We start from the raw sequence: 144,179 nt of genomic DNA on the forward strand, positions 1-144,179 counted from the left end.
TACAATTTTTACATGGGAACATTTTAGACTGATTTTTTGTTATTTTCCCACTTACTCTTTGAGAATTGCCCTAAAACGGAACCTGAGTCTGTAGGACACAACAGCATTTACAACACGCACAATTAATGTACAGGTATGTGGGGGCCCAGGCCAGCCTAGCGGTCCAAGCAACTAGGCTGGTAAGCCTGACAGCGTGCCGCGGGTTCGAGTTCGTATGTGTCAAATATTTCTGACATCAACCCTGAAGAAGCCTTTCTGCCAAAACGTTGTTTTGATTTGAAGCTATGAGTGTGTGGTGTGACATCTTTATATTTGTATTGCTTACTTTTGTTGGCCAGCACCTCAACAGGTGTGCATTGCATCTCTTTGGAACGATCACTGGCCTGTGACCTGATCCAGTTTACAGAAAATGTCCAGACATTTAGAAATACTCTCAAAGAAATATTGTGAGGTGCGGTAAAGTGGCATGATGCATGATGGTACTGTAGCAATACCAGCATTATGCCACAGGTAGGCATGGTTGAGCTATGAAATTGTGGATGCCTAGTATGTGGCATTCAAATAATGGAGACATGTAAAGAAGAGATTGAAATCTGTTTAAAGTAAACAATAAAACCTAATAGGTAATACAATCTGAGAATTAAAGCTGCTATAAGCAATAATAAGTCAACATTTTAATGACCTTTTTTTTTCGTTTTGGTATTCAGACAGCCAGCAATGGGTAAAAGGCTGCCAAAATTATTTCTGTCTCTGTGACACATCTAGGGGCCGCAATCTGCATTCAAATATTTTCCTAGAAGCTTTGCCATTGGTCGATTTGCCTGTCTACTTCCCCGTCATTTCGACCGGGTTTCTTTCGACCAATGACAAAGCTTCTATAGGAACATCTTTTTGGGAGCGTCCTACTCATTGCTGACTGTCAGAATACAAAAAAGGTGATTCAAATGTTTACATATTATTGCTTATAGCTACTTTAAGAATAATATTACAACTTACAGACATAGCGTATGATGACGCATTGTTGTAACAGAGTGTACAGGAGAGAGAAGGGGAAAGAGTACACAAAACAAAGTTCCTTTAACTTTCAAAGGGTCTCAGGTGACACCATACCTACTGTAGGTGACAGCAGTCTTTATCTTTTTTTTTTAATCTTTTTTATATTACCAAGACACAGGAAGGTAATGACCTTGGTTTCACACCTAGGTTTCATGGCACCAGAGTTGTTGCAAGGGGATGAATATGACTGGTCTGTGGACTACTTTACACTGGGTGTCACTCTGTATGAGTTCATCGCTGCCAAAGGGCCCTTCAGGGCTCGAGGAGAGAAGGTATGTTAACCTATTTTGGACTGATGTCGATAAAAAAAGGCTTCTAAATCCTAATAGTTTTCTGAAAAACCCATGTTTCTATGTCAGTTGTGCTCAACCTTTTTCATGTCAAGGACCCCCAGAATTATCTCTATTAATAATAATGAATAATTAATTGGGCCACGGACCCCCATCTCAAAATATGTTGTTCCAGGGACCCCCCAGAAGCAAATATTTTAGTTCAAAATGTTCGCTCTGAAATATATATTCAAAGATTTGCACCACATTTTCACAACTTTTCAAAAATAGCAGACCTACAAGCTCTGAGCTATGAGCTTGTAGATCTGCTATTTTTCAATAGCTAAAGTATAATGTAACGCTTAAAACACCAAAAGGGGTTCCCGCCCAAAATGGATTAATATATACTCTAACGGTTAAACAGATTTTTATGCTATATGAACTAATTTAGCTGGGGGTCCCTGGACCCCACTTTGAGTAGTAGCGTCACCAGTCACCCTCTGAGCGGGTGGGTTGTATGTTAGTTTAGTTCATTAGAGCAGTGGTTCCAAAACCTTTTAGCACAAGAGCCAAATAAAGAAATTAGAAGTTTTGCCTGGGACCCAAACTAGAGAAAATAGTAGATCTACAAGCTCACAAAGCATCGCTTTCGTTCCGCGTTGTGAGCTTGTAGATCAGCTAATTTCACTACTTCTTAAACATTTGTTTTCTAATTTATGGAATTATGGAACAAAACAAAATGTGGCCATCAAAAAAATAAAGGGACCCATAAAAATGTGTCTGCGACCCTGGACTGGACCGTACCTGGAGTACCAGCATAGCCCTTGATCTTGTGTTGGTCGTCAGCCAGCTCTACGACCAGACCAACCCTGGACCGTACCTGGAGTACCAGCATAGCCCTTGATCTTGTGTTGGTCGTCAGCCAGCTCTACGGCCAGACCAAGGTCGAAGATACGAACGTGACCGGTGAGAACAAACACAAGCACAATGTCGATTACACGTCACTGACGCACACGTCGGGCTTACGTCTGTGACTCATTAGCTTCCAGTATAGTCCAGTGATAACTCAAAGAATAGATGCCCTTGTCTTTAGAGTGGATAAAGGTGTGAGGGGGAAATGCATTTGGAGTAATAATAATTAATTAATAATAATAATAATGAATTGCATTTTTATAGCGCTTTTCCAAGTGCTCAAAGCGCTTTACAATGGTTCATTCATTCATACATTGGGAGGTGAAGCAGCGAACAGTCGACACCAGCGTCCTCACTTCCCACATTCACACACCAATGGTGACAACCACTGGAGGCAAAGTGGGGTTCAGTGTCTTGCCCAAGGCCACTTCGACATGTGGACAGGAGGAGCTGGGATTCGCACCGCCGACCCAGGGATCATTGGACAACCTGCTCTACCTCCTGAGCCACAGCCGCCCAGTACACTTTTATTATACAATCAATTGCATGTTTATGCAAATGTACTGTATATATGTTTATAATATGTTTGACAGAGTAAGCGTGTGCAAAAAAGAGCGAGAGCGTGAGAGACTGAATGAGTGTGAAATGTGAATGCAGTGCATGTGTACTGCTGACCCTCGTTATCCAGCAGAACATTATCTGGTTTAAGGTCTCTGTAGATGATTCTCTTCTGGTGGAGGTGTTCCATTCCATTCCATTCCATAGATATGATACCTATAGTCAGATTGGAGATTAAATGATGATCATCTTCCAAATACAATTGGATGGATATAGAAACAAATGTCACTGTGTACAGTATACGTGTCGTGAGTGAGGGGACTGTTGTTAATCCCCCGGGAAAATTCAGTTTCAGCTTAACCCAGCTGATGGCTGTACAGATGCAGTTAGCGTTGATTCGAGCGTGAGGCATCACCCTGACCTGGATGTTGATTTACAAGGCACCGTTACCAGTCAGCTAAGAAGCCAGGCTCTCTATAGCAAGCAGCAACCTACACAGATTAATAGTCATCCCAGGTTTGAATCCCGGGCGGGCGTGTGTGCGTGTGTGCATGCGTGCGTGTCATCTGACCTCAGGTCTCCTCCATTCATAATGGTCATGATGAGACAGAGTTCTGTCTTAGTCTGAAACGCTTAAGCCAGTGAGACGATGAATCTGCTATATGGACACGAGCCAGGATCCTTTTGTCCACCATTGCGCCCTAAAACACAGCAAATTAGATTGTTGTCATACACGTCAGTATTTTTTTAAAATGTTGTGTGTGTGTGTCTCTGTCTGTCCTTTTTCAAATATGTAATGTTTTTAATTTTATTAAAATAAATAAACCCTGTACACTCAAGTCACTGCCACCACTGCCACCCATAGATCTCCATATATGGAGCTGACCTGTTCTGACATTCCATATGTTGATCTGACCTCATCAAACCCTGTACACTCCATATATGGCCAGTGCACACGACCTCGCCCTTCGTGCACTGGCCCCCAGGCGTCGTACTGGTTGTGTAATATAACTCTGAATGGTGCTTTTACTGTAGGCCTAATTACAGCATGTGTCTGTGGGGGCCCATGTGTCTGTGGGGGCCTACATTCCAATCACACCTTGTGGTCTGATCATATAGGTATTGCTTTTGTTCAAGACTTTCTGGCTTATAAAGATCAAATTAACCTTATTTTGGGCAAATATTAAAAAACAACAAAAATCACTTTATTTTAAGTGAAAAATGTGTTTTGAGCTTATTTGCCGTACTTGCCGTTATTGTGGGCCATTGCTGGCCCACAATAACCTACCTGACCTGGCAGAGACCTGTGCTCTGGTTTCTACTTTCTGTCATTTTTATTATTATTATTATTATTATTATTATTATTATTATTATTAAGCAACTAAGTATGAATTAGCCCTATAAGTGTGCAGATTGTGGCATAGATACTGACCGTGGTATCTGGCAAGCATTGTCATGAAGCCATAATGAGAGCTCAAGGTGATCCTCTAGTTCGCCCCAAAGGACACCAGTGCTGAAGGATACGCTTTACTTGTTCCTGGGTTGGCCAAACTTTGTTTCCGTACCATGCCATACTAAGACTTATCACCGGCTTATAAAAGCCTGAATCAAAGATAACACATGCACAACAGCCTGAGTGTCAGGGAAGGAGTTTTAGCATCATTTTGTATAAGAGCATTAAGTAGCAATAACAATAACACAGAGGCACAAACACCTCAAAGGGGAGTGGGGAGGGACAGGAGAGGGCAGAAATAACTATATACGGTGAATAAAGAGTGTTAGAAAAGAGAGAAGAGGAGACTTGTGCTGTGGATCCTGCTCAACACAGAACCTCAAGATGGCAACCTTGAAGCAGAAGAGAACTTGTGGGCAACGCTGTGAAGACTTTGGTCACTTTGTCTGGAACTCGGAGGAAGGGAAATTTATGGGGAGAACTCCAGAGAAATGGGGTAGGAAGAAGTATAAAAATAAGTAAAACCTCACATAATACAATATTGTGTTTTAGATATTTTTGCACCATGGGACCAATAGAATATGAATGACTAGCAATTAGTCTAATATTTAATGACAAGACATGCAAACTATTAATTTATTGATTAATTAAAGTGTCTTATTGCCTTCCAGTATATGTCATTAAACATCTGACGCAGTAATATTTAGAATCTTTAATTGTTTAACAATATTACATATTCCTTAACCACATGAACCCTAGTATCCCTATTCTGGGGTGAAATTCGCAGATCTACAAGCTCACGTCTCACGTTGCCAGGTATTGTGAGCTTGTAGATTGTCTATTTTCCAAACTTTGTTTGACCAGCTTTTATAGTATAGTTTGCCTATTACTTTTGATGCAGTAATGGTCTTTCTTCAATTGTACAATACAGTATTGTATATTGTACAATACTGATGGCACACACACACTCTCACACTCTCACACACACACACACACACACACACACACACACACACACACACACACACACACACACACACACACACACACACACACACCTGTCCTTTTAATGCCACTGTATGTCATGAGTGTGTTTTCAGCGTGTGGACACAGAGATAAGCATGCAGTGTAAGATAAGACTTTAGGGGGCTGTGAGACTCCTTCCCGTGTTTGATTTTACAATCAGATTATCCTAGCTCTCTTCTACAGAGGGCACCTTGACTTCTGGCAGTGTGGGCCTTTACTATATACTTACTAAGGGGTGGGGGGGTCCATGCTCTTGCTTTTGATATCCCCCCTCTGATCATTCATTTTTAACCCATTTAGACCTAACGTCGATATTAAAAAAAAAAGTCTTCTGAAAGAATAGATATTCAAAGATTTGTGCCGCATTTTCACGATTTTTCAAAAATAGCAGACCTACAAACTCGGTGGCGCGCTATGAGCTTGTACATCTGCTATTTTTCAACAGCTAAAGTATAACATAACGCTTAGTTAAAACAGGGGTTTCTCCGCCCAGAATGGGTTAATCGCCGGTGGTGGGGATGTGTTTTATTCCCGTCTCCGGCCCACTCAGACTGAATACATCATGCATTTCCTGTTGGGAGGTGTGTAGACTGATGGATTTGATATTAATGTTTGATAACATCACAATGTACAGCATGTTAATTAACCACATTAACCCTGTCCCTATTTTGACTAATTTAAAAAATATTTCCAAAATTGTCATCTTTTGGGGATTAATTGTTTTAGTAGATTGGCAATTTTAGCTATTTGTTGTACATACAGTATTGAATTAAGTGGTTGAAAATCAATTGAACCCTATATATGCACACATTGAAAATCCCAAACTATGAACTATGGGGTATCCCGGGTATGAATAAAACTTTATCACTAGCTCAAAATTGCACAATATAATTTATTGTGGACATTTTGCCAATTATGGGTCATCTCTCTCTCTCTCTCTCTCTCTCTCTCTCATAGTGTACATCAGTCTGTATTATGTGGCGTTCTACGTGGTGATGACGGGACTGTTTTCTCTAGCCATCTGGGTACTCATGTACACATTGTGTCCTTATGCACCGGACTACCAGGACCGACTGTCATCGCCAGGTAACAGTACTCATGTTCACATTGTGTCCTTATGCACCGGACTACCAGGACCGCCTGTCCTCACCAGGTAACAGTATACTCATGTTCACATTGTGTCCTTATGCACCGGACTACCAGGACCGCCTGTCCTCACCAGGTAACAGTATACTCATGTTCACATTGTGTCCTTATGCACCGGACTACCAGGACCGCCTGTCCTCACCAGGTAACAGTATACTCATGTTCACATTGTGTCCTTATGCACCGGACTACCAGGACCGCCTGTCCTCACCAGGTAACAGTATACTCATGTTCACATTGTGTCCTTATGCACCGGACTACCAGGACCGCCTGTCATCGCCAGGTAACAGTACTCATGTTCACATTGTGTCCTTATGCACCGGACTACCAGGACCGCCTGTCCTCACCAGGTAACAGTATACTCATGTTCACATTGTGTCCTTATGCACCGGACTACCAGGACCGCCTGTCATCGCCAGGTCAGGGAATATTATCTAAACAATGTCCAATCTGGGAATAAATTGTTTACCAAAAAATGTCTTCACCCTGGGCCATGGCTCAGCGGTCCAGGCACCTTGGCTGGTAATCCAGTCTGGCAGTGTGCCGCGGGTTCGACTCCCGATCCCGACGGCCTTTACTGCATGTCTTCCCCCCATTTCCTGTCAGCCTACTGTCTGTCCCTCCATAAAAAATATTAAAAAAAAAATGTCTTCACCAATGTAAAAGTAAAAGTGTCTAGTATCTTACAAAAGGTTGAGATTCAGTTTCCCTAGTAGAATCTATCACAGCTGCTGAAAGTTGGGGTACCATAAGTACCTATATGCAGGCAAATATTTCGCTTTAAGTAGCATGTGAGGTGTCAAACTTGGGGGTTTTCATGATTCTGAATCCATTGCAAGCATTTGTTTTGCACACAAAAAACATTCCTTGGGCTAAAACGGCAATAGCCTTCATCACAAATGTGATGAGGTGATCACATTTGGAAAAGTGGCTATGGCCAATTTTGCCTGCATATAGTTGTACCCCAAGTTCCAACGTTCAGCAGCTGTCACAGATTCTCCAAGGAAACTGAATTTCAATCTTTGTGAGATGTGTTACTAGACACGTTTATAAACACATTCGTGAAGAAATGTATTGGTAAGGAATTTATCCCAGATTGTATTAATATCCCCTGACTATACAGTGGGAGAGGCAATTACTGTAAATTAGATATCACAAGATATAGAAGTTACATAACCGTACAACAGAACATTTATTATTTTCGAAGGAAATAACCAAATAAAGTTTAAAATAAAAATGAAGAGTTCTTTTCTGCCTGTCCAGGGGTGATGGTGTGGCCAGACATATGAATAGTTCTTTTCTGCCTGGCCAGGGGTGATGGTGTGAATGAAGAGTTCTTTTCTGCCTGTCCAGGGGTGATGGTGTGGCCAGACATATGAATAGTTATTTTCTGCCTGTCCAGGGGTGATGGTGTGAATGAATAGTTCTTTTCTGCCTGTCCAGGGGTGATGGTGTGGCCAGACATCTATGGGGAGGAGATGGTGGAGATCAACTACAACACATCATGTCAGAAGAGCTGGATGAAGATGAGCAACAATCTTCACGATTTCCTGATCCGTTAGTACAGACTCTTCACAGCCCATTTCGCAGAGCCATTTCCCCCAAAACCTTTCAAAAAAACGATTTTCAAAAGATTTTCAGAACAGCCTGAGGATGCAGGGTCTTTACTCCGAACTTCTTCAGGCTGCAAAAGCCTCTATTCTCACGTGCCTGGTGGTCGGTGTGTGTCCCATTTGAGCTCCTCCCCAAATGCGATACACAGACACACCGTGCACATGAGAAAATAGCAGATCTCCCAGAGACACACCACATTTTTCTTTTGGGTTTTGAGCAGACATCTTTTGGAACCACTGCTTTAACAAATTAGTACATAGCCCTTTTGGGTTTGATTGAATGATTGAAATATTTATTAACAGTTTGCAGAATTACAGTACATTTCAAGCACAAACTCTGCAACAAGCAGAATCTGCAACAAGCACAACAATTGTCTAAATGTTCTTGCTTTTCTCACTCAGCATACAATGAAACCAATCAAGCGCATTGCAACAACCACAACTGCACCAAAGGGAAGTACTTCATCCAGAAGACCTACTCAGCACCTAATAAGACCAAGTGGGTGTGCCCTTTCACCCAAAGCATGCTGGGACCCTGCTCAGGTCTGGAAGACCCCACCTTTGGCTACAACTGCAGCATGCCTTGTATTATCATCAAGATGAACCGGGTATGTACTATACAGTACGAGAGCCTAGTACTGTATAACAGTAGTTCTCAAGGTGGTCCAAGGGCCCCCAGGGTCCCTTGGAAGAGAGTCCAGGGGGTCCCCCATGATTTTCTTTAATTTAGGCCTGAGGTTCGATTCTAAAAACGCCTTCTACATCCTGACCTATACGTTTTCTGAAAAACATCAAATACATATTTATTCAAAAATCACACTTGTGTGAAGTGAGGGGTGCTCCTATCATCATCATACATCAGCCAATCAAATCAGCCAAACACACAAAGCCGTGCATATGGGGCTAGCGCCCCTCAAACATTAGGAAAAATCCTCACAAGTGAGGCGGGCCCAGATTTTATGGAGGCATGTTGATTAAACGATAAAGAGACAATATGACGTAAATGACACATGACGTAAAATTTCCTTTCATTGTCAATGGCGTTTACAAAACAAACATTAAACCTGTATATAGGAGGGGCTAGCGCCCCTCAAAAATGAAATAAATGTATTACAAGATGGATTTATATCAGTGAGATGACGTCTTACGTTGTCATAAACAAACATTAAAGTCGATAGACTTGGCTGCAACGGGAAATTTATAATTATGGTCTAAACAAACATTAAAAGTCCATAGACTTGGCCTATGACGTAATTTCGGAAAGCCATGCATTGGAGTGGCTAGCGCCTCTCAAAACATTATGTTGCTATACTGTACATATAGCAACAACAACCCAAAAATGGGTTCCCGTCTTGAAAGATCTACAAACTTGTTATTTCCCAAAAATCTTGAAATGTGAAATATCTTTGAAACATTTTAACAACACAAATCCCCAAGGGTCCACAGCCAATTCTAACTATAAATTAAATGTCTCTCTGTGTGTGTGTGTGTGTGTGTGTGTGTGTGTGTGTGTGTGTGTGTGTGTGTGTGTGTGTGTGTGTACGTAATGTAATCCACGTAACTCGAGAACCGCTCGCCCCACCTACTTCAAATTCGACACACGCGTTCCACACCCCCACGGGGAGTGAGTGCAGTGCCCTGTGTCGAGTCGGTCGGTCCAGAACCGCCACAAAAGGCCTCTGCTCTGGACAGGGCCCCTGCATGCCCAGTGTCCATATATCGAGCTGGCCTGTTCTGACATCATTCTGACGTCTGCATAGACTCCATATTTGGGCATGCCTGACAAAGAACTCCATATGGGCATAAAAGGGACACAGACAAATATCTGGGTGGGGCATGCATTTCAAACTTGCATCGTTCCAAGTAGGCCAGTGCCCAACGGGCACCGCTCTAGTAATAATATATTAATTAGGGGGTCCTCCACATGAAAAAGTTTGAAAATCACTGCTATATAGCCCTTGGGAATCTGGTCAACTTAAAGGCTATGGGCAGTATTATGCGTGTCTTAAGTACCAGGTCTTATTACTTAACTTAAGACCTGGAGGCGTGATCAATGCCATTTGGCTATTCTGAGTGGCCAAACAGCATTGATCACGCCTCCAGGTTTTAAGTTAAGTAATAAGACCTGGTACTTCAGACACGCATAATACTGCCCTATAAGGTTTAAGTGTTAAGTATTTGCACTACACATATAAATGACAAAGTTGCTAAACTTTATGTTGAATCTCTCCAGATCATTAGTTACTTGCCTACCAACGACACCAAGACCCCTCCTTATGTCAACTGTACTATTACGGTGAGTAATAATAACCACATGAGATCCACACCGTATGACCCCTCCTTATGTCAACTGTACTATTACGGTGAGTAATAATTAATAACCACATGAGATCCACACCGTATGCAAAATGTACTCCTAACATGTTGCGTATGTTTTTGTGCATAGGAGGGACATGAAAACATTGCACATATCGAGTATTTTCCTGAGGGGGGAAAATACGATCTCAGTTACTTCCCTTATTATGGCAGAAAGGCACAGGTAAGCAGTGTGATACAGTAGACCTACTTACACATGCATAATCAATCTGCATAAATGTTAGCTCTACAAATATCTGAAATGATCTCTCTCTCTCTCCACACACACACATGTATGTATGTGTAGGACAATGTGCATAGGAGGGACATACAGACACACATATACTGTATATATATTATGCGCACGCACACACGCACACACACTTTGTGTAACCCGTTGGTTTCTTACCCGTTTAGCCCACATATGTCAACCCACTGGTAGCAGTTCGGTTCCACCTGATAGGGAAGAAGTCTGCAAAGCTCCAATGCAGAGTGGTCTCTGAGAAGATCGAGTATCAAAACATCCATGACCCCTACGAAGGAAAGGTCGACTTCTACCTCAAAGCTATGAAATGAGAAATAACACAGCACCAGGAAGGGGCCAAAGACAAGGGCTGTTTGGATACCCAATCATCATTTAATAACAACCTTCTTGCTAGTGTCAAAGGTATATTATAAAGATTTGTAGTGAAAGGTACCTTAATAGTGTATTATTGCTCTTTGAAAATCTTAAAGGACAACTTTAGTTTTAGGTTGTTATTAGGTTGTTATTAGAGGTGAGTGTAATTTTTTTTTCATTTGCTGCTTTCTTTCGTTTTAGGGATTTTAGCTGTTTTTGACAGGGGGGCGGGGGAATTCGAGCATGGGGCTAAATATGTATTTGTTTACAAAATTTTATAGCGATTTATTTTTTTAGTATTTACTATAGTCCTACTAGACCCCAAGAAATTACATCTGGCCACAGAAGATCACAGGATCTACTGAATGTGTAAAACTGACATATTGAGCCCATGACACACAGTGTGGCTTCCCCCCAGTAGGCTACCTGTGGCCAGATATAAAAGATATAAAATGTTGTAAACAAATACATATTTAGCCCCATGCTCAAATGCCCCCGCCCCCCTGTCAAAAACAGCTAAAATCCCTAAAACGAAAGAAAAAAAATAACACTCATCTTTTACTTTCTCTAATAACAACATAAAACATGAACCTTGGTTGGAAAAAACCTAAAGTTGTCCTTTAAACCATACCATACTGGCAATATATGGAACATTTACTCAAGTACTTTTACTTTTTTATAGTTATTAATTTCCATATACATTATAGCCTACTGCTGCTCCATTACATCTCAGAGGCAAATAATTATAGTGTAGTAAAAAGAAAAGTAGAATATTTGCCTAGTAGGCTATAATGTATGGAATGTACTTTTTTTTTTACTACACTATACTGTAATTATGTGATTTAGTTGGTCCCAACCTCACCAGCTGCAACATTACACAAAACATTAATGCTTTACTAATTACAATACAATAATATATTGTATTTTGTGAATGGCGCCATTCTGTATAGTAATGTTACGTCCTGTATACTTTTGATGCCAATACCTTTGTACTTTTATTGACGTAACATTTTTAATACAGGACTTTTACTTGTAACAGAGTATTTCTACATTGTAGTATTGCTATGTTTATTTAAGGAAAATACCTGAGTGCTTCACTACTAGCAATTACAAAGCTATAACCTTAACAGACTTATCAATTCTGAGATTACGAATCAGTGAAAAAACAATAAGCTTAGTCTCTGTTGAGGCTAACAAAGCTCATGTTCCTGGTGATTCAGCCCACTGATAAATCATTAACATACATATTACATTTACAATATTTACAGTACCTATTGCTGTTGATTGTAATAATGTAAACAAGATTTGCCCAGCATTGCTGAATGATTCATTGTACTATCTGTATTGTTTAACAGACAACTGAATTAAACATTTAAGCCCAATGATATTATTGTTACATGATGGCACAAACACAGAGCAATAGAGTACAGTATACAGTAAAGGTGAGTTTTGATTATTCTTTTGAGATCTATGGAAAACCCTTATCTCAGCCACTCTCCCCATCCCATTAGCTACTGTTAGTGAGTGAAACCATGAAACCTGGCACTAGAAAGTCCCGGGTTCTTTCTTTCTCTCTCACTCACTCACTCACACACACACTTTGTGTGTGAATTGAACATCGCCTTCTGCCTTCCTGTACAGACTATGAGTGTAGAATTGCTAAAGGATTAAACTAAAGAGTCAACACTTCCCTCCAGCTGCCTGTCGCAGAAACAGTAGACAGACTGAGGTCTGAAATGTTCCAAAAATACAACTATATTTTCGTTCTTTTGTAAGATTGTCTACTCTTGGAACCAAGACAAAGACTGTAGTTACACTCACAAAGTAAATACATGACTTTCTTAATAACACAAAATGTAATAAATAAACCAAAATATATGTAGAAAATGAAGCTCTCACTCACTCACTCACATTCACGATAAGCCAAAATATAAAAATGTCACCTCAAAGCTTTTCCCACAATAGAGAAACTTTGTTAACAAACTCCCAGATATACATTCACATTTTATATGAAATAAATATCAAACATTCATATAACATAATAACAGCTATCTTACAGGCAGTTATATGGCACAGGCACATTATGAATGGACTTTAAGACAAATATAAAGCCAGAGGAGAGCAGTCTTAATTGTACTTCCAAATTTGGTTGTGCAAGCCTCTGACAAATATATATCAAAGTTGAGTGAACTACTTTGCCAACATTATATATTTCTATATAAATACTGTAGTATTTCTCTCATTTCTTCCTTTCTGATATGTACAGTATGTAAATAACACTTTCCCCAGATTCTGCAAGGAATCAAGCTCCAAACCCGGACAAAAAAAGATAATGTAAAAGCAAAGCATAATAATGCTTTCAGATCCGTCATCCCTGCGGTATATATTCATAAGAAAATCCTTCACATAACACAACACAGCAGATACACACTGTACTCAAACGTCCAGACTAAGACAGTAGTTATGATTCTGAACAATGTGAAGTTCATAAACACATTTGTCAAGTTGACAAAAAACGACAGACACACACACGCACGCAAATCTCTACCACATCCAATCAACAAGGCCTGCAAAATGCAGTTGGATATGTGCATGACATATTACTAGGTTCCCCAACAACAGTTTAACGATAGTGTATTGTATTCCCATTATTTGTATGTATTGTTGTTAATTACCGTCTGTGTGCTACTTCACGTTAATTAAATATGGAATGAATAGGAGTATTGGGGACTCCCTTATTTGCCGAGCCTGGGAGTCGATGGGCGCTGATGGGACGCTTGTTTTATAGTGCCGGTTACTACTAGTAGCCGGCTTCTTTATATTTAAAGAAGTGCCCATCGACTCCCAGGCTCAGCAAAGACGGGAGTCCCGGGAGTGTTGTCCGAGTCCATGGCGAATGGCAGAGGTTGCTAAGATAGCATTGGACAATCGCTATTGGGGGGCGGAGCTTAGCGAATGATCCATTGGTCAATGTTGATGGTACAAAACATAATGCAGAATAAATGTACGGTAAAAGTGCTGGTGCTGCTACTGGATGACATTAAAAACAATATTAGCCAGATTAACAATTAGAAATTAATTGTATGCACACCAACAGTTCCAGGAAAGGTGCTTCTAACTCAGGCTTGGAGACAAGTCTTGTCAGTGTATATCAGAAGAATGAGAGGAACAACACACAATCATCACACTGAAGCTGTAAAAATGTCAGAGCTATTGAGTTACTGATGTGCTCTAATGCCAACGTCACCTGCAATCTTTTAGACTGCACACCGGCAAGTAAGATCAGCTGTGCAGCATCTACTTAGATGCAATAAGCGTCAGGAAAATGGCTGAGCCGCCATACTGTGTCCCTTTAACGAAGGGATTCCATCCATAAAGTATTAAATATCTGGAGAGGTCCCATATATGCAATCGTAATGGATATATGTAATTGGTCATCCATATATGTTAGCATTCTTCTATTTATCGTCACAGTTTTTGAGCAAGTATAGTAGGATTTTTTTGTAATGCATATTTTAAGACTACTGACGGACAGCCAACCAAGAAGGAGACTACCTATTTACATTTAGTTCACGTGAAACAATTACACATAATAACAGAACAGATCATATTACATTATTTTTGTCAGCACACCAAGTTCAAGTGCAAATTAAGTAAACAATAGCCCTTTGGTTCTACATCTAGTCAGCTAAGTGTTTTGCGTTCAACTCGGGGAACCCATTTGTGTGTGGCAGCTCTCCATAGTACAGGTGCCAACAGCTGACTCAGAGTGGTGACACTGAGAACCAGAAGATACACCTGAGAGAGAGAGAACATAAAGAAACAAAGAGGAAGATAGATAAGATGCTGGAGATTAGGGTTGCACTGATATTGTTGTCTGATATGGATGCTGTGTCCAGTAGAAAGTGAAATGTATTTAACGGCAGAGTACAAGGTTGTCACCGCGCAAAGTTATGACGAGCCCTACATGCAGATAGTGTGTGGCTCACAAACGATACACATGCGTACTTTCAACACTTTGTTGTATTGTCATTATTTTATGTTAGGCTTATTAATTCAGCTTTCACATTTTCCCCTCAACGAGCTGGGCAGTGCATACAGTGCGTATATGTCTGTGAACTGTGATCTGTGTGTGTGTTTGTGTTTTGTGAACGCTCCTGTTCTTTTGTTTTTGTCAGAATTGTTCATAAATAATAGCGTTCTTCTATTGCTATATTCCTAAATACAAATGATAATGATCACAACATGCTTCTGTTTCTGTAGTTTGGCAGTGAAGTAATAGAAATAGGCTAGCCGCTAACCTATTCTGCCAATAGATCGCCTGTATGACCACGTGTCATTTGTTTACATATTTGGTTTGACCCATTTAGGACTGAGGCCAAAGATAGCAACAAGAAATGCAACAATGTAAACATTTGGTCCCTGATCGGGACCTTTTCAAGATTTTTTCCACCCTAAAATATGATCATCAGGTATCATTATTAATTTATTATATATTCTATATAATGTTTTTTCAAAAAAGTGTACAGTATTTGTTAAAATGTTGTTTTTGTGTAGACACGCCCACCAGTTCATTAAGTATGCCTGGTTTGCCTGGTGGGTGGTGATGGGTGGTGATCCACCTGGACAGAAGCTGCACCCACAGCCGTTGTTGTCCCCTCGCACCTCCCTGGTGCAAGCACCAACATTTTACAGCTGAGCTATAAGGCTCAGCTCATTTGAGCAGAGATTCACCTTCTTTATGCAATATGTCTTACAGTCTTGTCAACCAGTAGTGGTCCTACCCGACCACAAGATCTACATTTCTCAATAGGAGCACGGAGCCCAAACACAACGACCGCAATTATGTTATTAACATATTCTACCGTACAGATTGGCCAAAAAACGTTATATATTGCAGTTTGAAATGAACACTGAGGATTTTTACAGTGTAAAAGATTGTGTCCCAGATTCACCCGTCACGGTAGCAGGCCTTTGAGCTCCAGCATACTGACCTCTCTGGAGATGATGCCGGTGCGGCGGGCGCGGCTGCCCAAGACAAAGGAGAACTCGCTGACCTGGGCCAGGCCGGCCGACACGATCCAGCGGATGTGTCGAGAGCCTGTTGGCAAGATGGCCGAAAGCACCAGCACAGCCATGAGGAACTAGGAGCAGATCATAAGATACAATAATAAAGCACCAGCACAGCCATGAGGAACTAGGAGCAGATCATAAGATACAATAATAAAGCACCAGCACAGCCATGAGGAACTAGGAGCAGATCATAAGATACAATAATAAAGCACCAGCACAGCCATGAGGAACTAGGAGCAGATCATAAGATACAATAAGAGAACAGAAGATTTTTGTAGGAGAGGTAAAACAAAAAAAGGAAAACCTGATATATAGTCACAAGTTCAACCCATACTAATGGTTTGGGACACACTGTGCGATTATTGCAATTAGGTGCTCAACTAGTCCAGGATAAAAATAATGAAAAACTGATCTGAGGGAACACTATACTACTTGTGTAATGTTAGTGAAGTGCAGTATGGTGTGGCTGGTAGACAATGTAAACTGTATGTACACGCATGTATGAGTAAATGCAGTGCGTGTGTGTGTGTAAGAGAACATGGAACTCTGCTATACCTTCATGATGACCAAGGTGAATGTCAGTACCAGCAGGATGGTGAGTTCGTACAGAACAAACGTAGGGAACACATGGAGACCTGAATCATTGCACAGAAGAACACATATCAGATCTTAGCGGGGTCTCACTATGAAACAAGGTAATGACTGCACTGCGTGAGAACGGGGAGATGCCTCTGCTAAAAAGCTGAGATCTAACCGATGGAGGCAAAGAAGATAATGGCCAGGAAATCTCTTATGGGTTCGATGCATCCCAGGACCTCCGCTGTGACCATGTGACCCTGGGTGGAGAGCAGCGCTCCGGCCAGGAAGCAGCCCAGCTCCATGGAGATGTCCAGAGACTCTGTCACCTAGGGGGAACACATGTTGTGACATTTGTACAAGAAGAGAAGGAAGAAGGAACGGACCATAACATAGAAGTGTAGTGAATAACAAAAAGACTTGCTTATGAAAGTCTAAAGCCAGGTTAGGCCTGTCAAAATTATTTATTTATATTTGAGATAATCACAATTATTTTGTCTTAATCATTTCCATGTTGAAACATTTTTTTTTACGTATAAAGATAATGAATGTCAGTCATTTCTTTGTAAATTTCAGTTATTTGTCATATCTGCCCTGTGCATCTTTTGATTACCAGCCATTTTTTTTCCTTTATTCCATATGTTCAATGCCACAAACACAATTAAATCATTAATCGCAATTATTTGTGTGACAATTAATTGTCAACTTAAACTTGTAATCTTGTAAAACTTGTAATCGTGACAGCCCTACGCTTTGTTGCACAACACACTGCTTTTTTGTTTCTTGCTTTAAATTCACAGCTTGTGAAGTTGTGAAGGAGGGCCAAAGATTAGAGCATACTGCATACCGTCAGCATGAAGAAGACAAATGCAGTCATCCCCAGCACCAGGATCTCCTTGTTGCCCTTGCTCTCGGCATGCAGTCTCTTGTAGTAGGGGCCGATGAGGACCGACTTGAGAAAGGCACACAACAGCAACACCACAGCCAGAGAAACCAGCACTTGTGCCAGGAGGAAGAGCACCCGCAACCCGCCATACAGAAGACTGGTTCACAAAACGAAAGCACAAGATTTATATTAACGATGGAGTGCCGTGATTTTCTTTTCCAGAAACATGATGATCAGGTATTATTTACTATCAAATCGTACATTTCTGTCCGTCAGTCAGTGTATCACTCAAAATCCCCATACATGGGAAAGCCCCCATATATGGTGCCCACTGCCCATGTCTCGTGACATCACGTGACATCATCAGGGATGGAGATCCTGTGTCATAGTAAATGCGACTTGCTGTCGCAATTAAGCCCATATATGGAGATCCCCGATGTCATCAATAATGGCCAGCAACTCTACATCTGACCTCAAACCTCAAACCCTTAGATCTCCATATATGGATATATGTCAGAACCATGTTGATCCTTCCCCATCCATTATTCCTCTTAAATGTCTCCATTTTGACTGATACCTGTCCATTTAAACTCTAGACGGGCCTGCCCCAAAGTTATTAATGCAGCTCTGCTCCGCTGTGTGTGTGATCTGATATTATAGAATTCTATAATAATTATATGATGCCAAAAGTAGAAATGCCAGGTTGAAAGTGGCTAAAAAGCCACTTGGCTCATAAACCGACCTGTCTACATCTCCACTCTGAGCTTGGGTCAGAGTGGGCATGACAGCAATGAAGAGACCAAGCTGAACGTCCTGCATCACCAGCATCCCCAGGAGAACACTGCTGTAATCCAGCTCACCTGTTGCACGCACGCACACACACACACACACACACACACACACACACACACACACACACACACACACACACACACACACACACACACACACACACACACACACACACACACACACACACACACACACACACACACACACACACACACACACACACACACACACACACACACAGTTGTAAGCAGGACAAAGAGGCCTTCCCCTACATCCACAGCCACAAACCAATTTACAATATAGGCATTTAGCAGACGCTCTTAATCCAGAGCGATTTACATTAAGCATGAACAAAAAACATGCGTAAACTAAGAACGTAACAGTGGAATATCTATATAATGAAACTATACATATATACTATACAATGCTATACATATGTACTATGAAGTGCTATGACTACATACAATGCAATTCTATTGCATTTGCATATAAATTGCATATAAACCCACATTTTCAACCAATTTAATGGTAAATAAGTATATATTATTGTATCATTGACGTTGAATGACTGTAGAGCCTTGGCCTTGCTCTCTAGGGCACTCTCCTTGTATATCTTTAACTGAGGTGATCTGTGAAATTGAAGCCATACGTTTTATGTCTCGTTGTCTCCCCCTCCTGATGGAGAGAGTTAATTGCAACAATGTCCGAACTACAATAAAGATGCCGTGCATCTAGTGTGGTGTCCAATCCTGTGTCAAATAACTTTGACATTATGAACCAGTAGTTGTACTACTCGACGCCAGGGTTGACATTTCTGGAAATGTTGGAAATCACCTGCACCATGAAGATTGGTAAAACATGACATGAAACGGGGCCAACATCATTTCCACTAGCCTAAAGGGAAATTCTCCCTTAGCTGGGGGAGACATTAGGCTTTTGGTCAGACAGAGGCTCTGAGCCACTACTGCTACAATTATTCACTAAAAACAAATCGCGGACTGTATCTTTTAAACCATAAAGCATCTCAACTCTGAGTAAACAAACAAAATGACTCTTACGGTACCTTCCCGCTCCCCTCTGGCTCCTCCGGCTAAGAAGCGTGACACCAGGGGAGTGCTGGACAGTGAGAGACACGTGGAGACGAAGACAGTCTGGGTGGGCCGAATATGCAGGACCTGTCCCCATAACAGGCCAGCCCCCACCATCAGCAGGCTCAGGTAACATGTCCCCTGCACTGATGTCTTCCACACCTGTGTAAATATCAGCAGAAACAGATATTATTATTATTATGTACTAGCGGTACATGTTGAGCATAATTGAGTTGGTGATGAAATGTATGTATATAACTGATGGGTAGGAGTAAATTCAGCTCGGTTTAAATAATACAAGTATAATGCAAAGTAGAATCTCTTCAGCTCCTGTAAATGGTGCCTTTCCATTGCATAGAACTGGCTCAACTCTAAAAAAAAATTGGCATCACCTCTGTCATGGCAAGACTAGGCAAAGGCAACTTAATTTGTGCATGTTTATTTAAACAACAAGGCAATTCAATGTTCTTTACACAAAAGATTAAGCAAAGGAAACGCATTATAAAAGGAGTCAGGACATGGTGATGGTTCCAAGCGAGCTCTGGCAATACATAAAGGTGATGTTAAAACACTGTGTGTGAAATACTGATTTGTCTGAGAGAGAATTGTTACTAGCAGCATAAACTCCTGTAATACGGTATACTGCAAGGATTCTCCCGAATACTGTTAACCCATAAGTTCGATTCTACAAATGTCTTCTAAATCTATGTCAGTGGTGCTCAATATTTCATGTCAAGGACCCCAAAGATGATATGTAATTGGCAGCCGACCCCCATCTGAAAATATGTTGTTCCAGGGACCCCCCCCCCCCCCCCCAGAAGCAAATATTTGAGTTAAAAACATTCGCTCTGAAAGAATATATATTCAAAGATTTGTGCCACATTTTCACGATTTAAAAAAAAATAGCAGACCTACAAGCTCATAGCGCGCCACTCGGAGCTTGTATAACTGCTATTTTTCAATAGCTAACATAATGCTTGAAACACCAAAAGGGGTTCCCGTCCAGAATGGGTTAACACACTTTTAAACTACATGTTGTAAACGTGAAAGGAATCAATGTTTTTTTAATGATTTGTACTTTATTAATTTTCTTTTGTATATGAAACTGACATAGACATATGAAAGGAATCAATGTTGAGCAAATTAATGAATGGTCTGTTGTTCACCTAATATGTTGCAAACCTTTTGTTTGTACAGTACAGGTTAAAAAGAGATTATTTCCAGACAGTAGTAGCGCTAGCATTACCTTTAACTTTAGCACCCTCCTACGCAAAGGGGTGGGCATTGCTATGACAACTAGCTATATTGACAGGGTCTGTCGAATCGAGTTGAGCCAGTTCTATGGAATGAAAAAGTGCTATAAGAGGTCAAAGTGACAAATACCATACATTTTTTTACGTATCCTCCAGGTGACTTTCACTTGGAAAGATAGACATCCATTTCCAGCAGAAAACAAGGGGAGCAAAAATGCAGGGGAATATACATAGGATAACATCAGGTTTGTTAACCTTGGCCAGGCGTTCGGGGGAGAACTCTAATCCGACCATGAAGAGAGTGAAGAATACACCCAACTCCCCTAGAGTCTCCACCTGAACCATAGACTGCAAGGCAAAGAGAAAAGTTAAGTGTTACAATAGTTGCTTATAGACAAGAAGCTCCAGTATATCCTAAAATGCTAAATGCCTAAATTGTATCATTCTTATCGCTTTCTGTGGTTGGCAAACAAATGGAAAAAAAGCATCTCCCAAATGACGGGAGCATTGCAATGCATAGTGCTCAATGATTAAAGTCGAAACTACTTCAACTACTTGACCCCCTCTGCTTGCATAGGGCAGGGTAAGGTCCATGTCAGATGTTACTCCTTGAATATTTAAAAAACCCTCCCATCTAGTCATACAAGCACCCGTGCATGCGAACATACAAATCCCCCCCCCGCCGCACACACACACCTTGATGCTGTTGAGTCCAGAGGGTCCTAATAGGACACCACAGATGATGTATCCAAACATGGGGGGGAGACCCACCAGAGAACAAACCCAGCCACAGGGCAAGGACAGCATCACCACTGACACCAGGTCCTAGACGTCACACACACACACACACACACACACACACACACACACACACACACACACACACACACACACACACACACACACACACACACACACACACACACACACACACACACACACACACACACACACACACACACACACACACACACACACACACACACACACACACGTGTGTATAGATGAGCAGCAAGTGCCAAACGTCAATGTCAATTTACATTATTACTCCCACAAGTCGGAAATGCATGTGCCACATGGTTATGTATTAGCCGTTGTACACGTGTCAGAGTGGGTGGTTTTATAGATGTTAGAAACACCACCAACGCTGCCTATTCGACCGACTCGACGCAACGCTCCCCCGGGTCGCCGACAACAAGCGCCCCGAGTTTGAAGTCGGCCGAATGGCAGAACGGCTCTCGAAATTCATGAACTACGGGACGCACACACACAGTCACGCAGAGACAGAGTTTTCAGAGATGTATAGAAAGTGTAGTATCTAGTAAACCAAGTAAGTATGGCTACGGTGAGTTATTTACTGAAGCCAGAGAGGTAAGACAAACCTACTACACACTACAGAGAGTATTAGACCCTCAGTGCAGGGCTATTTGGTTAAGTTAATATCTGAGGACATCTAGGTAAGGTAGTAGGAACACACAGATGATGCTTCCAACTGTACAGTAAGGTAGGAGGGAAAAACTGACCTTAATGAAGTGGTGATCTGCTCTTGGCATGGTTGAATCTCGTGGTTTGGTCAGCACATACTGGTTGTTCTGGGAGTCAATGAGCATGCTCAGACCCAGGTCATCTTCCACTTCTCTCCTTCTCGAGACATTTTTCCTCTTCCCTCCATCCTCCTCGTAATCCTCCACCCGCAGCACGGCCTCCACATTCACGCCCTTCATCTACACAGCACTGCGGTTATTATAGCCCTTTCTTTCATCATTTGCATCTCACACTACACAGTATCATTAGTCATTTTGTTTCTTACCTTTTCATAGTTTTATTTGTTTTCATCTTTCCAAAATTGTGGTACATCATTTTGTTTGCAAATAAACCAGATTATCAATCAATGAAGTTCATATTGTCCTCTGCTGACCTGTTTGTTATAGTCAAAGGCGTGCTCCTCTATCTCCTCCTCCAGGCGGTCCGCTGCCCTGCGGACGTCCTCCAGGATCTCGTCCAACATAGACAGGGTCTTGTTCTGAGCTTGAGCCATCTTTAAAGCTTCCTGCTGGTGCTTCTCAGCTGCCATTAGTTCCACATACTCCTGCTCCTCCTGAAAGACACAAACGAACACATGGGCAAGATGAGGCCATTGAGGCATACTGAGAGAAACACAAGATAACAACGTTCATGACAACATACATTCAGACAACACGTAAAGCAAGTCACTTTTTAACAGGTTATTATCAAGGATAGAAAATCAGTAAGATAAGATCTTTATTTGTCACTGTATGAGACGAAGGAAGTGTAGTATTATGCTCACAAACCAATTACTATTTTTGGGGAGCAGCACCATCGTAAGATGAAGTATGTATCATTGTTCATGCTGCTCATCCAGTCAGTTGAGGCAATGAATGTAGATCAGCATCCAGGCATGACTGTTGCCCTTGCATATCCAACCTCGGTCACAGGCATTTCAGTCTGGACAAATAATATGTGCAGCTCTTACTGCATAAATAAAGCAACAATAATACAACAAGCATGATTTCTTACTTACTCAAAAGTGTAATTACAATAAAAATAAATTAGTGTGCCTCACTACAAATAAATACTTTCATACGTCTATACTTCCTTGGCTCGTCATTACTGGACCTTGGTTCTGCCGAGTTGGGTTGTTCTGTGACAATCTTCTGTGGCTTAAGAAGAACTTCAACAACATCCAATATTCAACATAATGGCATGGAAAACTGCCCTGGCAAATGAGAAGGTACTACTCCCCCTGGGATTTCCCTGCAGTGTTGGGAGAGAGTTGTGGAACCACTGCATGTGCTGCTGGCTGCCAGCCTTGCCATTGCGTAGGCATTCTGTGAACCATCAAAGGTTGCCGTTTTCTGCAGTGTTTTAGTTCCTTTGTGCCTGGAGACGTCTATATGAAGCAGCCGAGTTTTGCAGCCGAGTTTCAACCATGTTTGACATGGTGAATAATTTAACATAACCGTCTGAGGCTTAAGCTCAGGCAGTTTTTTTATTCAGATAATTTTAATCAGCTTTATTGTCATTATCACAAGTTTACACTGGTGTAAAGAAGATCTATTGTTTGTTATTTTCAGAAAGATCAAAAGAAAACAAGAGGGGGAGCATGGATAGCAAGAAGAAGATATCTACATATTTACACTTAGCAAAAGTGCGAAGTGGTGACAGTGGTAGGTCCACATTAGCAGCAGGTATGAGATTAAGGTGCAAAAGAGTATCAATGCATTGTCACGTTCACATAGAATGGCAGTCAATAAGTAAGGGATAATGCATGGCTAGGTCATTGTTGATATATAAATCACAGACGGGGTGATTAACTACCTTACTAATTAACTACTTATTAATTACCCTGAAGGGTATTAATCTACTTAATACATGAATTAATAAATATACCCAAAACACAACAAAACAAGGTATTTCCTTGCTTACAGTAATGAAAGTATTCCATAAGTGTCGCACTGGCCAACCGCCTGCCCAGCTGCAGTACAGTCGGAAAACAAGGAAGTGAGTTGAGAATACATTTCCGGGTACTGCATAGTCTATTTCTCGCTTCAACATTTTTCACCGCTGAATTAGCCCTTCACTAAGTCCCTCCCCAACCCATCCTTGTCCAATAGGCACATTAGCAGCGAAGAAAGCTTGACCTGCATAGCAACCGTTGCTAAACTATTTGGATTGGCATTGGACAATCGCTTTTTGGGGTGGGATTTAGTGAAGGGCTAATTCAGCGACTGACCAATCAGAATCAAGCATTAAACCAAGACGTGTCAGATGACTTTCACAGGTAAAAATCCACAAGGAAAAGTAAAGTCCATGGCCAGCCTAGTGACAGGCAGTGGCCAGGTCATGTTCAATGGTTTCAATGGTAGCTGGGTGGAAGCTGTTCATAAACCTGGTGGTCTTTCCCTTGATACTACGTATGCCGCCTTGCCAGTCACGGTGGTGGCTGGTGGTGCATGTCCTTGATTATTCGGTGCACTTAGACTCCACACCTCTTCTTGTACAGTTGGTGCTGAATGGCCAGCTGCCATATAGCTTTGATTGGTCTCATATTCACCTATAGTTAAACTGAACAAATCTCCACATATATACACAACTACTTATTATCACCCAACCTGGCACCTGAGCTCACTTTGATGGCTGCCTCCCTGAGGGCCTCCAGTCTCTGTCGGCTGCTCTCCTTAACATTGACCACGTCTCTGTAGTCGCCCTGCAGTGCCCTCTGCAGGCCGTGGACCGCTTGGAAGACTGAGCGCTCGCTCTCATTCAGCTCTTTTTGGAACACCTCCAGAGTGTGCACCTGGACATAGGCAGTGAGAAGCACGATTAGTGTGAAAGAGTAAGAGAAGCATCCGTTACCTCCTCCCACTTGGGTGACATCTTATCTTAACCGTATATAATCTTAACCCATTATTTAAAACCAGGAAAGCATCCGTGTCATTTTAGACAAAACGGATGAGTGGGTCCACGGCCAAATGCATATCAATTTGGTGGTCCTTGGCACGACTACTGGTTTAACCCATTCAGGGCGGGAACCCCTTTTGGTGTTTTAAGCATTGTGTTATACTTTAGCTGTTGAAAAATAGCAGATCTACATGCTTGTAGATATGCTTTTTTTTTTTTTTCGTGAATATATATTATTTCAGAGGAAACGTTTTTAACTCAAATCTTCCGGGGGTCCTTGACATGAAAAAGGTTGAGTACCACTGACATAGAAACAAAATATTCTTCAACTGGCTCAAGGCATTGAACTGATATGATTTAAAATTAAAATGCAGCTGTGGCAAACAAATTTCTGCATATAGTTATTCATAGTCTGGTTCCTACTTGGAAGAGCTTCTCAGGTTCTGAAAGTGACCGATCTCCTCCCACAGCATCTGCTGCTACAGCTAGCTTCCGGACCACCACATTCTTCTGCCGCAGGAGGCCCACCAGCCGCTTGCAGTTGTTGGCCACCCAGCTGCGGCCAAGAGTGGCCCCTCGACCCCGGTGAAGCTTAATGGCATGCTGGGCTACCTGGTCCTTCTGCAGTGTGGCGAGAGCTCCCACCAGCGCCCCCACCAGGCCGAGGCACAGCAGTGCACGCACAACCTGCATCCAATCCTCTACTTCTGTCGCATTAAGAGAGTCAATAGATCAATACAGAAGAAGAGAGAGGATGTGGAGAGAAAGTTAGAGAGCTGACCAGAGATCCTACAGCTCATGTGACGTGTTAGCTCGAAATCTGAGGAGACAGATTCTTCTTTGGGGTGTGGTCCATTACAGCTTACAATACAGCAGCCTACAATACAATCACTGTATAAATACCAGTACAAGCTGAAACAAATATGTATTCTGGGATCTAATGAGTACCTCAAACATAACTATCAACAATTTAAGAACACCTAACTAACTGGTTTGAGTCTATCTATCTCAATGCCTCACGTCATGCAATGCATTGTATTCTACATTACACATTAACTACAGTTGACTAATGATTTAATTCCATTTGGAATTAAACAAGTTAAACCTGTACCTCTGCTCTGTGAGCATGGATCTTATTTTCCGAAACACTCCACTGTCCCTTTTCGAATGACTGGACTGCAGCTACTCAGCAGCCACTCACTGGCACCAAAATCAATGAACTCACTGTTCTGAAACACACACACACAGAGAGAGAGAGAGAGAGAGAGAGAGAGAGAGAGCTGTCATTAGTCCTAAATAAGTTGTTTAAGTACCTCACATTCTCAGTTCAACTTGTTTGTACATGTCTAGGACGACATAGGCAAAGCATTATAGCCTAATTAGTTCTTCAGTAATACTACTTCACACTGGTCAGCAAAAATACTTTGAAGACCCTAACAGGAGCCCTCATACAAGGTTTCTTTGACTATGCATGCACCTCATGGTACAAAAGCACCTAAAATGCCCTTAAAACAAGGCTCCAGACATCCCAAAACAAACTGGTCAGGCTACTACTTGGCCTAACTCCCAGAACCCACCTCATCCCTGCTCATTTTGATAGGTTGGAATGGCTTAGGGTTGATGACAGAGTACAGCAACTTGCAATGGGCCTGGTCTTCATGATTTGCTATACTAAGATACCCATGTACTGTACCTGTCAAAATAATTCCTGAATGTCAAGTAGTCCATGATCACAACACCAGAGGGAGTTTCACAAACCACGTTCAACCTAGCCTGATTATCAGACTGTAGCTTTCTTAAAGCTTTGCAGTCCACTCAGAGAGTGGGCGGGGTCTTTGGGCTGGATCCAGGCTACGTTCAACCCAGATTCGGCTCAAACAAGGGGTTAAACTCATTTAGCTCCCATGGCACTAAAATGTGGAACGACCTACTACGCCCTAAGCTAGTAACAGCCGTAAAGAAATGTGAATCCTTCAACTCCTTCAAAACAGCTCTCAAAGAGCACTTACGGGCGGCTGCAATTTGAAACTGGCCCCTGTAAAAACGTTTTCTGTTTTTATCTTCTTAGTAGATTTTGTATTGACCTGTACTTTCGTTGAACTGTTCCATTCTACAAACTGTTATTTTCAATCAATCAATCACACAACCACTTCTTTGTACATGTCTAGGCCAACGGGCAACACGTACATTGCCTATCCTACTTTGAAGAGAATAAATAAACATTATCACATGAATTAAAGTTGAATTAAAGTTAGGTTCTTAACTGAACAATACAAGTCCCATATGTTTAGAATGCATTTATTCAGCATATATCTTGCCGATAGTAGATTCCACAGCAACTCTCAACCAACAAACATGCAGGCAACAACATCACAATGAGCAGTTTAGGTCGGTGTGAACACAGAATGTAATAACATAGTAGTAAAAACTGTCTATGATCCCAGAAACGAACCACGTATACATGCATTGCAGATGGATAATGTAAACTAAACTGTTAATATAAGACTATATAGCTATAGCTAGTAGCTACCTACCTGTTATGTCTGCAATGCTTGGCTCTGAGCTCCAGTCAGTGCGAATGAGGAAGCAAAACAATCATGCTCTTGTGCCACAGCAGCAGCACCTCCTCCCCCCCTCCCCCCTCCCTGCCACATAGTTGAAGCCAGACGATCACAACTTCATGCAACCAACTTTCATGTTTAGTTCGACCGACGGCCAATGTTCGCTAGCTCCAGGTCTGTACGTGTTGTGTTCGGGTAAACTGGGTATAGCTACTTCTGTATATCAAGTAAGTAAAAACAACATACTAACTGACCAATGATTGACAGTAATATCATGTTCTCACGAATAATACGCTAAATCAGGCGCATTTTAAATTTCAACTTTGCTTGTTGATCTTTAGCTGTGTCTTTCTTTGCTAGTACAAAAAAAAGAAAAACTCGTCACCAGAGAGCTGTCAGACAGCTGAGTTTACACAGACTCCAATATGACAGCCATTCTGTCGAGCCTTTACTATGGACTGAATACGCCTCGGCGTAAAGTCTCTGGACGGGTCGGACTCGAATGGCGTTTATACAAACAATACATTTTAGTCGGAGTTATCACAAAACAATCGTAAACTATGATCAACCAAAACTCCACTTCCGAAACATAGACAACATAGATAGCTGTTTTGATATGGGAGTTGTAGTTTTTTGTGGATTCCCCGCAGCTCTATTTTAAGTGCTGAAAAAAAAACATAATAATGCTGTAATCATTATCGCGAGATGAATGTCTGCGCCACAGGTGTCTTGAATTGTCCATTAGTGTCCATTGCAAAAAACTTCATGCTTCGACCAACAGCAGTTCACCTCCGATTATTATCAGATCAAGCCTTCATGGTGACACTGACAGATTGATATGCTGTGCTACTACAGCTTCCATAATGTAAACTCTGCATTAATTAATGTGAATTAAGTAAGTGTCAGTAGCACTTTGATAACCAATTAAACCAATGTGCTCTGTTCTCTCAACAACACACACTGTACCCAAAGTACAACCAAAACAAATGTGGCCTCCCTGTAGCATCACAGATTCAATGGGACTACAATTCCCGCGATGCAAAGTGTCTTCTAGTAGCGCAGTGTGTCTCGCGCATGCGCACCGACAGTAATTGGATATCAACTTGGCCAAAACAGAGCAGCGGGTGATAAAATGGTAGGTAAAGATAAAGATGACAAAACCCAGACCAAATTTAAGAACCCAGTTAAACCAGTGCAAAATGGCCACATGAATATGTGTGCGTGACGGGGACACCAAATATGAAGGAGAGCCGTGTGTGTCCTCTGTCAAAATGATGTCTGGTTCACTGTGTCGAATATGAGGGGAAATGGAAGGTCAGTTGTTGGTATTTTGAGCCCGTGGGGCACGTACCTTTCCCTTTTTGGTGTCTGTGCCCTGCCCCTGGACTGTCTATGCTGTGCCGTGCCGGGTTAAGACTGCATAACCTGCCAACTCGCCTCGCTCACACACCCCATGCTCTGGTAAACTGGGTCGCGACAGACTAGCTTGTCTCTGTGAATTGTTTGATCCACAATCCACCACCGCGGGTGGGTCTAGGTCTGGACTGCAATCCTCCACATAGACATTATACAGCTTTGAATTTATAGCACCTATAGATCCGTGTATTTCTGCTGGTAAACAAACTGAATCGTATGTATATGCGCGGGTGGCAAATGCTGTCATGGAATTGTTCTTTGACATAGCGAGCTTTTTTACGATTATAGCTTGTGGGCTTGAGTGCAGAAGTTGTAATAGTAGTGATTACACGTTTTGTTGATTGAAGGAATGTAAACAATAATGGCTTTGACTGATCTTACTACACAGAGTGACACATTTATTACACCTTGTGTCTTTGGAAACATTGGATTACGTGTTGTAGACAGACATTTAATACACATAATGTATATTATTGTTTTAACCACTGTGCTATATATTTCTCTATTGTGTATACTTAGTTGTAATATGTTCATGTTGTCTTGTTGATGTGTTTCTGGCTGTAGTGGAGTTTGTCATACACAGTTGAATTGAGCACATTGTATTCAAATCTAGCTAGCTTGCAATTACATAGTAGGCTATACCACACAGATTCAATTACATAGTAGGCTATACCATACAGATTCAGCTGTCCTGAGGTTGATCAATTACATAGTAGTAGGCTATACCATACAGATTATTACAATTACATAGTAGTAGGCTATACCACACAGATTACATAGTAGTAGGCTATACCATACAGATTACATGGTAGTAGGCTATACCACACAGATTCAGCTGTCCTGAGGTTGATCATAGCAACAAGTTTGCTGTGAAGATGTTTGAAAATATAAAATAAATATATAGAAATATTTTGATCAAAACATCTGAAAGTTTAGAGGCATGTATTGCAATGAATTAATGTGTGCACCCATTGGTTTGTTACTTGCAGCATAAACTGAAGTCATCGCAGAAGGACAAGGTTCGGCAATTCATGTCCTTCACGCAGGCAGGGGAGAGGACAGCCGTGTACTGCCTGACACAGAATGACTGGAAACTAGAAGTTGCCACAGACAACTACTTCCAAAACCCAGACCTCTATTATAAAGAATCCATGAAAACCTCTGTGGATCGCAAGAAGCTGGAGCAGCTCTACAACAGATACAAAGGCAAGCTCTGGTGGCAAACGGAAGCTCGCGTTTCAGAGCTGAGCTCACCTAGCCTGGCTCCAGCCCTTGAATCGCTAGAGCTCACCAACTCTGAAAGACAAATGTAGAGATCATGCAACTTTTTTTGCGTGTACATTTCTTGCACTGTCTGCTAAAACCTAATTTATACTCGTCAAAAAGAAAAACATCTACAGTCGGTTTTGTCTTGTATAGTAGATCTGTTCTTGTTGGCAAGCGACACCAATGCAATACAACGACAGGGTGCCCCAGAGCTCTATACTTGGTCTGCTCCTTTTTTTCTTTCGACACCAAACCTTTTTGCCATAAATAGCAGATAAACAAGCTAACAGCAAGTTGCAATGCGAGGTCCCAATGCATTGCGGTGCGACGCGTTTGTCAACTTGTACATCTGCTATTTTCGGAGAATGTTGGCCCCAGAATAGGGACTCTATGGTTAATCTGATTAACTCACCTCTGGTGTCTTTACAGACCCCCAGGATGAGGGCAAGATAGGCATTGATGGGATCCAGCAGTTCTGCGATGACCTCATCTTGGATCCAGCCAGCATGAGCGTTCTGGTGGTGGCATGGAAGTTTCGAGCTGCCACGCAATGCGAGTTCAGCAGGAAAGAGTTCCTGGATGGCATGGCTGAGCTAGGGTGAGCAGCAAGGGATGTGGTAGCCTTGCAACAAACTCAGTGTTGCATTACAATACTTTATTTTATGACGAATAGTGAAAATGGCTCTACATACAAGCTCACAAACATCACCATGACACAACCAAAATAGGGAAGCCAGTTTGAAAGTGGTTAAAGGTGCTGTTCATTTTTCAGATGTAAACAAAAGGGTAGTGATAACTAAAGGATAGAATGACAGCTTATATTGTATCCTTAAATTGACCAGTTCAATGAACATTTTTAATCAGTAATTTAAAGTGGTTTGTATCAGAAAGATAAAGCCGTGAAGGATCCAGAAGTTGTTTTTTTAACATCAATAGTTGTATATATTCAGCACCATAGTCCATTGCAAATACAATGCAGCATTGGAATTTTGGTAAGTTTGATTTTGTGTTCCACGCTTTGGTGATGTTGTCTGTCTGTTCTCCAGCTGTGACAGTCCAGAGAAACTGAAGGCAATCCTCCCCAGACTAGAGCAAGAACTGAAAGACACAGGGAAGTTTAAGGACTTCTATCAATTCACCTTCAATTTTGCTAAGAATCCAGGCCAGAAGGGCTTAGGTAAGCCTACAAGTAGAATGTGCAAGAAATACCACTGTATTTAATGATAAAGAAAAAAGAAAAGAAAAGAAAGATGAGAAACAATGCTGGTGGTTGCTACAAAAACAAAGTGGTCTTCTTTCCCATCACAATAGAGTGCCAAAGTCCTGACGTCACTCGCTCGTCCCCTCGATTCCCCTGGTTCACGGAAGTAATTTCTCTATGGAGAATAACATGGGCTCATCTTAAAATCGTTTCATATACGCGTTGTGGTCCAAAAATAAACAAGCTGTCTCTGCGTTATTGTCAGGGAGGTGTCTCTGTATCGCTTGCGACAGTCAGTCACTCATATATGATACAGTCTGTTTCTAGTGAAAATGTAGCTAATTCAGTAGCAGTAAAGGTCCCCACACACCGATCGCGTTTTTCGGATTTCTAGCTGCGTTTCTCCATCGGTTTTCCGAAAAACGCGCCCAGTGTGCAACCACCTTAACAATAGTGTTTTCTCTCAGTCCGTTGATTCTTTATATCCATATGAGTGAAGCGGCCTGGATGATTTGTTTATTTTTCAAACACAGTTATTATATGAGGCGATCTAAAATACCCCTATGGGGATTACAATGCAAATAAAAAGTACATGAACCTGTGGATTTGCGCCCTCTTATCGATATTGACGTCAGACTTCGATGCTCTATAGAGTGCAAACTATATTGATGTTGATTTTGTGCTGCTAGGGAGAACTTTGATATGGTAACAAGTTTCATCATGTTGTTTTCTTAACCACAGTATGTCATACGACAAATAGCAAAAATAGCCAAATGAACAATTTGTCCCATTTGCACTTATCCAATTTGCCCAAAATAGGGATGCCAGGGTTGATGTGATTATACTTTACTTAATTTACTTAATTATTTTGTGAGTACACGGATTGGTTAGTAGTTTTACTGGCGTGCCCATAGTATCCATTTTCACAAATATATAACAGGGTGTGTTCACCAGTTATTAAAACATCTTAAAAAGTATTAAATATATTTTGCCACCATTAAACCATTCTGTACGGGAACCCCTTTTGGTGTTTGAAGCATTATGTTGTACTTTAGCTATTGAAAAATAGCAAATCTACTAGCTCATAGAGCGGCACTCGGTGCCGCGCTATGAACTTGCAGGTCTGCTATTTTTGAAAAATATTCAAATCTTTGAATCTATATTCTTTCAGAGTTTCAGTTTTTTAACTAAAATCTTTGCTTCTGGGGGGGTCCCTGGAACAACATATTTTCAGATGGGGGGTCGGCGGCATATTACATATAATTTTTGGGGTCCTTGACATGAAATATTGAGAACCACTGAAAAAATGCATTTTAAAAAGATGTTCTTTTAAATTTTGACATCAGGCCTAAATGGGTTAAGGCCGTAAACAGTATTGGGACAAAAAAAATTGCTTTAAAAAAAGAAAATGTAAATAAGTTAGACCATTTACTTTAAATAGCAAATATATTTTACGTGAGATTTAGCTCATTCATCTTTCCACAAGCAAATTAATGTGACTAATTGTGAATATATCGTACTAGAGGGGTCAACCCACATTGACCCTGCCAGGCGATGGTTAAATAGGCAGGGTATAGTGGATTGTAAGCATTGTTCACCTACCTCGTTGCTTCATAAATAACATGCACCCCCGCCAGAGCATTTACACATGGAGTACAATAAATGTTTGCCACATTTCCTCTATCACGGCATCTTTAGGGATCTTTTTGGGAACTCTGACAGATAAATTAAATGACTTACTCACAAATGCTCTTTTGTATAATTATTAATTAGCTCTTGTATCAGTATGAATAGAAATACTGTAGTTTGTGACAGATTGTAACAGGAAGAAATGAGAGCGAAGGATGGAAGGGGACTTGGGATAAACGGACGAAGGAAACATTGCAAAGCTGATTCAATATCTACAGATCAAAATGTGTCATAACTTTCCACTCACAGTGGTAATTAAGAACGTTTTAAAAAGTCTTAAATGTACATTACTGATACCTCGTTGTGGTTTGCTACTCTCCATACTGCATAGACCTGGAGATGGCGGTTGCTTACTGGAATCTGGTTCTTACTGGTCGCTTCAAGTTCTTAGACCTCTGGAATCGCTTTCTACTGGTAAGTGTGGGTCCCAGAACAGTTTTGAGTGTTTAATTGTGTACAGAGATTGAAAACAAATGTTATTGTATGTTATTGTATCTGGATATGAATTTGAATGACAGTTCTTCAGGTTAACTCTGTTGAACTCTGTTAAACTGCTGTGCTGTTACTGTATATTAGGAACATCACAAGCGATCAATTCCTAAGGACACCTGGAACCTGCTTCTGGACTTCGGCAATATGATAGCCGATGACATGTCAAACTACGACGAGGAAGGTGAGCTCATTCAGCTCCCGTGGAAACAGTTTGAGTGTATAATTTATTAATTCCATGATGAATCCTTATCATGATCGCAGGTCCAGATATCTCACATATACTGGTACTTCTGCAATGGTTGTGCTGTTTTCTATTTAGCTGTTTTGTTTCTCTGCTGCATTTACTGCAGTTTAGCCATATAGTATTGTATTATTGCCAATGATAGTGAATATAAGGAGAAAATATTCTAATGTGTTCTGCTACCGTGCCAGCAGAGGGCATCTGCTTCATTCTTAACTACTACATCACAGGGAAGTTTATTTGAATGAACTTGGCTATTGCATTAAAATCACTTGTAACTGAGAACTGACCTTATTTTGTCTCTCCATAGGGGCATGGCCTGTCCTCATAGACGACTTTGTAGAGTTTGCTCGGCCAATTGTGACGGGGACGAAGCGCAAAACCATATAGTGCTGCCCTGGCTCCAAGCAAGGGGTGCAAGTTTTTGTGTTTATCCCATTTTTTTGACTGAGGATTTTTTATACACATGAGCCAAAAAGAGACTACTCGTCAATAAGCCTTTCTGCAGGCTGTCTGTGAGACTGTTCTGCCAGTTGAATGAGAGACCATGTTTGGGGAGTGACCTGGGACGGCCCGCTCAGAAAGACAAACGAGAGAGGGAAAACGACAGCAAGTGTTTGCTTTGGGTTTTTTGTTTGCTACAATTTGACTGCTAGGGCGTCTGCAGGATTCCTCGCCGATGAGAACCGCTTCTCTGGACTTGGCTCACTTAAGTGTCCCCTCTTCCTCCAGGGCCACACCCTGGTCTGGTGGAAAGGGACAACAGCAGAAATGTGTTTTCTGCAGATGCAGATGATGAGGTGTGTGACAGTAGGATGTGGCCTCCTGTTTTGCCAATTATGAATTGAATAAGGTGTTAAATTCTGCATGTTTTTGTTTCCACCTGCATTAAGCTGTGCCATGGAAGATTAGGACGGGGGGGGGGAAACTACATTATTTTCACTGAGATTAAGAGGGGGGTGTAACAGCTAAACACAATCACATTTCAGAGCAGAAAAGAATGCTTGTTTGGTGTGTGTGTGTGTGTATGTGTGTGTGTGTGTGTGTGTGTGTGTGTGCGCGCGGGTGTGTGTGGCCGTGTGTTTGTGCGAAAACTTCTGCCTCTATAATCTAACATTTAAGAAAAGGAAAATAATCTCATTTGGTTTTATTGTAAAGTGAAAAAGGTCAGAATTGAATAATCCACACTGATTAATGGTGTAAAAGTTCAGATCCACTTTTCATATCAGATTGAGAATTGGAAAGAGCAGCATGCTTTTTGAGCTCAACACCAGCAGATACACTATTGTTACAGTTGTACGATACTGTACCCATAGGATTATAGAAATAGAGCTTTAGAAGAATGAATATATGAAAAATTAAGAAAACATTTATATCCACGATGAGAAGTATTTGAGAAGCATTTATAAAATCTCTGCGTTTGTCCATTTTTTCCCCCTTTTTTTTGTTTTTTTGTTTGCAGTGTGTAAACTGTTGTACACACACAAGGAGAAACTGACCGGCACATTGACTGTTTTTCTACTCATATCCAGGTGATGACTTGTCTTGTACTTGCCAACTCTACCAACTGCACTGATTGACACTTTTTACGTTGTATCTTTTACCAGGTAGCACTGCACATATCTACATAGCTCTTCAGTTTACGTGACAGTAGTATCACTTACATTGTACACTTTTGTAAAACGAACGCCTACATCCCAGTTTGCTGTTGTAGGAATTTTAACTTGTTTTTACACTGTTCGATAACTGTTGCTATTAACCTATTAGCAACTAAAATCCACATAGTGTTTTAGATAGTCAGGTGACAGTGGTATGTGATTTGACCATTTCACTACTCCAAACATCGAAAACTTCAATTTAAACACTTGGACACCTCCGTATGCTAAATACATTCACTCTTGGCTAAACGCGTGTTACATAAAATAGAACTCAGGTACCAGTAGTTCTCTCTTCCTCAGCATCAGTGGAAGCCAGAAGTCTAGCTTGTTTACTTTGTCAGTGTTTGCTATGTTCTCTGTGCTGAACACCACCCAGCCACACTGAGGTTTGCCTGCTACTAGTTTAATTGGAGCAACTGTGTTGTGGTTTAGGGCAGGGCCCATTGAAAGTACTGTATACTGTACATGCCTGTCTTTGAGTGACAAGCCTTTCAATAGTTTGGGGTTAGACAGAGAGCATTAGCCTTGATTTTCATCAGGTCAAGATAAGTATGTTAAAGTTCTCAAATTTGATCCTGCCTAAATCTTAATCAGAGTAGTACCATAGATACTAAAGGTTTGGTAAAGGGAGGTGGGATGGTAATTCAAATAATTATGCCTGCTTACACCAGATATGGTGTATTTAGACCAGTTCTATCATGGCTTTTAACCACATTCAACCAGGCTAAAAGTTTCAAAATAAATATTTTTGATTCTACTAATACAATAGGCAACAAGATGCGCTTTGATTCCACTTAGATGTTTTTGGATATGTTGCAACATAACTGTCATATTGGGTACAATTGGATCAGTCTAGATGGCAATATAAAACCTTTTCCCGGCCTATTCACATGTATTTGGCTAATGACTGGAGATCATTGTGGCTTTGAACAATGCAAAAGAGACACCTTCATTGTCCTAAAATGGTACATGTGGTACGTTTTCTTTTAGTTGTCAAATGTGTTGTCAACTGTGTTTGTAGTCATGATCAGCTCATTTTTCTCAAAACAGTATTATTTATGCTGGTAATAAAAAAAATATATATTGACAGCATATTGTCTTTTGTCATACATACAAATTTATATGGGGGCAGAAATAAAGCATGTTTTATGACCATTTACTAAGTATGTCATTTACCCTGACAAGAAATGTATCCTTTGTCAGAAACGTTGGTTTATAGAGAAAAAAATGAAAGTGTTTATTGAGGGGCCAACCCAGTCCAATTTTCGGCTTTCGGAAATTATGTCATATTGCAGCCAAGTCTATGGACATTTGTCTTCCATGTTTGTTTACACACTTTTGTCTTCAATGTTTGTTTACACACTTTTGTCTTCAATGTTTGTTTACACAAACACTAAAAAGAAAACGACACGCTGCACCCCACGTGACGTCAAGTGGCAGCCAAGTCTATGAACTTTAATGTTTGTTTGAAGCACTTTAAACAGACATAAGGACAGAACATATTCACATGGTGTCCATGTTGGCATTTTTGCATTGAAAAAGCACGGTGGCATTCCATTAACTTAATGGCAAGATGGCCACTGCAGTGTGAATATGGTCCCTGTATAAATATAGGAAAAAGAAGAAATGGCAAGGGTGAGGGCGACTGTAGTGAGGGTCATGCAGAGATGATGCTCCATTCTTATCCTCTCCCTGTGGGGTGAGGGGTGTAAACAAGGCCCAGGACCAGCTGACAGACATGAAATCCAGTATAATAGTCCATTACCATCTCTGACCCCCAGACCAATCTATCAAGCCCACCCACTCCCTTACTGCCTACATGATATCACCATGGCTTGTAGGCCATGGAGCCATGGGGATTGCCTTTTAAGGTGCCACCTGATTACAGTTGAGCCCACTGCCGCCCAACACAAAGAAGCTATGGTTGATAAAGGCGTGTGCATGTGTGTGTGTGCACGCGCATGCCTACCCTCGGGACAGATGGTGTGTTTGTCTGTGATAGAGATAGACTGGTGAGAGACATGATAAGGAACTAGAAGAGAGATTTAGTGGCGTGTACAGTTGAAGACAACGCATTCTGCAGAACTCTTTGAGCATGTGTGGTGGCTGGGTGAAATCCTTGGGAATCTGTCGGGTGAGAGAGATTCCTTTGTGGAAATAGGGCCCATCAGAAGCTTAGTTGAACTTGTGGAAGAAAGAATTTGATCCAAGCTGTCCAGTTGGCAGTGGCTGCCAATCTGTAATGGACTTCTAACCAGTGCAGTTTGTGTGTAAGAGGGACCACAGAAGTTTTAAAGGCATCAAGCATCATGGAGAAGTTCCAAGCAGCAATGGTTCTGGGTGCTGTGGGTGATGCCTTGGGGTACAGAAAGGGTCGTTGGGAAAGCTGCACATCAGGGCGTCAAATCCAAGAAGAGCTAGCCACTCTGGGGGGGCTGGAGAAGTTGAGGTTGGACGCAGATAACTGGCCCTTGAGTGATTCAGTGTTGATGCATATGACCACAGCAGCAGCACTTATAACAGGTAGGTGAGCATTGGATGGACAATTGTATGGGTGATTTATTATTTGTTCGTAATTGGAGAATTTGATTCAACTCGGTTTTATGCCACACTGTAGATTGTCAGCTGATATGCCACATCAGAATCTGTTTTGTTTGTTTTATAGATCACACATTGTATAATAAGCTAAAAGACATGTCTTTTATCTTATTTGACTAGTTTCTATTATCTATTCATTCATATCTTCTGGACTAACCCCACCTGTTCAGATCCACCTTTACTCTTTTTGAAATATACAGACCACCTGAAAAACGTTCCATATAGACCATGAATGTTGATAATCACTTCACAATATTCTTTAAGATACATCCTACTGACATGCCTTAATCCAAACATAAATAATCCATCAAATGTGATTGTCATTGCATTGTTTCAGAATTTCATCACAGGTTTGTCACAGACTGGATGGGAGGTGCTGAGAGAATAGTCCAAAATAGAATGTTCTGGGAAAGCCCATGATCCTCATCTCTTCCCCTGCCGAACAATAGCTGGTCAGAGACATCAATGATCCTCCATGATCCTCCTTCCATGACCCTTCCATGATCCATCAGGATCATGTTGCATACAGTTCAAAGCCAGTGACAGCAGTTCAAGTGAAAGGCTGAATGACATCTTTTGAGATTAGGTCACTTGATTAGGCCGCCTTCCAATACACAGTGGAGAAACATGCAACATGCAACATTCCATGCAACAATTGTATTATACACCTGAATACAAAATTCTTGATTGATGTCTCACCCTAAACATAAAAAGGAGAAAAAAAATAACCTGACCAACCTTTTGTACAAAATAAGATGTAATATGTTCCCTCTTTACACATTGATCATGTCTGTCTCTGCTCCCTTTACTAGTCGACGGTACCCTAATCCAGGCCGTGAAAGCCATCTCTTGCTGATTGATTGATTGGTTGGTTGAAGTTTTTATTTCACAGTATGCAGAATGGGTACATTAAAACGAAAGTACAGGTCAATACAAAAACTGCTACTTGAGGATAGAACCATAACGAGCACAAAGACTTGTTTACTACTAAATTAGAAGGAATGCTCTGTGACTGTGTCACCCACACATACAACCAAAGTGCTGTGTCCGCTGGTGGATCCCGGTGGACCCCCCTAATGTGTGGAAACATATACTCACCAATCCTGCAGGCATACTTGGCCTAATCTGCAGCCCAGCAAGCTGAATCTAAATTTAGCTCATCATGCATGCCAAACATGAGTGACTCAGTTACTGTGTGTGTGTGTGTGTGTGTGTGTGTGTGTGTGTGTGTGTGTGTGTGTGTGTGTGTGTGTGTGTGTGTGTGCGCGTGCGTGCGTGCGTGCGTGCGTGCGTGCGTGCGTGCGTGCGTGCACGTGTGTGGGGCCAGACTATTGGAGCTTAGAGGACCTCTATCGGGAGCTTGTGCGTGTCTATGTGGAAGCTATGGTGTCACTTCAGGGGCGCGCTCCTGATCCTGCCACCACTGAGGGCTGCGCCCACCTCAAACCACACAACTTCCTGCTGGCCTGGCACACACCCTTCAATGAAAAAGGTGTGTTTTTATCTGGTTAAATTTTTATGACAATATAACATTTTATGAGCATAAACGTAACATGGATGACTGCATGTGTACACATCTGTGTCTTGGTGTCCAGGCTCTGGCTTTGGTGCAGCTACCAAAGCCATGTGTGTGGGTATGAGGTACTGGCAGCCTGGGAGATTGGAGACTTTGGTGGAGGTCAGCATTGAGGCAGGCAGGATGACCCACAACCACCCCACAGGTTGGCACATATTAACCACTTAATCCCTATTTTATACATGGCAAAAATAGTAAATAGTCGTATCTCACACAGAGGCCAGGGAGGAGTACAGTACAGTACAGTACAGTACAGTACAGTACAGTACAGTACAGTACAGTACAGTACAGTACAGTACAGTACAGTACAGTACAGTACAGTACAGTACAGTACAGTACCACTCACTTCAGAGTCATACAGGTCTGATTCTTCTTTCATTTTCGTTTTGTTTCTTTTCTTTTGTTTTCTTCTTTATTTTTTTTTATTTTTTTTACCTATGACAAGATTTCAAGATTCAAGAGGCTCACTCATCCAGATACAAGCAGCAAAATGTTGGTGTGGCACGCTCCACAAAACCGTGATAACAACAGTACAACAAGATAATACTGTATGTAATGAAGAGAAGAATAAAGATGCAGAAATAAATAGGGATGCTCGGTTGAAAGTTGTTAACAATCACTTCACATGATCCTGATGAAGGCAAAACATATACTGGAGATGAGATGATATCCATTATACTATGTATAACATATATAATATGTTACTTGGCGTTGGAAGTGAGTGGTCTGCATCTTTTTATATTCCTCTGAGCGATGACCTTCACCTTTCCCCCCCTAAGATAAACAAAAGTCTGCATATCGACATACCTTTTTCCACATATTGACCATATTCACCACTGTACCCTTATGACGTAACTCGGGAGGTGGGGACTCCCAGTCCATTAAGCAATAATGGACTGGGTTATGGAGTGCGGTTTCCAGCTCAGGAAAATAAGCTGGAAACCACACCTTGTTGGACATTTGTCTTTACATACATACATTTTGTATGACCATATTCATACAGGAGCCATTTGCTTGTACAATGTCAGAGCACATACATGTAGTTCCTTAACCCAACCCCTGAGCATGACGTTAGAGCAAAATGGCTGTTGTGTGGTAATAATAACCATGTCTTTTCTTGAACCAACATTTCACTGCACATACCTGTATGAGTAAAGGACAAATACAAATAAAATGATTATACTCCAGTAGTGCTATATATATCCGACTCAGTAAATTCAGGCAAACCATGGGTTTAAAGTCTCTCTAGGCAATGTTGTCATAGTGATAAGAGCTGGGTATACCTGTATCTTGGCTTCAGGCTTCCTGGGCTCCATGACCACTGCGCTGTTCGCATCCTATGCTATCCAGGGGAAGCCCCCTGTGACCTGGGGCCGTGACCTTATGAAGGTCATCCCAAAGGCAGAGGAGTACTGCAGGAAGACCATCCGGCACATGGCAGGTCAGAGTGCATACAGTATGTGTATGTACAGTATGTGTGTGGACTGCACATTGGTGTCCAAAATTGACCAATTTGACTGATCAAATCAGTTGTTTGAAACCTTTCAAAATGATTTTCTGAACAGTATAGATGATTTTGGTATCACGGTCCAATAATTTGCAATATGTTCTCATACAGAAGAATATTTAATATTTTTCAAAATAACCACAAAAATATGAAATGTACTATGATTAAAATATATTGGAAATATTATATTTTGAGTGCCCAAATATAATTACAAGCTGAAGAGCTCGGTGCTCAACAGGGAAAACTTGATTTATCTTTGTACAGTATACAAAGATAAATGCCAGTCTCTGCTGGTCAGATAGGAAGACGCAAAAATAATGTCAATATTTCATATACTATGTCATTTATTAGAAAACCAATATTCAAATGTGTAACTGTGTGTTGTTTTGTAGAATATCAGGAAAATTGGTTCTACTTTGAGGCCAAGTGGCAGTTTTACCTGGAAGAGCGAGGGATAGAGGAGGAAGGACAGAACAAAGCCCTGTTCCCTGATCGCTACGATGCTGAGGAGACAGACAAGGTAACGCCTAACCCATTTAGGCCTGACGTCGAAATTAAAAAAATGCCTCATGTTTCTGTATATGTGGTGCTCAATATTTCATGTCAAAGACCCCCAAAATGATATGTATTTGGCCGCCGACCCCCATCTGAAAATATGTTGTTCCAGGAACCCCTCAGAAGCAAAGATTTGAGTTAAAAACGAAAGAATATATATTCAAAGACTTTTTCAAGATTTTTCAAAAATAGCAGACCTACGCTATGAGCTTGTAGATCTGCTATTTTTCAAAAGCTAAATTATAATTATAATGTTTAAAACACCAAATGGGGTTCCCGCCCAAAATGGGTTTTAAACCAGGGTTTCCCAAACCTTTCCATGGCAAGGTCTACCAAATAGGAATAGCCATAGATCTTGCCATGATCTACAAGCCAGGCTGTGATTCATTGTGAGCTTGTAGATCAGACCCCCCCCCCCTTTTTTGTTGAGGGGCGCTATATACAGGTTTGTTTTTAGTTCAATGTTTGTTTTAAAAACACCATTGACAATGAAGGGAAAATGTACGTCATCTTGTCCCCTAACACAAACCAGAATTTAATGTTTGTGTTGGTACCGTTTGGTTTACATCACCATTACATCAGCTTATCAACAGGAGTTAGACTTTAATATATTAGCGCCCCTCACTTCATACGGGTGTGATTTCTTATAGCATAATGGCATGCACATGAACTGAATTTGAAATGATTTTCAAAATAGTAAAAGATGCCAAAAAAGGGTTTTGATTGATTGATTGAAGAATTTATTAACAGTTTGCAGAATTACAGTACATTTCAAGCACAAACTCAATACAAAGGCTGTTAACTGTGAGTGGACGACCCAATTAAGCATTACACTTGTTTCCAATAGGGTCCACCATGTTCAAATCATCAAAACATTTAGAGACGTACAAATAGACACTTCTATAGACAGAACAGGAATTCATCATAAAGGAGGTAAAAAGGGAAAAGAAACATATACAGTGAGGGAAAAAAAAGGTGTGGGCGGTGGGGGGGATTCACGTTCAGCTCCGTTAATTTGTTTGTTTTCCTTGGAGGAGCTGCGTTGGGTCCCCAAGTCGGCTCCGTGGCCGTACCTTGAGTTGGCTGTGTGACCGTGACCGTCTCTTGTGTTGTCCTTGTTGTCCTTGGGTATAAGATAGGGCCCGCACTTAATCTTAAAGGAGCCATTTGATTAAACACTCTCAGAGTTACAAAATTATACATTATCAGGATTGTACTGTGTGCAGGGCAAAATAACATAATAGTAGAGGTCCCATCCGTGCAGTCTGAACTGGGAAAATCAGCTTTTTGCTTCGATGCCCCTACTACATGGAACACTTTACAGCAAACACTGAAAATTGGTACCCCAATATCATATGATCAATTTAATAACCTGCTTCTGAACCTCCCTACCTCAATATGTAACTGTTTTTAACTTATGTTTTGTTTCACTGTCTGTATATTATGTCTCTATGCCTTACGTGAAGATTTGATTTGTGTTTTATACATGTCTTAAATTGTTTTATATGTGATCTCGTCAGCATTGAAAATGAGGGAGAACCTCAATGCTCTTTTCGAGAATAAATAAAGGTTTCAATCAATAATACTAATGTAAAATTAACGCATTCCTGAACATGCAGATGTATAAACGCTGGAGCTCTGAAGGGCGCCCCGGCCGTAGGGGACACGATGCCCCCATGATCGCCTATGATGCCCTTCTGGCAGCGGGAAGCGACTGGACAGAACTCTGCCGGCGGGCCGTGTTTCATGGAGGTAGCAGCATCCAACTACTTCAAAACACATACAATCAGTGGTGGAAAGTAACTAGTACATTTAGTACAAGTACATTTACTCAAGTAAAAAAAAAGGTAAATGGTGCATTTATATAGCGCCTTTATCCAAGGCGCTTTACATAGATCAAGGACACTTCAACACTAACTCTGGGGGAGCCCGGGTTCGAGCTGGCAACCTTGCGGTTACCATCCAGCGGTTACCATCCAGCCACTCTACCCCTGAGCCACCACTGCCCCAAGTACTACTTAAGTAAAATTTTGAGGTACTTCTACTTTACTGAAGTATTTCCAAATTTGTATACTTTTACTAGAGGAAAATATTGTATTTTTTACTCCACTACAATTATTTGAAAACTTTAGTTACTAGTTACTTTGTAGATTTTGATTATTATTACAAAACATACATTAACCTCTGAACATTTGAAAATATTGTCAAAATATTTTTTAGCCACTCCTATACGCAGCAATGTGTGTCCCTCTGTATGTCTGTATCTAAGCACGGAAATACTGTTTTTTTTCACCACCAAGTGTCACTGTTGCGCAGCCCAACACACGTACACGTACAGTACCGCACCACTCAGTTCAGATGGGTCTGATTTTCTAAATACCTTTGTACTTTTACTTGTAACAGTACTTTTCCCCCACCACTGCATAAAAGTCATCACACTCCGAGTCCCTGCTGACTGAGCCCTCCACAACTCATTGTGTTGTTCCAGGTGCGGGTGAGGCCACAGGCCTGATAGCAGGTTGTCTGTACGGCCTCCTATACGGCATTAGCCAGGTTCCCAGCGGCCTGTACCAGGATTTAGACCGACGGCAGCGGCTGGAGGAGCTGGGAGCTGCACTCCACAAGGCATCATCTGCAGAGAAGTGCACAGAGAAGTAACCTGCTCTACACTGGTGTGACACAGAGGACCTATGGCTGCTTACCTCTGTCCCATACTGTCCCCTAGTGCACCGTAGTGGTATCTGAATAGCCTCAAGTGGTTTCTTTCCTCTCTTCTTTTCTCCCCCTGTCCCCCTGCTTACTCCATGCTGTAAAGGTGCTCTATTGAGGTGTGTGTGTGTGTGTGTGTGTGTGTGTGTGTGTGTGTGTGTGTGTGTGTGTGTGTGTGTGTGTGTGTGTGTGTGTGTGTGTGTGTGTGTGTGTGTGTGTGTGTGTGTGTGTGTGTGTGTGTGTGTGTGTGTTTTTATCTATATAATCTATGTAACAGTAATTGTGTTTTTCTGACACCTGCTAATATGACATTTTAGGAGATTAGTGGGTAGAATTGGTGGGAATCCTGGTTGTTTTGAAAGTAGCTACCCCCTAATAACCCCATTCCCTGACCACTCAAAAACTAACCTGTATTAACCTTTACATTCAAACTAGCTACGTATTGTTTGTTTGATGCAATGAAAATCAACATCAAATTTCAATTATCTCTGGGTTTTGCGCAAACTATTGTGCACAACCTAGATTATTTAATCAAACCTTTAATATTTTTCAGATTTGTATAGCAATAGGCCTATACATAATTATTAACTGAACCTCAGGTGATCTATAAAAGCCATACTTTTTACGTGGTTGATTGCTGTGTATTGATAGTATTTTTTTTGATTATTTTAACTTGTATTTTTCAATGTATGCAATAATGAAGTGTGGCATTTCCGTAAATGTGATCAGTTGCCATTATCTGTGTGATTATATCCTTATGTGTGTGGTAAATTCACCATAACGTGGTGGTTATTAAATCTGTTGTGAGATTAAAATGGACTCCATTACACCACTCCTGAATAACTCTTATTTTACTAAATGTCTAGACTATTTCTTGTCTCTTCTTTTACCCAACCCACCCTGCTATTGCCTAATCATATTTAACAGCTACTACACTGCTAAATTAGTTAATTTCAAGTTTAGTTACTTTCTATACTACACCGACTAAAATTCACTTAAAAAATAATAAAATCACACCCGTGTGAAGTGAGGGGCGCTCTAATCAATAATTGACCTCATACCAACCTTGAAACATACCTTGGTTACGTCACCAAGAATGGTGGTGCCAAATTGGCCAAGGGTTTCCACCGACATACCGACAAACATACTGACAGCCGATTTGCTCAGACACATATGACGTAAATTATCCATTCTTTGTCAATGGCAGTTAATGTTTGTGTTAAGACAGAATCTACACTATAGCTGTTTATAGGAGGGGCTAGCGCCCCTCAAAAATAATATAGAAGTTGAGCACAGCTTAACTTTTTCAAAAAGGTACTTGACCCCACACACAATCTGTAAATCCTTCCTATACTTGGTTAGATGCATATGAGGATTTAGTTGTGTGTATCCTTTATTCTCCACAGATTGGGTTCCAAGCAAAATAAAATCAGCCCTGATTCCAGCATGCTGAAGAAGTTGGTCAGAGACCGGAGCTGTCGCCCAGAGCTCCGAGGTATTCTAGAGAGCTTACTACACTACATAACTCCGAACTTTGCCAACCACACTGGCACGAATGGAATCTTGGAAACCCCAGTGGCAGTTTCAACACCCGAGAGGAACATGAGAAACAAGACTGAGGCTCCAACTAAACAAACTCAACTAAAGTCAAATTCCAGGTTCACTGATGCACAAAAAATGACAGAACACAAGAGAGGAGGGAAGTGTTCTAGCAAATTTCAGAAGCATGGAGTAGATAAAATAGTAGATGACAAAGCACCACGACGGCTCACTTCATTCCAACTCCTCCAATCCAAATTCATGAGATCCACACCCAAACCACCAATGACCAACCAACGCGATGTGGGAGCTCTGGCTTCAAGAGGAAGAGGGGGGGGCTGTTGCCTCCAAATTCAAAACAAAGAGACTGCTTTGGACAATAGCATCCATCCAGGAGGTCAAGGGCTGAAGAGAGGAGGCAGTGTGAAAAATATAGTTGCAAAGTTTGCTATGGCTGAGCAGAAAGAAAGGGGAGTGAATGTACTGGGGCAACAGTCCATCAAGCCTAGACAGATTGGAAAAGGGCCTCTGCTATCGTCATTAATGGAGAAGTTTGAAACCATGGCAACCATCTATAAAGGAGGTGACTTGAGATGTTCCAATGAAAGGCCTTTGGGAGGAGTGAAGGTTTCAAGTAATATCAAGAAGATTATTAGTTGTTGTGGAAAAGAGCAACAGCAGGAGAAATGTCAAACCGTCTATTCACCAAGACAACTGAAGCAGGTGAAGATGACATCTGCTGGACTACAGCTCAAAGAAAACGATTCAACCACAGATAGAGATAAACAGAGACCGGAGCAATGTGGCAATGTTACAGTTGCAGATCAAACTGTGCACAGACCAAGGCAACCGAAGCAGGTCAGGATGACATATGCTGGGCTAAAGCTGATAAGAAATGATTCAGCTACAGATGGAGATAAACAAAGTCCAGAGCAAACCAACAATGTTACAGTTTCAGATCAAACTGCCCACGCACGAAGACAATCGAAGCAGGTGAAAATGAGATCTGCTGAACAAACCCTGATAAGAAATGATTCAACGACAGACAGAGAACCACAAAGACCAGAGCAGCAAAATGTCCATGGACAAAAACAGTTGAAGCAGATTAAATTTAGAGCTGGTGGACAACAGTTAAGATATGATTCAAACACAGATGGACAACAAACACCAGAACAGCAAGTTAGAATTTCAGTTTCAGGCCAAATTATTCATGAAAGAAAATCTAAATCTGTTGAACAACAGCTAAAAGGAAATAATTCCACCACAGAAGGGAAAGTACAAAGAGAAGAGCAGCCAATTAGTGTTACATTTTCAGCAGGAGAAAATGTAACACAAAGAGAACCAAATCAATTGCCAGCTAAGCAAGTAATGGACCAGCTGGCTTCAGATCGAATTTTGAAATATGCGAATCTGCAGCAACTTCTCCATTCGATATCTGTTGTAGAGTGGTCACTCCCAGAGCCTCAAAGACTTACACCTCAGGTGGAGACCTCAGTGAAGTGGCATGAGGCCATTTCTCTTCCTTGTCCTTCTGTGTGGAACTTAGAATGTGTTGAATCCTCTCCTGAGCAATATTTAGTGAAACTCAAACCCAGGACCACAGAAAGCCCCCTATCTCTACATCCAGAAAAGATATCCACCCAGTCAAAGGAAGCTCCTGATGTGGTTGCAAGATACTCTAACAATGAGACAAGTACATGTGGACCTTCTAATAGTACTAGTGATGGGAATGGTACTCTCAAACTCCCAAATAAGGGGCTTTGTCTGTACACAGCTCAAACCTCTGTATTAGACAGGGTGGCGAGACAGCTAGATGCATCCCAAGTTCATATCACTGCAACAGGACTGCCTAAGTACCTGATTCCACGTCCTGATCAGGCCAGCTCCTCCCCTCTTACGGAACCACAACCACACCCTGGATATATGACCCTTGCCGTTACCATGTGTCCTTCATCTTCTGATAATGATCTGACTGACCTCAATGCTGGAACAGCGACATTAGAGTATTTTAAAGACCTTCAGTCACGTGTACCTAACATTAAAGTGCACGTGTTCGATATGGCATCACAAGACAATTCAGCAGATGAGAAATTACAGAAGATGGAAGAGGAAGGGGAGGGAAGAGAGGATAGAGAGACACTCGAGCACAAAGACAACATCAATGCTTTGCATAGTTCTACTCTTTCTGAGCTCACCACAAGCAAATCATCACTGGAGGGCAGCAAGATCTCAGTCCCAACACAATCTACTACAGAGATAGACCAGCCTCAAACAGGCGGCCACAACGAGAGACCAAAGTACAGGACTATAAACTACGGCGATCCCTCAGTGAAAGACACTTATAAACCCAAAATCATCCGCTTTACAGACACCTTTACGTTCTAGATTAGTCATCTAATCTCATTTTCCTTGTACTCTACCCTCACACAGTGGAACCATAGCACTGTAATATGTAATAGTATATTCAGTGGAGCTCATTTAACCATATTTCTGTACGTATTACTTATTTTATTACGACGAAACACATTTCATCAATCAAGTATTTTTTATGTAATGTATCTGCATTGGATTTTGTATTGCATTAATGTATTAAATCATATTTCTTTAAAAATATAGTGTTTTATTTGTTTTTTTTAATAAGTTGAATAATAGAATAAGAGAATAAATATTTGATGGTGTATTTAATAACAGTATAGCAATAACCCCCATATAACCTACAGGAGTTAAGCTGGTAGGTGTTGGTTCCTCTGCAAACATAATTATTATGGTACCTTTCAAGGTACCTTTCATGGCAAGCCGTTTTAACATTTAAGAGCTAGACTGGATATGTATTCCAGATATCTGTAATGCAGTTCTTGCTAGTCAAAACTAAAGTTTCAGATATCCACAATGACATTCCTCCTATCCACAACTGTTATTTAAGATATCCACAATGACATTCTTCCTATCCGGGGGGCGGCTGTGGCTCAGGAGGTAGAGCAGGTCGTCCAATGATCCATGGGTCGGTGGTTCGAATCCTCCTGTCTACATGTGTCCTTGGGCAAGACACTGAACCCTACATTGCCTCCAATGAGTTGGTCGGTGTGAGCTTGCCAGCATTGGTGTGTGAAATTGTCAATGTGGGAAGTGAGGACGCTGGTGTTGACTGTTCGCCGCTTCACCTCCCAATGTATGAATGAATGGACCATTGTAAAGCGCTTTGAGTAAGCACGTAGTGCATAGAAAAGCGATATAATAAAATGCAATCCATTATTATCCAAAATTGCCATTTCAGATATCCATAACGTCACTTGTGTCATTCATGTGTATTGGGCTTTTAGTTTCAGATATCCATAACTGCATTCTGGTTATCTAAAATCCACATTCTGGATATCTACAATTTAATTTCTTACTAGGAGAAACTACCATTTCAGATATCTACAATTTAAATTCTTACTAGGAGAAACTTAGCCTGGCTAATAAGCCAGATTAGTCTGGTTTATTAGCCAGGCTAGGAGATTTATTTATTCAGATTTAGTCAGATGGATCCCCATTAGCTGCCACCGAAGTAGCAGCTACTCTTCCTGGGGTCCATGACAAACAATACATATAACACACAAACAATACATATAACACACAAACAATACATATAACACATATAGGAGAAACTATTTAAACTACCATTTCATATATGGTACAAAACTACCATTTCTTGCTGGTACAAAAAAAGTTAAAACGGCTTGCCATCGCAAGGTTAATGTGTTGCATCAGGGTGTGCAAGGGAAACAACAACATTGCATTACTAGCTGTAGTCATCTGAACCAATCTCAATCTGCATATCTCAACATGACATCCGGTATATGCAGCAAGAAGGACCAAGGTTACAAAATGTTCTCTCTGACTGTGTCAATACTGTTAAGACAACAGGTTGGTTAAATGCTGAACAAATAGTGTGAGCACACATTCACACTGCAAGGAAATGCATATAGCTGCAAGCTGCGATATGACGGGGCCAAGCAATAAGAAATATCACACCTGTGTGAGTGAACTGAGCGGTGCAGCTAGGCTGCTCAACAAAACCACTGTCTGGCTGCAGTTATAGTTATAGTGCTCAGTGTGAATGGCCCTTTTAGGCTGCTCTCAAATGCCACTTTAGGTCACCCAGCGGTATTGCAGCTGTTCGTACCCCAAACAGACCCGCTTATTGTGTGTATTGTAGTCTTTTTCTTATTGCTGCATTCATTCATTTCCTTGGCCCCTCTTATCGCTGCTTGCAGCTATATTTTATTATTATATACAGTATATATTCATCCATCCATCTTCAACCGCTTATCCGTAGTCGGGTCACAGGGGCAACAGCTCCACCAGAGAGCTCCAGACTTCCCTCTCGAGAGCAACATTTGTAACTTCCTCCTGAGGGATCCCGAGGCGTTCCAAGGCCAGTGAGTCGATGTAATCTCTCTATGTGCACCTTGGTCTGCCCCGGGGTCTCCTCCCAGTGGGGCGTGCCTCGAGGACCTCCCTAGGGAGACGCTCGAGAAGCATCCTAACCAGATACCTGAACCAGCTAAGTTGGCTCCTTTTAAGGCGAAGAAGCAGCGACTCTATCCGAGTCTCTCTCGTGTGACTGAACTTCTCACCCTATCTCTAAAGGAGATGCCAGCCACCCGTCGGAGAAAACTCATTTCGGCCGCTTGTATTCGCAACCTTATTCTTTCGGTCATGACCCACACACTTCATGGCCATAGGTGAGAGTAGGAAGACAGAGAGCTTTGCCTTCTGAACCATGGCCTCAGATTTGGAGATGTTGATCCTCATCCCAGCCGCCATACACTGTTCTGCGAACTGATCCAGATTTGGAGATGCTGATCCTCATCCCAGCTACCATACACTTGACTGCGAACCGGTCCATATATTATATTATTTTATTATAGTATATTTATTATTATTATGCGTTCTACATTCCACTGTTTTCTTTCTATTTATTATTATTATTATATTCTTTCTTTTCCGAGGGTGAGACGGCTCACAGGCCGGTCGAACTTCTGGTAATAATAATCAGAATCGTTCCCATGTGTGAAAAAAGCAGTTATGGGGAACCTTTATGTAACCTTTATGTGAACCTGCATATCTACATTGAAATACTACTCATAGCCCTGAACTTTGCACAGGACTATTTGTATTTGTCATCATTACATATTGGAGTGAGCATACAGTAGGCCTATATAACAGTGTCTAGTCACATACAGTATCTACCGTTCTTATTGAAGACATCGCAAGGTTATTCTCACCCCCAAGGATCTCCCCAAACTACTGAAGGTGAGCTCAATACTTAACTGTAATAGTAAAGACGTGACTTGCTAGTAGCCTACGATATACAATGAATAGCCTGGAAACCAGACAAATCTGCCACAGGAAAAATAATCCCTGGGGAGATTGGTCTGGCACTCCTCAGTTTGAATTACATTTCGCTCACCCCAGATTTGTGGGTGACCAATCAGAGCCCACTATTCAAAGTGACACTTTTTTGCTGCGACGTTGGAATCTATTTGTAAATAAATCTTCCACACCGAAGTTCGAAGTAACATCTACGCAGCTCTACGAGCTTGTAGAGCTGCTATTTTTCAATAGCTAAAGTATAACATAATGCTTAGTTAAAACACCAAAAGGGGTTCCCGTCCAGAATGGGTTAGTCTGGCCATGCATACAATGAATGCTTAATTATGACAATTACTATTATTGTAATAGCAGTAGTTCTGGGGTAGAGTGGCCGCTTGGGAACCAGACGATTCCCAGTTCGATTCCGGCCTCCCCCAGAGTCAGTGTCCAAGTGTCCTTGAGCAAGACGCTGAACCCCTAATTGCTCCCGTTGTGCAGGTTGGTGCCTTGCATGGTTTCCTCTGCCATCATTGTATGAATGTGCGTGTGAATGGGTGAATGTAATGCACAATTATTGTAAAGCGCTATATAAATGCACCATTTATAACTATTACTATTTTACATTCTTGAAGGAAATGAAGACCCAAATTGCGTTTGTGCTTCTTGCTCTGTTGACTACTATTAATGCCGCTGCAGTGCCAAATGTGAAAGCTGCGGATGAGTCAGGTAACCATTTCATAAGATGTCATCATGATGCCATGTAACTGTCACGTCAAGGCTTGTCACGTGTATTCACACCTTGCACATAAGGAATTCACAAGGACAATAATTTGCACAGAAACATACAAAGGCAAATCGCACTACTTTCTTTTGTGATTCTTTCATTCTGTTTATTTTTTTCCCACAATGTAATGGAATCAAACCAAAGGATATTACTCCTTTGTGTGTACCAGCATAGGAAATGAAACAAATAAATAAAAATACTGAAACTTGAATCTCACATGACAAGCCATGGTGTGTTTGAAAGCTAAACTGTTAGCCAATGTGTTTGACCGAACCTGCCGATCGATGGCTGATATTTCCTATTGATAGTATATCTTTAAGTTTGATTACATGCATAAAAAAAGAATATATAGCATTACTCTGAATTGAGAGCCTCTATAGAGAATCATATTAATCATATCCTGTATTAATCTACACTGTAAACTTACTCTACACAACTCTGTTTCTGCTATGCTGCCGTAGGGGCTGGGAAGCCACTGGATTCTGTACAGTTTAAAAATACACTGCCAGTACAGGGAAATGAGGGAATTCATCCTGTCCTGGCTGGAAAGCCAATGGAATCTGTTCAGGTTGAATCTGTTCAATTTGCAGGATTCATGGATCAGGATTTTATACAGGTACAGGATGAAATGCTAGAGGATAAATATTAGGGGAAGAAATGGTCCCCTGGAGCCAAATGTGAAGCAAAGTTATATTTTTTCATATGATTTGTCTACATTCCACTTCGTTTTTGTTTAAAAAAAAATATGTTTAATCATTGACACAAACTTGTGAGTGAGTAAATGATTTCCCATTTGTTCTGTATTTCGTTGTTTATGTGCTTCTTTCACAGGTCCAATGAGGGGTTAGGGGAACACCCAGTATCATCTACTCGTCAATTGAATTAGTAGTAATTCAAGATCATGTTTCTTCATCAGTGTACTTGAGGCCTATTTGTCACCCTCAAATAAAAGTAACATCATGCAACTCGTAGCTTGCCTTTCTTTTTGTGGTGTATATGCTGGGAGGGAAAAAGTCTAATTTCAAAAGAGCATAAAATGGCACATGCCTTGAGGACCAGTTGAAGAATTTAGTGAATATTCTTTAAATAGTGATGTACAACCCATTGCAAGTAAATTCAACACCAGTGTTTTATATTTGACCTAAACTTCATAAAAACTTTGAGAAACCCCCAGGTCGCCCTATTATATCGGGCATCGACTCAGTAACAGCACCTCTCTCTTCTTTTGTAGACTTTTTTATTAAACCTTTTAATGAGCGCCTCCCTTCTTATGTGAAAGACACAGGTCACATGATATCCATTGTTGAAAACCTTGAACCTTTAAGAGCAGATAAGTCACTCTGACTGAGTTAGTACTTAAACACAATTACTTCATGTTTCAGGACGACTATTTTCTACAAAAGAGGGGTGTAGCGATGGGGTCACCTATGGCCCCTAATTACACAGGACTGTATGTTGGCCTCTGGCTTTTGGCGTGTGCGGCCACCTTCTTGTTTTTTCAAGATTTCCTCTGCGGTACACCCTACTTTAACATGACAAAATCATACTTAAAGATAAGTACTGTGTTATAAGTAATGTGCCTGCTTCATGTGCAGTGTTTGCAGCAGTATACTGTATATAGGCCTACATATTGGTGCTTCTAATTCTGTATGTTGCTTTTTAACATCAACCTGCCCATGGAAAACATACAGTAGCTGTATGGCTCACATCTGGGATATTTAAATAAACTAATAGTGATTATATTAATATTAATGTGTATAGAGGGTATGCGCGTGACATCATCATCAAACCAGGAAGTTATGCAGGAACGCCTACTGAGTGGCAAAAAACTACTTTCTGGCCTTGACAGCCCATACATCCACACAGAAAAGTCATATCTGATTGCTTTAAACAACATTAAACAATGTTAAACTCACTTTGCCTGTTTCTTTGCCACTCAATTTGCCACTCGATGTGCCATTCACTTTAAGCATGCGCATACTCTCTATTGTATAAACTAAAAACACATGACATGTTTTGCCTGTTTTCCATAATTACCCACAACATATTGATGTTATGCTTAAAGGCTTCAAGGCTTGTGGATTACCATTCCTAAGTGACCATATCTGATGACAGACGCATGGTTTCATGCTGCAAAGTCAGGCATGCCAGTGATTGGCAGTGGAAGTAGCCTACATTTACTCAACTACTGTACAACTACACATACATTTATTGTTACTTAGTTCCAGTATTTGATACTTTATACTTCAACTCCACAACATCTCAAAGGCAAATATTATATACTTTTTACTCCAATTAAATTATTTGAAAACATAATTTAAAAGTTTCTTTGTGGATTTAGATGAATATTACAAAACATAACCGATTATGCCTTTTTGAAATTATAGCGGATCTACAAGCTCACAATGCGTCACATCGCAACATGTTGTGAGCTTGTATATCAGCCATTTGAAAAAGTTTGACAAATTGTGGAACGAATTTGTGTCTTCACTTTGATGCTAATACTTTCGTAATTTGAAGTACATTTTTGATGTAGCCCTTAATCATATTCAAGGGCTTTTGGCACTCAGAGAGTGTACAAATGTACTCTCTCAGTTATGTTGACAATGATTTTACGATATATAAATAAAGAAAATAAAGTTATAATAGATTGAGGTCCCAGATATAAATGGAATAAATAAATAATGGTAAGCTATGAATGGAGGTCTGTGGCATAGGCCTATTGCATGGATTATACACTTTTTCATGACATGTCATGGACCCCAAATTGATTTTCATTAGGCCACAGGCTTTTCCTATGCATTCCTTTTCAAATAATTGTGTGCTATATGTGATGTTGAGGATATCATATGCTTGATATACAAATGTTATAAGTGTTCACTTCTGTAACTGTATACTTCAGCAAGGCAGATGGCTTCTTGGTTAGAGTGGGTGACAATATTATCACACGAAGATGAAATTACCGACCTAGGTTCCATCCTGGAGGCAAATCTTTCCGGTGATAAAATAGCCACCAACGTAATAAAAAAAGTCAACTAAAGAACAAGATTCCTATACAGGATCTCCTCACTGGTCGACAAAAAGACCCTAACGGGTTTCTTCAACTATGCATGCAGCAGTTCAACAATAATGCAAAAGACTGTGTAAAGAAATGGGAAACTGTCATCTAACCACATGCTTCAAAGACACGAAAAGAAGAAGAAGAACTATGCATGCACCTTTTGGCACCACAGCACCTCAAAGGCCCTTAAAACAAGGGTCCGACTTCCCAAAACAAACTGGTCAGGCTCACTCCCCGAACCCACCTCACCCCTGCCCACTTTGACAGGCTGGGATGACTTAGGGTTGACGACAGAGTAGGCTACAGCATCTTGCAATGGGTCTGGTCCACAAGATTCGATACATCACCGTCCACCAAGATACCCATGTACCTGTCTAAATACTTCCTTAATGTCAACAAAGTCCACACCCACAACACCAGATGGAGCTCAACAAACCATGTGCAACCCAGATTTGGCACAAACAAGGGACTAAATTAATTTCGCTTCTATGCCACCAAAATGCAGAACGCCCTACCAACGGTCATTAAGACATGCGAATCCCTTGACTCCTTCAAAACTGCTCTCAACGTACGTATGGCCGCAATTCGAAACTGGCCCCCGTAAAATCTGAAACCCCCCACCTACCCCTTTTCCCCCTCACTTTATATGTTTTCTTTTCCCTTTTTTACCTCCTTTATGATGATTTCCTGCCCCTCCTATATACAGGTTTAATGTTTGTTTTTTAGTTCAATGTTTGTTTTCAAATTGCCATTGACAATGAAGGGAAAATGTATGTAATCTGTCCCTAACACAAACATTAAATGCCATTAACAACAAAGAGAATTTAATGTTTGTGTTGGCACCGTTTGTTTTACATCACCATTACATCACCTAATCAACATGAGTTAGACTTTAATATATTAGCGCCCCTCACTTCACACAGGTGTGATTTATTTTTATTTTTTTAATGTACTGTAATTCTGCAAACTGTTAATAAATACTTCAATCAATCATTCAATACATAAGAAATTGATGTTGGTACTACTGAAATAATGATACACTCTTCAATATTTTTGTATTACAATAATTTCAAGCGAATTGAAATATCGTTAAATTAAACTATTACTCGTTTGGCTGAGGACTTCCTGGAAGAGGAAGGAACCCAAGGGACAGGTCTGGAGGAAATGTGCCCTCCCCTAAACAATAATGACATTTACCTGATCAGTAAAACTAAAACCCTGCATTTTGGCACAGTTATTATTATTAATAAGTTTAAACGAGTAGGAGTAATGAACGACCTAACTTCACTGGTGGTGAAGCACTTCAGAAACGGCTGACGTCAGGTGAGAAAGTGAAATCAACCTGAACCGTCGATATGGGAGTGGCTTCACTCGTTTAACCCTTTCACTCTCATTTTCAGGGGTTCTTAAATTGTGACGACTGTGGTGATGATGACTGACACACACACACACACACACACACACACACACACACACACACACACACACACACACACACACACACACACACACGTTACACACACACACACACACACACACACACACACACACACACACACACACACACACACACACACACACACACACACACACACACATATTATACACACACACACACACACACACACACACACACACACACACACACACACACACACACACACACACATATCATATGTGTGTGTGTGTGTGTGTTCTACCCTTAGTATAGGTTCTACCGTGTCGCAGGCTGTGCTCGGAGAGGCGTGTCTACTTCACATTCCAGGCTTGATTGACAGTTGCCCCGAGCACTGTAATTTAGTCCCTGGATTGCCTGGAAGAAGTGGAACAATCCAGACCAGATTCACTGAAAAGAGCCGCAAATGAGTCTATTTTGACACGCTTTCTCTTAGGCTATACTCTATGAAATGAAATTAGTCATAGACTTTCCGTTTGATCCTAAATGACGATAGAAATAGAACGTGCATGTTGTTTGCAGACGGACGGAGTCTCTTCAGGAGTCTGGACCAACAGGACAGGTGCATGTCTGCTGGACTCTGAATCCTTCCCCAAGGACAGATTCGCTGTCGTCCCCCGATTACCATCAGTGGATCGGTAATCGGCATTTATTTACTAACAACACTCCAATAGAACTCTTTGGATTACTTGGCAATCGGGTAGCTTAAAATGAAGTAATCGCAGCTTCGTCTTCCACAACAGAGTCGAGCGCATGCACTCATGGAGAAAGTTACAGCCACTGAAACAGCCTCTTCTACGATTGGGCTAAACGTTTGGACCACTAGATAGTAGTTACTGTGTTCTTGCGGACACAGAGGAGGCTGCATGAGAGCTGAGCACGGATTTCCCACGACACTGGCCGCCTGGATCGGGTTGCAATGGAGAGGAACGGCGGCAGCGCTGGGACCCAAACGCCGCAGAAGCAGCATTCGCTCAGCACCACCGGCGCCAGCGCCAGGGACCGGGTGAACAGGTAGGCCATGAGGAAGGCTAACAGGCTAGCAGTGAGTGGATCAGGATGGACGTCATTTACTATAGTACACACACACACACACACACACACACACACACACACACACACACTGGAGTTTAACCTAATAACACTGGAGTTTAACCTAATAACACTCGAGTTAACAGAGTCACCCGGGTCTGTAACATGACGTATAGTCTATTTGGTTCATAACGATCAGGTTGGGGAGGGAGGGGACCCTCAAGGACCACTGAGGTCCTGGGTCCCCGGACCGGACCTCACGCTAAGAATCTGTGATGAAGTGCACACTGGGATAAATCAGTTTATAATCACTGATGAACTTTCTATACATTATTATTATTATTATTATTATTATTATTATTATTATTATTATTATTATTATGTTTTAAGGTTACTCATCATGTCCCTGTCCCAGATGCAGCATCAGTCGTCCTGTGAACCTGCTATACAGCATCTAATTTGTAGAGAAGTTGGACAGAAAGGCCACATACATGTCCCACACCACAAATGGACAAATCTGATCATGTCAACCAAAGACTGAAATCCACCATGCTCTATATGGACAAATGAGACTTGCTTTGTGTATTGGGACATTTGACAGTAGCCTATAGCCTACTTTAACGCAGTGTTTCCACATCCATGCATTAAGTTAAGTGGTTTAAATTGTCTTATTGTTGTATCTATTACTGTAGACAACTATTGGCTAGTAACCTTTATTTCCTTCTTGAGAGTGTAAGCAGCAGTCAGATTATAGGATTACATAAGCATCATTGAGGCTTTGAGTTGGGCCAGTGTCTCCCATGGCTTTGAGTTGGGCCAGTGTCTCCATGGCTTTGAGTTGGGCCAGTGTCTCCCATGGCTTTGAGTTGGGCCAGTGTCTCCCATGGCTTTGAGTTGGGCCAGTGTCTCCCATGGCTTTGAGTTGGGCCAGTGTCTCCCATGGCTTTGAGTTGGGCCAGTGTCTCCCATGGCTTTGAGTTGGGCCAGTGTCTCCCATGGCTTCCTTTGAGTTGGGCCAGTGTCTCCCATGGCTTTGAGTTGGGCTAGTGTCTCCCATGGCTTTGAGTTGGGCTAGTGTCTCCCATGGCTTTGAGTTGGAGCAGTGTCTCCCCTGGCTTTGAGTTGGGCCAGTGTCTCCCATGGCTTTTCACTGGCTTCTCTGAAATCAGATTGCTGATGACTCAGTTCATTGTCACAACAGATGGGCGATGCACAAAATCACAATAATAATGAAAAAATCTTACCCGTCTGAACTGAGTGGTATAAGGTCTTATATAGACTGATCAGCTGTGGTCTGACGTAATGAAATCACACCTGTGTGAACTGGGTGACCATAGCAACCATGCTCATTGTTTGGTACGAACAGACAGACAGACACGTAAACTAACAAAGCCAGTTGTAGGAGTGGTTTACACCACTCAAAAAGATGGATAGATAGAGATAAAAAAAAAATCCTTCTATGGGTAAACATAGCCGATTAGTAGGGCTCTCACAAATTCTCACAATCATGAAAGTTTACTTTACCATCAATTATCATACAAATAACTATCGTAATATGAGACTGTTGGCATTGAAATTAACTGGAACATGTAATTTCTGTTTGTCTTTTAGCCAGGCTTTGAATGGAAACTATTTTGATGTTTATGCAAAATAATTGCAATAATCTAAAATAAGAGTTAGCTCTACTCTAATGTTACTCTAATGCCATTGCCATCATGGTCATTATGACAAAGACTTGGGGCTTTGGACAGTCTTAAGGAATGATTTTATTCATGCTCTGATGGTGTGTGACTTTACTTCCTCCAGTGTGGATCCGTATGGCTTTGAGCGGTCAGAAGACTTTGATTATGAATCATATGAAGAGCTGATGTCGGAGTACCTGGCTGTGCTCACTAGGCGAGCCATCCAGTGGTCAAAGCTACTCAAGGGCAGTAGCAAAGTGGAGAAGAATGTCAAATGTGAGTGTGTGTGATAACCATTAAAGTACATGCATACATTATAGATCTTGCACAGAATAAAATACTGGGTTCTAAAGTGAGTTGTTGTATCTCTCCTTCAGTAAAGCGTTATGTACGGAAGGGGGTCCCCAATGAACATAGGGCTCTAGTCTGGATGGCTGCCAGTGGAGCTCTCGAACGGCTGGAGAAGAAGACGGGCTACTACCAGTCTCTACTGGTCGCCGAGCATGACCCCAAACTGGTGGAATCCGTCCGCATAGGTCAGTCGATCAGTCAGTCAGTCAGTCAGTCACTCAATCAATTCAAAGGGCTTATTCTTGAGAAAACATACATTTACATTGCTAAAGCAAAAAGTGGAACAATACACACACACACACACACAGTTTCATTGTCACTCTCTCTTAAAAAGTTCATTGGCACTCACACACTTTCCGTCTCTTACTTTTGCTCTCACATGCACAATGCCTTTCTCTACGGTCTCTTTCTCTTAGATCTGAACAGGACATTTCCAGACAACGTCCTGTTCCGCAAGACGTCTAACCCATGTATGCAGAAACCTTTGTATAATGTGCTACTAGCGTACGGACACCACAATCCAGCAGTGGGCTACTGTCAGGTAATGTTGAGCTCTTCAAATAGAAAATCCACCTTAAACCACAATTCATAGAGGCCACATTTTACAAAATTGTCCAGATCTGATACTTGATTATGTTAGTGTTAGTGGGTTATCACATTGATATGGTGATGTAAAGTGCCTGTATGGCCATGTTTCAGAAACGTTCATTTGATTGTGAAAATGCAGTCAACCACGCGCCACAAAATTAATCTGAAAGATTTGCTTTATATCACAGTTCTGGATAAAGGACTATGTTTTTGTTGGGTTTCTAACAACTTAGTCAATTTTTTCCCTTTTTTCTTTCTTTTTCTTTTTTTGTAAATGTTCTGAGTGAAAGACAATGCATGGCTGCATGTAGACAGTGTAAATCAACCCCAAAACAAAAATGTGTGCTCTTGGAGCGCATTTCTTTTCCATGATGGATGAGGGTGAAATGGTGTGAACATTTCTGCATTGTGGTGGAAGAGAACATGTTTTTGAGGTGCACTCTAGTCTAGACGGTCATCAATACGCCAACCCATATGCGGTTGATTGGATGTTGTTGCGTTCAATTATATATGCCGTTGTTTGTACAAAATAGGCACAGTGTCCACACATTTGCAGGCAAACTGAATGGACTATCAGAACCCTAACGGTCATTGTCACATGAATCATGAGATCATTTGTAGCTAATTTGGTGGGGGTGGGAAAAAAAATCATGTTTCTGCAACATGCAGTTAACATTAAAGAAAAAGAAAGAGGTTTGCACTTTGAAAATTATCTGTTTTGAATCAGACATTTTATGCCTATTACAGATCGTAGAACGCATTAGACATCCAACCTTCATCAGTGTGTGTCACACACAAGTAAACGGAACAAACAAGCAAACCAATCTTTTTCTGAGTGCAGTATGTTTGTAGTGCAGTATGTTTTAGAACAGTTTGCTAAGACAACGCACCAGAATCAGATAGTCAGAGCATGGTGGAATACAAACACATTTATTATCTGCAATAAACAATGATATTTGTTGCATTTGTGGAACCCCTATGGGTGGAATTGAAATTGATCTGTGTTGTTTAGAGGCCACTGAATGTGTGATTAAAATATTAAAAGATAGATACGGTAGTAATTTTGGACACACTCTCTGTAGGAGTGTTTTTTTTTTTAAAAGAAAATGCGAAATGGTGGAAAATATATTTGGGCGGAAATGCTACTTCTACTACGTCTCGTTCCTGACCGCATCACTGTCGTGGCAATAATCACGTTAAACCACACCTTCTCGTGTAATATTGCTTAATTGAATCATTTCAACCTGTGTTTGTATCTTCAGGGCATGAACTTCATTGCTGGTTACCTGCTCATGATCACTAAGGATGAGGAGAAATCTTTCTGGCTGATGGAGGCGCTTCTGGAAAGGATATTGCCAGGTATGTATTGTGTTGTCTTGTTGCACCACCAATAACTGTTATCACCGTTCTGGTGTCTATTGTGTTGTCTTGTTGCACCACCAATAACTGTTATCACCGTTCTGGTGTGTATTGTGTTGTCTTGTTGCACCACCAATAACTGTTATCACCGTTCTGGTGTGTATTGTGTTGTCTTGTTGCACCACCAATAACTGTTATCACCGTTCTGGTGTGTATTGTGTTGTCTTGTTGCACCACCAATAACTGTTATCACCGTTCTGGTGTGTATTGTGTTGTCTTGTTGCACCACCAATAACTGTTATCACCGTTCTGGTGTGTATTGTGTTGTCTTGTTGCACCACCAATAACTGTTATCACCGTTCTGGTGTGTATTGTGTTGTCTTGTTGCACCACCAATAACTGTTATCACCGTTCTGGTGTGTATTGTGTTGTCTTGTTGCACCACCAATAACTCTGCACTCTGTGCTATAAATAACCCTTGCCGGAGGTCACATGGTCTTTATCTCGCTGTAGCTTAACCCATTTAGACCTATACAGTACCATAGATTCTACAAATACCTTCTAAATCCTAACAGTTTTCTGAAAACCCTATGTTTCTATGTCGGTTGTGCTCAAACATTTTCATGTCAAGGACCCCCAGAAATATATGTAATTGGCCGCCGACCCCCCCATTTGAAAATATGTTGTTCCAGGGACGCCTGTAGATCTGCTATTTTTCAATAGCTAAATTATAACAAAATGTTTAAAACACCAAAAGGGGTTCCCGCCCATAAATGGGTTAAGACTGATGTGTCTGTATCTCACTCACTAACTCAAACCCACATGCACAGTTTGACAAGGCAGTCACACTGATCTGTGATTCTATGAATTCAATTACCTGGTTTATGATAAGCATATAAAGTATGCATTAGATGTCCAAGGTGTTTAACCAAACTGTTGAAAAATAATGTATAAATAGCTAGAGTCTAGACTCATCAGTGTGAATGTATACTAATTGCATACAGAAATTGTAATTGTTTGTGTGTGTGTGTGTGACTAGACTACTATAGCCCAGCCATGCTGGGGCTGAAGATGGACCAGGAGGTGTTAGGGGAGCTGGTAAAAGTGAAAGCCCCTGGAGCGTGGCAGACCATGGTGGAGCAGAATGTCAGTTGGACCCTGGTCGTGTCCCGATGGTTCATCTGTCTCTACGTAGATGTCCTCCCAGTAGAGGTGAGAGGTGGAGGGGTGCATCAAAGTTGTGGTGCCGTGTCAGAAGTGTTCTTGATTAGTGTCAGAAGTGTTCTTGATTAAGAAACTGAACCCCTTTAGGGCCTAAACCACTGCTCCCGATGAGCAGGTTGGTACTTTGCATGCTTGCCTGGTGTGTGACACCACAGTGGCATGGGGCAACCGTCTATCTACGCTGTTGATGATAGCATGATGTTGATGACTACAAGTATTTGGGTTCATATATATCTTCTTCCCAAAAGGACATTCAAACTAGGAAGGCCTGGTCAGCCTGCAATGACATGCATAAGATCTGGTCATCCCAGCTTAGTAAGAGCTTCAAAGTAAGAATATTTAGGACGACCGTCGAGCCGATTCTACTCTATGGCTCCGAGACATGGACACTTTCAAAGAAATTAGAGAAACGGCTGGATGGCACTTACACCCGCCTTCTAATGAGAGCGCAAAATCTCTCTTGGAAGGTTTGCTGGCCACTGCTACAGAGCTGATAATGAGGTTATATCTTCCCTTCTTCTCTGGAACCCTGCCTCAAAGCAGACCAGAGGTAGAAAACTGTCGTTCCCTGATGTCATCGCTAGGGACACATGCATCAGTAAGCAGGAACTGGGACCAGACCGGGATGGTCTGGCGTGGCATTGTGAGGCATGGTCTCGACTTCGTCTTGCGTGGTGTCCGAAAAGGCTAGCGCCCAAAGGCGACTACGCTTTCATTAACTTATTTTTGTGTTACATATTTTATAGGATTTAAATGGTCTGTAAAGTACAGTTTCCTAGATAAAATGGTACATTCTTTGGTTCCCTCTCTTCCAAAGACAGTTCTGCGGATCTGGGATTGCCTGTTCTATGAGGGTTCTAAGATCCTGTTCCGTGTTGCTCTGACGCTCATCCACCATAACCAGCAAGAGATTCAGCAGGCTGACGGACTGCCGGATATCTGCCAGGTCTTCAAACAGATTGTACGCGGACCATTCGTTGACGAATGCCATACTTTCATGCAGGTAAAAAACCTTTGTAGGTTTTTTGATTAAAAATAAATGTATTTATTAGATCCCCATTAGTTTACGGTGAGTCACAGCAGCTATTCTTGCTGGGGTCTTAAACATATCATCATTAAAACATTTCTAACCATATTATTACATACAACATTCATCCAACACAATAATACAACACAAAACAACTCATGATCCGTCTACTACATTTGATAGCTAGCTCCACAGTACAATCAAATCTTCAACATTGATAAAGTAAATAGTAGGTGAGATATAGTTTAATCTTATTGGAGGAGCACCAGTAGATGTAAATACTAAATAGGTATTGGACCAATTGGTATATCCCATGTTAACCACTTAAATAACCACTTAACCTATTTAAAAATCACAAAAATAGCACATCTACAAGCTCAGAATGAACTGTGATGCGACGCGTTCTGCTATTTCCCCCTCATTTTGAGTAGTTAAATCCTATAACCTGCATTTTGTCTTTCCAGAAAATCTTCAGTGAACCAGGAAGTCTCTCCATGGCAACTATAACCAAACATCGGGACATGTGTCGTGCCCGCATTGTTGCGGAGGGATCCTGAACCCTGACTTGTCAGTCAAACACAATACACATTCCGGGGATGTGTCCCAATACACCATTTTTGTCTCCTTTACACTCCTTTGGCTTTGATGAGTGACCTTGGAGTTTTGAAAGAGAGGATTCTGATTTGGGATAAACTCCCAACACCTCATTTGCACCTTTTTTTTTAGATTATGGTTGTTTATGACCAACTTTACTGTCAGTGATTGCTGCATTTAATTTGTGTCTTAAATACACATTCAACCAATAGCACGGCATAACTGTAAATTCATTAATAGTATACTATACACAAAGCGATGACTATGCATTGTAAAACTTGTAGCATCATTTCTATTTTAGAAGCAAAATGAATGTTGCATAGACTCAATTTGGGTACTTTCTAGATATTTGAAATTGGTATTTTCACTGTGAAGTCTTAAGTGGATTGACTTTATTTTCTATGAATCTGATAACATGCATAAATTTGCACTTTACTCCTGATAGTGAGCTACAGCAGAGATAAAGCTTAGCAGAATGTTGTATGTGCTCTACCTAGTTGATGCCCTTAAGGGAGATTATCATGAATATTACATTGAATCACAGCTTTTCAGATTATCATTGATAATTACATGTCTGAATAATTATTTCATCTAGGTTACAAAAGGTGGGGGTTTAGGCCTGACATCGAAATAAAAAAAAACGCTCTGAAATAATATATATTCAAAGATTTGTGCAACATTTTCACGATTTTTCAAAAATAGCAGACCTACAAGTTCATAGCAGAGCTTGTAGATCTGCTATTTTTCAACAGCTAAAGTACAACATAATACTTAAACCAAAAGGCGTTCCCGCCCAGAATGGGTTAAAGACCTTTCCCTCCACTGAGTTTTTTCCCCTACAGTCAACTCCTCTTGGAGGCATGGCTTTGGCGATAGATTTATGTACAGAACATGCCATCAGTGTCCTTGTCACATTGACAGTGGGGAGCTGCTCTGTATTTCTTTTGCAAATCTGAGCCGGTTATGTGATTCACCATTGCCAATACTGTGAACATGTCATGGTACAATAAATTACTTCCACCTTAAATGACTTTGCTCTGTGCCTGTGGTATTTTTCTCAAATAGGGTGAGTTTTACTTATAGGGCAAAATCATGTTAAACAACATATCAGAGTATTTTAAATACTTTAAAACATGGCTCGAGCGGGGACTTTATGCGTGGCAATGGCGTTTAAACACAAATGTAGTGTCACTAGATTTTTAATTCCTTAGTTATTGACTGTAGGAATTATGAGATTGAAGTTTGCCCTCCAGCCAGCAACATGATAAGCACTCTGGCCTTCTCTGGTTTGTACAAATGGCTATGGTCCCTGAACAAGCTTTGGTACACCGTAGCGAAATGCTGACCTGAATTACATGTTATCTATACACAATTAAAAGTGCTGCCCTCTTTCCACACAATAGTGTCACTGTTCTTTTGTCTGGGTGTTGTTCACAGGAAAGGCCTCGTACGAAGCCATGGTCAAATTAAGCACACATGAGCTAGGACAACATACAGTATTTTAAACTATACAAAAGTTTGTATATTATGGGCACTATCAAAATAAATGATAAAGGAAGTTTCTTTAATTGGCTAGTAAGATGCAAAATAGAAAACAAGATCGAAGCAGTCTCTATAAAAATAAATGATCAAATCACTACAATTGATATGAACAATCATTGGGGGGGGGGGGGGAATCAAAACCAATAATTCACACAACCTCTGCAGAATGGAAAAAACAAAATGGCACAATCCAATTCCATTTAAATAAATGTATAGTCACTCTTATGGCTCCAGCCATTCAACAGAATTTACACATAGCAGCAACAGATATTGTATGGACTTCGCAACTTTTAACCAAAACCAAACAGTGAGAAAAGCCTCTTTGTTTAATACATTTACAGCAGTTATATAGGCTTTTATTCATAGGCTTCCCTTTTCATTGTAGAATATGGGCATTCTATTATTGTGACCAGATTTGACTGAGAGACTGCCATTGCGCAAATTACAGCTTTTCACCAGAGGAGAAAAGCTGTAAAATGAGTGTAATAGCACAGGCAGACTCTTCACATTACTAGAGCATGTCTGAAATAGGTGTCAGAGCTGAAATCGACATGTAAATATGAAAAAAAAGTTTAAACATGTAGCTAGGTAATGTTAGAGACCACAGAAGTGAACCTTTCAAGCCTGTTTTCTCAACTCGCTGTTTCTCTGCAAGACATTACTCTATAAGCCATATCTCCAAAACTTGTGGGCCAAACTGAACAACCAATATGTCAATTTGAAGCCATGATTCCCTGCTTTCATATGACATGAAAAAACGAAAATTAAAAAAAAATCCAATGGCAGTCCCTCAGTCAAATGTAGTCACAAATGTCAATTATGTCATTAAAAGCAAAAAGAAATACCTTTTGTACAGATGGATAGTCATTACAGGTGAGAATCTTTGTTCCAACAACTGAAACTAACAAAAACATTAGCTTCATTCCTGTCTATTTTTATTCCAACCACTGTCGTTGGACCTGCTGGACCGGGCAAAGAATTATGTTTTGTCCCAAAATGGTCAATTTCACCATTCAATTCTGACCTGTTTTGAGTAAGACTCAAAATTATATAATTCGATACAAGATTGGTTACTTATAAGTTATAAGTTAACCCTCTCCATCTTCTCTCCCATTTTATAGACACTTTACAATGTGTCGTGAAAACGTCTATTTACAAAAGAAGTATTATAGAAATATCAAATAGAAATGAAAGAAAATTCAAACAAATTAAATATATAGGCCTATATATAAATTAAAATAGAACAGAGCCGAAGAGACAATTTAGCGGGAACAATTTTGAGAAATAATATATGATTATTAGGGCTCACTTCATCCTGTCCGTGGATAGGAGGTATGGTTACACTTTGTCCTTGCACACTTGAGCCTACTCTAAAACGGGGGCAAATAATATATACCAAACAATGGTTAGTAAAAAGCAAGTATTGGGTTTCTCTTCACCATCCATCTACAGCAAGTAACAGAAAGTCAACACAAATACTCAAAGGTCACATAGGCAGTGCAGACATATACACACATTTGCATACATGTGCATACACACATACACCCCAAAAAACACTGAGCATCAATCGCTTCCACTCACTCATGTACTCACACTAACCCATTCGTACACTCAAGCAAGCATCATGCACCAGATACACACAAGCACGAAGCACGTCCATCTGCACATTTGCACACATGACGGTTCAGCTCTACACCTGAATGGATCAGTCAGTTCAGGTCAGGGATACTTGTTTTTGGCAGCAATAGAGGGTATGCGCGTGACATCATCGTACCTGGAAGTTATGCGGGAACACCCACTGAGTGGCAAAAAACTACTTTCTGGCCTTGACAGCCCATTCATCCAAACAGAAGTCCTGTCTGATTGCATTAAACAATGTTAAACTCACCAACATTGCAGCTGTACGAAAAGCTTGAATTATCCTCTTTCTATGTTTTTGTTTCATAAAAATCCACCATAGAAACATTATGAGCTACTTTCTGTCAAGAAATGCCCTGCATTTGATTATTTTTCTAAGTGTCAGAGTTTGGAAGTGCTTGTTTTCAATAACGCAACATTTTGCTGCCTCCTGTATTATGTGACATTTAGAAACGGGTGGTACGCAGGACGGTTGAGTGATTTCCAACGAGCGCTTCCAAACTCCAACACTCCATGCTGCTCAATGTTTTGCCACTCAGTCTAGATGAGGGGGGCGTGTCCTGATGGGAAAATCATGCATGTGCATACCCTCAATAAAGACAGTGGTCATGTCCATTCAGATGGTCTGGTATCCAGCGTGGCTCCTCTTCCTGCCAATAAGGTAAGCTATGAGGACAATGAGCACCAGGCCGGCCAGAGCTGCTCCCACAATGATGGGGATCAGCATTTGGTCTTGATCCATCTGACACTCCTCCGCTGAAGGAGAGGAGAACAGAAGAAAGCGTATAGAAACATTTATTTTAAGTTGTTCAGAGAAACCTTTTTGCTGAGTACATGTGCTCTTTTTTAACAACACCCTGCTCCACATTCATATTCAATTTAAATATATTCCCACCTGGTAGCATACCACTGAAACGGTACCTCAAAGGTTTTTTTTTTGTTGAGTGCCTTGCTCAAGGGAACATTTGACCAAAGGTGGTGATTGCGAGAAAAGTATTATTAATATACACTTGCCTATAGTCCATTTCTTCCATGTTTTTCAGGTGGACTGAACCTGTGTCTGTCTAATCACAAGCCTGTCACAAGGCGACTCACTGATAACCATAGTAACATTCATTGGCAGCCACTCAAAGTGGAAACAATATATACAGACTAAACTAAAGAGATGCATTAGTCCGGCAGCAGACAGGCTTCTTTTGTTTAAAGTGGAAAAATTTGGTATATAGTCTTTTTTTAATTGGCCTAAAATATTGTCTATATATTCATGAATCCACTTGCTGACCGGCTGTCGGTATTTGGGCAACTTTTTTATAGGGGTTTCTTGTGACCCTACCATTAACATCCTATGGCAGGCAGAAATGTCAAAAATGTCAAACTTCCCTTATGCTTTAAGTAGCATGTGACATGTCAAACTAGGGGTTTTTCATGATTCTGAATCCATTCCAAGCATTAGTTTTGCACAAAATACACTCCTTGGGCTAAAACAGCCATGCCATGTGCTGACCTCATCACATTTTGTGCTGATCATCACATTTGTCATGACTTCTATGGCCGTTTTTAGCCCAAGGAGTGTATTTCGTGCAAAACGTAATGCTTGGAATGGATTCAGAATCATGAAACCCCCCTAGTTTGACATGTCGCATGCTACTTAAAGCATATGGGAAGTTTGAAATTTTTGCCTGCCATAGGATGTTAATGGTAGGGTCACAAGAAACCCTATAAAACCCTATAAAACAAATAGGCTCAATACCGACAGCCGGTCAGCAAGTGGATTCATGAATGTATGTATATAGACAATATTTTAGGCCAATACAAAAGACTATATACCAAATTTCCCACCTGTCCACCTCAGACTATATTAGGATGGAGAGCCAGGAGAGGATGGCTGTCACCAGAGCAAAGCAGATCTACCTGTAGCAAACTGATTTGTAGTGACTCCAAAAGGCTGGACTTGCAGTCGGAAGGTGTTGAGAGAGAATGCAGCGGCCACAGCCAGAGTCTGCTCTGCGCTGCACATGTAGGAACGGCCCAACGTGCTCGTCATGTAGTCAAGACTGTTGTTACTGGCTAAGAGTGGAGCTGGAAAAGGGGAGGGAGAGTGATCAGGGATCAGGACTTGTTATAATGCAGTCCAAGACACCATGTACAGTAGCTCAGGTTTATAGACATATGATAGTAGATTACCAGTCATATCAGGCCAACCAGCAACCAGAGCTATGCCACTCAGGTGGTACCTTTTGGATGTGGTGTTCTGAAGATGAAACACCATGAGGAAGGAAGGGGGAGATCAAAACGGTGATCAACAGAAAAATGTGTATTAATTAGAAGTATGACACACACACACACACACACACACACACACACACACACACACACACACACACACACACACACACACACACACACACACACACACACACACACACACACACACACACACACACACACACACACACACACACACACACACACACACACACACACACACACACACACACACACACACACACACACACACAGAGAGAGAGAGAGGGGGCTAACCTTACCAGACTGAAGGTAAGTGTAAGGTTAGTAGCTGTGTCCTGCATTAGCACTAAGGCTGCACTGCTGGCACCACATGATCCTGTAGTAGTTGTCAGATTAGGCTGCAGGTTCACAATTTCCTGCACAGTCTGGCGATGGAGAGAGAGAGAGAGAACTATTACAATCTGGGAACCCATTGGCAAAACAAAGGAAAAACAGCACCCTCTTTTTCTGTCTTAGAGACAAAGATACAACCAGGTGCTCACTGGAGACGTATTCTACGTATTCGTAGTCAATCATGTTAATAGTAGAAAGGTGCTACTACTAGATTAGTCGGGATAAAACAGATACAAAAATTGAGATCTCCCCTTTTTGAGTGGTGTAAACCACTCCTACAACTGGCTTTGTTAGTTTACGTGTCTGTCTGTCTGTTTGTACCAAAAAATGAGCACGGTTGCTATGGTCACCCAGTTCACACGGGTGTGATTTCGTTACGTCAGACCACAGCTGATCAGTCTATATAAGACCTTACACCACTCAGTTCACACGGGTGTGATTTTTTTATCTGTCACTTGGTATTTACTGATTTGCAAAAAAGAATTGCGTAACTCATGAGCTTGTATATTGTCTATATTTTTCAAATAGTGGTTTTTAATTGTTGATAATAATATAATTATAATACTTTTGGGTATTACCTTATTCTGAGATGTGGAGAAAAAAGACACATTAAGCTGCAGTCCCATTTGGGCCAGGAGACATACTGTGCCATTGCTATTAGTTAATGTATATGTGCCCCGCTCAGGTGGTCCTGGAGGGGTAGGAACTGGGGCTGGCGCCGGGGTGGTCGATGTCACTGGAGGAGGGGGTACAGTTGTACTAGTCTCATCAGCAGTGCAGACACTTTCTGAGGGACACAAAATGCAAATAATTACAAATCAGGCTGACTTACAACTAAAGCACATACCACCAACAGACACACACACTGGGGCTCAGGAGGTAGAGCAGGTTGTCCAATGATCCATGGGTCGGTGGTTCGAATCCCGGCTCCTCCCGTCTACATGTCGAAGTGTCCTTGGGCAAGACACTGAACCCCAAATTGCTCCTGATGTGCTGGTTGGTACCTCGGTGTATGAATGGGTGAATGTAATGCACAATCTCTGTAAAGCGCCTTGGATAAAGGCGCTATATAAATGCACCACACACACACACACACACACACACACACACACACACACACACACACACACACACACACACACACAGTGTCATACCATTAGGACTCAAATCATCCCCGAGCATGTAAGCCTGCATCTTCATATCAGAGAAGGTGACGGTGGTGGCGGTGCCCAGTGGGACACTGGCAGAGCTTAGACAGCGGTAGGTCGTGTTGACCCTCGCCCAAATCCCTACAGGCGTCGTCGACACCACAGTAACCACACCTAGATGGGTCAGAATTATAGCAGCATTGGTTACAAACCCATAATGCGGTGGAGCGGAACATGCAGCTTACAGATATTGGGTTTTATAAAGCCAGCTTAGAGAAGAAGGTGGGTGTCTTTATAACATAATAATAATAATAATTACAGACTTACGGATACAAGTATATGGCACATCCATGTTTCTATTTTATCAATTTCAAAAACCTTGCATTTTTATAACAAGTACAAGAATAAGTAAAACATGTACTTCGTTCATTTAATTGCTTGTGACTTTGATGTCCTCACCAGAGTCGTTGGCCTGAGGGAAGATAGAAGAATCACTGAGGTTGTACTGGACTGTCAGGTTGGCCACAGTGTAGAGGCTCCCATTGGTGGAGAAGCCGAGCCCCAGAGAGTGACCTGCTCCGAACACGCCCACTAGCCATGGCGAACTGCCGTCGCTACCGCATGAGCTGCTCTCCGTGTCCACAGTGGTGGAGTCGGGGAGTGATACCGGTACAGTACTCTGAGAAGAGGTGGGAGAACTTCGTTGGTTCTGAAAGTCGGACATGATAGTGATACACAATATCGCTGTTGATATTGCATTTATTTTCACTTCTAAAAGCAGGCAATAGCACAGTGGTTTTCAAAGTGGGGGCCACCAGGGGGCGCCTCTGGCCACTTTCACAGTTTTACATTTGTAATGGGGAAATCAGAGAATGAGTTGTATGATGGATGATATCATATGAAGTCACTGTTCGAAGGAAAACTGACTTTGTCCATTTCTGACATAAACAAAGGCCTACTTCTTATATAGGCCTACTTTGTCCCCACACGTCTCAGGATTTGCCATCGACAATGAACAGAGAAATTAGGTCAGAATTATGCAAAAAAAAACACCATTGACATGAAAATTTATGTCATATGTAAACGAGCAAATCAGCTAAACCAATCACAGGCAACAGAAATTCTAACCCCAGACAGAGTAGCTGTTGTTATGCATCAGCTAATGGGGATGCTAATAAACTCTGTAAACACACGTCGTGATGCGATGCACTGTGAGCTTATATTGTCTATTTTCTGGCAAAAAAAACACATTTTGCAATATGGGAGCCACAGCCATGAGGCTATGGATATTTGTTGGGGCCTTTGCATGAAATGTTTGGGAACCCCTGCACTAAGACAGGGCACAAGAACTTTCAAAATACCGTGCCACTGGTGGAGTCGTATGTGATGGAGAGGACAGCAGAAAGATCTGCTTTGATGCAGGTGGAGTTTCCATCCCTCACTTCTAGTGTAACAGCCTGGACGCAGCCTGCAGAAACATACAACACATTGTGCACAAAATTACTTAACAGCCTCCATGACTGGATGCCAGGACATTTTGATGTAACAATTTAATATAACACTGGGTAATATTAATATTACTATTATTAACCACACTGTAATTTATACTATTGACCAGCAGAGAGCTGTACAGAGCAACAAATTGAGACCAAAGACAAACAGAAACCCAACTCCTATAGACTCCTACATCCACTTTCAAAATTCTTAGCCTCTATAACCCCAAACTCATGCCTGTGTTTAAAGGTCTTCAAACAAGCAGCACCCTATAGCTTATGAATGGAGGTCCTGCTCTGTAGACAGTAGGCCTAGACTTATGTCAGAGGTTCTAGAACTTTGCCTGAGTGATGAAGAATGAAGAAGAATCATGGTTGTCAAATAAGTCAATAAAATATCTTCCTCCCATCTCACCCCTCCTTTCCAAGCATGGCTCAGACTGACAGAATTACAAAACATTATTTACAACCTCGGATTACTTTCCCTGGCACCACTACACTCATAACAGCTATTAATACACCCCTGGAAGATGCCATGTCACTCCTGTGTTTGTGACTGTGTGTGGGTTAAAGTACTTAGTGGAGAGAAAAACACCTTTACTTCATTACATGTGTACAATGGTCAAGGATGGTAAAGGGATTTATTTCAGCATTATTCTACTTTCCAAAAGATCTACAAAGATGTTCAAGCAACCATTTTTATGCAATATGATTTACTATTTGTTATTAATATTCAGTCCCCTGTTCTGTTGTATCAGATGTTTCAGTAGCCCATAATTTGCCTTTTCTTTTTTTCTCTCATTTTTGGTCTGGTTTACTGTATGAACCAGGCCAATTATACCCAGTGGTTCTCAAATATTTTCATGTGAAGGACCCCCAAATTGATGTGTTTGGTTGCTGACCCCCATCGGACATCCCCCAGGACTCCTGGAAGAACCCAGGTGGTCCATTCTGTGTCTTCATCCCCCCCTCTTTTAACCCATTTTGGGCGGGAACCCCTTTTAGTGTTTTATAGCATTGTGTTATACTTTAGCTATTGAAAAATAGCAGATCTACAAGCTCATAGCGCGGCATGTAGGTCTGCTATTTTTGAAAAATCGTGAAAATGTGCCTGCAATCTTTGAATATATTCTTTCAGAGTACAGTTTTAAACTCAAATCTTTGCTTCTGGGGGTCCCTGGAACATCATATTTTCAGATGGGGGTCGGCGGCATATTACATATAATTTTTGGGGTCCTTGACATGAAATATTGAGAACCAGTGATATAGAAACATGACGTTTAAAAAAGAAAAAAAAGACATTAGGGTTAAGCAGCAGTAGCCTATAGCCCTAAGAAGAAGGCTAGTCATCAGTAGCACCGCCACCTATACAGTAATCTGCACATGACAGCCTGCACAGCATATCAGATGTAGCTTACTGATAACATTCAAATGGGGCAGTGCAGTGTGCATATAGTCAACATGAAGCAAGTTGCAAACCTCACAACATTAGGCTAGTAATTGTAGGCCATTATGTTGTGGCTGATAATTTCCATTAAATTACTCAACCGGCAGGCTAAACATGGGAGCTAAAAACAAACTGTAATGACGCGCGATAAAACAATGATAAAATGATTCATATCCAAACGAGCTCATTAAGTTTAAAATGTTTATATAGTTCAGTGCACCAAATATATATATATATATATATATATATGTGCAAAGAATCTAACAAATAACAATTAAACAGTGAATGAATCAAACTATCAAATAAAGTGCATGTGCGGTCAACAAAATGTATCGCTCCCAGCTCACCCTGCCTCCAAGTTCAAACAGCCTTAGAGTGAGCTGGTACAGATACCTGTATTTGTCAACTACCGGTGGCCACCCACAGAGACGCTCCCGCCAATAATGGAGCGTCAATGCGGTGCCCACACCCATCACCAACCAAGTGAAAATAACTAACCCTTCCTGAAACAACGATGCTGTGGGCGCCGGGGGCGTGTTCCCTCCTCCGCGTCATCAGTGCCCATACCCGAGGTGGGGTTGGCGAAAGGGCCTTTCTGTGTGGAGTTTGCATGTTCTCCCCGTGTCCCCTAGGGTAGGTACCCTCACAAAAACATGCAGTAATCCTGGTCTCTAAAACTACCTCCCCCTGGCCAGCCAGGGCGCCTGATGGAGGGGAAAGGCACTGGTCGGAATAACGTGTTCCTTCCACGCGCTACGTCCGGCCAGGGAAATTCCACCCTGTCAGGTGAAAAGAAGCAGCTTGGACTCCTCATGCATAGGAGGCATGAGGTCAGTCCACTGCCCACCCAGGTTGGCAGAGGAAGTGTAGCGCCCAGGATTACATTAGATAATTGGCACTGGGTGAAAAAAAACTGGGTTGCACAAAAAACAAGATAACATTGCGCGAAGACGAGATGCATAGAACAGCAGACAGCGAGATGGATCCATACATCAATGGCATTTCTACCAAACTGGAGAAGTCATTGACTTTGGACTTCGATGAGAAAATGGAGGCCTATCATCGGCATACTGTATGAAGGACGGGAAAGCCGCTGCCAAAGTGAGAGATGTGTCCCAAATGCCCGGAGGATATCCTGGCAGAACAAGGGGATGATAGTGAAGGGTGGCCACCTGCAAGACCTCAGAAAAGAGGACACTTTTGCGGGGCTCGCTCCCCCCACCCCAACAAAAAACCCAGACAGTGTTAACCCAGACAGTGGTAAATGGTGCATTTATATAGCGCCTTTATCCAAGGCGCTTTACATAGATTGTGCATTACATTCACCCATTCACACACACATTCATACACCGATTGCAGCGGAAGCCATGCAAGGTACCAACCAGCACATCGGGAGCAATTTGGGGTTCAGTGTCTTGCCCAAGGACACTTCGACATGTAGACAGGAGGAGCCGGGATTCGAACCGCCGACCCATGGATCATTGGACGACCTGCTCTACCTCTTGAGTCACAGTCGTTAAAAGCACTATAAAAATCCCAGATATTATTATTATTATTATCATCATTATTACTACTATTTCACCTGATTTCCACCACCATCATCTCCAGCATTATGATGCAGCTCATTGGTTCCACCACCATGCATGCTCATTGCCTCCAAGTTTGAGGAACGCAGCCCGCCCCTGATGGACGACTTTCTCTACATCTGTGACGACGCGTACAGGAGGGAGGAGCTCATCACCATGGAGTGCAGCATCATGCAGACCCTGGGCTTTGACATCAACATCCCGTACCGCTTCCTCAGGCGCTATGCCAAGTGTGTGAGTGCAGACATTGAGACCCTGACCCGCTATGTGTGTGAACTGAGCCTTCAAGAGATGGACCTGGTACCAGAGAGAGGGTCCCGGCTGGCATCAGCCTGTCTGCTGATAGCCCTCGTCACCAAAGACCTTGGAGGATGGTCCCCCATCCTGCAGTTCCACACAGGGTACACAGTGTCAGATTGGGCCCCTGTAGTTGGGAGACTCCACACCATGCTGTGTGCGAGTCCTGACGACAAACTGAAGGCCATCAGGAGTAAATATGCACACAGGTGTTCTTTCAAGTTGCAACTCCTCCGGTATTGCAAAGGTAAGCTAATCTCGGTTACAGTTAAAACACCAAGGGGTTCCTGCCCAGAATGGGTTAAAAAATGTAATATTAAAATTTAAAAAAGAGATGATATCATCTATATCGATGTATAGATGATAAATAAACATTTCACCTTAAATATATTTGCACAGCACTGTTCGAGAAGTATAAAATGTTTCTTTTTTTTTTATGGTTTTAAATGAAAATTGGTCGGATTAACTGTCACCCCTATCACCAGGGTCAGGGAGAAGGATGCAACTCCAGGAGAGAAAGCCCTGGGAGCCAAGATCGGCGAACTTGATGAAGACCATCGGACCGCATTTTCTCAGGAGGACCAAAGCCGAGGTCCAGAAGAAACAGACCTCTAACAACAGACAAGGCGTAGATTCCACTGACGGCCAGGTCGCCAACAATGAAACTGAGTCCGGTGCGGCAGTCATGCCAAAACTGATCGTTTGGACGTTCCTGAGCAAGGCACAGGAGGACATCTACCACCAGTTCTTGTCCCTGGACCACATCAAGGAGCTGCTCACCACCACCACCAGGTAGGTGGATGTCATACTGTGAGACATTGTTGCTATCTGGCAGAAACCTCTTATCTCACGTTTAGTAGACCTGAGGCTGACGAATGCCTTCTAAATCAGTAGTTCTCACACTTCAATATTACAAAAATCACAAATGTCAGATGAACAAGCTCACAGCACGTGGCACACTTTATGCTTGTATATTTCCATACATTATTTGCCAACGCAAAAATCTAAAATGGTAGATTCTTTCCTGTTATAGAGCCCTGAAAAGTAGTTGTCCTAGTGTAGAGCCTTGGGGGACACACAGTTGGTAAACCAGGGTTTACCAAGGCTCTAGAGCCTTGGGGACATTGGTGCCAATAAGAAGATCCACCCCTGAGTCGATTGCAGTGATGTTTATGTGCTCAAGGTGCGGCCAGTTCCGCAGATCTTCCTGCCTAGGGATGTTGCCTTGGTGGACAGGCATGCATTTCTGCGTGAATATTTCAGGTAGCTCACAGAAACAGTCTGTGTCCAGCCCAGCTACCTTCAAGTCCATCACAATGTGACTGCCTACCACCTTCTCCTGAACTGCACGTTCACTCAATGCAGTGCTCAAAGGCTCTCATAAATGTTTGGTATGCCAAAGGATCACCATCAAAGACTTGAATGTCATGACGTGGGAGAAAGAACAAAGACTGCTGTTCAGCCAGAAAAGAGGTTATCTGGTTTTGTTTCTCCAAGACAGATCAGCTGACCGTGATTGGTTCTGCCTTGCGCTAAAGGTGCAGGATGTTGGGCCTGGCATGGCTTGCTCTTCCATAGCCTTTCTGACCTGCGCTTCTTGCTCTTCCAGAGCCTGTTTCTCCTTGAGTATCTTCTGGCGAGCGAGAAGAGCTGCCAAGTCTGATTCTGCTAGTATACGTGCAGTGGACAGAGCTTCCTTTGGTGCGTCAACTGCAACATTAGAGATGCTATAATCTGGGTTAACATCATCGTCAACGACTGAGGTTCCCACCTCATGCCCATAGCCTTCTGAAACACAAGTAACATTTTCATTATTTACTTCATTCAATGTTTCAACATGAGGTGAGGTGTGTGTGACTGAGTTGTAGTACCTTCCTGTAACTGAGCTGCACTTTGAATTGGGTCATTTATGTCTGCAGCCATTTATTTGTATTTTCAATGAAAAACAACTTGACGTTTGCGTATGTTCGAAAACCAAGTATTTTGTCTCTCTTGTTCTTCCAGAGGAAGTAATGGGATGACCGAATCATGCAGATGGCTTGCTTCATCGTACAGTGCAGATACAGTGTGAAGATTAAATTGAACAGTTTTTGCATTGTCAGTGGTTTGCATAAGGTCAGTAATTGCTTTTACAAGACCTTCAATTTTGTTAACTTTAGCTTGTCGTTCCCTTTAAAGTTGTTCCATTTTGTTTGCTAATGCTTTGGCAGTGAACTTTGATTGCCTTTTCGGATAATTTGTACATTAGTCATTAGAACCTGGCCTTGATGTACTTCCATTTTAAATGAATCTAAAAACAAAATAATTCATATCCAAATCAAAAGTCAGCATACACATTGCACAGTGACAGCCCTAAATAGTATGCATGTGTGAAGAATGTAAATGTAGTCGTTAATGAAAGCTATTGTCCCCCTCTAAACTTCCTACTTAATCTAAACTATCAATGCAGACCCTATGTCTTCAGCATGTAACGATAGGTATTTATGTGCCTATATATCTCAGTTAAGAGACGGCACTCCCGGGCCACCCGGTGCACGGGTATTAGAAAGCGGGCCGACCCGTTCATGCACAGGAAAAACAACAAACAATAGCCATAAAGCCGGAGCTACAGGCTATTGCCGCTTCACCTATAGGGGAACAATAGTGTGTGTGTGTGTGTGTGTGTGTGTGTGTGTGTGTGTGTGTGTGTGTGTGTGTGTGTGTGTGTGCAACAGCTGTTTGGGCTATGCGTGCGTGTAACGTGGACCCATACGAATGTATCAAACAAACTTGTGGATGAATGCAACCTTATACTGCCGTGGTGCGCATCCATCCATGCACGTTCCAATGTTTGAGCGCCGCGGGAAGCCAGGTAGGCTAAACGCCAACTTTCCGCCCGACACCAACGCTTCAGAATGATACAAATTTTGTTGACAATGTTGTGGCTGATAATAATTTAATAATAAATGATGTGCAAAGAATCTAACAAATCAAACAGTGAGCAAACAAAACGTGAATTAATCAAACTATCAAATAAAGTGGCATGTGCGGTCAACAAAATGTATTGCAGCTCACCCTGCCTCCAAGTTCAAACTAGAGTGAGCTCAGCTGGTACAGATACCTGTATTTGTCAACTACCGGTGGCCACCCACAGAGACGCTCCCACCAATAATGGAGCGTCAATTGCGGTGCCCACACCCATCACCAATCAAGTGAAAATAACTAACTAAGCACTCTTTGGCTCCTACATATTATAATCATAACAATATGACCTGAATTACTGAATGAGCAAACATTTGAGTTCATCGCAGTCTTATGATGCGAGAGGCACACTGGCACAGCCCAGTAGTCTTTAAACAAAAAAAAATCAAAATGTAGAAATCGAACAAGCTTGGCCTAATCGAACATAAATTCTTGGGTGTTACCATAACAAACTCTGTTGGAAGCCGCACATAGCAAGCATAAAGTAAAAAATATCCAAAACAATTGCAATACTATATAAACTAAAACCCTTTGTCAACAATAACTCACTTGATCTGCTGTAGGCTACTGCTCCCTCATACTCCCACACTTAACATATTGTGTGGAAGTATGGGGGAATGCATATAAAACCAACATCAACCCCATCTTCCTGTTACAAAAGAAAGCCATAAGAATTGCTAATAAATCAGAATACCTACCTAGCACCAACCAATCCAATCTTTATTAATAATAACACCCTACAATTAGAAGATCTAGCTGATATGAACACTGCGGTCATAATGTACAAGGCACACAATCATTTACTTCCACCCTGCATGCAGGAGCTGTTCAAAGCTCGTGAGTCCAGATATGAACTCAGAGGGACAGGTGTGTTATAAGAGCCAACGCAAGGACCAACACAAAGGACAGGTGTTTATCTGTATGGGGTACGTTTATGGAACAGCTTGGACAAAGAACTACAAATATGTACATCAGTCACCAAATTCAAAACAATGTTCAAAACGAAGGTAATCAATACATATAAAACATTGGAATAGAGGATCCCGATTATAAATATAAATTAGTAAAATGCATTTATTATTCAATAAATGTATTAATAGCAAAATAAATATGGTTGGTATGAGTCTCTGTTTTCGGCTATATACATATTTATATACATATATTTATTTTGAGAGTTTATCTAAGTGTTATATGATCTTGCGCAGCCAGGTGGCGTTACTATCATTTTGCTACACTGCGCAGGTCCATACTAACCCTCGAAGGTATGAAACCCTGATTTTCCTTCAGAGGTTTCTGTTTTCCTGTTACTTTTTTCTCTTCTGTCGAATACTGCTGATTGATTTTGTAATCTTTTTCCTGTATACAATCGGGGTAGGCAAAAATAAGCTTCTAGCTTCAGCCTACACCCTTTTGGTCCGTTATTTTCTTCTGCAAATTATTTTGTTACTTATTGTGATGTATTGTGCTGAAAAGGACCAAATAAACTATCATCATCATCGTCAGTCAGCACACGGGTTGTGTATGGATACCCTGGCCCCTCCCATCCCGTCCCATCCCAACATGCTGTGTCAGAGCAGAGGCTCACAGGGCCATAGTGTTGATCTGGGCACAAAGCGACGCTGCGGTCACGTGAAGCGCTCTTTGGGACAACAATGCGCGTCTCTGCCTGTCAGACAGACAGCAGTGGCAGTGCCTCTCTTACAATAACACACAAAACAATTGGCCGACAGTTTTAATCCTTTCACTGTTTACTGTCAAAAAAGAACATTGCCTAAAACTTAAATTGAGGAAGAAGTATATAGAACTCTAGTCTTCCGTCTAGCTCGATCTCACTAGTCACTACCGGTCGAGTATAGGCTATAGACACCTGCAACAAAGCCGCCACATTAGGCTTAATTTTCTGTAACGTAATATAACATCGTGACGTGTAGGCCTCGTCAATAATGGCCACCCTAGAGAATAAGCTACATTGTGACGTCGTTTTGAAACAGTAGCCTACTACAATGACGTAACAAACACACACACACAACACTCACCTAGAATCGGAAACCAGACGATGAGTGCGAACAAAGAAAAGGAGCCCGTCATGTTTCAAATCCTTAATGTATTATTATTAATACAAAAATAAAAGATAGTAACAACGCGGCCCACTTTACAAACGCAGGTAGACCAGCACGTACGAGAGTCAGAGACGCACTTGACGCGTCGTTTCTCCCTGCCTGGGCCGTGAAATCTCAGTCGATATGGACAAAGTATATAACGGTTCTTCTCGCTTTGTTTGTTTTTATTCCGTCCCGGCCGCAGTTGTGGCTTGATTTAATTTAATTCTGGTCGTTTTCGTGGTCTCTGGCTGTGGAACTGCATGCTGTCTGTAGCAGATATGATGGTTCATGTCCCGGATAGAAAGAATGTCCGAAGTCATGTGAACCAGTGGCTTTAGAAACACCCAGCACGGTCACGTGAGGTCTGAACAGTGCTGTACTGTCAAAAAGCACAATGCTTTATACAGACAAGATACCATGAAATGTTTTTATAACTTAACACTCGTCAAACTGGTTAATGTACTGTGTAAACGTCTTTAATCTAATAATATAGCTAGCCAGCCTTCTCTAAATGTATAATAGACTTGTTGTAAGCTTCGAACAGCTTGTACGGGCCCAGGTAAGAGATACCAACATACAACATTATGGGCATCATTGCCAAACAACTACTCTGAGTCAAAAAACACCCGAAATATTAAGATGATTAGTACGTTGAAATCCGAGACGATTTTTGCTTTTTTTCTGCATTGCAGGCCACGGCAGCAGCATGTGAGCCGTCCTATGATGAACAGGTCTGTGCAATGGGGATTGGGGAAGTCAGCTGATGGCTTGCATCAATTCACGAGGGTATGCAGAAACCCCCGAGGGAACGCTGTGAATGTCCAACAACACTTATCGGGACCCTGTCACATTCCGCTTGCATATTTGTTGCGTTTAACAGAGAACATGCCACTTTTATACTGTAAAAAAACATGTATACACTGAGAACACATTACTGCCATAAGCTGTCTTTTCTGAGTCTCTTGTCATTGTTGAGAATTATCGGAGGTTTACCGTTTCATTTAATTTCTATTCATTTTATAAAGCCTCATTGTGATTTATTGTGACGTTTGTAATATAATTTATCCAAGCCAATACTGTAGGCCTACCTACCAGATGTCAACAGGTTCTCACATCTCATTTGAAACATTTAATTCCCAGTTCCCACATGCATTGCCTATCACTTGTCACTTGAGTGACAGTTGCAGGGCCATTGGCTTTAACATGGGAGTGTATGCTTTATTAGTCTTTAGCATTCTTTTTTTTAACTAATCCAAGCATGTAGTCCACATTAAAAAAAGGCAGCTTTGAGACATTCAGCAGTATTTTATGAACCAATGTGTTTTGTAATCTATATTGTGCATTACACTGCAGCTGCTGGAGTCTATATTGTGCATTACACTGCTGCTGCTGGAGTCTATATTGTGCATTACACTGCAGCTGCTGGAGTCTTACTATCAAGCTGTAGAGACAGCAGCACCAACGACACAAGGTCTCCCTTTGTTACATAACGGTTTGAGCTGCTGTCCTAGGAATAATTTGTTGTCCTAAATAATTACTCCCAATTCATGAGACAAAATCCAATTAGGCTGCAAAGGATAGGAGACATTCATTGCACTGTCAGCAAAAGCAATTAAGTCCACAGTGGTGTGATTCTTTATGGTAGGCATACTCGCATAGATATTTGCCTGATGAAGACCTTGTAGGTCGAAACGTTGCAATTTGTTACCTCTAAATAAAGTAAGTCTCAGAGCTCTAGAAACTAGTGTGCGGATGTTCTTGCTCTTCCTTGATGTTTGCTTTGATGCCCGACTTCCAGCACCTGGCCTAAATATAGGCATTGAGATGTGCGCACAATCTTCTGTGTGAACAGGCATACTCGCATAGAAATAAATTCTCACCAATTCATAATTCAAAGCAGTCTGACTCACTGATCTTCACCCATCCATTCATTGATTCATTAAATATCCATTTATTCATGTTCACTTTTCTCACTCTTACAAAGAATACAATCTCATCTACAAAAATTCAGCTCACGACACTGGACATTTTTGGTCAAAATATTAGATCGCTAAAAGGAATACCCAAGTGGCTTGACCTCTTTTTTTAAGCTGTTGCATCCCACCCCCCCCCCCCCCCCCCCCCAACCAAAGAACTCCTCCTCCACCCCCCAACCCTCTGCCAAAGTTCATTACATTGTAGCCACACTCTTGTTTTCCTTGCCTTTGAGTCCTGGTCTCCAAACACTGTTTCTGTCCAAATCAGATTATGATTGCCAGACACAGCTTTAAAAAAAAGAGGGAAGAAAAATAGCAAGTGGCCATAAGAACTACAAATGCTGGCCATAAGAATTACAAATAAAACTGAAGACAAACCAATACAGCAGGAAAATAACTGATTAAACCAAGGTGGATGGAGCTAAAAAAAAAAAAAGTAAAGGAAAAAGAACATAAAATGGGAAAGTGCTAGTTATTTTTTTAGTTGAGTTTAACAATTATTGAACTGTGCAAGTCACATCAACTGACCATCAACCCGGACCATTCCTCCAAACCCATCTCGGACCAGTTCTACTCAGTCAGGGGTGATGCTGGTTGGAAACAGTGCAGCCGAGTCTGGCCTCTCTGAGGCACTCTCTGATCCGGACATTAGGTCCAGGATCCCGGACAGGTGAAAAGATGGGCACCGGAGGAGAGTCGGGTGGCTGAAGGGCTATATGCTGTTTCAGAGGGGCAGCTCAACGCTCGCCATGAGGAAAGCATGACAAGTGGTGCCCCCTCAGGCAACGTAGTGGTATTGGTTAGGAGTCTCCTTATCACGTTCCATGTAGTCTCTGTCTATAAGTGACTCGATCCTCTTCTTTAGATCGCCCGGCTGTGGAGAAAACATGCAAGACATTAATGGACTGCATGCAGGGCTTGCAGGCCCATCTCATGGTATGTCCCCATATTGTGTTTATCTAAACTCTTTGAAAATGTATGCACGTAAAATCAAAGCACATTTGCGATTACTGCCCGGTTAAGAATTTATAATGATCACAATTTCTATTTGGCCAAATGAGGTAAGAACTGTCACATAATGACAGCCACAGTGCATTTTCACCTCTGAACACCACATTGTGATTTGTGTGGCTTCATCCATAAACTCATTCACACAGAGAAACTTACAAATAGCTAAAGATAGGACAGGGGTGCCATGCTCTTACTAGACTTGATGTCTTACTATACAATGAAGGTAACCTTCCATGTGTACGATCACTTTCCATGTGTACAATAGAGTTAACGGTTTCTATTTTACTGAATCTAGTCTGTGAAGAAAGAACAATGCATTATTTAATTCTGCTTTTAAATTCGACAAACAGGTAAAAGCAGTAGTCAAAGCCTTTTTTCTTTTTCATATTCAACAAGATCAAGACGTTTCTCTTCTCTTCTTTTTCTCTTCTCATCCCAACTGGATTTCTGTCAGTCCTCCCTGTCCTATCTACAACTGGTCCTAAATGCCACAGTCAGGCTCTTGACGAGGCTAAAAAAGGGATACATTCCATGGCATGTGCCATAGAGCACTCAGAGGCAAACTGGAGTCGAAAGTTTGATGGAACGCATAAAGTCAAAGAGAGCCAGTAGAACCAGCTTATGAACAAACAATGGCCAGGTTTCCCAAAGCGATTTTAGGTCGTCCGTAAGAAAGCCAGGACCTGGAGCGCCCTTAACACCCTTCGTATCGGAGATAAACCCAGTTATATAGCTAGTAACGTGCCACGCCTCCTCCAAAAAACAGATATACAAGTCATCTACACACTGTCATGGTGTGTAGACAGGTTATAGATCTGTTCTTTTGGGCACATAGATGCACGATGGATAACCCGGCATTTACAAAATATAATCTCAGGGATGATCCGATCAGCAGAGCGAAACATGTATGTTTAATTTTGAAGTTTTTATATTTCAACTATGAAAGTCCCCACACAGTGACAGCAGCTATTGTGCCATGTTTAGCAACCTCTTGGCCTGTACAACGTGTTGGTCAATGCTAGTTTATCGATGTGCTTTATAAATACATTTTTACTTGACTTAAGTGCAATATTAGGAGATGAGGGACAGACGACTCAGAGATGCTTAAAGAGGTCACCTTGACAGGGAACTTCAGCTGGTTGTAGAGCTCTGACACCAGCAAGTTGTGGCTGAGGGTCTTCCTCATCTTCATGATGCGTACCACAGCTGCATCGATTTGATACTGTCTGTCCTGGAAGACACGTTCTGTGGTGCTCACCTGTTCCTCCACCTGGTGGGTGGACCAACACATCACACACAACAGCATGAACAGACATGCATTCAAAGTTTAGAAGGTTCCCTTCAAATACTAAGTACTCTGACACAGATCATGAATTCTAGGGGTGAAACAGTAAATTGAATGAATTTAATTGATTAGAAAAAATAAATCAGTAATTTGAATAGAAATCTATTTTGAAATTCAGCTTTTTTTTAGGGATGCACCGAAAGGGAAATTCTTGGCCGAAACCGAATACAGGAAACAGTTGGCTGAATACCGAATATCCGAATATGATTAATATTATATATCTTTTTTCCTACCATGGCCGTACCTTAAAGCTACCTGATGTATGGCAAAATAAATGGTTATGGCAAAACTTAACATAAATAATAATCACTATTATGGGTCCATAAAACATTTATTCAGCTCTTTTGAATACAATATTCGGTGATATATTTTCTGCCTATTGGGGCCGAAACCGAATAGGCCGAAAATGCATTTTTAGCCATTTTCTGCCGAATATTTTCTGCGGCCGAATATTCGGTGCATTTTTAATATAAAAAATGAGAGAAACATGGTGCAGCAGCTACCGTTTCCTTCATCTGGATCTGGTTGATCTTGATGCGAAACAGTTTGTGTTTGAAGTCGGCGTTGAAAACGAAACGGTCTCCATCCTCCACATCCTTCCCCCGGGGGTTCTTATTGAGGACGCGCGCTTTCCCACAAGCGAGAGACTGCAGGGTACGCTTGAGCTCTCCTTCCTCTGCAGAACACAGGAAATGGCAACATGCAATAGAATCAACTCCCATGCATGCAATAGGTCTATCTCACAGTCATTCCCCACCCCCTTTTTCTGAAGGTAAACTTTATTCCATTTGTTTTAGCTGTCTTACCATCTTGTTTTCTTCATAATAATATTAGTCTTTTACATTTTAACATTTGGAAATGGCCTTAAATGGTGCAGAGAAAGCAGGTAGGGATGTAGCTCTGGTCCATAGCCTAACCCTAACCCTAACCCTGTCATGTCAACACCATTAGCTCAGAAAAGGGGGCGGGGAAGGGCTGTGAGATAGGCCTATTGGCATCAAATGGGAAGTACAAATTTGAATACAGAGTATAAATGGAAAAGCATGGCAACCTATGGCAGTAGCAGATAGGATCTCCTCCACGCTGAATTCCTCTCCCTCGTTGAACAATAGCAGCACAAGCGTCTGGAACAGTGACACCTGCAGCTCCTTCTTGCCCTGGAGAAGAACGGTATGAAACAAAGTGTGATCCAAGTATTCCTAACTGCGTTCAAAATGAACAAGAAACGTATGCATGTTAACCCATTTAGGCCCGACGTCGAAATTTAAAAAAAATGACTTCTAAAGTTTTCTGAATACATCATGTTTCTGTATCAGTGGTGCTCAATATTTCATATCAAGGACCCCAAAAATTGTATTGGCCACCGACCCCCATCTGAAAGTATGTTGTTCCAGGGACCCCCCGTAAGCAAAGATTTGAGTTAAAAACGTTCGCTCTGAAATAATCTATTCAAAGCTTTGCACTCCATTTTCACGATTTTTCAAAAATAGCAAACCTACAAGCTCATAGTGCACCACTCGGTGGCGTGCTATGAGCTTGTAGATCTGCTATTTTTCAATAGCTAAAGTATAACATAATGCTTGGGGGTTCCCGCCCAAAATGGGTTCAATTTCACACCATGCAATTTGATGTGTTATTGACATCACTAGCACCTCTGTTTTGAGTACTGTGTGGCCCAGTGTGGGCTGCCACTGGAGTTTCTCACCTCTTTGAACTCTGTTTTGAGTACTGCGTGGCCCAGTGTGGGCTGCCACTGGAGTTTCCTCCCGCTGTGCTTCCCCAGATAGAACAGCTTAAAAACCTCCTGGAGCTTCACCATCTAAAAACAGAGATGAGGGAGTTTGGGAACAAATTAAAACAATAGTGCTGGTAATGGACAGTTGACGCTAGTTTTGGGACTTAGATGCTTAGATGTACAAACCAACATGTATAGACAAAAGCTTACCTCTGGGGGCAAGTGGACCTCCATGGGCAAGTATGAGGGCCAGTAGCCCATAGTGAGGATGTTGACCGTGAGCTCTATGTTGCTGGGCTCACTCTGGTTCTGAGTATACTGGGAGAGAAAGGAATGCCAGGCTGAGTCTTGGCTACCGAGTCTAGTAAATCAATTATGCACTCTACGATTAATACTATAGTGTTTTAATACATTTTCAATTATAATGAAAATGGAAGGATACCAAAACATCAGATAGAAGTCTGTGTAAATTAAGCCAGGTGTGTATGTGTCCGCACACCTGTACCGATTGTTACCTGCTTGAACTGGATCATTATGTCTTTTGACAGTTCCATGTCTTTAAACATCCCCTCTAGCTTGCTCGTAAATGCTGCTCCACATTCTAGAGAAACACCACATATATCACAGCTCATGTTATCACACACCCCCAGTGTTAATATCTTGCTTTTCAGTTGTTCAATGCTTCATTTAAAGCGTACAAAAATAGGAAAGATCTACAAGCTCATGACTATTTTCAAGTGACACCGTCTTAGGACAAAGTATAATTAGGTCAGGCATAAGCTTTTAACTTACAGCAGAATGTTATGCATATATTTGAGAACAGGAACAAATATCTCTGCCTTGTTTTAAGCAAAATGTATAGGATTTGTATTTTATAGAGGGTATGCGCATGCATAAAGTGAATGGCAAATCGAGTGGCAAAGTGACAGGCAAATTGAGTTTAACATTGTTTAACGTTGTTTAATGCAATTAGATAGGACTTTTCTGTTTAGATGTATGGGTTGTCAAGGACAGAAAGTCATTTTTTGCCACTCAGTAGGCATTCCTGCATAACTTTCGGGTTTGATGATGATGTCACACACATACCCTCTATTCTACTAAGTGTCTTTACGCTGATAAGTAGTAAACATGAATGGGAAGTAGAATAAATGCCTCTTTTTTGCCATGTTTATTCTGAAAAATGTGGAACTGAATATTCACCATGTTTGAGCTTGGAAAGCATCGACTTCTCAGCATCAACTGAGGCACTCTTGCCAACCAGTAGTCGCTTGGCCAAATCCTTCTTGTAAAAAGCCTCAAACACATCCTTTCCTAGATGGATAGAAATAAAGAGAAATCAAAATGTAGCAAAATGCCACATGCATGTTTAGCACTACTGTAACAGGGAAACAAACATCCTCACCTCACACACACACAAGTAGTAGTAAGTAGCCTTGCCGAGCCATGGGCCCATAGGGCAGGAGCCTATCTCCTGTTTCTGTAGCGTGAGGCAGCTTGATGTACAAGTACACCCCCTGGACATGACGCTAGTATGTCGCAGGGACTTACCCCCAATCCAACCCTTGATGCCGTCAAGCAGGGAGGCACTGGGTCCCATTTTTAGTCTTTGGTATGACCCGGCTGGGGATTGAACCCCAACCTCCCAGTCTCAGGGCGGACACGCTAACCACAAGGCCACTGAGCTGGTCGGTCTGCATTTATATAGAACCATTTTTGCTAAATGCTTTAAAATCAAATATTACAATATTTTGGACCAAATACCTCAATACCCATAATGTGACAATATTATGGTGATGACCATTCACAAAATGAAATTACACAATGAGATTTATTCATGAATTATCCTCAGAAATGCCTATAATAACTAAGTGCATAAAGGCAAATAATAGTAGAAGAATAATAGAAGAGCTAAGTAAGTATGCAAGTTCAGAAAAGTAAATTTAACACTATATCACTATTCTTGTATCCAAAATCCCAGAAGAAATCTAGTCTCATATCCCGGATTCCCGGGTTTCAATAATGATATATAAAGCGGCCAAATAGCAGACGCAGCCATGCAAGGCACCATCCTCCTCATCAGGGCAGGGATCAGAAAGTATTAGATGGTGCTCTCCAAAAGTTGAACCTTTTCCAACTCGGGCGCTGGGAAGAGGAGCGCACCAGCACATCTTTACCATAAAAATGACATGCACTGCCAACTCAAAAAAACAATTTCTGTAGACAGGGCGTCTTAAAGTTAATAAATAAAGATTTGTGCCGTATAACCGCTCCACACTGATAGAACTATGAACCAATCAAATGTTACAGCTGTGGATAGAAATGCTTGTGTAATAAAGTTGTGCATTCCGCTTTCTGGAACGTTGCACTTACCGGTAAATAATTGTGTGTACATGCATCATACCAAATTATGACTGACCATGTATGAAGCGGAAAATAATCATGATCTTGTCCAGGATTCTCTCCAGCTCTTCCTCAGTTGCCTCCTTGTTACCTGCACGCAGCTTCGAGTCCACATACTTAGCTGAATACAAAATGAAGGCCAGAGAATGTGTTATCAGATTTGTTTGTTTAGTATGAAAATAAATAAATAAAAAGAAATATAATAAATAATAAACATCATATCATAACCTATTAACCACATGACAAACACCTGTTATATGCTATTGCTAACAAGACACGGAAATCCTATTGAATGTATTCGGATCAATACAAGACCGATAGATTGTAATTAAAAATAGATTATTATCGATAGATTATTTTCAGAATGAGAAACTATCTATTTTGACTAAGTGTCAAATGGGCAGACATGCATTTGCATTTTAAGCTGTGCAAGATTAGGACATTTAAAATCAGGTTAGTCCATCCAGGACTACTGTTGCACAAAAAGTACACTGCTTAGATGTAGCTGGGAAAAAGGAGGGGCAATAGTGTATAATATATCCACGTGAGACTCCGGTACATAAAATAATTATACGGAATACGGAAAATGGGCAGACTTTATTGCAGTGTCTCTCACCTTGCACAGAAATCTGGTTGGGTAACAGTACAATTGAAAACCAATATGACATGTACAGTAAATACAAATAAAATTATAATACCACCTTTCCCATTTCACACTGGGTTTTAGAATAGGATATCTGGTCTAAGCTGGCATCTACTCTCTTTTAACTTTTAATGCCACGTACTACATTGTCCAAGTGCACATTACTTCAATCTACTCCCTCCTTTATCATTTCTCTCTCTTTACCTACCAATGAGTTCTGCAGGTTTGTTGGGCCTCTTGTTGATGAAGGTCTCAAATGCCTCCTTCATGGCATTGATGAAACTCTCATTGCGTGCAAAGCAGCCATGGCAGACATTGTCCATCTTGTCCTTGAAGTCCAGAAGGTCCTGCACCATGTCCTTGTCCTTTTCTGGTGAACTTACGATGTCTCCTCCATAAGCCTGAATGCAGACAAATTATGGGTATTTTGAAGATGATAGATTAGGGAATAGTGGCTTGTGTAGAGTGTGTGTGTGCGGCTGTGTGTGTGTTTGTGTTGAGGTACAGTATGCAATGTACCTTGATGTAGTCCCTGTGTAGAGTGTGTGTGCGGCTGTGTGTGTGTTTGTGTTGAGGTACAGTATGCAATGTACCTTGATGTAGTCCCTCCAGAACTGCAGCAGTGCGTGGAGTCCTCCCTTGACCTTACTGAAGAGCTGATACAGGAGGGCCAACTCAGTCACACGATTCTCGTCCAACAGAATGCCCAGACCTGATGAAAAACAAGCCCAAATTGATTAAATCAATTAATTACCAGCTGCATTATTATCATCTGTGGGTCTGCTGCTGACGTTATGCCACTTTTTAGCTGCGCTCCGCTGTTATGCTCAAATTAGTGACCCTAAAGAATTCTGAGGAAACATGGCTGGAGACGAGGCAGCCAATCAGAACTGCTCGACTAGCCATACCGTGCAGACGATGGGACGTTATGGGTTGTTGCCAGTGGTGGCAACTGTCGTGACAGAAATAAGCTAAGCAGCCTCCAAAAACCAAACCAGGCAAGCAACTGTGAATGAATCCACGTTAGGCTGGAAATATGCAGACTTGGCAACACTCAGCAGAAAGGCACTAGCGGTGTCAGTCTACCAGTGTCGCAAGTTTCCCAGGTAAACACTGATCTACGAAGCAGCTGGTAAAAAACGTAATAAAAGTTACATATTATTTAGCCCCTCCTATATTCAGCTACAGTGTAGATTTTCGTCTTCATCATCATCATTTTTCGACCGCGGTCGAGATCATGGATTTCACAATAACATGCCAGACTTCCCGGTCCCTCATTGCCATCCCCAGTTCCTGCTTACTGATGCCTGTGTCCCTAGCGATGACATCAGGGAACGACAGTTTTCTACCTCTGGTCTGCTTTGAGGCAGGACTCCAGAGAAGAAGGGAAGATATAACCTCATTGTCAGCTCTGTAGCAGTGGCCGGCAAACTATGTTCTTCTGGATCGGACCAGTGAAGAAACACGGGGAAGGTTGCCGTATATTAAACAAACATCAAATTCCCATTGACAATGAATGGAGAATTTACGTCATATGTGGACGCGCAAAACGGCTATTTTTGTCCTACACAAATGATGATGTACGATGATAAGAGCGCCCCCTCACGGGAGCTTTATACAGAGTTTTGTGGGGCTGGCTGTGTCCCTGGCTGTGTCCGAGCACGAAAATTGCGTTTGGTTGGTTTCCATCACCAAGTGTCACTGTTGTATGTAGCCTAATACACACACACACACACACACACACTGTATATATGATGATTTGGGGTTTGACAGTACAGTACAGTACAGTACAGTACAGTACAGTACAGTACAGTACAGTACAGTACAGTACAGTACAGGGACCCCCTGGGGACCCCCACACGGTAACTGTCATTTCTCAACCGTTTCGGACGCGGGGCGGTTCACCGGAACCGGCTCTCCGGAACCGGCCCGACCCCCTGGGTGTGATTTTTTGTATACGCGTGTGTATGTAACTGTGTATGTAGTACATACTACATACAACACACACAGTATATATTGTCAAATAATTAAAAACAAAGGCGAATTCAATTAAATTTAAATTAAATGTTTTGGTCTTGTTACTGGTCTTGTAGACATGCAGCTATGTCTAAAAATTGACAGAAGATCATATTTACCTTTTCTTCTGAAACAGGTGATATACAAGCTCACAGATAGACTGGCTATTTTCAAAGTATAAAAATGGGCTTAAGTATTGGAATTAATATTCAATTAAATGCTTGTTGTGAAATCTACTAAAATTTCATGAAACAGGATTTACTTCTATTTTTGTAAGCTTGCCGTCAACTGTGTGTTCCAAATCACAACCATGTTTGTACAGCCCCTCTTGATGTAGACCACATAGACCAAGTCTTTCTAGCTTAACAACATGTATGCAACCTAAAAAGGAATCATGAAAGTCAAAGTCACTTCAGCATCCTTACCCTTTTGCAGTATCGCCGTCATGTGTTCCCCTAACAACTGTTTCTCAACACAGGATATTAGTGGTTTTCTGTGGAGACAATTAAAACGGTATCAAAACGCAAAGTAATGCAAAGAGAGTATCAAAACAATGCTGTAAAATGTTTCATCTTATATTTATGTACGTTTTTGTATTTTATCTCACTCTCCTTGCTGACGATAGCAGCACCTCCAACAAGTACTGTCGTCAGACATACTTCCCAAACAGATTTGGGAAGTATACTACAATAACCACTTCAACTATAGCTGCCTATTCTGGGGGCAAACATTTGGCCAAAATAAGCTCACAACCTGTCGCAACATGTTCGATCGGCTTATATTCGTTAACTGATATTTGGTGTAGAAGATAATACTTGCAGATCTAGTATAGAGCCTTGGGGGACTCTGGTCAACTAAGTATATAGGGTTTGAGTAAAAGTATTACTCCCAATAAAGATCGCCCAACAGCTTCCTGGAGTCTGTCTTAGTAAACAAGTGCAATGTGCAACTACTGTATGTTAGACACATCACATTTAAAACTAGCAAAGACATATTTAAAATGTAAAAGGTCAGTGTCAGATGACAGAAGGGGTAGAACAAATGCATTAGTTCAAGATCTTACCCTTATTTTAAATTCTGCAAATATTTGTGTTGCATAATATGTATATTATTATGAACATATTTTACTGTTGGGTGTAAATGCAAACAACCTACATTACATTTGGACTAATCTACATGAGAAACATGTTAATGTCAGGTGGAAAGGGCTCTGCCAAGACTTACTGTGTGCTCTGGTCAAGGTAGCTGATGACACGGTCATTCTCCTCTTCTAAACGACGTGACACATGATGCAGATACTCAGGCACCTGAATGCACACGCAGACACATGAATGCACACGCAGACGCATGAATGCACACGCAGACACATGAATGCACACGCAGACACATTAGGGATGCACCGAAAGGGAAATTCTTGGCCGAAACCGAATATAGGAAACAGTTGGCCGAATACCGAATATGATTAATATTATATATTTTTTTCCTACCTTAAAGCTACCTGATTTATGGCAAAAGAAATGGTTATGGCAAAACTTAACTTAAATAATAATCACTATTATGGGTCCATAAAACATTTATTCATCTCTTTTGAATGCATTAATTGGATACACTATTTGGTGATATATTCTGGTGACTATTCGGGCCGAAATAGGCCGAAAATGCATTTTTAGCCATTTTCTGCCGAATATTTTCTGCGGCCGAATATTCGGTGCATCACTAAGACATACAAAGTCTGCATACAAAGTTGAGCAACCGAATCATACAACCAGAAGCTGTACGAACACATTGTAAACAATACACTGTAATACAATACACTGTAAACAATGTGCAACTGAAGAAAACAAATCTAGTGCAGTAAAATTTAAAAATAATATAGGCCTCACATCTCTTTCCTGCATCAACCTCTGTCCCTCTGCTGCATACAGGCGGTTGGTCTCTATCAGAAATCTCTCCTCAAAGGACTCTTTATAAACCTGGATAAGAATGCATTTGCATGTAAAAACATGTAAAAAAAAAACAATGGTAGATTGGATCCTCTAATAAAGTGACATTATATGGTACATATACATGCAGATAATGTTGTTAATACCTGCAGGTCTGACAGCATGCCTAGTAGGCTTCTGACCAGACTGCGGTCCACCGTCTCTCCATTGCGCTCTAGCTCTACCTGCTCCAGAATGCCATCCACTGTGCGCTTCTGAACAGCACTGTCACTTATAATATGGGTACGAAACAGCTCTAAACCAGTGTCCCTGCAAAACACACACACACATTTCGATTTCTTTATTTGAATCCACAAAATACAATTAATTTTACAAGGAGACAAATATAAAGGGGTTGACAGTTCATGTTCACTTAAGGACACACACACACACACACACACACACACACACACACACACACACACACACACACACACACACACACACACACACACACACACACACACACACACACACACACACACACACACACACACACACACACACACACACACACACACACACACACACACACACACACACACACACAATAATTGGACTTGGGGTCTTACCAAATGGATGGGAGTAGAGAATTCTGAAGAACATAGGTACGATCCAAAAAGAGAAAGATGCTTCGGATCATGATCTGATACAGGAGAAAAATAAAACATACATGCTATTTGGTTTTGCAGTTAGCCGTTTTTAAATTAAAGTTTGATTGAAGCAGAGAAAGTATGTAGTTTTAATTTGAACAGTGTTAAGTAGCTGATGAAATAAATATTGGCGACTCAACTGTTTGCCTGCAGTGGTCCTGCCAACAGCGATTCATGCGCTTCAGGAAGGAGAGGCTGTCCAAAGACTCTGTGGGCTCCATGTTAAGGAAAGGCCTTCTAATTAGTCAGTCTGCTCTACATTCTCATGTGGACTGAGCAATTTGAAGCAAGTTCATGTCAATCTATTATGTTAATTTAGTTAAACATTACATAGCCCATTTTGGGCAGGAACCCCTTTTGGTGTTCCAAGCATTATGTTACACTTTAGCTATTGAACAATAGATCTACAAGTTCATAGCGTGGCACCGAGTGCCGCGCTACGAGCTTTTAGATCTGCAAGTTTTTAAAAATCGTGAAAATGTGGCACAAATCTTTGAATATATATACGTTTTTAACTCAAATCTTTGCTTCCAGGGGGGGGGTCCCTGGAACAACATTTTCAAAATATTATTATTACTGGATTAAATTAAATGAAAGAAAGACGAGTTCCCTCGTTTTGGCAGAGGCGGATTGTGGTGTAAGAGAAAACTAGGCAGGCACTTTGATGGTTTACAGTGAGCGAAATATGGTGGTGGTGATAAAAGTCATTTTTTAATACTGTACATACTGTACAGAACCCCAAGAGGGGTTCCCGTTCAGAAGGGTTAGAACACCTAAAGGGGTTCCCGCCCAGAAGAGGATTGGTTGAAAATACATGTGTTATTAGCAAGCATAAGCAATCCATGACAAGACTGCACTGTGATTTTCAATAGCATTCATGTTTTAAAATCTTTGCAAAGCTGGCTTTTATTGGCCTCTTGTGAAAAAGCTACTGACGAACTACTGTAAATTGCAATTAGTGGAAGCTAGTTGCAAATCAGATATACAGTAAATACATTCCACATGTTATGTGACTTGGCAAACAATTACACACACACACACACACACACACACACACACACACACACACACACACACACACACACACACACACACACACACACACACACACACACACACACACACACACACACACACACACACACACACACACACACACACACACACACACACACACACACACACACACACACACACACACACACACACACACACACACACACACACACACAAAAGGATATTCTCTGAACTGGTGGATCTGGGCCTGCACATGGTCTTCACAGACCTGACGTAGCTGTTTGTACAGTGTGGGGGAGACCTTATAGGAACACAGGTTCTCCACCGCCTTGGGAGTGTTTCCAAAGGAGACATGGGGGAAAGACAAAAACATAAAAACATTGAACAAAGACAAGAGTGAGTACTTTAAACTGCCATATACGTTCAGCTAGGGCTGGGCAATTAATCGAAAATAATAATATATTAAAACCGACATTTTGAACCAGTAAATGACTTAATCTTGCTTAGAGAGGTGCTCCGATCAGGTTCTTTGGGACCGATCCCGATCAGATTGTTTTTCTAATGTTTTTTTTTTTCTCGATAATTTTAATATTTCTGAAATTATTATATGTCAAAACTGTTTCCGTTTGTGTGGGGAGGACTTTTTTCCACCCTCATCGGGAGGAAAAAGTGTGTCACCGTGATACTCGGACACCCTCCCCAAACCCTAACCTCACAGGAAGCCACAGTGAATTTTAACCCGCAGCACAGATTAGTTCTAACCCACCACGCCATGTCAGAAGCATGTCATCAACGGCAGTAAATGAGTAAAAGAATATCAAATCATTGTTAATTCAAGGCAAAAGTTTGAAATAATTTTGATATTGATTTGAAGTCCTATCGCCCAGCCCTATGTTCAGCATTTATGGCATACAAAGAGGAAGGGCTGCCACCACATCCAGCCTAAAAATGACATTCACAAAACGAACCTTGAAAAGCGCTATATAAATCGTATATATTATACCGGAAACAGAGGTTTGAGGATGTATTGTGTTAACAATGTTTCATGTCCTTGACCTTGAGGAGAAACAACTGTACCTGGTAGAGCTCCTCCAAGTTGTACTTGATGGAGGTACTGTTCTGAATGGCGCCCACCGCATCTCGCAGCTTCAGCCAAGTGTCCTCAGTGTAGTTTTCAGCTAGTTTTGGCCTGTCTGTTACATGAGACCGACAATGGTTTAACTGTAAGTTATATTTTCTTTGTTAAAAAAAATCTTAAAATGTTAAAGTGCTATATTCCGCTAGTAATCATTACTATATAGCGGGTTTTTTTAATAAACAAAATATAGAACTCAATGCACCTTTAAAGCAAGACCTCACATATAAAGACTGAATGAAGGAGTTTACTTCTTCAGTAGAAAGAAATATTGTCATAAAGTACAATTTGACACTTAAACAGATGTAACTTACAGACACTTCAATGCAAAAAAAGTAAACAGTATAGAATATGATATAGCCTACACTGGCTGGGAATGCTCTTTTATGAACCATGTGTCACTACAATGAACATGGAGATAAAGTTGGTTGGCAAATAAGATTTGCGGGGCAAATCACAGGGAATGGATGTATTCCCAATTGATTCGACTACCCCTGATTAGTCAGATATATTATATACAGTCACAGTATGTACATATAAGATGTGTTTAACCCATTTAGGTCTGACGTCGAAATTTTAAAAATGTCTTGTCTAAATCCTCCAGTTTTCTGAAGTACCCATGTTTCAGTGGTACTCAATATTTCATATCAAGGACCCCAAAATGTCTATCTATTTGGCCTCTGACCCCCATCTCAAAATATGTTGTTCCAGTGACCTCCCAGAAGCAAAGATTTGAGTTAAAAACGTTCGCTCTGAATGAATATATATATATATATATATATTCAAAGATTTGATGCCTCAAATCTTTTCACGATTTTTCAAAAATAGCAGACCTACAAGCTCGTAGCTATGAGCTTGTAGATCTGCTATTTTTCAATAGCTAAATTATAACAATGTTTAAAACACCAAAAGGGTGCAGGCACTGCACCCTTTTGGTGTCACGGTGCCATTATTGCCAGGAACATATGCTAAATTATATAGCTCACATTGGTTGACCAATCTTATTATTGACCTCGGATTACAACATTTAACTAATATTTACTGATATCATTGATAGTTAAGAGTCAACCACATAAAAGTGTCTATACTTCCATAATTATTTGATCTCTTCCAGAACCTACAAATATCTCAAGACTTCTTGTACTGTCTTAACAGAAAAGTTTCACCGTTTTATGGAAAGGAAAACTAATCTAGAATAAAATACCTGAAGTTCCCTCCTGGAATCAATAATCTTATTTTATCCTGGCCATGTTACACAATCTATCCCTAATTAGACATGGCAAGTGAACCCTCCTTCTTAGATTCAGCATTACTGTATAAAAAAACCTGCTTGTTGGATATGGTTCAATATTAGAATCAATAATCTTTTATTTACATTTACTTTGTCCATAGTAATCCTGCATTAGCAGATGCGGCGCAGGATGGAATAAAATTACTCGCATGTTTTATAACAAATGTATAATTTAACATTTGGTAAATTGTATAAAGATGGCATCATTTTGTTTTCAGTTTAAAGTGCAATTCCACACACACCTACCTGTTATCAATTTCAGGAACTATTTCAAGGTATTACCCTTTTTTACCTCCTTTATGATGAATTCCTGTTCTGTTCTTTGACTATATAGAAGTGTCTATTTGTATGTCTCTAAATGTTTTGGTATTACCCTTTTTACCTCCTTTATGATGAATTCCTGTTCTGTTCTTTGACTATATAGAAGTGTCTATTTGTACGTCTCTAAATGTTTTGATGAATTGAACAAGGTGGACCCTCTTGTAAACACGTGTAATGCTTAATTGGATCGTCAAGTTTGTGCTTGAAATGTACTGTAATTCTGCAAACTAATAAATATTTCAATCAATCAATCAATCAATAACACGGTTAATAACACTTGAGCATCATAAATTGGATAGAATTATATTTATAACACAGATATAATTGGCTTTGCGTCCTTTATGTATGGAACAATAATGGAAATCGTCTGTTTAATAACAGAAATAAGCTCACGTTAGCCTTCAAGGTATAGTCAAGGTGAGCAATTCTTTGGCACCAATTTAGAACTTTGGCACATCACTGATATGATCAATACACTGACAGCAAGTTTAGGAGACCAGTCATTCTCTGTAAAAGAGTAATGTAGGCAAAATGTGTCCGCGCAATTAAAATACTAATATTCTGCATGAATTGGCCATATGGGTCCATTTCCGAAACCTATCGAGATACCGCTTTGTTTTGTAGTTAGGTAAGAGTGAAGAATGACATGGCACATAGTAATAGCAGGCTATGTAAGGTGTAGCCTAACATTTAGACTCTCGTAGATGTATTTATCAATTCTGAGGGATGACGTCAGAATCGATAACGAGAGTCTAAATTCTAAGGCTATGTAAAGGTGCATTTAACCACATCAACCATATTTTATAGTTGGGACTATTCGAAAATAGGCGATCTAATAGCTCATGCGACGGGTTCACAACTTGGATATCTGCTATTGCAAATTGTAGGGGGGGAAATTTGTGCAAATGTCTACCCATTATTGACATGCCCTAAATAGGGACGCCAGGGTTAATGTGGCTAAAAGCTGTAAAGGCATCCTGTTGGTTGCAAGCCGTTAGCTCATTAATGTTACTAACATTACCTTTGAAGTTTTTGATCACTAGTTTCTTGGAGGCGCCCGTCTTCCCAGAGGCCACAGCAGACGTCCTGGTCACCCCGTTGCTGTTGTGCTCCGTCAAAGCCTTCTTGTCCTGTCGTGTGTCTGCATCCATCATGTATGTTGGGTTAGCCGGCTCGCAATAAACGCCACTGTTCCAAACGTTCTGCGATAGCTTGTCAATAAGTCGCCTGTCCCTCCTTTGCCAGTTGCCACCAACAGCTTCACCGTACTGTTGAGTGAGCTCTTTGACTGACAGACAGGTACAAATAAGCAAGTCAACTGAACAACAACACAACAAGCAACTGGCTAACAAGCTCGCGCTAACGTTAACGGCAGATTTTTTTTGTGCTAACAAGTTAGCCTAATGAGTTAGCCCGTTCCACTGCGCTTAAAGCGAGGATTTCAGAATTACTTTTCCATCTTATGTTGCTACTAGCTAAACATCAGCTAGTTCAATGTTATTTCTGACAGTAGCAATCCAAAAAAGTAAAATCGACATATTGTTTATTATAACATCATGGCACTCCATCAGAGGCTTTTAGCCATATAGCCAGCTAGCATAACAAAATGGCTTGTCTCGAGACCGTTGAGTTGGTCAAGTGCATGCTGGGGGAATTCGTATTTGAGTTGCGTTCACAACAAACCGTGTCCATTTGTATGAATAAATACTAACTAACGACTTAAATTTCATGTGTCAGTAAGACATTTTTACAATAATATTAATTATCAAATTTGAATAATAACTGTATTTGGACCCTTTTCACCGTAGCCAAAAATCATAAATGTTAGGTGTGTTTCATGTGTATTGTATTGTATCCGTGTGTGTGGCAGCCAGCAGCATGAAGTTAATCAGATAAGATAAGATCTTATCCTCATGATCCTCCACTACTCTATGCATCCTCCCTAGTACCACAACCACCTCCAGCCCAGAGCCAAGTAAGACAGAGTTAGACAACTGTCATTGGAGTTGGACTGGCTCCATAACCTTGCGTCACCAGGATTTCAGTTTCCACAAGCCTGGTCTGTGTTACAAAATTGCCTGTGAACCGGTCTGGAGCGGATGATATCGTTACGTGACGTCATGTTGTAGTCATTGTTTAAATTTGTAGTCATCAGGCAGGAACCATCATCTGGAACTTCCTTTCCCTCAAACCGGAAGAATAACAATAAAAGCTCTCGTAGCCTGCGGTTTTTATTGCGAAAAATCGGTATGAGGGAAAGGAAGTTCCAGATTGATGGTTCCTGCGTGATGACTACAAAACAATGACTACAACATGACATGCTTTTGTTCTTGCTAAATGTAAATCGCTCTGGATTAAGAGCGTCTGCTAAATGCCTAAATTGTAATTGTATAGCGATATCATCCGCATAAACTCGAAAAGGAATGCTGCCCAGGCCATGAAGTGAACAGAATTGTCGTAACTCTGTCTTACTCTATGGCTCTGATAGTGACAAACGAGTTACATGAACCACGTACGTGACCGGGCTGTTTTTCTGCCCCCTCAATGTCGCAACACTTAGGCCTACAATGTCTTACTCTATGGCTCTTCTTAATAAACACTGTAGGTGTACTGTCCACCATCTCGACCTCCTCCCCCAGACAGTGATGAGAGTTGAGGACGGCAGGGCCTCTTCATGCTCAGCTGGTCCACCACCAGCTTTCTGCACCAGGTGTCCACTCCCTAATGCTACTGTAAAGGTCCCCACACACCGAGCGCGTTTTTCGGATTTCTAGCGGCGTTTCTCCATCGGTTTTCCGAAAAACGCGCCCAGTGTGCAACCACCTTAACACTTTTCTTTTTACTTACAGGTGACACCGTGGTACACATTTCCATGCTACGTTTTCATGCCATTTCCTCTGCCTGAACTGTTTAGTAATTTTAGTAGTAGTAGTAGTAGTAGTAGTACTAGTACTGCCATAACTCTAATTATGACTTTTCACACTATCCATTTTGATGATAAACACAGCTGAAGGTAACCAGTAAGACGCCCTGAGGGCACGCATCTGCCTGGGTGACGGCAGACGGCTGGGCGAGCGCTGGCGCTTTGGCATGGGGGGGTCAGATCAACATATGGAATGAATTCTGTACTGGCCATATATGGAGCGTGTCTAGAGTGTACAGGGTTTGATGAGGTCAGATCAACAAGAGTTGCTAGCCGGCTCCATATGCAGATCTAGGTGATGATCCAGTCTTCTCTATGTATGGTTATCCAGGGTTAGATGAGGTCAGTGTTGTGATCTTCATATATGGAGATGGCCATATATGGTGGCGTGACGTGTAACGAGGCGTGATGTCATGAGGCATGACCATATATGGAGGCGTTAAGGGTCTCCATGATGTCACGTAATGTTGCTCAAACAAGGGATTAAATTAATTTCATTCCTATGCCACTAAAATGTGGAACGCCCTACCAACAGCCATTAAGACATGTGAATCCCTTGACTCCTTCAAAACAGCACCTACAAACGGCTGCAATTCGAAACTGGCCCCTATAAATTGTCTGAGCTCCCCCATCCCTTTCTCCCCATACTGTACATGTTTTTCCCTGTTCCCTGATTTCCTGTTTTTTTAATTAAGTGTAGGCCTATATTTCTCTAAATGTTCTGATGAATTGAAAATGGTGGAACGCTGTTGTGTATGCTTAATCATGGATCGTGAACAATAAAGTAACAGTTTTTGTATTAATATTGACTTCGTTTGAAATGTAGTTTCAAACGAAAGCACCCTCGGTGAGAGACTCCCTTGACCCCCTGCAGTTTGCCTAAGATAGGCTGAGGGCCCACCTATCCTAAAATTAAACTCCTTGAACCACTTCAAGGACAGAGGACCCCTGGCATCCTTGAAGTACATGGTTCGTTCCAAGGGGTTCCCATGCTGAATTATTGATAATTAGGATTCAGGAACCAAATGGACCCTTACGAGGTCTGTAACTCTGAGAGTGTGCAAATTGTAGTTCCATTTACACACTGGGGACCGTGGCCCGTGGGGTCCTGAAATTAAAATGTTTGAGAACCACTGCTCTTGAACTAGCCATGGTGCATGACGCTTGTCATGATTATTCATGACAGTCATGTTTCATGGCTACTCTTGAACATACCCCCAACTGCACCTGCAGCCAGCAAGCGCCAATGAGGTGGTGTTTTACCCAAGCAGAGCATGCAAGAGAGAACTCACCAAATTAGCAGAATTTGTCAGTCTTCCCAAAGTGTGATTTTTGTCTTGTTTATTAGGTGATGTGTTTTCCTCCGAGGTGGAAAGCCTGGTGACGCGAGGTAGGTACGTGATGTGTGCAGACTGCGAGTGTAGAAACAAGACACGCCCATTTGTGGTGATTTTTTTTGTTGGCCTGCAGTGCTGTGTGCTGCTGTTGCCTGGGTGGTTAGCGGCATCAGCTGAGGGTAACCCCACCAGAGCCAGGAAGAGAGGAATCATTATCTACTGTGCAGAGCATCTTCCCTGGGAAGGGAAGGGAGGCCAGGGGACAACCATTCGGAATTTAATGAATCATATCCACTGTTTGTCAGTGGACGGTGTAATGTTTTGACAGCTTCCTCAATCAAATGATCTGCTAACCTCCCCGTTAGCCACAGCTGAGCTCTCACTAGGTAGGTAACACACTGGAACACAGGCTGACTCTGCTAATGTTAGCCGAACTAGCAAGCTTGCTGAAGCTAGCAAGGCAGTGTTGAGTTGACTACATTGTTCTATACCTAAAACATGGATTTATTTGTTAGTGGGAATTGACATTTAACCTGACTAGATAATATTACAACAATGTTTAGTTAACTTTAGTTCATCATGCTTCATGCAGACAGCAAACGTTGATGCTAACTTCAGTGGAGCCTCTGCTAATTGAACTAGCACCGACTAGCACCCAGAGAAGAGTTGTTGGCTTGCCAAAATAGGTTAGTCACCCTTAGCTAGGCAAAGCATACTTGTTGTTTACATGTCAAACAAGTCCAGTAGAAGAAAATTTGACACCAGGTTGAGCAATTGGCAAATATACGACCAGATAAACTTGCTGTTTTAAATGGACTCAAATTAGAAGGCAGATGAGATTGAATGCATAGGCTACTACTTACTTCCCACTGGGGCAGGAGTGAGTGATTGAGAAATAGTTGTGGTGGGTGAAAGGTAGCCAGACAAGATGTGAAAATCTGCATGGGCAGGTAAAAGACAAACGCTTTGCCCTTCCTCAATAACTATTGCTGAGCTACCCTTGAGTTAGCTCTGGTCCATAGCCTTACTGCTCTCTGCATTAGAGCTATGGACTAGTCCCTTTCGGGACCCTAGTTTACCTGAAGTTTGGACGAAGGTAACCCTAGGGTCCCTGATCGGTTATTCCACTCTCCATGGGATGCAGATGTGCATACTCTCTGTTCACGGAGAGCTGCGCCGCCGCTTGAGTGTTGGTGAGATGTTTCAAAGATGCATAACACCGCTATAGGAGACAACGGAAACGTGTACGAAATCGCATTAACCGCCGATGCCGTTAAGTATTTTTAATCTTTTTGTTTAAGTTTTGGCTTCTCTGAAATTCTCTCTTCCTCACTTCCTTGACTTCCTTCTTGACTTCCCATTGTACCGCCTCCCGCACCGAGACTGGCTAGCTGCGTGTCTTAGTTACTGCCTCTGATTGGCCTCGTACATGCAGGATGTTTATAATGCTGTTGTGTCGTGGGAGGCGGGACATGGGAAGTGAGGAAGGGAGAATTTCAGAGAAGCCAAAACTTAAAAAAAAAAGATTAAAAATACTTAACGGCATCGGCGGTTAATGCGATTTCGTACACGTTGTCTCCTATAGCCGTGTTATGCATCTTTGAAATATCTCACCAACACTCAAGCGGCGGCGTGGCTCTCCGTGAACAGAGAGTATGTACATCTGCGCATCCCATGGAGAGTGGAATAACCGATCAGGGACCCTAGGGTTACCTTCGTCCAAACTTCAGAAAAGGTCAACTAGGGTTCCAAAAGGGGCTAAGCTATGGACCAGAGCTACCCTTAAGGCTTCTCTATTCAGACAAGAAATATAGAAAAAGGTTTTAATAAGAGCCATAGTGGTATTGATTTATTGTTGGATTTCCTTAATTTCTTTAATAACTTTTCAGTGGTGTTATTTTGTACTTTGTTTTCTACAGTGTTGTAGATGCCTTGGTGGAGATGAGTGTGAAGGCCTTTGAGCTGGTCCCCGCAGTGGAGCGAGACCTCCTGATGGGTGACAAGGCTCGCATCAATATCGAGTGTATCGAGTGCTGTGGCAAGCACCTGTACGTGGGCACAAATGACTGCTTCATCCACCACTTCCTCCTAGACGAGGTCACCTCCTCAAAAGGGAAACTGGCGTATGCTGCTCAGAAGCAGCTGCACAAGTATTTGGGCCTGAAGAAACCAGTTGCTGAGTTGCGGGCCGCTTCAGCTTTGGAGCGTCTCATAGTCCTATGTGACGGAGTAGTGTTCCTCGTCGATATGTTGACGTTGGAGATGGTGCCCTCTGCGGCGGGGGGCGGGGCAAAGATCAAAGGCGTGGCAACGTTCTGCATGAACGAGAACCCGGTGAACGGAGACCCATTCTGTGTGGAGATGGGTGTGATTTCGTCCAGGCGGCGGACAGTGCAGATCTACATGGTTTACGAGGACAGGGTTCAGCTGGTGAAGGAGTTGACCACACCCGAACAGCCCTGTGCCATCAGCCTCGATGGTTACTTCCTGTGCCTGGCCCTGGCCACACAATACATGATCCTGAACTACAGCACAGGAGCCTCACAAGATCTCTTCCCTTATAACAGCGAGGAAAGGAGGCCAATTGTCAAACGGATTGGCAGGGAGGAGTTCCTCTTGGCTGCACCTGGTGGTCTTGGTGAGTTACTTCAAAAATATGTTGGGGTTGTTTAAAACGTTTGCTCTGAAAGTATATTCAAAGATTTGCGCCAAATTCTCACGATTTGTGCCGCGCTACAAGCTTGTAGATCTGCTATTTTTCAACAGCTAAAGCATAATATAAGGCTTAAAACACCAAAAGGGGTTCCCGCCCAAAATGGGTTAATCATATATACAGACGGGCACTAACAGACGGGTGACAAATGCAAATATCAAAGCAAATATCAGTAAGCAGTGACGGCCGGCTACCACAAGCTGCCAGAACAGCACATTGGCATACATTGTACAAGTCTCTGTTACTCTACTGAAGGGATGGAACACCATCATGCTAACAAAGGATATTCCCTCATTTGGTGTTTTGACGATGATGGTGGAGAGTGCCAACACGGTCAACTATCTCCCAGCACCACATTAACACGTTGACTGCGTTATAAATTAAACTCTTAACTCCCGTTCCCTGCCTGTGTTTTCACCAACTAACCTTTGAAGAATCACACCGTTGCAATTGTACCTTTAATGAAAATCCAGGTTTTTTTCCAAATCACTGAATGCTCCTTTAATTTGGCATAGAGAGTCGCAGTCCCACCCCCTTTCAGAATGACGAGGGCACCATGAACTAATTCCCCATTAATTTTCCCCCATAGACGTTTCAAAAAGTTTATTTAAAGACCTTTAAAGCCTCGGACAAATATTAACTTTGAAAGCCTGTAACTTTGAGCTCTTCAATTGGGTCATGAATTATACTGTCCTATTGTTTTAAGCAATAAGCACCATGGAAATTTGCTTGCACTCACTAAAGGGGTAGGAAAGTAGGCTATTTTAGTGCTAAAATACAATATCCTATATAGTACTATACCCAGGCTCATAGCATCGATGTAAGTTGAAAAATAGATTGATAGAGTTGTTTCTGAATTTTACTTTGACAAGAGTAATCTCCACAAAGAGCTGCAGCCTCTGGCTCAGAAAAACTGAAATATTGTACAATGGGCGGCGGTGGCTCAGGGGTAGAGTTTCCGGATGGTAACCACAAGGTCGCCAGTTCGAACCCGGGCTCCCCCAGAGTTGGTGTCGAAGTGTCCTTGAGCAAGATACTGAACCCCTAATTGCTCCTGATGTGCTGGTTGGTACCTTGCATGGTTTCCGCTGCCATCAGTGTATGAATGTGTGTGTGAATGGGTGAATGTAATGCAGAATCTATGTAAAGCGCCTTGGATAAAGGCGCTATATAAATGCACCATTTACCATTTATTTACAATAATAATGACATGCCAAAAATAGGGAGGCAGGTTGACAGTGGCTAGCTACACTGGCACAACAATATGTACTGAATTTTATTTGATCTACTGTATATATCATTTATGTTCCAAATTGGCCCCCAGATTGAAAATCTGTGGGCTAGTGAATATTTGTCTTCCAAAATAACTCCAAAACCCCCTACATTCAACGCAACCCCTACATCTCTCCCACATACCACCAGGAATGTTTGCCAATGCAGAAGGCGTGTCCCAGCGTGCCCCTGTGAACTGGGCAGAGAGTGTGATTGGTGCAGCTGTGTGCTTTCCTTACGTGGTGGCCCTAGACGAAGGCTTCATCACCGTGCACAGCATGCTGGATCAGCAGTTAAAACAGACACTCTCATTCAGGGATGGACACATTCTACAAGACTTTGAAGGTATCCTTACACACGTTTTGTTTTATTTTACATTATTTACTTGTACCTGATCTGTTCATCTTAACATGAGCACATTGATCTCTTTTGCCCCCTTTTTGTCCATCCCACAGAAAAGTCTAGGGCTTGGTTAGGAACATGGTGTATGGAGGGGTAGATGGTGGTCTGACCCAGGGGTTCTCAACCCATGGGTCGCGACCCCTCTGGGGGTCGCCAAATTATTTTGAGGGGTCCCCAAATTATTTTCCAAAAAAAAAAAAATACATTTCTTTTAATCATTTTATTTAATGAATGGCTGGAAAATGGAAGAGTTTACATAGTACATGCATAAACTTTCCTTAATGATTATATCTGGTTTCAGTATTCATTTATGATTTGTATTGGGGGTGGGGAGGGGCTGGGGACCCCCGGAAATGCTTTGGCCATGTCTCGCGACCCCCGGGCCAAAGCATTTCCAGGAGGCCCCAGCCAAAAACGTTGAGAATCCCTGGTCTGACCTGTGCATTGTATTGCGTGTGTGTTCTAGGGAAGGTGATTCTGGCTTCCACTAAGGCGGTGTACATTCTAGTGCCTCTGCCTCTGGAGAGACAGATCCAGGATCTGCTGGCCAGTCACAGAGTGGAGGAGGCACTTACCCTCACAGAGGGAGCCCAGAGAAACATTCCCAAAGACAAGTTCCAGGTATGCATTTGCATAATATCATGTGCTACTGAAAGAATAAGGTCGCGAGACTCGGAGTAGAACCGCTGCTCCTTCGCCTGGAAAGGAGCCAGTTTAGGTGGTTCGGGCATCTGGTTAGGATGCCTCTCGGGCGTCTCCCAGACTCTCCCTAGGGAGGTCCTCGACACATGTCCCACTGGGAGGAGACCCCGGGGCAGACCAAGGCGCAGTTGGAGGAAATACATCGACTCACTGGCCTTGGAACGTCTCGGGATCCCCCAGGAGGAAGTCACTAATGTTGCTCTGGAGAGGGAAGTCTGGAGCACTCTGGTGGAGCTGTTGCCCCGCAACCCGACTACGGATAAGCGGTTGAAGATGGATGGATGGATGGATGTGCTACTGTATGCACACTTCTTAAAACACAGAATATTTTTTTGTAATATAAATACATTCATATAAATATATAATTTTCTTTCTTGTGTGTATATATAATTATAATATAACATAAAAAATAGGCAATTTGTTATTTACTTGTCAATTTCCTTTTACAGATTTTGCACAAAAGAATCCTCCAACAGGCTGGCTTCATACAGTTTGGCCAACTTCAATTTTTAGAAGCAAAAGAACACTTTAGGTAAGGGTTTGAGTCGACAGTTATATGGTTATTATTTTTTTAGCTTTTGCTGAGACTTGTCTGTTGTCTTCTATTTTATTCCGTTCTGTGATTAAGATCTTCATTATCGCTCAGGCCAAGAGTTTATTTGGAATGCCTTAATTACCTCAACTATAAACTGTTTGAGTATAATTTCTCTCTGCTGATCGGATCTTGGATAGGATCTTCACTGTCAAGTCATCTCCATTGTCTTTCATGTCATGATGTGTGAAATGTATATTTTACAATATAGGCTAAATCAACATGCATGTCTATTCTAATAGAGCCTATACTACTACAACTTTCTCTGGTGTCCGGAGCGATACCGCTCTCGTCTGGACGACATGCATAATTAACATAACCGCAATGTGGACGCTCAAAACTTTGATGCCGGCTACAAACTTGTGCGGGTAATAGCCCAAGCCGTTCTCGTGTGGAAAGGGTCTGAAATATGAAATTATTATTTATACAGTTTACCTTAGTCGTTTATTCCTATTAGATTAGTCCTAGACGTTTGGATCTGTTTAACTCAGTCCTAGATAAAAAATCACACCTGTGTGAACTGAGTGGTGTAAGGTTTTATATAGCATGATCAGCTGTGGTCTGACGTAATGTCTGACGTAATGAAATCACACCCGGATGTGATTTCACAACTGGCTCTTTTTGTGCAGAAAAAATGACCATGGTTGCTACGGTCATCCAGTTCACCCGGGTGTGATTTAATTACGTCAGAAATTATTTTGAACATAGCAACCATGCTCATTTTTTTCTGCACACAAAAGCCAGTTGTAGGAGTGGTTTACACCACTCAACAAAAGCCAGTTGTAGGAGTGGTTTACACCACTCAAAAATACATTTAAGTAGGTACTGTATCACAATGTATTAATTAACTAAAAACTGAGTGGTGTAAGGTAAGGTATTATATAGCCTGATCAGCTCTGATCTGACGTAATGTCTGACGTAATGAAATCACACCCGGGTGAACTGGGTGACCGTAGCAACCATGCTCATTTTTGAGTGGTGTAAACCACTCCTACAACTGGCTTTTTGAGTGGTGTAAACCACTCCTACAACTGGCTTTTGTGTGCAGAAAAAAATGAGCATGGTTGCTATGTTCAAAATAATTTCTGATGTAATGAAATCACACCCGGGTGAACTGGATGACCGTAGCAACCATGGTCATTTTTTCTGCACAAAAAAAGCCAGTTGTGAAATCACATCCGGGTGTGATTTCATTACGTCAGATCAGAGCTGATCAGGCTATATAATACCTTACCTTATATAATACCTCACATCGGACGTCAGACATTACGTCAGACCACAGCTGATCATGCTATATAAAACCTTACACCACTCAGTTCACACGGGTGTGATTTTTTTTGCACAGACAGACAGACAGACTAACAAAGCCAGTTGTAGGAGTGGTTTACACGGTAACAAGACAACTCACCCCTTTTCTGTTTTCCTCCCGGAATTTTCCCCAGTGAGGGGTGGGAGAGGCTGGACAGCAGACGGCTGGACTTTGAATTTATCTAACTATAAACTTTCACGGCAGCAGACAGCCTAAGTACAAATATAATTTATGAAAAGCTACTACAGTGAAGTCTGTTCACAGAAGTTGTTGTAGGCTATGTGGGGATTATCTGACGAGGTACCATTTGAGTGGGAAAAATCTTACATATACTAAATAATACTAAATTGTTTATAGGGTCAATATAAGTAAAATAATATAGCCTTTCCACAGGAGTATCTTTTTATATTTGTCCAAAAAGAATACAAACAGCCAATAGCATATTACAAAGTTATCCCCCTCACTGGGGAAAATTCCGGGAGGAAAAACGGGCAAGCACCGGGGTGAGTTGTCTTGTATTCGTTTACACCACTCAAAAATAGGAAGTAGGCTAATTAGGCCCTTTCTTATTTTCAGGAAGGGTCAGTTGGATGTGCGGGAGCTGATCTCTCTCTACCCATTGTTGCTGCCAGCCTCCTCCTCTTTCACACGCTGTCACCCTCCCCTTCACGAGTTTGCCGACCTCAACCACTTGGCTCAGGGGGATCTGGAAAAAGTGCTGCGATGCAAAAGGTTCCTCATCACATACTTGGGAGAGGTAAACCAAATTGAAAATACACTGACTTCCGATGTAACAGCCTTTATAGAACATGCATCCTGTAACTATAAATGTTGCTGTCGCTGCATAACTGTGAATTTGCACCGTTCTGTCCATCTCTGCATTCCCAGGTTCGGAGCACAGAGGTGGCCAACGGCTGTATAGAGGACGTTGACACTGCACTGTTGAAGCTCTATGCTGAGCAGGACCACGAGAGCCTACTGGACTTGTTGGCTTCCGACAATGCCTGTCTGCTTGCAGATAGTGCCCCCTGGCTAGAAAAATATCACAAGTGGGTATTGCAACTGCTACTTTGGGGCTAAAAGATCAGGCCATTCATTGTTGTCTCCACCAGGTCGGACTGCCAAAGGCTAGAGATTATGTCTACTTTTTCACCGACTTCCAAAGATTGTGGGACCTGGGTAGGCAACCCGGCCTGGTGGAGTCCTGTTTCTGTGTTCTTTTCACTTTAATCAGGTGTTGAGTATATCACACCCGTGTGAAGTGAGGGGCGCTCTTATCGTCGTACATCAGCATGACGTAAAATAGATACTACGCCTATTTGCTCAGACACTGACATAAAATTCTCCATTCATTGTCAATCGGAATTTAATGTTTGTTTAAGACAAATTTTGTGGATGCTAACCAAAAGCTGGATGTAGGAGGGGGTAGTGCCCCTCAAAAATAGGAGATAATGAGAACGTATTTTTGAAACTTTTTCTTTCTCATTTTTAGATATTTTGCACTTGGACTCCTCTATCATTATAATGGGCAGGATTCAGCAGCACTACAGGTATGAAAGGAAATGGTTTTAACAGGTCTCCTATGAAATCTGCAGTACCAATGTGACATTCTGTAATGACTTCTCCCTCTAGATGTGGATACGAGTAGTAGATGGGGAACTGCAGGACACCACAAGATCAGACTTATATGAGTATGTTGTGGACTTCCTTAGCTTCTGTACAAATCTGGATTTAGTCTGGAAGTACGCAGACTGGGCCCTGCGGAAAGATCCCATGGTATGTAACTCACACCTAAATGTATTTTGAAAATAACATTCAAATAAATAAATAGACTTTTCTAATATTACAGTAACTGTAACTTGTCTGCTTTTAGATTTTTTGTTTTGTTTTCTAAAATATGACTCATGCAAATGTGCAAGTCAGTTGCACATGTGCGTTGTACAAGTATTCAGACCCTTGAATTCTCACATCTTACTTGATTACAAAGAAATGCTTGCATGACCTTTTATTTAAAAGACAAAAAAAATTAAAAACACCAAGACCATAGTGAAGTTAGAGATTATGTAATACAGATCCATAAATTCTGATAATGGTACAACAATACATAGAGAGCTGTTCCAAAAACTGGCTTGTATGGGAGGGTGGCCAGAAAGAAGCATCAAGAAGAAAATTACTCATGGGATAAGATTTCAAAGCACCGTTTTGAAATAAAAAATCATGGGATAAGATTTCAAAGCATGGGGGGGGGGGGGGGGGGGCGTTTCATAGCTTGGCATCTTGTCAAATTAAATCAAGAATGGGTGGAGCAAAATACTTGGAAATAAATCTAGAGAGCCTGCTTCAGCTAAAAACTTAATGCTTGGGATAGCGTTCACCATTCAGCAGGACACAAGCACCACATCATTTTTCGGTCGAGATCGTGGATTTCACAATAACACGCCAGACTTCCCGGTCCTTCATTGCCATCCCCAGTTCCTGCTTACTGATGCCTGTGTCCCTAGCGATGACCTCAGGGAACGACAGTTCCCATCCAGCCGTTGGCACAAGGCCAAAGCAACATTGGACTTCCGTGGCTCAAGAGCAAAACGTTTCATTTCCTACAGTGGCCCACCCCAGTCAAAGTCCTTATTGCAATGCCATTGAGAATCTGTGGCACTATTTGAAAACTTCCAAGTATGCAAGCAGGATATTTAAATGTTCTTTAAAATATCTGATGTTAAACTACAAATGTATTTTATTTCAACATTGGTTTTGATGCTAAATGTACAGTTGGAGCAAGCGTTTGCAATAAATGAAAATACCAATTGGAAGGGGGTACCTGGTGGCTCAGCACAGATCATATGCACCTTGAGAGCACAAGGCCACAGGTTCGACACTGACCATAGTCTTGTCTCGCTTGTCTCTCTGCCCTTGGCATTCTGAAATTAGCAAAAAATGCCAGCAAAAAAAGTACCACTTGTAAGACAATTTTTAACTTTCAAGATGACTGAATACTTTTGACACTTTTTATTTCTCATGAAATGGAAAAACGGAGTGTTCAACTGATTCGTTTTTATTGTGTTCTCAGATAGGTGTCCAGATCTTCACCAAGAGACCTGCAAGTAAGAACCAGTCAGGTGAGTTGAACCCTGACGACGTCTGACGACGTCATCACATACCTGGGGAAGCACAGCCAGGCCCTGCTGGTCTACTTGGAATACCTGGTGCTCGAAAGACGGTTACAGGTATAGGAAACGGATATACTTAACACTGCTAGAAAAAGCACATGTATTTGAGGCAGTTAGTCAGAAATGTGCTGGAAGTCTGGAACTTTCTGAATGTTACAAAAACTTTCTCTCCTTTCTGGCTGTAGAAGGAGAAGTTCCACACACAGCTGGCTGTGCTCTACCTTGACAGGGTCTTGTCACTCATGTCCCGGTCTCCATCACCCGAGGAGCAGGTGACTAGAGCCAGGGAACAACTGCAGGCTCTGCTCAGGGAGTCAAATCTGTACAGTGTACAATTGCTCTTGGGTGAGACAACTGTCATATACTGTAAATGGCTAAAGATCTAAAGACAAATGCTAAAACTTTGGTCCGAGGACTTCTTGGAGATCTTAGTGCAGGTTTTAAACCCTGATTATTCCCTTGTTCACTCTGTTTTAGGTAAGCTGGAGCACTCTGAGCAGCTGCTGCTAGAGCGTGCAACACTACATGGGAAACAGGAAGAGCACGATAAGGCGTTGCAGATCTTGGTGCATCAGCTCAAAGACTTTCACTCGGCTGAGGCTTACTGTATATGGGCCGCTACTTCTAAAGGCTCCGATTACCGACAACACTTGTTCCACCTCCTGTTGGCGGTTTATCTAGACAGAAACCTTGACGGAACCTACAGGATAGCTGGTGGTGGTGGAGAGCGGGAGATGGCTGCAGTGGATCTGCTGAACCGCCATGGGGAGGTGTTTGATGCGTGTCGGGTACTAAGCATGCTTCCTGAGGGCTGGTCGCTGCAGCTTTTGAAGCCCTTTTTGGGTCGTGCTGTTCGGTCCAGTATGCATGCCTGCCGAACCTCCCAGATTGCTGTGGGGCTGGCACGCTCCGAAAACATTCAGCTACAACATGATAGGGTGAGCACAACTAACATGACAAATTTAAATGGATGGTTCACACACAAGAATGAAAGTCTGCACATCAGCATTGTTCATAAGTGTTTAGTTTAACTTTAAAATACAGAAGAAACACAAAAAAAATCAACCTGTTGGTAGCGCTTCTAAGAGGCCAATGTGAAAATGGTGGCAATTGTTCATCTGCCTAGTGGGAATGTTGAATGCCGAGTGAAATGGAGGACATTTGGCAATGGCCTATGCACCCTAGAGGAGGCCTATGCACCCTAGAGGACGATGGACACACACACGGATGAACGTACGTGGTGCAAAACATACTCTCCGCCATGCCTTCAGCCTGCCGGAGACGGTACATTTATTTTTAACAGAATCAAATGTTTTATGGTCATGAGAATCCTGGATGCCTTGATTCTCAACTTAAAGTAAAATAATTGATATAAATACAATATATAATCTAAATATTTTTGGAAATCCCAATAGGAAAAATTAATGGGTCTGGGTCTATGGAACCAGAAAATGGCCGCCACTGCTATGCCCTATAGGGCATAGCAGTGGCGGCCATTTTCAGGTTCCATAATCCAAGGACTTGCAACGCACACTGTCCCGGGCAGCACACCCCCCGCGCCCTCCGCCTCCCAGTTCTTCTGCTCCTTTTTCCATACGGTTGTCACATTTTCCTTTTACTTTATACCTGATGTAAAGAAGCCTTAGTGCCTTTCTGGTTTTATCATCGACCTCGTATCAGTTTTTGTATTGACCTATATACAAATGTCAATCAAGCTTGTTTGTTAAATGTAGGCTATATAATTAATTATATAGCAGACATATGTAAAACACATTTTCTAATATTACTCCTTTATCCAAATTTCACGCAAATCGGTACACATGCTCTCAATAGTCATGTGATCAAGATGGGTTTGTTTGATTTCTCATAATCCATCCTGATTGTCTACGATTGGCTTCTAAAGTTTTCAGGAGTAACCCGTTTTGTACCCGTTTTGTACAAATCGCCACAACTCCTCAACACAGCATCCGATTGCGGTGAAACTGCATGCATATTCCCACTAGGCTGAGGAAGAAATGCCACTTGACAGTTTTCAAATCAGCGTCATGGTGGCGCTACAACAGGCCAAGTCACGACACACACACACACACACACAAACACACACACACACACACATTTATAAAGAATTAGCCTATTGTAAAAAAATACAACTTCAAAGATTGTCATGTTTTAGGTGAAATTAATATTTGGTCATTTAACTGATAATATTATTAATCAACTGAATATAATGTTTTCTAATATGCCATCTCTCCCAGCTGAAAGAGCGGAGAAATCCAGTGATTGTATCAGAAAAGAAGGGATGTCACCTGTGCCACAACACCTTCAGTGAACCTGACGTGGTATGTCTGCCAGGTGGCGTGCCTGTCCATACACACTGTGCTGCCCAAAGAGTGAGAGACTCTCCCACGAAGAAGAGACTGTTAACCAATAGCAGTAACCATACATGAGACTCATTACCGAGTGAGGTTCGGCTGTGATTGAAAGTGCAACACACAAGTCTGATGCGTTTTATGGAGCTCACAAAAAGCACAGAACACCCATTACCCTGACTAATAGAAGCAACCGTGTGTGTGTGTGTGTGTGTGTGTGTGTGTGTGTGTGTGTGTGTGTGTGTGTGTGTGTGTGTGTGTGTGTGTGTGTGTGTGTGTGTGTGTGTGTGTGTGTGTGTGTGTGTGTGTGTGTGTGTGTGTGTGTGTGTGTGTGTGTGTGTGTGTGTGTGTGTGTGTGTGTGTGTGTGTGTGTGTGTGTGTGTGTGTGTGTGTGTGTGTGTGTGTGTGTGTGTGTGTGTGTGTGTGTGTGTGTGTGTGTGTGTGTGTGTGTGTGTGTGTTGAATTAAGCTATTTATTTCAGTGCCGCTCTCATACAGCCCTTTCACACTGTGATGTAACAAACAAATAATTGACTGCCCTGCCCCCTAATCTACATTCGTATAGAAAAGTATGTCTGAAATAAGGCTTTGCTAAGCTGTGCTGATATTTTCATAATTTGATAATGGATGTTCTGTTTATGTATTCTGTCCCAAGGACATTGGAAATAAGATTTTTTTTAAACTAAACTATATATTATGTTTTCTGTCAAGGTGACTTGTTCTTGTCGTGCCCAGGATATAAAACGAATCTGGATTTATGATGAAATGCATCAAAGACTCAAGTTAACATCATTGTAATGAAACTTCTGTTTCTGTCTTTGAATTTCAGATCTGTCAGGCATTCACACGTACCAAACACCAATCAAGCAAATGTTTTTGTATTTTGGGCCACCACAATGCTTTTCCAATGGGGGTCACATGGTTTGACCAAACCCGATCAAACAAAAATGTTTGGTCAAACCATGTGACTCCCATTGGAAAAGCATTGTGGTGGCCCAAAAAAAACGACCAAACATTTTCTTGATTGGTGTTTGATATGTGTGAATGAGGCCTCACTCTTCAGCCTAAATTTTACTTTGTCATGCAACTTGTTGCTTGCTGGAATTAACTGATTCACAATCACAATGCATAATTTAGGCTTTATTACACAGTCCATTGCTGTTTCTATACTCGGTCCCGTTTTTAGTATTTGTCTTATAACTGTCGTGCAAAGATAGCTGATCTACAAGCTCACAACGTGTTACATTGTGAGCTTGAAAGATCTGCAGACCTCTGCCAATGCCTAAAAATCTCACTTTGATTGAAAGTTTGGCGTGATGGTGGAAGAAAAGGTCACAAAAACTACGGTATGTGTCCTTTTGCAACAATTGTGCAAAGCAAAGTTAATTGCAATTCCTTTTTGAGATTTGGTTGTCAAACACTAATTGGGATAGGGATGAACAAAGTGACATTGAAATGAGTACTGCTATTTATGGTGGAAGCTAACCAAATAACCATATGTGTCCATTTGACTGAGGGACTGCCATTTGATTTCCATATGAAAGCAGGGAATCATAGCTTCAAATAGAGATATTGGTTGTCCAGTTTGACCCACCAGTTTTGGAGATATGGCTTATAGAGTTATGTCTTGCAGAAAACAGCCGAGTTGAGAAAACAGGCTTGAAAGGTTCACTTCTGTGGTTTCTAACATTACACCTAACTACATGTTTAAGCATTTATTTCATATTTACATGTCTATTTCAGCTCTGACACTTATTTCAGACATGCTCTAGTATGTGAAGAGTCTGCCTGTGCTATTAACTCATTTTGGGGGAAAAAGGTGTTTCTCTGTTGAAAAGCTGCAATTTGCGCGATGGCAGGCTCTAAGTCAAATCTGGTCACATATGGCAACAATAATTGGAAATCTTATAGTAGATGAAATGCGTTGCCTCAGTCAAAACAGCCTCATTTGGGTTTCAGATTAAGACTGGGAGGTTAGGATAGACCGAAAAGGAAATAATCTCAACATGTAAACTCGGAAAACAAAAAACTGAACTTTATGGTTGATGTTCTTTTAATGATAATGTGAAACCTGATATGACATTTCATACAAAGTTTACATGTCTGGAAAAGTTGAAAGTAACCATATATTATTAGAAAGAAATTATCCCAACATAAATGTGCACACAAAAACATTGTTTTATCTTCTTTGTTCTGTATATCTGGTTGGCTCGAACTTGTATGGTCAATGTAATGAATCTTACTGGGGATGAATAAAGAGGGATCATTAAGTGATGCACCTCAGAAAGGTTTCACACCAATGTTATGGTTTGAAGTGTGGCTGCCAACCTCGCCTGTGGCACATGTGTGCCTCTTTCTAACAGCTTTTCTCTCACTCTTGACTATGCTGTCCCCTAAGCAAAAATGCTCTAAATTTAGTCACTGTATGCCAACAACAAGTATACATTTGTTTAGGTTTTATAATATTTCAATAGCAAAAGTAACAACGTTCAGACTGTACAAATGCAGTCATTGTTACAGTTGTTTTACTGTGATTGGGTATGGATATACCATATCCATACTTGGGAAAATGGTACGTAATTAGAATATATCTGAAATATCCTACTGTAACATGGATACACATTTAACATAATAGCTGAAATCATCTTTCATTAACCCATTTAGACCTGAGGACGATGTCTTCTAAATCTTTGACAGTTTTCTGAAAAACCCATGTTTCTATGTCGTTCTCCAACATTTTCATGTCAAGGACCCCCAAAAATATATGTAATTGCCTGCCGAGCACCATCTGAAAATATGTTGTTCCAGGGACCTCCCAGAAGCAAAGATTTGAGTTAAAAACGTTGGCTCTGATTATATTCAAATATTTGGGCCACATTTTCACGATTTAAAAAAAAATAGCAGACCTACAAGCTCGTAGCGCGGCACTCGGTGCCGCGCTATGAGATTGTAGATCTGCTATTTTTCAATAGCTAAAGTATAACATAATTCTTAAAACACAAAGGGGTTAATAGCCTAAAACATGATCAGCCAGTGTAGACTGGCTGATCCACAAAGCAAAAACCAAGGTCAGATAAACTAATCCAAATGAAAAATACTGTCTTGTTTTGGGGTAGTGTAACTAATTCACAGAATAAATGGGTTAATGTAATATTTGTTCTAAAAGCACAGTTATATAAACAAGATAGTTATCAACAGAAGTTACCTTTCCTCTATAGACTTGAAAGGGTGTGTGTGATTTATCTCTTTTGCATGATTTTCTTGCACAATGGTATGTCATCAGCTGTTTCCAGTCTCAGTTGTGGCAATATCTTGCACAATGGCACTCCATACAGACTTGGGTCATGGAAAATTGGAAATCAATTGTCAAAGTCGTACGATTTGTCACACATGTTACCGCAGTGAAATTTGTTCTCCACATTTGACCCATCTCTTGGAGCGGTGAGCCGCAGCCAAGGAGCGGTGAGCTGCAGCCGTGCCGCGCTCGGGAATCATTTGATTAGTAGATTTGACCCCCCCCAATCCAACCCTTTGATGCTGAGACTGAGTGTCAAGCAGGGAGGCATTGGGTCCCATTTTTACAGTCTTTGGTATGACCCGGCCGGGGATCGAACCCCGATCTCCCAGTTTCAGGGTGGACACTAACCACAAGGCTACTGAGCTGGTAAATTGTGTTGAAAATAATGTTAATGGTTTGCAGCTGCATGGTGAGGTGGGAAATTGAGTTTGACTTTTGCTTTCCAACACTGTGCCAATCCATCCCAAACTCCCCCGAAAATCAGCTGTCATTCCAATCTACAGGTCTACAGGGATGGTTATGTCAAGCTTAAAAGTTGTCTATCGTCCTAATTTTTAAGGAATGTCTGGTGTGTAAACAAAATAAGAAAAACAATGGGGAGAAAAGAGTTTGGGCCCCATCTTGCCTTACCCCTAAACGTATTACCTATATTTTACTGTTTTGAGAAACATTTTAAAATGGTTCAACTAGCCGATCTACATTGACACGTGAGCTTGAAGATATTTGAACTATTTTTAAATGTTTTTGAAAATTGTAAAAAATGGCAAGATAGTGCCCATTGTCTGCTTTATTGTTTGTCATTCAAACCAATCTTAATCGATCTCTACATATGTTTAACAATAAAGCCTTTGCAGGTTTCTGGAGTTTCTGGAGTGCTCCTGCTATTGCCTTTTGTAAATTGTACCCATTTATAGATGGAAGTCTGCCTAAATCTGGGTATATTTCTTGGAAGATGATTGTTGTAGATAGGTGTATTGAACATGGCAAATTCACAGCATATGCACAACATGTCTGAACATTCTAAATGTAGCTTGCTGAACAATCCCTCCAATAACAGCCTATCATGACTTTAAATACTTTTTAAAATAATTAATGTGGACAAATCTAAATGTATTTTATAAATAATATATATATATATATATATCTATACTAGTATGTATATACTGTATTTATACCCGTTTTGTTGCTTTGTAAATCAATGCCAATGTGGTTGGAATGTACAAACTGTAAAGCTGTCCCATTTTAATAAACATGAACTGTATGGTCACAACCCATAGTGTAATAATTATTTTTACATTTTCATAGTAAAAGTGCTGTCACTAGGGACACATGCATCAGTAAGCAGGAACTGGGGGTGGCATCATTGCCACCGGAAAGTCTGGCGTGGCATTGTGAAATCCATGATCTCGACCGCGGTCGAAAAATGATGATAAAGTGCTGTGCAGAATCGATCTCTAATCAAGATCATTTCATGACGGGAGTGGTGCAGTCAGACGCTTCATCACACAGAAGCTACCATTATTGATTGAATGAATCATGTACCACCTGTTAGGAACCATGTTGCAAGGGGGCGGGGGTCCAGGGGCCCCCGGCTAAATTGTTGTAGCATCAAAGTCAGTTTAACCCATTTAGACCTGACAACGATTCTACAAATTTCAAAATTTGCAGACCTACAAGCTTGTAGATCTGCTATTTTTCAATAGCTAAATTATAACGATGTTTAAAACACCAAAGGGGGTTCCCGCCCAAAATGGGGTTTAACTTAACCACCATATTTGATACATTTGCTATTTAGACATTGTGACAAATCGATTTGGAAGAATCTTAAAACATTTCAAAACATCTAAACACAAAAATCTTGCCAAGGACCCTGTGCAATTCATTTAGATTTTGTTGTGGATGTGATGGCACATAGACCAAGGGAAATATTCAAAGCTACTCTAGCAGTCCTCTATTAAGTTCTGTATTGATAATGTAATGTAATTACAGAACTGTAATGTAATATAATTTTAGAACTTGGGCTGGTTGCTGCATATTATCCCCTGAGGTCCTATAGCGGTGGCAGTAACTCTTCAAACAGGACCAAGAGACGCATACATTGAGGGTAAAGAGAACAATTATAAAGCCCTTGTTTTAAATCATGTAGATATAGCATTAGATGGTGAATAATTTGCTTCACATGTAAACAGATCTAATATATATATAATATTCGATTGTATGTCTCCAGTTTGCACAAAGAACATTTCAAAATGGGCTTCTTATAGCAAGACTTTAATGCCTCGGTCAAAAAGCATGTAGGCTACTGGGTGGAAAAATGCACCACTGTACTAATAGGGGAAAAAAGAACACAATTTCACTCTGTAATCTTATCAATTCAATTCAAAGGGCTTCATTGGCATGAAAAAATATACGTTTACATTGCCAAAGCAGAAAGCACAATACAATCTTGTAAGAAGCACTGTAATATTTGTGCTGTGCTCCAAGGATACAAAATCCTGTTATTTTAGTTCAGGCTGGAAAAAACATAGGCACATCGAATGGGTTGCCATGGTCTGGGAATCAAAAGATTACATTTACGTTTTTCTTTTACGTTTTACAAAACGTAAATAAATAACCACAGAAATGATTTGACTACAGTCTTGTGTCCTGTCCTGGTCCATCTCCTTACAGATATGACCAGATATGACCTCTCTTCCTCAAGTCTGTACAGAATGGTCCTGCTCTGCATCTAATTCCATCACATCACTGAATATTCAAACAAATTAACAACAACCAACCAAACAGACATATAAACTCAAACCCAAACGTCATTCTGTTGACTTCACTCACTCAACTGTCAGAAATAGTTTTTTGAGGTTTGGATGTCACTCAGGATGTGTTACCTTGAGATAGGAGCTGGCTGGCTGGTTCAACTCCAAGCATCGCCTCACCTCTGGCATGTGAAAAGCATGGTTCCAGCCAGGCACACCTGTACGGGAGGGTTCCCCCCCAAATGAAAGGATTTCATACATACATAGTATTCTAACATACACGGTACATCACTATCAGACAGACAGGGGTCATCAATATGTCCGTACATGGACAGAGTTGGTCTTGTCCATGACAAGTTTTAGATATTACTTTTACACACCATTATAATGTTCTTATTTTGATCATAAGACCCAATTACTGAATGTCAGTCTCCAGGTTTTCTTCAGAACAGTATGACACTGATTTACTATGACTACGACTACAACTATAGTGCTAGTGATTCTCTAATGTTTTATTAAGGACTTGAGAGTTGGTGCAAATGCTGGACACTTGCAATGTCAATTTGGTTCCATTTGAACACTCAGGATTACAGGCCTGTTTTGTTCATTCAGTCTTTATTGTTTCTAGTAATATATATTACTATCTACTCATTTTGTTATATGTCTGTGACAAAACTCACAAAAGAATGACAAAAATGTCCACCACGAGCCAGCATGGCGATGACACCAGCTGCTATCAGACATAAATGTATCCTTCAACTTATTATATAAGGCCCCAAAATGACCGACTATGACATGTTTTGTAGCAATTTGTTGGATTTAGTAGTGGGAGTGGTCTGCATTCCTTTGCACATTTGTTGACACTGTTGCAGTGTTGCTAAAAACAATAGGCTGTCAAGGCTGATGTCCCTGTCACTGTGTTATAAGAGGTTTATCAATGTTCTATCTGTCTTTAGCTTTATTGTCTCCACCAGGCCGAAGGCATGGGGAGAGAGTATGTTTTGCACTCCGTCCGTGTGTGTGTGTGTCTGTCCGTGTGTGTGTCCGTCCGTCCGTCTGTTACCAGCTAATCTCCGGCACCGTTAACCCGGTCGATGCCAAACTTTGCACACACACTCCCTGGATGCCAACGATGAACCTCTGCCCCACATTTTCCAGAACGGCCTGTTATAGCGCCACCATGAGGCAGCTTTTCACATTTTTTAACTAAAACTGCACCGATCTGCGTGAAACGTTGCATGCACACTCCCTAGAGGCCAAGGACAAACCTTTGACCTGCATTTTCCGCATCTGTCTTATAGCGCCACCAGGAGGCCGACTTTTGTAAAACACATTTTTTGATATTACTCCTCCAGATTCTGTCCAAAAAACTCACAAATCGTTACACAGTATCTCTACAGTCATGTGCTCAAGTCGGATCTGTCCGATATTTCATATTCCATCCTAATTGGCTATAATTGGCTTTCACAGTTTGCAAGATTGCCCCGTTTTGAACAAAAGCCTCAAATCATGAACGCAGCATGTAATTTACGTGAAATCTTTCACACATTTTCTTACTAGGCTGAGGAATATATCCCACCCTTTTCACATTGGCCTGTTATAGCGCCACCAACAGGTTGATTTTTGCAAAACACATTTTTGGAACAAAATGCCTCAAATCATCCAATTGCCATCAAAGGCCTATGAAGAAATGGCACCCTTTTCACATTGGCCTATTATAGCGCCACCAGGAGGCCACAACCCGACCTGCCCTGGTGGAGACCTGTGCCCCGAGGGGCACTTTTTCTAGTTTCTATCTCATCCCGTGTTATCACTGTCATACAGGATGGGTTGTCAATATTACAGGCATCATGATGAGTATGGTATGGTATGGATATGGACATGAGTGTGTGTGTGTGTGTGGTTACTGTGTGGTATGACTATGAGCATGGTATGAGTGTGACAAATCAACTTGTGGATTCTTGAGTCTTCTGTTATTTCAGGCTACATCTCCCCCTACTGAATATTCACTGCAAGTGCAGGTATTTCTACTAGCCCTTTCCTTTCCCCAGCCCACAAGCATGGGTTTGCAGGGATTTTGAGGTAAGTAAGACCGCATGGGTAACTAATTAACAATTTAAAGTTATCTTTAGATAGAACTTGACTGTTACAGTTTGTGTAACTGGAGATAAATACGACGATCAACCCGTTGTTTGTGCTTGACGTTTATGTTAAAAAACGTCATTGATGATTGATCTCTTGTCATCATATGTCATGTAATCAGCTATAGCCATGGTGACAGTCAGTGTGGCCATGTTAGTTGGATCAGTTTGTAAAGATGAACGACAAAACGGGTATATCACAAATGTATTGTTGTGGTCTTGACTCTGAACTCTATGCGGTTGTTGGAACTAGTAGGAGGTGAGGTGTGTCTGTAGTGGATACTCTGTGTCTGTATTTTTTTCAGTATTTTTAATCTTTTTTTTAAATTTTGCTTCGCTGAACTTCTCTCTCTTCCTTGACTTCCTTGTTGACTTCCCATTGTACCGCGGCTACCGCCTCCCGAGCGGCGACTGGCTAGCTCATAGAGTATATATATAATAGAGACTGAACTGGCGCGAAGCTCCGCCCCCCCAGCTATTCATGTCAGTGGAAGTTGCTCAGTGGCGTTTTGAAGCACCCGGAAGACTGCCGGAAGTCCCTCCCCGGACCTCAACTTTGAGGTCCTGAGTGACGTAGGGCAACCGAGCGCTCAACGTTAAAGCCCAGCTGCACGGGGTTTCCCGGTCATGAATCCACGGGTCCGCCTGTAGTCCCTCCTCCTACCACTAGGACCCAGAGCTTCAACGTTGAATAGCCTCACTGCCCCCTTGGGCTAGCTGCACGTCCTAGGGTTCCCCAATTAATTTTCCTCAAGGGCCATATTTTGACTAGGGTACCAGGCTGGGGGCCGAGTCCGCACGCACAAGGTCGAGGTCTTTCAAATTCCCATTTGAAAATGGGAGGATGCCCAGTTTGACATGCATAGGCTACTGACCCCCATTTAATGCCATTTCTATCTGGGACCCCCTTTTTAAAAAAAAATCTTTCAAGGGCCACAAGGGGGCCCTCCGCGGGCCGCAAATGGCCCGCGGGCCGCCTATTGGGGAACCCTGTGACCTAGTTACTGCCTCTGATTGGCCGACCGCGTGCATGCAGGATGTTTATAATGCTGTTGTGTCTTGGGAGGCGGAACATGGGATGTGAGGAAGAGAGCATTTCGAGAAGCCAAAACTTCAATAAAATATTAAAAATACTTAACGGCATCGGAGGTTAATGCCATTTCGTACACGTTGCGGCGGTCTCCTATACCTGTGTTATGCATCTTTGAAACATCTCACCAACACTCAAGCAGCGCCGCCGCTCTACGTGAACAGAGAGTATGTACATCTGCATCCTATGGAGGGTGGAATAAGCTGTCAGGGACCCTAGGGTAGAGCTAACCGAGGGTGCCGAAAGGGTCTATGTCTGTCTAAACTAAAGACAAGTAGGTATGAATTTAATTTGGACATCTTTCCTTTCACAACATGTTTTCTTGGACTATTTTTGTTTTTTGTTTGTGCTTCGCCACACACACACACACACACACACACACACACACACACACACACACACACACACACACACAGGGATACACTGACACTAGCTGGAGGCACTCATCCAATGTCATTTTGACTATGCATGCACCTCAACTCTAACTCTAGCACCACAAAGGCATTACAAAAAATAAAGACCTCAAAACAAACTGGTCAGGTTACTACTTGGCCTCACATTGTAGAACTCACCTAACCCCTCCTCATTATGCTAGGGTGGGATGGCTCGGGGGTAGAGGACAGTGTACAAGAACTTGCAATGGGCCATGGTCTACAGAGATACTCAAGACGACAGGGATACCCTGTCAAACTACTTCAATAGCGTGAAAGACACACACAGGCTAGGGATGTGCCGATGAGACAATTTGGCCGATATCGATATCCGATATTATGGCCGATAACCGATATAACCGATGTCGATATGATCTCATTCTGTATTTAAAATATATAATTATTTTGGCCATTCTGAAAAAAGGCTGAATTTGAAAAAAGCAATGCCTCTTTATTCCAAAACTAGGGATGCACCGTTATTGAAATGTTGGCTCATACCCCAACATAAACAGCTTGAATGTAGTATTTATTTTTTAAATGTTCCAACTATTGACTCTTTCGGAAGCTTCCCCAGAAAACACTGATATAATCTGCAGCCTTCTTCATCACAAAAGGCTTTTTCAGGGTTTTTTATTTTTTTATTATAATAAAATTAAATATCTGCTAAATCCGATTTTACCGATACCGATTACCGATTAATTGGTTTAAGGCCAATATCGGCCGATACCGATGTGTTTGCCGATTAATCTCCCATCACTAACACAGGCACAACACCAGAGGGAGCTCCACTGATCTCGTTCAACCCAGATTCGGCAAAAACATGCGGTTAAATTCATTCTACTGCTATGACACCAAAATGTGGACTTCCCTACCAACGGACATAAAAGCACCCTTGTTTGTTTGTGTTTTATTTCTCTAGAATGAAAAGAGGTGTTCAAAGGAAGGAGGAGGAAGATGGCGGAGGCACCGGTGTTGAGCCTCACCCCCTTTCTGAAACCAGCTAAACTCCAATAAACTCCTCCTAAACAATCGTCATCTGATGCAGAATAGACAATGCTCCAACTGATGTTCACAAGGGCTCTTTATTTACTCCACCGTGAAAAAACTATAAATGAAACCACAAAAACAAAACAACTTTTAACACAATGATTTATAAACACCATGTATGTATATGACATGTCATTTTTGACAGTCACGCTGTATTTCCTTTTTCCATATTAATGAAATCCACATGTCACACAAACATACACGATGCAATGCAATATTTTACTGTACAAACAAAATAACAGGTAACACAATTGCATGATGGTAACCATGGCAACGAATGGTGTCTGTTTCCCGTTTCTGCACAAGGAGGGCGAGTGTATTTCCAAACAGTTTTTTATACCCATGCACCCTAATCAAGGGAACTTGATTCAGCTGGAGGGGAACTTCCTGACGAGGGCACCTCCCGAGAGCACTTCAAGTCAAGGGACTGGTTTCAGAAAGGGCCTCAGGGTGGATGCAAACGGTCCTGCAAGCAGAGAGACACGGAAGATGAGGAGGGGTCACTGGAGGAGGAGCGGGTCCGCTGGGAGTGTCTACCACCAGAGATCCTGCTTCACATCTTTAAGTACTTGCCTCTACTAGACCGGGCTTTTGCCTCTCAGGTACTCATGTCATGCTTTGCCATCAATAGAGTGCTGCGGGAATGATGTGTTTTTGTTGGCCAACCTGGCCTGGCATTTACTCCCGCCATGGCTTCCCACTGTGGATTTACAATGTAATGTAATTTCCCGATACCAATACAGCATTGGGACATCTCTACTTAGAATTTTGTTCCGCTGTGAAAATAGCTGATTTACAAACTCAAGGACGTGTTGTGAACTTGTAGAGCTGCCATTAGGCGTAGGACACCGTCGTATGGCAGTATAGTATAGTATAAATTGGGCATTACATGAGCATGGTATTTGGAAAAGGGAGAAATGTGATTAACGCTTGTTTCACTTAATGGTTTTCACTTTCACACGTCGTCTCCGTTCATATTCACTAATGTGTCTTTAAGATTTTGTTGGACAGGAGCCTAGAATTCCATCTGCATCTAAATAATTGGCTATAATAACCTTGATCAAGTTTTGTGCCGTTGAAAACTATTTCTCATCCTGAATGTCACTCGGTTTCAGTGAAGGTCCCTACATTTCATTTATCCCCTTCTGACCCCTCAGCCCACTTGAAAGCTCCAAATCTGCAAAAGGTTGTTTATCAAGTGCTCTTGTATGTGGAAATAAAATAAATATTTGTATATTTTAGTACACTAGAGTTGAGGGCGGCCCTCACACCTACGTTGCACCACCGATTCGACCACTATGTTTCTGTCCATCTACTGTACCTGTGTCTGCTGATGTCATCAGTAGTATATGCCCATATATGGGGCTGACTGATTTGTTTGTGCAGAGATCTCTGTATCGGAACCGGAACAAACAACAAACCTTTGGCCAAACAACAGGAGGGAAACTTGCTCATTTGTTTGTTGAGGGCAACTTGCTCATTTGTTTAAGCTTCCTCTATACCTTTAACGCTAATAACATTTCCTTTAAATCCTAGGTATCCTGTGTGTAGCGGATCAGTGCCATGGACTGAGAGAACTAGCCCTTAACTACCACCTGCTGAGTGATGAGCTGCTCATCTTGCTCTCATCGGAGAAACATGTGCACTTGGAACACCTTCGCATCGACGTGGTGAGTGAGAATCCGGGCCAGCACTTCCACGCCATCAAGAAGAGCAGCTGGGATGTGATGGTGCGTCACTCGCCCAAGTTTAACCTGGTCATGTACTTCTTCTTGTACGAGGACGAATTCGGCCCTTTCTTCCACGACGAAGTCCCCGTCACGCACCTTTACTTCGGCCGCTCCGTCAGCAAAGACGTTCTGGGCCGGGTGGGCCTCAACTGTCCACGTCTGGTGGAGCTGGTGGTGTGTGCCAACGGGCTGCGGCGAGCTGATTCGCATCGCGCAGCGCTGCACCCAGCTGTCGGCCGTCGGCCTCGGAGACTGCGAGGTGTCCTGCAGCGCTTTTGTGGAGTTTGTCAAGATGTGTGGACAGTCACAGGCTGACGCAGCTCTCCATCATGGAGGAGGTACTGGTGCCGGATAACCGCTACGGGTTGGACGACATACACTGGGAGGTTTCCAAGCATCTGGGCGTCTGGTTCCCAGACATGATGCCGACCTGGTGATCAAGGTTCGGGTGGAGGGGAGATGTGTGTGCATAGGTCATAGGTCATAGGTTGAGGTTTTTTTATATTCAGGCATGTGTATGCATTCGTTATTTTTGAGTGAGCTTGTGTGGATGTCTTTCTGGATCCAAACCATTTCTTTCTTTGTTTATTTTTATTTTATTTTACCCAAATTTAGCATTCTGTTTTTTCTAACCACCACGAACTGCCTGTCAACAGTCACTACACGTTTGGATATGTGGTTGATATTATATTGTAATATGTAGATAATATTGGTTTGAGAAGACATAATCCTACTTAACTTCACACAGCAAAGTCCTAAGCGTTAATGTAATACTGAGAGTATAAAGATGAACCCATAAGAGTTATTTACACTTAGGATTTTGCTGCGCATCACTCTGTCTACATGTTAATTAAAATCAAACTTGTACTATATGTAAATACATTTATTTAGCTCCATACCATTAAGCACTTTGGTCTCAGAAACCTTTGTTAAGTGTACACATTAAGTAAGCAAATGAGTATCTTAACAACACAATAATGAGATACCTACATTTCATTATGAGGGACAGAGGGTTGTTATTTCTTCTCTTATGATTTGTAGTGTATTTTCATCAGTCATCTAAGTACTACACAATAACAACATGAGCTGTTTTTTCCCCACCACTCCCTTCCAGTTTTCTGTCAACTTTAAACACCTTTGTTCACAGGAGGTTATGGCTGAGTTTGTGACAGATCATAAGCAGTTAAGCACGTACAGACATTTACATTGGTGGATCTTAAAGCAGGGTCTGGGGTCCTTGAGGGGGTTCCAGTTGGTCTTTGAGGGGGTTCCAGTTGGTCCTTGAGGGCGTTCCAGTTGGTCCCAGGAATATGGGTTTCAGTTTTTACTATTACTTCACCGTGTGTAAGTTGATCGTCTCGCTACACAAGACTATCTCCCCACCTACACTGACTGTAGACAGTATAGTACAACAGAAGAATTCTGTACTAATCTTATCTAAATGTGTCACGGTCACCCCCTGTCCCCTCCCCTGTGTACAACAGAAGGTTTTTGCTTCTGTGTTCTGAGAACTGACTGACTTCTCAGAACACAGCACACTGACATTGTACTGATCTTATACTATATTTGCTACATTTCTGTGTGTGTGTGTGTGTGTGTGTGTGTGTGTGTGTGTGTGTGTGTGTGTGTGTGTGTGTGTGTGTGTGTGTGTGTGTGTGTGTGTGTGTGAGAGAGATCTATAAAACTTACTCAGACATGATCATATTTATTGTTGCTCTTATAGATCTGTGTAAGCTAAATGCCAGATGTCAGAAGCTGCTATACAAGTGAAGGATGTTGATATTAGATTCATATGCTTACTTTTTCTTTACAAATAAAGATAATTATAAAGAGAATTATGACTGATTTATGAGCCTGTTATTAGTTGTGTGGCAAGAGGACTATTATTATGAAAGCGGGTCAGAAAACAATCTCTGATGGCGATACCAGAATACTAGATTTAAGTACCAAAAGTAAATGTACGTTTTGTACTTTTAAAGTAGCCTACTTTATAAAAGCGACAGGGCTTTTCGTCTGTCGCCCGACTTGCCAACCTTAGGCCAAAATGTTCACTTGCACTCAAGATATTTCAAAACCTAATCATGGATTTCACAATGCCATGCCAGACTTCCCGGTCCTTCATTGCCATCCTGCTTACTGATGCCTGTGTCCCTCTTAGAGTATACTCTGAGGTGTCCCTATAGCGATGACATCAGGGAACGACAGTTTTCTACCTCTGGTCTGCTTTGAGGCAGGACTCCAGAGAAGAAGGGAAGATATAACCTCATTGTCAGCTCTGTAGCAGTGGCCGGCAAACTGTGTTCTTCTGGATCGGACTAGTGAAGAAACACGGGGAAGGTTGCCGTATATTAGATTAGTCGATGGGTGGCTGAGTGGCTCTTCCAAGACAGATTTTGTGCTCTCATTAGAAGGCGGGTATAAGTGCCATCCAACCGTTTCTCTAGTTTCTTTGAAAGTGTCCATGTCTCGGAGCCATAGAGTAGAATCGGCTCAACGGTCGTCCTAAATATTTTTTACTTTTAACATCTTACTAAGCTTACTAAAACCTAATAGGCAGATTCCCATGAAACACTGAATGAATTCATGTTCCTTGGAGGATGAATTATTGTGTGATCCAGTGAGCTTTCATCTAGCACCACCTTCAAGTCAAAACCTCAACTTTGCGCACAAGGGGCAGTATTATGCGTGTCTTAATCTTAAGTACCAGGTCTTATGACTTAACTTAAGACCTGGAGGTGTGGTCAATGCTGTTTGGCTATTCTGAGTATATAAATATATATATAAGTATATATATATATATAAGTATGGGCTGTCATGGCCAGAAAGTAGTTATTTGCCACTCAGTAGGCGTTTCTGCATAACTTCCGGGTTTGATGATGATGTCACACGCATACCCTCTATACCAGTTGCAGAAAAAAGGTAAGGTCCGCACACTGGAATAAGCTCCATAAGCTGTTGTACTTTTCATATACCAGTTGCAACCATCAAAGTGCAACATTTCTTCCTACAAACTTTATTCAGAAAACAATTTTATTCAGTATGCCAAGTGTATAAAAAACAAACAAAATAGCAAACATTTTTTTTACAACATTGACAAATAAAAGATACTACACCTACTACACTTAGTAGGTTGTCAGCACTGGGGTAAGAACGGTCTCCCTTGTGCCATAGAAAGATTGTTGCAGGTGTTATATCCCCACTACCAACTTGTTACAGTAATATGCACAACATAGTAGTTTGGCTTACTTTTAGCTTAAAGCTGCAACCCCGTTTTCCTCATATAAATACAATACATTTTAAATACAATTCTGTTTACAGAGTGACTGTGGACTGTAATGAGAACAGTTGACAACTAACCACCATATGAATGAACTGAAACATTTGTATTAATGTAGATAGAGAGATGACACCATGATGATACAAAGGTGTTTAGCTTTACACCGTTCACATCACTGTAGTACATTCACTATAACACTGTTAAGATATACAGTATAGCTTGATTATGATCACACACACACACACACACACACACACACACACACACACACACACACACACACACACACACACACACACACACACACACACACACACACACACACACCAATATAAATACATTATGTGGCAAATGACAGAAATAGATTTTCAAGACCCTCGATTGCTCATACAGTAGGCTGAATGCCAAAAAGAAATGATCCTTTTCATGGACCCACCCTAATTAGATTAAATAAATACAAATTAAATGTACCAATTTTAGAAAGAAATAGTTAGAAAAGACTGTAGCAGTACATATAAGTGCTCTATAATTATTTAAAAGAAATCTAAAGAATCTAATAATCTTTGGAATAAAATGTTATTTTCATCACACAATCTACAAAAGGCTAGTCATCAAAGCAAGCCAGAAAAGATTTGCTTGCATTATCATGTCACCTGATACAAAAGCATGAAAGCCTCTTTTCTTCTGTTTCCTCATGTTCTGTCAGGCTAACATAAACTAAATGGATGAGTAGTTCTTGATTTAACATACTATAAGAGGTATAAATAAATGGTGCGATTTTCTCAAAGGGAGAACATTTCCATTGGAAGAGAGAACACGTCCACTGGAGGGGAGAATAGAATGCCACTAGAACGGAGAATCCTCTGGAAAGGAGGCAGAACATGCCACTAGAATGGAGAACATACTGTACATGTCCTCTGGAACAGTGGTTCCCAAACTTTTTCGTGTCAAGGACCCCCAAATCAACATTTATTAGGCCACGGACCCCCCATTTCAAAAACATATGCCAGTGACCCCGTTAAGGGAGGATTCTTACGGCTCAGTGATTCCGAAACATATTAATTTCATGGACCCCCCAGTTTCACACGCATTATGCTATGGACCCCCGGTTTAATGGCATTTCTATCTCTGGTACCCCAATTTATATTGTAAAACCACTGTTAATTTAACTCTGAGAGTGTACACTCTCTGAGTTACAGACCCATAAGGGTCCATTTGGTTCCTAACTATCTCTAATTGAGCTAGGTACCCCCTGGAGCTCCCTCAGGTACCCCCAGGGGTCCCCGGACCCCACTTTGGGAACCCATGCTCTGGAAGGTAGACCACTGTAACGGAGAACACGTCCTCTGGGTGGGAGAGCATGTCCACTGCCTTATGTTTAAGTAGGCCTATAGATTTATAAAAGGATTGCAGGTTTCTGTTGCTGCCTGCATCTGTTGTTGTTTGAGTTATAGCTGTGACAACTGATGAAAACTGTCAGGCTATAGGACTCCAAAGATCCATATGATAATGATGATAATGCCCAGCACCGCTCCATTCTCTTGAGTACGCTGAGCAACTGAAATCAGATATAGTGGCAGTGCATCAGTGTAGCTTACCATTTTACGGATTACTTACTGATACTACAACAACATACACGGAAAAAAGGCAATACTGCATGCACAGTCAAATGTGAGTATACAAAATGTTACCACATGCTACTGTAAGGGGCCAGTTGATTGCATTTACACTCTGAGTTACAATGGATAAATAAAAAATTAGGATTTTTGACTTGTGTTCAGCAAACTGTATAGATTGAGATCTACAGTAGGTGCATCCCTTCAGAACGAGCTAAATATAGAGAGAGTCTTTAAAACCTTCAGGTCATTCCCTACAGTAAACTTCTAAGCAACTGGTCAATTATTGCATCCTGAGTTCTGGAATTCATTATTTTAGGGACAAGGCCACCTTCCTTTTTTTAGAGCACAAAAAAAAGACCAAATGCTAGGGCAGGAAGGCTATTTTTGTAAAAGAAAACAAACAAAAAAAACTTTATATTCATATAATTGGAGCATTGGTAATGCTCATTATAAGATGGGAGATTGCACCATTTCTAGATTTCTCTTTTTAAAATGGTTATTAAAACAATGGCTTCTATTTCAGCATGCTAAGTTTCTAAGTAAGAGAAAGGCTGTAGCTTGGAAACCCTATCGATGATGTCATAGTAGCCAGGTCTCTGAACTGTCCATAGGCCACCAACGAGACACAGACTGAATAGACGGAAATGGTGCCATCTTAGTGAGAACAAATTATATGAAGATAGGTTGAAAATTGGTGAAGTGATATCCTTTAATGATTATTCTGCTGCTGCAGACCAATCGAATGTTGGAATATACAGTATATAATATATAGTAAGACGCGTGAACGTGCAGGAAGCGAACGCAGCTGTTGTGGCAGTCTGACACACACACACACACACATACACACACAGAGCTTTTTTTCCCTTTTTTTAAGATTTTTTTAAAAGTTTCCTTTTTTTAATTTTTTTAATTTTTTAAAAAGTTTTTGCATGTGTGCGTGCGTGCGTGCGTGCGTGCGTGCGTGCGTGCGTACATGCGTGTGTGCATGTGTGCGTGCGTGCGTGCGTGCGTGCATGCATGTGTGTTTTTGTCTGTGATACAGCTGTGTCCTCTGGTGGCGGGCGGGTGGTGTTACAGCGTGACACACAGACATGTTCTGCTGGGTCTCATAGTAAAGGCTCACTGGCGTTCGCAATCATACCATTCAGTTTCTCACCGTTGCCTGTGTTGAAATGTGTTGAAATGGGGCCTGAGGTGACAGTGGCCTCGTCACTCACTGAGGTGCTCTTTGTGTCATCAGCCCTGCGACGACGTCTTTTATTGGTGGTGCTGGAACAGTTCTGTCCAATGAGAGAATAATACTATCATGTTTTCTTAAAATATTTCCAGAAACTGCTATGTTAACTTTACATCAAGTTGAGTTCAAATATTAAACTACACCAAAAAAAGTTATCTCTGTACCATAGCAATTAGCAAATACAATCTGCAACACATGTTCCTGCAGAGAACAATTACATCAAGGAGACTGATGCTATGTCCAGACGAGGACGTATTCTGCGTTACCCGGGCAAGTATTTAGCCGATCTGCCCTTTCTGTCACACGGAGACGGCGTTTTGGGGGACTTAACCGGCTAATTTTGAATCCACCTTCTAGAGTGGGAAAGTTTGGAGACGCGACTTTGTCGTCTCCATGTGTACAGCGAATGCCGTCTCTTTCCTGAGCCGGTGATGTCATAGTCCCCTCGCCCCCTCCAAACTAACCAGTGTTAATGGTTTATTTCACCATAACCACTTACATATATTATATTTGCACATAATGTCTATAAATCTCAATAGCCGATCTGCAGCCTGTGAGCTTGTAGATGAGCTATTTTCGGAGAACAGATATAAATTATGGTGATTTACCAATCTGGAAAGACAAGAAAAAAACGGATGATCTGCATTATTGTTACTATAATATGGTGTAGTGTAGTATAAAGTATACCTGTATGAGGGAGGCACATGTGCTGCTCTCACAGAGTCTGGTGGCACAGTGGATATAGAAGGTCGACAAGGTCCTATTCTCATGTTGGACGAATCTGAAGGCCTCAAAACTGAAGCGAGCATCTTGCTGCAATCCATTCACATGCAGTATTGTTTGGTCACCCCGATCACAACTGTGGAAGGACATTTTAATCTTCTTGTTATGGGTTTTATGTAACAAACATTTGGAAATTCTACTTAACTACTTTTAAAACTACATGTTAAGTGAAAGACCTGGCTCTATTTCCCCCTGCTCCAAATTCACCAAAAGACCTACACATATACTCTAGTTAGCTTACTAGGGCCAGATTTGATTTCCTATATCAGTGGTTCCCAAAGTGGGGTCCGGGGACCCCTAGGGGTCCTTGAGGGCAAAATGTTAGGAACCAAATAGACTCTTATGGGTCTGTAACGCAGATATTGTACAAATGGAACCAAACGGACCCATTTGGTTCCATTTGTACAATCTCAGAGTTAAATTAACTTAGATTTGACCATGTCAATTGGGGTCCCAGAGATATAAATGCCATTAAATAGGGGGCCGTAGCCTAATTCAGGTCAAACTAGAAAAAGTGCCCCTCGGGGCACCAGGTGCAGGTCAGGTTGTGTTCTCCTGGTGGCGCTATAATAGGCCAATGTGAAAAGGGTGTCATTTGTTCTTACACCATTGATGGCAATTGGATGATTTGAGGCATTTTGTGTCAATTTGGGGGTCCTTGACATGAAAAAGTTTGGGAACCACTGTCCTATATCACATACATGTAAAGAATAAGTAAATAAGTCTGAAACCTTTGTATGATGTGAATAAGTAAAGAAGAATAAGTAAAGAAGTATTGTTTTGTAAGATGTGAATAAGTAAAGAAGAATAAGTAAAGAAGTATTGTTTTGTAAGATGTGTGGGGTTTCACTGTTCCATGAATGCTGGAGCACTTACCCAATAAAGAGGTTATAATAGGTGCTACTCATAGGGAACGGGGTAGGCGTGGCATAACATCGGTCCAACAGAACATTGAATCTGTCAGGGAAAATTGATGCCATCAATATAAGGTTATATCAAAAGAATTAAATAAAACACCCATTATTTACCATGTTTGGGTAATTGTTTGGTGTATCAAATAAAAGTAAAGGCCATGTTTACAAATGCAATTACTTTTACATATTCAAAAGAATTGTCAATAATGTATGTAAATAATTGAATTGGAACAATATGAGAGAATTAAGAAAGAAAAATAGGTGTGCTTCCTCTGGAAACTGGCCTTGGTTGAGGCAGTGCAGCTCAGCTTTTAAAATAACTTAACTCATAAATCAACTAAATGGAAAAAGCGTCACTCCAAAATAACAGATGCAAGACTGGCTCAGATGCAATTTCTCATGTTTATTTGCGAACGCTGACGTGTTTCGGCAGAGCCTTCGTCAGAGCAGACTAAAAACTGTAAAAAGTGTATTTCTTTTGGCCGTCAGGCATGGCAGAGACAATAATGTGAGTAAATGGTGCATTTATATAGCGCCTTTATCCAAGGCGCTTTACATAGATTGTGCATTACATTCACCCATTCACACACACATTCATACACCGATTGCGGCGGAAGCCATGCAAGGTACCAACCAGCACATCGGGAGCAATTTGGGGTTCAGTGTCTTGCCCAAGGACACTTCAACATGTAGACAGGAGGAGCCGGGATTCGAACCGCCGACCCATGGATCATTGGACGACCTGCTCTACCTCTTGAGCCACAGTCGCCACAGTGTGACGTACCTATTTGTGAGGTTAGAGGCCTTCACCTCTACAAAGACCCTGGTCTTCAGCTCCAGGCCATTGTCAGGGATCTGCAGCGAGTTCGTGTAGGTGTGATCCTAGAAAAGTACACATTTTTTGTCATTTCCCCCTCACATTTATGTGCCTGATGAAGGTCTGACTGACCGAAACATTGCTGCTTAAATACAATTATGTAAGTAAAGACAGTGTGTAGGATTCCAGTTTTTTCCTACTCCCCCTCACATTTAGCAACATTTGAGTTCTACGGTTTTAAGATCAAAACAGATTTCCATACACATTAAAACTCAGTGCATGACACTTCAAATACTGTAAATTCTTGCTCTGGACACCAGTGTGAGTGAGCATATGTGAACATCTTCTACACTGTACTCAAATATTCTAAAGAAAATGGTGTACCGTGTTAGACAGAAATATGAGGACTTTTAATGTTAGCAATTGAAATATAACTGCGATTCTTGAAGTTTTGATTGCAATTCAGAAATCCACTTATTTAACATTGCTGATAATGCATTGCAAATGCATTGCCCTTGTGTTTCCATAACACATTAATGTGAACTTACTGAGAAGAGTTGCATGCTCAATGTGCTGACGAAACTCCCATTTTTGTCCTGTACTGACAGGCTTACTGCGGCTCTAATGGGCAGAATACATTGTATTAGATTTCTGTCTCCAAATAAGTGTGTCCAATTCCTGCGAGTGATTTATTTGGAATACATGAATACATCAAATGTTCTCTTTTATAAGGTGAGAATCCCTCTTGTCCCATTCCCATGGATGATCAGAGACACCTGGATCGGGGCCACTTACATCTGCATCTCATTCTTTTCAACCAGGTATAGGAGTGGGTAGCAGCAGGAGAACTTGTACAATATGGCTTGGAGGTAGGAGATGTTTCTGGCACTAGTATCTATGGAGTTTACCATGCCTTCGATGTTGAGGTACTGGATATTGGCATAGTCAGAGAGGGCGCCTTCAGCCTTTTCCTTAGTGATCTGTTAGACAAATAGAGAGATAAGAATGTTTAATTTATATATTTCTTTATCGAGATATTCATTCTTTTTTAACTTAACTGGTGTAATTTTAGCCAGAAGGTAAAACATTATGAGCTACCACACAATGGAATGTTTGGAATGCACATTGGATCCAAGGTACATTGCTAACATGCAATTGTCAATTATTTGTTGCATTTGCGGTTCTTGCATGTTGAATGAATTTGAACATACCGTCAAATCGTTGGCACAAGTTGAAACGGCCCTCAGTCCGATGGTAAACCTGAGTACAGGCGGGTTCACTGTCCAGTCAATCAACCCTTTGCACTCATCCCTGTTCTGAGAATTGAGGGCCATCAGCGATTCGTTGTATCCATTAAAGTAGGCTGGACACAACAGAACCTCAAGCTCCACACTCTCAGAACCACAGAAGACTGTAATGTCTGTAGGAGCTGAGAAGAGAGTACAAGTCATACTTTTTTTATTGAGTTGAATCATTATAATGGTGTTATTTTTCTTTTAGTGTCCCTGTTCTGGGGTGAACATTTGCCGTAATTTGCCAATACAGTATTCAAGCTTACAACACGTGAGCTATTTTCCAATAGATCCTTTTGTTGTGTGTGTTTTGGGGGTGGCTATATGATATAGTTCTTTATTGTCAGTTTGCACTGAAATGTAATTGTCTTGCGACCAAGCGGCCTTAATTGTATGCAACATTTCACATAACACAGAAGACAGAAAAGAAAAGAAAATTACACACATAAAAACATAAAGGCAAGAGCAATGTCCACAGCTCAGTCTAGTCCTGGCCAAAAGCCTCAAAGTCGACTGATGGACAAAGGACCTTATTGTATGCTGGAACACTAATCTCCTTCCTGAAGGCAGCAACCTATACTCTCCATACATGTGATTACCTTGCTTATTGTAAGTCGCTCTGGAAAGGTGTCTACTAAATGCCTAAATTGTAAATTATCATAGGCTTAATATGCTAAACACAACTCAAATTCAGCCCTACCACTAGGCCTACAGTACCCCATTTCTTTGCACAGATTACTCTGAATTGCCACATTGGCAGATTTAATCAGCCAGTTAAATGCGCTGATCTGGTAAATTATTTGAATGTTATACTTTGCCATGGAATTTCCCTTTAAGAATATGAGGTATCATCAATACTGCCTTACATATCTTACATACATTCATAATGGCATGGTCTCTCTGAACCAAATGTTGATTGAACATGATATAGTTTAGTCATAATCCTGCATTTTTCTTCAAAACAACTTGCAATTCCCTTTTCGTGTTCAATAACAGAGCAGAAACACATTTGACAGTGAAAGCAAATACTTCTCAAAATGGCAAGGTTGTCACTGTTGACTGCTATTGGGTTTCAGGGTAATAAAGAGAGGAGAGGCGGGGGGGAGGGAGGGAATGGAAAGTCAGATGTATAGAGGAAAAGATTAACCTTTTACTGACCAGGCTGCCTGAAGGAAGGGTGTGTGAGGCAATCATTCTCAGCTTGGGAGAGATGGAGTAGTGCAAGAAGAGCCAGCCACATTGTCCTCAGACTAGTGAAAAGAAACAGGTTAACCCATATATGAGAATTCTGTCTGAGAGAGATTAGTCTTTTGCTAGCTATTGTATTCTATACATCAAATAGAAGCTATATCAGTGTTACTCAATAGTCTGTTGAACTTGATGTATGCTTTGGCTGCACTTTGTCATCGAAGCATAAATACAGCAGCAGCAGCGACAATTAACAACAACAACAACAACAATAATATTAACTTCCGTTGATTTTTGTTTTGTTATTTTTGTTGAGCAACATGTACACCACTCTTGCTGAAGCATAAATCAAGCTTTACAAACGTGAATAATAAATGACACAATAGTTGATTCTGATCCAGCAAATTGTTTGGCTGAGCGCCACGTGAGGTCATCATAATAACGTCACTGCAGTAAAAAATAAAAAAGGTTTGAGGAGATGGAGAGTGGAAAGATGATACACAAGAAGAGCCACAATATTGTCTTCAGATTGAGGTATGGTTGCCCCTATGAGAAGTCAATCTCACTGTGTTTCTATAGCACTGATTATACATGTCAGTGGTGCTCAATATTTCATGTCAAGGAACCCTAGAATTATATGTATTTGGCCTCCAACCCCATCTCAAAATATGTAGTTCCACTGACCCCCCAGAAGCAAAGATTTGAGTTAATAAATGTTCGCTCTGAAAGAATATATATTCAAAGATTTGCACCACATTTTCGCGATTTTTCAAAAATGGCAGACCTACAAGCTCGGCACTCGGTGCCGCACTATGAGCTTGTAGATCTGCTATTTTTCAATAGCTAAAATATACCAACAGGGGTTCCTGTCCATAATGGGTTAAATCACATAGTAGCCATATTAGTGTTTAGTAAAGAGTTGTGCTATTTATATAACATCAACTGTTCATCAAAACGTGATAATTCACAATATGAAATCAGATACAGTATGTGAATAAACTCTATAAGCATTAAAAGCAATAAATCTTTGCCAAAAAGGCAAATTAATGGTTCTGTAATAGAAGCTATGCATATAAGAAGGAAAAAAAAGGACAACCCCAAAACACTCCAATACGATAACAAACAAGAAGAGATTAAAGAATGTATAGACTACAGTAATTACAAAAATAATTAAAATACTAGAAAAAGTGCCCTTCTGGGCACAGGTCTCCACCAGGAGGATAGGAGTGTGTGTGATGTTTGGCAAAATGTTTAGGAGTGATATAAACATGTTTGTTTGTTTTTTGCAACAATTTTCTTCATTTTGTTGAGGAAATGCAGAGCCAGATCACTCATAGCATCTCTGAGGATAGAATTCTGGATGAGCAGGACATGTGCAGCATTTTGTACAAAACGGGCCACTCCTGAAACTTTGGAAGGCAATCTTAGCCAATCAGTGTAGAATTTGAGAAAGCAAACAGACTTGTCTTGATCACATGACTACAGAGATCATGTATACCGATTTGCATGAGATTTGGATGAAATCTGTGCGACTAATATAAACAATGTGTTTTGCAGAAATCGGCCTCATGGTGGCGCTATAACCGGCAGATGTGGAGGGATGCAGGGAAAATGTTTTTCCATGGCCTCTAGGGAGTGTGCATACAAAGTTGTACACAGATCGATGCAGTTATAGGTAAAAACAGGAATTGCCCTGTTATAGCGCCACCATGAGGCTGGTTTGGAAAACAAATTGTGTCATGTCGTCCTCAGCCTAGTGGAAATGTGCGTGTATAATTTCACGGAAATTCCACACTGTGTTTGTGATTTGTGGCATTTTGTTCGAAACGGACCAATCATGTGAGCTTTGGAAGCGAATCTTAGCCAATCAGGAAGGAAGATGGGAAATGGTGCAGATCCGTGTTGATCACATGACTATGGAGATAGTGTATACCGAATTGTGTGATGTATGGATAAAATGTGTACGAGTAATCTACAGAAATGTGTTTTGCCTAAATCTGCCTCATGGTGGCGCTATAACAGGCCGTTGAGGAATATTTGGGGCAGAGGTTCGTCGTTGGCATCCAGGGAGTGTGTGTGCAAAGTTTGGCATGGATCGGGCCAACGGTGCCGGAGATTAGCTGGTAACAGACGGACGGAAAGAAGGACGGACGCACACACACACACACACACACACACACACACACGGACGGAGTGCAAAACATACTCTCTCCCCATGCCTTCGGCCTGGTGGAGACAACAATATACAGTACATAATAAAGGAATTGTAAAGACTGATGTATGTACTGGTAGGCTATACAGTATATTAAAGAGATAAACATGGTTTTCAAGCTTGCTGTCTTAGTGTCTTCTGCAAAGCATGGAGGCTCCAATTGCAGACACATAATACAGTAGCCTACACTACAGTATTTTTTATTATGTTCTGCAACATATTTCCCTGAATCCTAACTACCCCTAGTGTACGGCAAAGATTGGAGAAAAAGTCTATTGTCCTGAAGGTCTGAATGCTGCTGCATTCGTGATAGTAGAGAGGCTAAAGCAATAGAGCAAATTCAATATCTGTGATATCCCAAGATAATCCAAACATGTCAAATCTCTTATTGAACCTATCACTCATTTTACTTGTTATGACAATCCTTTCTTTTCCATGGTGAACACTGAACAGTATAGCTAGCTGTACTTACCTTCTGTCAGTGTGGAGTTCTTCTTGTCACTCTGCAGTGCTGTTGCATCCATAACTTTAGGCTATATAGGCTATATATACTGGCCTCTTTTCCAACATGTGTTGAGGAAGAGGGGGAAGGACCAACAGCGTAACCAGCTCTATATCCCAGTGCAGGATCATCTGACAGCCAGGGAACAATGGATGAAGCTATTGTCTTTGGTGTGGGAAGACATACACTATCAAGTAACATTTACATTACAATTTACCATTAAGCAAAGTTATGACATAACACAAAGCTTTTGTGACATAATATTTACTCAAGTACATTGCCGCAGGGAAATCTGTTACCCCCCAAACAATTATATTACAAGAAAGACAATATATAGGTCATGGACTTTATATGTTACATCTATAACTAATACTGGTACATCAGAGCAACATTCTTTGGATTTAGCTTCTCAACATTAACAATTAAAAAAATAAACAGAATTACAGAACTAGAAGAGTGTGCTACTCGGAGCACATGTCTCCGCCAGGGCCCGCAAACTTTGGAAAGCAGTCATAGCCAGATCTGAAAAGTCAAAGGATAATGTGTGCTAGTTTGTGTGAGTTTTGGACAAAATCTGTAGGAGGAGTAGCAAAATGTGTGTGTTGAACAAAACGCAAAAACGCAGAAAATGTAATCTGGTGGAGAACCCTGGGAGACCCTGTCAACTAAGTAGGGTTTAAGTGGTTAAATCAAAGCTGAAGCCCTTTATGTTTGTCCTGTAATTTCATTCTCTTATTTTCTGGATTTATTGAAACTTTCATTAGGCTACAATTTTTTTGCATTTCAAATGTTTTACATTTTTATCTTTATATACAAAATATAATAATGTATGTCTTAATACTCTGGGACATCATGATTCATATTTCACTTAAAGTACTTTGCCTTGTTGTTGAAATGTGCTATACAGATGCATGTCACTGGCCTTGCATTACAGAGAGACACAGAAATAAAAAACATTTCCTCAGGCTATTAGAGCTCTAATAACCCAACTGCCAGGTCAAGTGACTTTAACTGAAAATACCCACTCAACCCCATTTTCTTTGTGACAAATCTCCTTCTTTTTTATGTCTGGCTCAGAATTGCTGTAGTTGTTCACCACATCATATTTACTCCTATTTATTTGTACTATATTTATACTTTGGTCATCCTGAATGCTGCATTGATTTATTGGGATGGCTGTGGCTCAGGAGGTATAGGTCGTTCAATGATCCATGGGTCGGCGATTCGAATCCCGGCTCCTCCTGTCCACATGTCCAAGTGTCCTTGGGCAAGACATTGAACCCTACATTGCCTCCAATGAGTTGGTCTTGACTGTTCGCCAATTCACCTCCCAATGTATGAATGAATGAAGCGCTATAAAAATGCAATTCATTAATATCGTGTATATGACGGTTGCTATTCATCAATTCATGTAATTTGTAAATTGTAATACACTTTACACACATGCACTTTATCCCATTCAGGACGGGAACCCCTTTTGGTGTTTTAAGTATTATGTTATACTTTAGCTATTGAAGAGCTTGTAGAGCTGCTATTTTTGAAAAATGGTGAAAATTTGGCGCACATCTTTGAATATATATTCTTTCAGAGCGAACGTTTTTAAATCAAATCTTTGCTTATGGGGGTCCCTGGAACTACATATTTTCAGATGGGGGTCCACAGCCAAATACACGTCCTTGACGTGAAAAAGGTTGAGCACCACTGACAATCTGACATAGAAACATATAGCTTTTTCAGAAAACTGTTTTTGGATTTAGAAGCAATTATTTTAGTATCGGCCTCAAGTCTAAATGGGTTATTACTTATAGTATCCTTGTATCCTCTAACTTGTATTACCTTAGGCTTACTTTCACCTTGTTTTTATTATATATTTTGGACATTGTTAGCAAAGTCATTTGCCATTGCAATACTTCACTGCACATTAATGTGTGAGCATGTGACGAATAAAACAGAAGTTACATGACCCCATTATTGTCAATGGCACAATTATTATACCATATGATGATCACAATATTTGAGGTCACTTTTTACACAAGAGCTTAGATGATGTTCGTGTTCAGAGCTTC

The 144,179-nt window shown here is 41.4% G+C and overlaps 10 protein-coding genes and 1 pseudogene across 16 annotated transcripts in view; 6 read left to right on the top strand and 5 right to left on the bottom strand.

Moving 5' to 3' along the window:
* grk1a (G protein-coupled receptor kinase 1 a) overlaps positions 1-4,127 on the bottom strand; it is a gene marked incomplete at both ends in the record, with an annotated part of 6,145 nt that extends 2,018 nt beyond the window's left edge. The window contains 7 exon segments of the mRNA XM_079496366.1: positions 2,206-2,282; positions 2,906-3,011; positions 3,099-3,211; positions 3,367-3,428; positions 3,432-3,455; positions 3,458-3,496; positions 4,089-4,127. Of these exon segments, the coding sequence (XP_079352492.1) occupies positions 2,206-2,282; positions 2,906-3,011; positions 3,099-3,211; positions 3,367-3,428; positions 3,432-3,455; positions 3,458-3,496; positions 4,089-4,127 (460 nt within the window).
* Positions 4,128-4,632: 505 nt separating this feature from the next.
* Positions 4,633-10,964, top strand: LOC306919546 (potassium-transporting ATPase subunit beta-like; the record flags this gene model as incomplete). Its single annotated transcript, XM_079496189.1, has 7 exons — positions 4,633-4,744; positions 6,232-6,360; positions 7,864-7,977; positions 8,436-8,641; positions 10,267-10,329; positions 10,480-10,572; positions 10,806-10,964. The coding sequence occupies 7 exons, from the start codon at positions 4,633-4,635 to the stop codon at positions 10,962-10,964; spliced, it is 876 nt and encodes a 291-aa protein (XP_079352315.1).
* A 2,034-nt stretch (positions 10,965-12,998) lies between these two features.
* Positions 12,999-27,728, bottom strand: tmco3 (transmembrane and coiled-coil domains 3). Its single transcript, XM_079496526.1, has 15 exons — positions 27,632-27,728; positions 26,209-26,326; positions 25,521-25,804; positions 24,826-24,993; positions 22,594-22,773; positions 22,199-22,399; positions 21,372-21,500; positions 20,931-21,023; positions 19,398-19,584; positions 18,285-18,402; positions 17,504-17,699; positions 16,835-16,985; positions 16,636-16,715; positions 16,002-16,151; positions 12,999-14,805 (listed from the first exon to the last, which is right to left on the bottom strand). Exons 3-15 carry the CDS (start codon positions 25,788-25,790, stop codon positions 14,692-14,694), a joined length of 2,037 nt encoding a protein of 678 aa, XP_079352652.1. The 5' UTR covers positions 25,791-25,804; positions 26,209-26,326; positions 27,632-27,728; the 3' UTR covers positions 12,999-14,691.
* A 24-nt stretch (positions 27,729-27,752) lies between these two features.
* Positions 27,753-35,791, top strand: dcun1d2b (DCN1, defective in cullin neddylation 1, domain containing 2b). 5 transcript variants are annotated; one of them, XR_013789590.1, is made up of 8 exons: positions 27,753-27,885; positions 30,064-30,280; positions 30,770-30,938; positions 31,387-31,517; positions 33,562-33,644; positions 33,807-33,903; positions 34,274-34,763; positions 35,426-35,791. XR_013789590.1 is itself a non-coding variant. In XM_079496527.1 (7 exons), exons 1-7 carry the CDS (start codon positions 27,778-27,780, stop codon positions 34,351-34,353), a joined length of 885 nt encoding a protein of 294 aa, XP_079352653.1. In that variant the 5' UTR covers positions 27,753-27,777; the 3' UTR covers positions 34,354-35,791. The 5 variants fall into 5 exon arrangements, 4 of the variants coding, with proteins under 4 accessions (XP_079352653.1, XP_079352654.1, XP_079352655.1 ...); XM_079496527.1 differs by having other exon boundaries at positions 34,274-35,791; XM_079496528.1 differs by lacking the exon at positions 27,753-27,885 and adding an exon at positions 29,074-29,119 and having other exon boundaries at positions 34,274-35,791.
* A 1,915-nt stretch (positions 35,792-37,706) lies between these two features.
* Positions 37,707-45,376, top strand: adprhl1 (ADP-ribosylhydrolase like 1). The gene is made up of 7 exons (XM_079496757.1): positions 37,707-38,144; positions 39,547-39,711; positions 39,815-39,940; positions 41,096-41,236; positions 41,695-41,822; positions 43,477-43,609; positions 44,346-45,376. Exons 1-7 carry the CDS (start codon positions 37,931-37,933, stop codon positions 44,513-44,515), a joined length of 1,077 nt encoding a protein of 358 aa, XP_079352883.1. The 5' UTR covers positions 37,707-37,930; the 3' UTR covers positions 44,516-45,376.
* Positions 45,377-57,060: 11,684 nt separating this feature from the next.
* Positions 57,061-65,651, top strand: grtp1a (growth hormone regulated TBC protein 1a). The gene is made up of 8 exons (XM_079497708.1): positions 57,061-57,778; positions 59,603-59,754; positions 59,856-60,014; positions 60,246-60,370; positions 61,680-61,776; positions 62,816-62,988; positions 63,818-64,003; positions 64,492-65,651. Exons 1-8 carry the CDS (start codon positions 57,684-57,686, stop codon positions 64,582-64,584), a joined length of 1,080 nt encoding a protein of 359 aa, XP_079353834.1. The 5' UTR covers positions 57,061-57,683; the 3' UTR covers positions 64,585-65,651.
* Positions 65,652-66,170: 519 nt separating this feature from the next.
* lamp1a (lysosomal associated membrane protein 1a) lies at positions 66,171-81,961 on the bottom strand. Of its 2 annotated transcripts, none has more exons than XM_079497519.1 (9): positions 81,410-81,961; positions 72,951-73,057; positions 72,049-72,268; positions 71,596-71,763; positions 71,020-71,228; positions 70,348-70,473; positions 69,986-70,052; positions 69,713-69,880; positions 66,171-68,557 (listed from the first exon to the last, which is right to left on the bottom strand). In XM_079497519.1, exons 1-9 carry the CDS (start codon positions 81,459-81,461, stop codon positions 68,418-68,420), a joined length of 1,257 nt encoding a protein of 418 aa, XP_079353645.1. In that variant the 5' UTR covers positions 81,462-81,961; the 3' UTR covers positions 66,171-68,417. The 2 variants fall into 2 exon arrangements, with proteins under 2 accessions (XP_079353645.1, XP_079353644.1); XM_079497518.1 differs by lacking the exon at positions 81,410-81,961 and adding an exon at positions 75,028-75,260.
* Positions 81,962-83,873: 1,912 nt separating this feature from the next.
* On the bottom strand, positions 83,874-101,033 carry cul4a (cullin 4A). The gene is made up of 20 exons (XM_079497329.1): positions 100,022-101,033; positions 97,331-97,446; positions 96,477-96,581; positions 95,377-95,445; positions 95,156-95,229; positions 94,691-94,853; positions 94,485-94,574; positions 93,826-93,908; positions 93,027-93,094; positions 91,179-91,297; positions 90,794-90,986; positions 89,959-90,063; positions 88,743-88,853; positions 88,058-88,143; positions 87,753-87,860; positions 87,513-87,626; positions 86,859-86,964; positions 86,311-86,483; positions 85,580-85,732; positions 83,874-84,325 (listed from the first exon to the last, which is right to left on the bottom strand). The coding sequence occupies exons 1-20, from the start codon at positions 100,152-100,154 to the stop codon at positions 84,230-84,232; spliced, it is 2,265 nt and encodes a 754-aa protein (XP_079353455.1). The 5' UTR covers positions 100,155-101,033; the 3' UTR covers positions 83,874-84,229.
* Positions 101,034-103,324: 2,291 nt separating this feature from the next.
* On the top strand, positions 103,325-116,948 carry tgfbrap1 (transforming growth factor, beta receptor associated protein 1). Its single transcript, XM_079496155.1, is given in 14 exon segments — positions 103,325-103,646; positions 105,180-105,898; positions 107,396-107,590; positions 108,114-108,268; positions 108,799-108,881; positions 110,827-111,007; positions 111,139-111,299; positions 111,743-111,800; positions 111,883-112,026; positions 113,318-113,377; positions 113,379-113,474; positions 113,603-113,762; positions 113,895-114,355; positions 115,673-116,948. Coding segments are annotated over 13 exon segments (2,643 nt in total). The 5' UTR covers positions 103,325-103,646; positions 105,180-105,201; the 3' UTR covers positions 115,865-116,948.
* Positions 116,949-126,415: 9,467 nt separating this feature from the next.
* Positions 126,416-128,796, top strand: LOC306919817 (F-box/LRR-repeat protein 3-like; annotated as a pseudogene). Its single transcript has 2 exons — positions 126,416-126,464; positions 128,079-128,796. The product of its transcript is annotated as an F-box/LRR-repeat protein 3-like (transcript).
* Positions 128,797-134,274: 5,478 nt separating this feature from the next.
* LOC306919818 (zona pellucida-like domain-containing protein 1) lies at positions 134,275-142,135 on the bottom strand (the record flags this gene model as incomplete). Its single annotated transcript, XM_079496367.1, has 8 exons — positions 134,275-134,448; positions 135,093-135,264; positions 136,065-136,145; positions 136,887-136,984; positions 137,468-137,540; positions 137,715-137,899; positions 138,131-138,348; positions 142,084-142,135. 8 exons carry the CDS (start codon positions 142,133-142,135, stop codon positions 134,275-134,277), a joined length of 1,053 nt encoding a protein of 350 aa, XP_079352493.1.
* Between the last annotated feature and the right edge of the window lie 2,044 nt (positions 142,136-144,179).

The sequence above is a fragment of the Electrona antarctica genome, assembly GCF_951216825.1.
Source record: "Electrona antarctica genome assembly, chromosome: 3".
Lineage (NCBI taxonomy): Eukaryota > Metazoa > Chordata > Actinopteri > Myctophiformes > Myctophidae > Electrona > Electrona antarctica.

What these genes read in the sequence shown, in the direction of transcription:
- adprhl1 (XM_079496757.1), top strand. Translation starts at nt 37,931, where the DNA reads ATGGAGAAGTTCCAAGCAGCAATGGTTCTGGGTGCTGTGGGTGATGCC. An exon ending in GACCATCCGGCACATGGCAG is followed by an intron (nt 41,237 to 41,694) that starts GTCAGAGTGCAT and finishes GTTGTTTTGTAG; the next exon opens with AATATCAGGAAAATTGGTTC. An exon ending in GCGGGCCGTGTTTCATGGAG is followed by an intron (nt 43,610 to 44,345) that starts GTAGCAGCATCC and finishes GTGTTGTTCCAG; the next exon opens with GTGCGGGTGAGGCCACAGGC.
- cul4a (XM_079497329.1), bottom strand. Translation starts at nt 100,154, where the DNA reads ATGATGGATGCAGACACACGACAGGACAAGAAGGCTTTGACGGAGCAC. An exon ending in AGGACCACTGCAGGCAAACA is followed by an intron (nt 95,230 to 95,376) that starts GTTGAGTCGCCA and finishes CTCCTGTATCAG; the next exon opens with ATCATGATCCGAAGCATCTT. An exon ending in TCTCTACTCCCATCCATTTG is followed by an intron (nt 94,854 to 95,155) that starts GTAAGACCCCAA and finishes TGTGTTTTGCAG; the next exon opens with GGACACTGGTTTAGAGCTGT.
- lamp1a (XM_079497518.1), bottom strand. Translation starts at nt 75,094, where the DNA reads ATGGGCACTGATGACGCGGAGGAGGGAACACGCCCCCGGCGCCCACAG. An exon ending in TCTCCACATCTCAGAATAAG is followed by an intron (nt 70,474 to 71,019) that starts GTAATACCCAAA and finishes CTCCATCGCCAG; the next exon opens with ACTGTGCAGGAAATTGTGAA. An exon ending in TGGTTGGCCTGATATGACTG is followed by an intron (nt 69,881 to 69,985) that starts GTAATCTACTAT and finishes CCCCTTTTCCAG; the next exon opens with CTCCACTCTTAGCCAGTAAC.
- grtp1a (XM_079497708.1), top strand. Translation starts at nt 57,684, where the DNA reads ATGGAGAGGAACGGCGGCAGCGCTGGGACCCAAACGCCGCAGAAGCAG. An exon ending in GCCAGGGACCGGGTGAACAG is followed by an intron (nt 57,779 to 59,602) that starts GTAGGCCATGAG and finishes TACTTCCTCCAG; the next exon opens with TGTGGATCCGTATGGCTTTG. An exon ending in GGTGGAATCCGTCCGCATAG is followed by an intron (nt 60,015 to 60,245) that starts GTCAGTCGATCA and finishes TCTTTCTCTTAG; the next exon opens with ATCTGAACAGGACATTTCCA.
- tmco3 (XM_079496526.1), bottom strand. Translation starts at nt 25,790, where the DNA reads ATGCAGGTTGTGCGTGCACTGCTGTGCCTCGGCCTGGTGGGGGCGCTG. An exon ending in CCTTTGACTATAACAAACAG is followed by an intron (nt 22,400 to 22,593) that starts GTCAGCAGAGGA and finishes AGTGCTGTGTAG; the next exon opens with ATGAAGGGCGTGAATGTGGA. An exon ending in CAGAGTGGAGATGTAGACAG is followed by an intron (nt 17,700 to 18,284) that starts GTCGGTTTATGA and finishes TTTGTGAACCAG; the next exon opens with TCTTCTGTATGGCGGGTTGC.
- dcun1d2b (XM_079496527.1), top strand. Translation starts at nt 27,778, where the DNA reads ATGCAACCAACTTTCATGTTTAGTTCGACCGACGGCCAATGTTCGCTA. An exon ending in GCTCTACAACAGATACAAAG is followed by an intron (nt 30,281 to 30,769) that starts GCAAGCTCTGGT and finishes GTGTCTTTACAG; the next exon opens with ACCCCCAGGATGAGGGCAAG. An exon ending in GTCAAACTACGACGAGGAAG is followed by an intron (nt 33,904 to 34,273) that starts GTGAGCTCATTC and finishes GTCTCTCCATAG; the next exon opens with GGGCATGGCCTGTCCTCATA.